The sequence below is a fragment of the Mastigoproctus giganteus genome, chromosome 1 (assembly GCF_048544385.1).
Source record: "Mastigoproctus giganteus isolate SK-2022 chromosome 1, ASM4854438v1, whole genome shotgun sequence".
In the NCBI taxonomy this organism is placed as follows: Eukaryota; Metazoa; Arthropoda; class Arachnida; order Uropygi; family Thelyphonidae; genus Mastigoproctus; species Mastigoproctus giganteus.
Genome location: NC_143575.1, coordinates 38966440 through 39110618, shown reverse-complemented (window position 1 = coordinate 39110618; position 144179 = coordinate 38966440). Strand labels below are relative to the sequence as shown.

General features: G+C 35.8%; 1 protein-coding gene across 1 annotated transcript; it reads right to left on the bottom strand.

The window, feature by feature from the left end:
• Nucleotides 1–26889: 26889 nt before the first annotated feature.
• Nucleotides 26890–120023, bottom strand: LOC150090719 (scavenger receptor class B member 1-like). Its single transcript, XM_090379646.1, has 13 exons — nt 119590–120023; nt 111166–111326; nt 90879–91020; nt 80790–80990; nt 67907–67998; nt 63264–63313; nt 61870–61942; nt 57006–57178; nt 49563–49681; nt 43461–43534; nt 43171–43225; nt 35444–35599; nt 26890–26989 (listed from the first exon to the last, which is right to left on the bottom strand). Exons 1-13 carry the CDS (start codon nt 119707–119709, stop codon nt 26915–26917), a joined length of 1491 nt encoding a protein of 496 aa, XP_090235772.1. The 5' UTR covers nt 119710–120023; the 3' UTR covers nt 26890–26914.
• Nucleotides 120024–144179: the final 24156 nt, after the last annotated feature.

Below are 144179 nucleotides of genomic sequence, written 5' to 3'. Positions count from 1 at the left end.
TTCTGAGGGAGCAGAAGCAGTGTTGAATCCAGAGGGGAGTGAATCCAGGGGTGAGTTTCACTCCCGGTGGAATAAAATTCCTCCCCGGAAAAAATAGTAATTTTTATTTTGATATTCGTTCAAAGACCTCGGACGCTGAAATTTTTGCCAAATTTTTTGTTTAATTTTAATTGAAAATTTCTTCTTATTGCGTCCTTTAGGGGCCATATTATCAGTTTACTCAATGTTGTAATTATAAAACACGAATTCAATAAATTTATTTCAAATAAACACAACACAAAAATTCGCATCAACTAAGTGTGGTACTCTTTAAGTGGTACACAGCGAAAATTAATCACTAAAATTCAAAAGACACGTAATTTTGAAAATACGCATCAACTAAGTGTGGCACTCGTTAGGTGGTACATAGCAAAAAGACAATTCAAAAGACATTTCCAGCTATACAAATTGTAACTAAAAGCCACTTTCAAGTTTCGGCATTTTCGTTTTATGGTTTTCAGGTTCCCTAGAGATGGTCACACAGACCATCTCTAGATAGAAGGCCCGAATGAGTTATTAGAAAAATTAATAAATTAAATGATTGATACGTATGAAAAAGCAAAAGTAAAGAAGAATAAGATTAGTATAATACTTGCATGTTTGATTATAATTTTTACGATTTTTTTGCGGATTTTAATCGGTGATTTTCATATTATTAAACTGTGATTATTGTCAGCAATGTGGTTTTTGTGAACTGACTATTAGTACATGTATTTAGACGGTAAATATTTCCTTTTGTTTCCTATTTTGTTTTCTCTTATTATAACATTCATAAATATACAGATTTGTTTGCAATATATACATGTTGTAAATATTAAATAGTAATAAAAAATATGCACATACAGTTTATGTGTACAGTACTACAGTATACTACATGTACCCACTCCCCGACATACGTAACAGTTGCGTTCCGCGGAACTGTACGTAAGTCGAATTTTACGTAGGTCAGAATTTCCCTAAATGCTTATACAGCACTCGCAACTATGAGTGCTGTATTTGATTGAAACAAAAAAGAAATGCTGACCAATTGACATGGACATGTTATGAACATGTAAATAGAATTATTTATTCAATTTTTTTTTATCTCATGCGCAGGAAAAATTACAAAAATTATAAAATTACAAAAAGAGAGAGGAGACAGGCATAACATCAGCAAGTTTTACCTTTCGAGCATCGTTGCTAGAATTAGCTCTCCGGCTGATAAGCACACCGCTGTGGTAGTTAAGGGCTGTGGAGATTTAGAAGGGGTTTTTTCCAACACCACAAAATTTCTCTGCAGCTGCATAATTGGCACTGGCACTTCACCGCATACTTTAATGTTTTGGAATGCAGCGCAATGCTTGAACCTATTAAACCACCCGTTGCTTGCTACGAACTTGGTTTTAGATTCGCCGTACTTATCCTTAATATCTTCATAAATACTCCTTGCTTTTGCTTGAATGGCCATTGGACTCAGGGGTCCTTGCTTCTGAATTTGATTTTTCATTCACATTATTAATAGCTTTTCCAAGTTTATATAGCACCTGAACGCTGTTTTGTGATCACTGTTGATCTGAAATGTGAAGAAGAACTCTTTATTATATACATGAAGACATGTTAAAGGTGTTGATCCTTTAACATGTTCTTTTATACATGCACTATCCTTTAAAATAGTATTTTGTCTTGAAGCAGCTACACTTAATTCCCCGTGCAGTGGATGACAAGCTTTGTCCTGCTTCTTACTTCTTAATCATTTTCATCTTTATTTTTAAATCAATTTTGTTCCGTTTCCTAGCACTGCAACCACTTGCACTTTCCGTGCAAGTGGTGGCAGTGCCTGTATACAGGGTGTCTCAAAAAATTGGTACAAACGTTTAGGGGAGGTAGGTAACATCTAAAGGAATGTGAATTGCATAGGAACCCATAACCGGAAACGTCAACGTAAGTCGGTAGACGGCACTGTTCATCAGTTCGCGAGAGGGAAAATTTCTGGTTTACTCATTCAAGCAGTAGTTGCCGCACGAAGAGCATGCATCGATATACGAACTGTGAGCTGGCAGACATGCACCTAGTGTATGGATTAGCAGAGGGCAATGGATGAGCCGCTCAACGAATTTATGGGGAACACTTCCTAGACAGACATGTATCGGACCACCATTTGTTTGCGTGTGTGCATCAAAATTTGTGCGATTATGGGTTATTTAGAGGTAACAGGAGTAGTTCAGGCAGACCATGTTCGACGCGAACTCCCGCTATGAAAGAAAGTGTGTCGAATGCCATCCAGAATAATCCTACTACCAGCACACGTGCCGTTGCCTCTGCCTTAGGAGTGTCTCGTCGCAGTATACAGCGTGTCTGGCACGATTCCTTACACCCCTTTCATCTCCAAAGGGTTCAGTTACTGCCCCCCAAGATCATCCTGCACGTGGGGCTTTTGCACAATGGTTTCTCTGAGAAAGTGTTCAAGACTTTAATTTTCCAGCCGATGTTTTGGTCACGGATGAGGCTTATTTCATTCAGGAAGGCATTATTCAATCAGCACAATACTCGTGTGGGCTCACGACAATCCACACGGTTTGCGCCCCCATGCGGCACATCGCTTTGCAATAATTGTGTGGGCAGGTATGGTCGGTGACTGCTTAGTTGGCCCATACCTGTTACCATCCTGCATGAACTCCGCTAAATATCGGATCTTTCTTGAACAAGTTCTACCAGGGTTACTTTACGATATTCCAGCAAATGTGAGACGCAACATTTGGTTTCAACATGACGGGGTGCCTGCCCATTATGGAAGGTGTGTTCGTGACCATTTGAACAGGTGTTTTGGGCGTCGATGGATTGGCCGTGGTGGACCCGTTGCCTGGACCCCATGCTCACCTGATTTATCAAGCCTTGATTTCATTTTTTGGGGGTCCCTCAAATCTATCGTGTATGAATCGCCTGTGGAGACGGAAATGGATCTCTTGGCGAGACTCATCTGCACTGTTGCTACTGTCAAAAAAACTCCAGGTGTGTTTGACCATGTCTGAAAATCCATGCTGCGTCGGTGTCACACATGCATCGCGTCTCATGGTGGAATCTTCAAGCATCTGTTGTAACATCATGAAATGCATCCATCTCATACTCCATTGTTAATATTATGTCAAATAAATGTTTGCCACTAATTACTGTCTTGTGTCATTTCTGCTGCCGATGCGCCATTAAAAACCAAACCAAACCAAAGTTATTTCTGCTTCTTGTGCCTCTGCTACTACTTTCCCTTGACGTTTCCGGTTATGGGTTCCTATGTGATTCACATTACTTTAGATGTTACCTACCTCGCCTAAACGTTTGTACCAATATTTTTGAGACACCCTGTATAAGTTTTTATCATTATCGTTTCTAAAGTCAAGCTTGTGTTTCTTCTAACCTTACATTGAGGAGTAAGTGGCACTGGCTACCACAAGAGAAGGGCAAGACCATCCAGCCCCACAAACTGCAAGTGTTTCCTGTGCAACTGCACTAGTGACCATCCAGGAAGAAAATGCAAACGCATGAAGTAGAGCATTGAAATGAATAAGTACCTAATGCAAGCATACTACGAAATAAACAAGCTAAATACTGATATGACAATGTACAGGTTGAGACTACATACCAAGTGGTTGGAATGATTCCTGGATATTCAGGTCAGTGAATAGCAGACCATCATCACGAAGAACCTCATAGCTCCTGCAATCTTGAAAGAAATCAAGCAAGATGTGAGCAATCAACCGCAAAGAACATGGACATGGAACCAGAGGAGGAAGAGCAAGAAGGAACAACTCAGAGCAGCTGAAGTGGAAAGAGATGAGGTCATGATATTCAGAATAGAAGGCCCTAACAGTATTCAAAGGATCCCACCAAGACCCACGTGATACTGAAGCAGAGACAGAATAGAATCCTGTGGAGTCACAGACCACCTCAATCGGCAAATAATACATTACCTCGACAATGATGGCGCAACGCTGGAGGCTATCCAAAAAGCCGTATACTGTGTTGCCATAGCAGCCACTAGGATTAATGGAAAAAAACAAGAGACTAGCAGCAGAACCAAAAAAAGAAGGAACCACCAGCATGGGAAAGAAGACTTCAGCAGAAGACAGAAGAATTATGAGTCAAGATAGGCCAATTGACCCAGTACCAACGGGGTAATAAGAGTAAGAAATTGATTGGAAAAGTGAAGAGCATCCTCAAGAGAGTGTCCGCAGCAAACACGAGACCAAAAATCAGAGAATAAGTGGACACACTGAAGCAGAACCTCCTTGCACTTAGCAATTTCGATGAGGACCAAAGAGCCTTCAACAGGATTCTCAGAGGAGACAGGAAAGATGGAAACTGACCCTCTGAGCCTGAGCAGAAGACGATTGAGAAAATAAATAAATTTTCTGTTTATACTATGGGACGACCAAATGGTCAGAGGAGTTCACAAGATAGACAGAATACAAGAAACAGCACCATATTCAGCAATCACGGGCTTGAACCCCAGTCACTCACGGCAAGTGTACTTATGCACCCGCACGCCTGACCACTAGGCTATGGCGGCCACTTATCTAAAGCCTAAAGATCAAGATACAAGAAACTTGGCAAAATACAGGCCAATCACCTGTCTCGCAATGATATACAGCAGGGGCAGCCAAAAAGTCGATCACAACGAATTTTAAACATATATAAAAAATAGATTAGTCAAAATCTAAATGTTATTATTATTATGTGCCCCACTGCATATGCTTATTACAGATCCTTTGAACCACGTGACTACTCTTGTCGCCATGCAGCAGCTAGGCTTGTCTAGCGAAAAGTCTAGCGAAAATTCACGGTTACATTGTGGAGAGCAGTGTATGTGTTGAATTCTTATTTAGCTTACTTAATATTAATAACCGGACATTACTTATACGTTAATTTAATATTCCTTGATTTAAAAGGAATACTACGAAAAAGAGTAAAACATATCATTTTCATCAAGAGTGGGAACTAGAATACTTTTTTGTAATGATAAAAGAAAAATGTCGTTGTTTGATTTGCAATGCTTCCTGTGGCTAGACCCAAAAAAGGAAATTTAGAAAGCCACTTCAATGCACTCCATAGTAAATACCAATCGGATTTTCTGCCTAATAGTGACTTTAGAAAAAATAAATTAAAAGAACTTAAATCCAGATTATTCACGCAACAAAATTTCTTCGTGACACCTAATTTACAATCTAAAGCAGTAACTGTAGCATCATTTAAAGTCAGTCATCTTCTTGCAAAAAAATGCAAACCATTTTCTGATGATCAATTCATCAAAGACACACTTTTAGAAATAACAGATTCTCTTTTTTACGAACAAAATGAAATTTTGTTCGTAAAAAAGAGAATTTTAAGAACAAAAATGAAATCAAAAGTGCTCTTCGAGATCTGCAATTATCTTGAAATACTGTGATACAAAGCATCGAAAAAATTAGTAAATATGTGAGCGAACAATTGCGTGCTCATATTGCTAGTGGTGTGTCCTTTTCTTTGCAAATGGATGAATCTACACACATCAGTGATACAGCTCGATTGCTTGTTTTTATTCATATGGTTTTCGATGTTCTGCCACTAGAGAAGAACTGCTGGGTATGGTTTCGTTAAAAGAAAGAACTAGAGGTCTTGATATATTTAATGCATTAAAAAATTTTATTGAAAAAATTAAATTACCACTTTTTAAGCTCGTATAAATAACAACAAATGGAGCCAAAGCAATGACAGGATGTTTTAACAGATTCATTGCATTGTGCCAAAGGGATGGTGAATTCCCAGATTTTTTGTGTTACCACTGTATCAACCACCAACAAGTGTTAGCCAGCAAAAGATTAAATACTAAGTGTTATGGACATAGCGTTCAAAATTGTGAATTCTATCAGAGGATAATCTCTTCAAAGGAGACTTTTCAAAATACAACTCGATTAAAATGAACCAGATCTGACATTGCACACAGATGTGAGTTGGCTGAGTCGGAGTAAGTTTCTACAGAGATTTAGAAATTTGCTGAATGAAATTTAAAAAATTTGTTGATCAAAGGGGGAGATGATTATCAGCAGCTACAAGATACAGAGTGGTTGTGTGGTCTGGCTTTTATGGCAAATTTTACCAGTAAATTAAGTGATCTGAATTTGGAATTACAAGGAAAAAATAAAAATGTGGGTGGCATGATTAGTAATATTTCTGCATATAAATATCAATTTTTGGCAATAGCTAAGGATCTTAAAGAAAAAAAATTTATCATTTTGCAAATATGCAAGTTTATTTGCAAAAATATCCTGTTTTTGAATTTAATAGTGAGAAATATGTTTCTGAAATTGAGGAAGTTGTGGATGGCTTTGAAATAATTGAGGACATTGTTCAATATATTTCTTATCCATTTAATGTTGACTTAGATATGAAACAAATATGGGAAGCAGTAATTCCAGAGTAACGTATCAACTGTATGGTACTACATGACAGTGGTAGAGAAAGCTTAGCAGATGACATGAAGACACAAACTTTGCATAAATTAAAAATTTAAATATGTATAAATTTAAAATTAAGAATTCAGAATTGTATTTAAATTTAAAGACAACATTTTTCAATATGTGTTGATTAACTTTTTTAACCATGTGCAATGAAATTCTTGAGATGGTAGATCGCAGCACATTTTGAAGAAAAAAAGTAGATTGCATCACAAAATAAGTTGGCCCCCCATGATATAATAATATAATGATATAATAATAATATAATACAGTATTCTGACTAGCTGTATAACCAAGAAAATATCAGACCACTTTGAGAGCCAGAACATAATGGCCGAACAGCAGAAAGGGTACAAGCAGATGAGCAAAGGGTACAAGGAACAATTAACCATAGATGCCACTGTTATAGAGCAAGCCTACAAGAAGCACCATAACTTGTACATGTCCTACTTTGATCACCGCAAGGCCTTCGACTCCATGACTCATAGCTGACTAATAGAGATGCTGAAGATCTACAAAGTCAATCCGACAGTGACAAACTTCCTAGAAGCAATCTTCTAGGAAGTTTGTAAGGCTAGAGGAATCTTTCAGGGAGATGCCCTGGGCCCACTATGATTCTGTCTAGCACTCAACCTGCTATCTGCAATGCTCAACAGCAGTATGTATGGATATAACCTAAAAGAAGGAAGGAAAAACCTGTACATTCTCACCACCTGATATACATGGATGACATCAAGCTCTACACATTAACCAAGAAGCAACTCCAGCAGCTACTCCGGATCACTGAACAATTCAGCAATGATATCAGGATGGAATTTGGTCTTGACAAATGGAAGACCCACAGATTGCATCAGGGGAAATTAGCCAGCTAAAACTACCAGCTGCAGACTGGTAAAGAGATCGGAACCATGATAGAGGGAGAGATCTACAAATACCCGAGGATGATGCAAGCTCAGGAGCTAGAGTACAAGGAAATCAAGGCCTGCCTGATCAAAAAATACCATCAGAGACTCAGAAGTCTGCTGAAGGGAGGGAACACAGTTATAAAGCCATATGGAGGAGGAGTATGTTAGCCAAGTGCTAACATACTCCTTCAGGATCAGAGACTGGACTAACACCGTGCTCGAGGATATCATGAGAAAGATAGTGATGACCAAGAGCCACCAATACCACCTGAAGTCAACCGTGGAGAGATTGACAATAGCTCGGAAGGAGCCTGATAGACCTCATCGAGCAACAGAAAATAGCAATAGCTAACCAGAAGCATTACTTCCAGAAAAACACAGCAGCACTCTTCCAGGCCATAAGAAGATAGGCAAGTGAGATACAGTTCTATGACAAGATATGCATTATCGTTTGTACAAAGTAAAACTAAAGTTATCAAAAAAAAAAAAACCCTCAATTTTGGATTTAACATTTTTGACACTAAACCCTCAATATACGAGGATAACTTTTGTCCCCTGTTTATCATTGTTTGAGGTTTCCCTAGTACCAAGGGTCTCCATCTTTCTTAAAACTCTCAGCCTCCAGAGGAGGGGGGGGCATATACGGCATCTAAATCGTCGGGATCTGGATTTAGGATAATGCCAGCAATTTTTTCATTCTCAGTTGGGTCAGCCTTGGGGTTACCTATATTTTTATTCACAGAAAGGGCAGGATCAGAGTTAGTATTGCAGGACTTTAAACTGTGTGATGCACAAGTTCCAAAAGAAGAGGGAGACACAACTGAGGTGTACTTAAGTGATCACGAGTTTCCCATCTTGGTGTTTGGCTCTGGATCTAACTTGCCAGTTCTGACAAGATGCCCGTTGCTATCCTGGAATTAGTTGTGATTTTTTGTGTTGGTGTCTTGCTGATGAGCTGAGCTGTTCGTTTTGATTTTCTTATATATTTTTTTAACTTTCCTTAGCTTTTTGTCAGTTCTAGAATGAGTACCCAACTGCCTATTTTTCTCTTCTTCGAGTGGATGCCTTGTTTCTATTTTTACTACCAGATTTTACTACCAGGTTTTACTACCAGATGTAATAAGGAGCAGTGGGATTTCTTTTTTTTTATAATTCCAATAGTTGAATAAGCCAAATGGCTCACTTTGTCCATCACTATTCTCGATTGCCCTGCTTATGGTGGTGTAACTGCCCACTGTACTCTGGGCAGTTACACCACCATGACCATCTTATTGGTTCACAAAGGCTACTACACTTATCTCTCATTCAATTCAACAAGCATTGATTTTGCATCACAGCTTTAGTGCAAGCTGGTTTCCCCTCCCCACTTTGTCTGCCACTCCCACTGCACTCGCACAACTACGCATCAGAACAACCTACTAGATGAACTGTCTTGGAACTGGACATACTTCCTCACCATGCACCAACAATCATGCCTCGTTGATGAAAGTCTGTCATATCGCAGCCTCTTCCACTGATCGCCGTATAAAACACTGTGTACTAGATGTACACACGCCCAGGCTGTTGACTGCATTCACTCAGGTGAATATTTAGGCCATTGTTGCAGTCCACTTGCTTCAACAAGGGTAGGTAGCTTTATTTCAATGGCTTTTCAGTGTATAATGTTGCTGAAAACAATGGAAATTATATTTTGTATGGGCTATCATGTATATCATGATTTCCATAATAACAGAAGAAAGTGGAAGAGAAATTGTTAAAGTTAAAAGTTAATGATATATAGCATTGGATACCTCTGCTGATAAACAACATTAGACACTCTTCCTGTATATCATTAACAGAACCCCATAATCAGTTTTCCAGCAGCCTGTCTACAGTTCCTTGAGAACTTCATGTCAGTCTGTATAATTACCCCTAGGTCTCTAGGTATCTGCTGATAAATATTACAAAAATAACTATATCCACACAAAATAGTTTTAAAAAATTATTACTCTATTTCAGCAACTTATTGTTTGTTTGTTGTTTAGGAGCATTAGCAACTAAGGCCATATTGCTCTGGGATATGCGGTGGTCATTCCCTGACCTTCCCACATCCTCCGTATTTGGTGGTGACGGGCTCGAACCCCGGTCTAATCAAGAAGCACGTGCTACGCACTGCTGCTCCTTCCACCTGGCTACGGAGGCGCCTCAGCAACTTATGTTTTAAAAAATATTCACAGGTATACTAATTTTACTCTGCCAGCATAGTTACAGAAAATTTGAAATAATTACAGTATCATTTTAATAATATCACATTAAGATAAAAATACTTAAAAGTATTGAGCAAAATAGCTGGAATGGTATACAGTACATAAGATATAAATGGATGAATTCTTACACATTAATTTTCGTATATGCATTACCTGACTATTGTATTTATGAACAGCTGAATGATGTTGTCAACATATCCTGCTGAGTCTTACAATATATTCACTGAACACATTTTTACAATAATGTTGTACAACTACACAGAAACTGTTTTAACGTCTGAGAGAGTCAAAGTCAAAAATTCAGTCAACATATGATAATTTTCTTACATAAAAACAAGCAGATAATATTGCACCTACAATTAAAATTGTTAAATGAGTCAGCAGTTTCAGTGAATGGGATGATTAGCTCATTCAACTTACACTGCAATGTCAGGCACTGTTATACACAATAATCATATGCTGTAACTACAAATATAGCATATGAATTTCTAAAAAAAGTTTAGAAATTCATATGCAACCAGTTTTCCCCAAGGTGCCAAAGTAAAATCATTTTTAATAATTAATGTAAACAAAACATTAGTATTTTGAATAAGTGAATTCTGCATTAAAATAAGAGCAGTAGTATAAAAAAAAACTTTAATTAATTTGATAGAAGTTTTTTTAATAATTCAGGCTTTTGTTAAAGGCATTTTTAAAATTTTTTTTCCCCTAGAAGCATGGAGCAAGAAATGTTTAGTACAAGAAAAGGAAAAAAATGTTGAGTTTTATGAAATATGAAACTACCATATTTGACGCAATTTTCTAATTATATTTTTCCACTGTTTAAATAAATATTTCACTGTTTAAATAAACTAAGATAATAATATCTCCTTAAGTAAATTGTCACGATAGTCCATGAACAACATGGTAACTTAAGTCTGTGGATAGGATTCACCTAAGTTCTTAATTCTTGTTTCATTATTTCTATATCTGTTTTTTTTTATATATAATAATAGATATGCTAAAAAATTATTTTAAAAAATCAAAAATACACTTTCAGAATGGTACTAAAAATTTATTCATTACTTAAAAAAATTTATACAATGGTTTTTTCTTTGATTACAAATGATTAAATTATACTATTAAAAATTTTCAGTTTAAAATTCTATTAAAATGAGCATCAAGCATTTTCTGAATTTCTTTTATTACTTCTATCCCAGTTTGCATTAATCTCAAAACCTTATGAAGTAGTTTATGCATAAATTGCTTTTCTCACTCATTTAATTTACATAAAACTAAACATATTGATAGGTTATTTAAAGCTTTAAAAGTCTATTTGTAACCAATTTCTTGAAATCATTATTAGAAATCATGAAAGTATTTAAAGACCACTACCATTTAAGCAATGACAGATTAGGATAATCATAAATAAATAAAAACAGTTCAACTTTTATTAAACATGCTAAGATTTAAGATTTTTCATTTGAGGAGCAGTTAAAGTAATTTATTGAAAGGGCTTAAAATTCCTAAGAAAATATTCAAAAACTCTTCTGGTGCTACACACTGCCTAATTATAGTTTTAAAAAAAAATTGAATTAGAGCAGATTTCACATTCCATAAAACTGACACCAGATTTTAATGCTCTAAATATATCAGGCTTAGCACAAGTCTAAATGAAAACTCTTTCTTAACAGTTGACTGTTTAGGTTCAATCTGAATTATTCATGCACAAGGTGGATAAGCTGCATTGTACACAAATAATTAAGTACCTGGGGTAGGAAGGATTGACAGTGCTGTGAAAATTGCTGAAGCTAAAAGTAAATAAGGCACCTGTGGCTTATGGAGTCTATCCAATACAAATGAGGTAAGCAAGCCAAACCTTTTGGCCATCATTATGAGAAAATCCTTGGATTCAGGAGAGGCCAGTACAGATTGGAGATATGCAAACATCTCTCCTATTCACAAAGGGGATCAAAAGAAAAAGTAAGTAATTACAGACCTGTAAGCTTCACTTCTGTTCCAGGAAAAATAATGGAGGCACTAGTTAAATAAGTAAATCAGAGAGTCTTATAATGGGGGATTTTAATTTCCCAGATATTGACTGGAATTTGTGGGTTGGTCACTCACGCACTAGCAAGGCTTTTGTGGATTTATTGGATGATTGTTTTCTACACCAGCATGTTCGGGAGGCAACTAGAGGAAGTAATACTCTTGATCTGATTATCAGTAGTGATTCTTCATGCATTAAGAATCTGCAGATAAAGGAACCACTAGGTGGCAGTGATCACAGTGTGCTGAAGTGGGATTTACTCAAGGAGGTAACTACCATCAGAGGTAAAGGGAAGGGTTTTTGCTTTCGTAAAGGCAACTATGATGGGCTGAGACAGTATTTAAATTGTATACAGTGGGACCAACTGATGATGTTACCAACAGCAAATTCAAAATGGGAAGCATTCAAGGAACTAATCTTGGAAGCTACCAGGCTTTACATACCAACCAAGAAATATTGTTCAAGGTTCAGGCCTAAATGGTTGTCAGATGAACTAATGAGACATATGGTAGAGAAGAAAAATGCATGGGATACATACAAATTAATGGGTGACATGGAAGCCTATGATAGATATAAGTTGGTCTGTAACCAAGTCACAAAGGAGATTAGGCAGGCAAAGGCAGATTATGAGAAATCCTTGGCAAAGGATGCAAAGAAAAACAGAAAAGAGTTCTTTACCTATTTAAACTCAAGAAGGAAAGGGATGAATCAGATTGGTCCACTGGATGTTGATGGTTCAACAGTTGAGGATCCTGCTCAGGTGGCTAACAATCTAAACAAGTATTTTGCATCCACATTCACACATGAGGAGTTATTCAGGAAGGGGAATGTCGTAGGTGAAGTAAATATTGGCAGTGAGCTAGATGATTTTTTAATAACTGAGAGGAAAGTTGAGGATAAACATAAAAAAGGCACCCGGAGTGGATGGGATCTATCCAGTTATATTAAAGGAGGCAGCAAAGGAAGTAAGCAAACCCCTGGCCATAATTATGAGAGCTTCTTTGGACTCAGGGGAGGTACCCATAGACTGGAGATGTGCAAATGTAACCCCAATTCACAAAGGAGGATCAAAGGCTGACACAAGTAATATAGACCTGTTAGTTTAACTTCGGTTCCAGGAAAATTAATGGAGGCACTGGTTAAAGAAGCACTGCAGGATCATCTGGATCTGGACAAGAATTCAGTTATAGCTCAGACACAGCATGGTTTTGTTAAGGGCAGGTCTTGTCTGACCAATTTGATTGGATACTATGATGTAGTCACAAAAGAACTGGATGCAGGGAATAACTTTGATATTATATATTTGGATCTTAGAAAGGCTTTTGATACTGTTGCGCATGGAAGACTGCTGTACAAATTGGAGCAGTGTGGCATTGGAGGCAAATTGCTGCTATGGATAAAGGGGTAGTTGAGTGGCAGAAGACAGAGAGTTGTAATCAATGGACACTGCTCAACGTGGACTAATGTTATTAATGGAGTTCCTCAGGGTTCAGTGTTGGGTCCATTGTTGTTTTCTGTATTTATAAATGATATAGATGATGGTATATCAAGCGTAATGTCCAAGTTTGCAGACGATACAAAGGTTGGCAGGGTTGTTAAGGACACTACTGATGCTATGCTGCTGCAACAGGATCTGGAAAGGTTGAGCAGATGGGCTGAGAGGTGGCAAATGAAGTTTAACATTGACAAATGTAAAGTACTACATATGGGAAACAGTAACCCCAGATCAACGTATCAACTCTGTGGTACTACACTGACAGTGGTAGAGAATGAAAAGGACCTGGGGATAATTGTGCAGGCAGATATGAAGTTCTCTGAGCAGTGCAGATGAGCTGCAAGAGTAGCTCATGGTGTCTTGTCAATGATATACAGGAATGTTTCTAGCAGGGATAGGGGTGATTATTCCCTTGTATAAGGCATTGGTCAGGCCACACCTTGAGTACTGTATACAGGTCTGGAGGCCTCATTTCAAGAAGGATGTAGAGCTGCTGGAACGAGTACAGAGAAGGGCAACAAGATTAGTGAATGGAACAAAGGGTTGCTCTTACGAAGAAAGGCTTAAGTTTTGCAAATTACAGAGCCTGGAGACTAGGCATCGGCGAGGTGATCTGATAGAGGTGTATAAGGCTTTGAATGGCTTGAGCATGCTCAATGCCGATGGGATTCTTCCTCTTGCTCAGAATAATCACCTGAGAGGGCATAAATTCAAATTGAGGAAGGACGGATGTCGTATAGATGTGCAGAAATTTGCCTTTAGCCAGTGGGCAGTTGGTTTGTGGAATAGACTTCCATCACTTGTTGTTGAAGTTGATAGCCTAAACAAATTTAAGGCTCAGCTGGACAGGTATTTCGAACAAATGGAGGGGTGAAATGGGAGTAGTGGTTGTGCTTTTTTTTTTTTTTTTTTTTTTTTGGCTGATGCTGAATAAGCTTGCTTTCTTGCATCATATGCTTCTACTAATGCTAATGCTAAGTAATACAGGATTATCTTAAAATAAATGCAGTTATACGTCAAGCACAGCATGGATTTGTTAATGGAAGATATTCTATGACCAATTTGATAAGTTACTATGATCAGTGATAAAGGAACTGGGTGCAAAAAAGTAATTTTGACATACTTAGATTTCCATAAAGCTTTTGACAGTGTTCCATGTGAAAGCAATCGATTTCCCAGCCAATTGTCACGAGACAACTGGAAGAATTTGTGCTGAATCGAAAAAAAAAAAAAAAAAAAACCTATAGAAATACAAATGAGAAGCATACAAAAAAACTGAAGACAGGACTATTTAAAGGTACCAAAATTATTCAATGGCATCATTATGTTATTTGGTGATTTTCATTTTTCTCCTGAAATGTAAGCAGTAATTCAATTGGTAAAGTTAATAGCTGTGAGAACCAATTCAATACAGAATCCTCAAAATCTTAAAAAAAAAAAAAAAAAAATTCAAACCAGTTAACAGTAACACAAATGCATTACCTCATGATAAAGTAATGTAATATTATCACTATTATTAAAACGTGCACTAGTGAATACTCAGGGTGGGGGGAATGTTTTTCATGAGAATGTTGACCAGTGGCAAAATGAGAAACATTTATTGTGGTATCTCATGTTTATATCTATTTCTCATTTTATAAAGTTTATACACTGGTGTTCAAAGAAAGTGTATCAACCCTTAAAATTGTAATTGTTGTCTGAATAATGTAAGTATATGGCAATATTTCTTACAGAGCATCAGATAATATTGACATAATATTGCATCAGCTGTTACTTTCAGCTATATAAGCACGCTCTGCAAGAGTTGCAGTCATTCCTTGCTTGTGTCAGGATGGCAAGTTACGTGCAGTTGACTCCACAAAGAAAAAGTCCTATTGTTGCTTTATGTGAGGAAGGATGTTCTTCCCATCATATTGCTTATAGAGTGTCTTGTAATCAGTCAACAGTGAGTAGATTTCTTTCCAAACTCAAGAATACTGGTTCTGCTGATAAGAAAAAATTAACCAGATGCAACCGAGTCTCTACACCAAAACAGGACTGTGTTTTGAAGTGCTTATGCCTTAAAAACCATCAAGCTTCTTTATCTGAGCTGAAAAGAGAATGGGAAGAACATACAAGAGTGGTAGCAAGTACAGTAACAGTCAGAAGATGTCTCTTCAAAAATGGACTTGTAGCTCATCATCCTAAGAAGAAGCCCCTCCTCATACAAAAAATGAAAAAGGTCCGATTAATTTAGTGTAAGGAGCATGTCAAATGGACTGTGAAAGTCTGTTATTTTCTCGGAGGAGAAGAAACTCAACCTGCATGGCTCTGGTGGGAGACAAACAATTCTCTGTCGACGTGGTGAAGAATACCATCCAGACTGTATGGTGTCTACAGTGAAATTCCCTACCAGCCAGATGATATGGGGGTGCATTTCGTATCGCAGAGTAGGTCACCTGCAGTTTATAAAAGGTTCCGTAAATGCCAATGGATACCTCTATATTGGAAGGCAAATTGCTGCCAACCATTAGAGACCATTGAAACCTGCCAAGTAACTACATCTTTTAGAACAACTCTGCTCCTTGTCGTCGGGTAAAAAGTGTAAGTAGACACTTCTGTAGTTACTTTAGCTTCATTTCTGCATTAGAGGTTCGACAGTAATGGGTTTACATTTGTTACAGCTGAAGGTTTGAAAAACGGTCCATTACAACTCTTAGCTGGCCAGGAAACAGTCCGGACATGAATCCTGTAGAGTAGCGTTATTCAACAGGGATATGCGGGAGCTTCCTAGGGGGTGCACGAGAGATTAACAAGAAACAAAAATATTTTGGAATAATCAAAGCATATTTTTTACTTAACCATGTTCCGTAGTAATTACACTATTGCCATTATTAAGCTAAGTGATGATTCATCAGAATTGATGATTTATCCAATTTTTTTCCTTAAGCATGTTTTGTATTGTTGTATATACACTATTGCAATTTAAGTGATGATTCATCTGAAGTGCTGCATTGAAGTGTCAAGTACAGTAAAATCTGATTATACGCACATTCCGTTTTTGGATTACTCATTGAAATTTTTGAATGCCTGACAATGTGATTTTTGGTCCAAAACTCAAAAACAGTTCAAAGAAATTAGTGATGAAGCTCTTTCAAAGCTTCTCGTATTTCTGTCAACTTATTTGTGTGAACAAGACTTCTCTGCCTTAACGTCGATAAAAGTTAAGGACAGAAACCATTTGAATCAGAAACCTGCTGTCATCGGGGCCAGAGTCAGCTATCATTCTTGCCCTAACTTCTACTTGGCCACGAATTGAACTGCTGGCTTCAACAAAACAAGCTCAACATGGCTGAGTTTTTAATATTTGTTATTTATAATGAGAATAAATGTTTATTTTCTTTTAAACACTGTTTTTGTAGAAGCAATATTATAATGAGAATAAATGTCTGTATTTCGACAATTTGTCGTGCAACACAAAACACGTGCATAAAAGGGGTCTTATTATCTGTTTTATTATATAAGTACAAAAAAAAAGTTAACTCACTGTAAGCTGTTGTTGTTTTAGTTAGTTGTTGGCGCATCGGCTTCTGTGGCCATAATGCACCTCCCAAGGTTTTTGAAATACTCTGATCCAAGCCTGAGGCAGGATTCAAACCCGCAACCTTTGGTTTGCCAGGCAGGCACTTTACTCACCCAGCTAGCCCAGTTGGCCACTGTAAGCACTTAGAATTCAAGAGTAGATTTACTTGTAGTAAAGTATAGTAAACATACATATATGGGGGTACAAAAATAAGAACTTGGTTCTTTGGGGGATACACAAACAAAAAAGGTTGAGAAACACTGCTATAGAGAACTGTTGGCATCGTGTGGAATCTGCAGTTGCCAGAAAGAAACAAAAGACTCTTTTTGAACTTCAGGAAGCCATAATTCTTGTTTGGAACCACGAACTATCAGTTGATTATCTTCAGAAATTGATCTTGTCAATGCCTCGATGGTGTGCTGCTGTCATCAGAGCCAGAGGCGGTTCAACTAAATATTATTTTGCACCTGGTGAACTTTTCATTTTGTTTTCCATTTAAAATGATAAACTGAAGCGAATTGAGGGCTTCTGATAACATTTCAGCAATAACTGTTGTGTTTATCAAAACTGTTGTAAATGCTAATTTTGGAATATTTTCAGAGCACCTGTCAAATATTACTTAGCTTTGCCTTAACTTAATAAATATCTTTTGTTTATATTTCTATTTGTGATGTTAGTCATTAATGTAACATACCATTGTGAAAAAGGTTAGAAATTTGAAATTCCTAGGTGATGCACTTTCTTTGAACACCAGTGTATGTAAAAATATTTATGTAAAAGTTACAATTCTCTGTCACCTTTTCAGTTGCTATGATTTTCTCACCATCAGTAAATGGTGCCATTCTTGAAAAAAAAAAAACTCTCCTCACTTCCTTTTAGTGAGTTTTTTTTTTTTTTTTAAGATTAGTGCTAAAATTCTGTTCAAGAAATGAAATAATTTTTTAAAAAATTATTTAGCAGTGAATTTATTGGAAAAAGAATGCAAAGAAAATTTAAGCAATTGTTATTTGTTTTTAAAGTATGATCAGCAAAACATAGGACATGTCTGCAGGGGCAAAAGTTAATGGTATAGAACAATTCTTTCCTGAACATGAAAAGATGGTACTGCTACATATGGTATTAAGAATAGGTGATCTGAGGATTTACTGAAAAGATATTGGACAATGTTAAGAAAAGCCATAAATTAGAATTTCAAAATTTCTGAAATTTGCCTGCATGATGAAGAGTACTGTCAATCAATTCAGAACTGGAGAGAATGTGCACAGCTGATGGAATAGAAATTTTCTCAGCATGGCCAGTGCTTGTTAACAAAGATGGGATACACTTGAATAGAGAGGATGCAAGAATTTTTGTTAATGCTATCAAGACAGTGTTAGGTGGGTCAGAATACTTTTTAGTTTGGAGGGATATAAACTAACAGTTTAACTACCAACTGTAAGCAGAGGTTCCTATTAGGATATGAGGAAGCCTGAAAAACAAGGAATGGGCTAGCTAGGGAGTCCTCATGGGAAATACACATATATAGGCTGTATTAGGGTTACTAATAGCAAAAATGGGTTCATATATACATGTTGTATGCTAATGCTAGGAATATAGTAAATAAATTTTTGAAGTTGTGGTTATTGTCGGGACCTCAGAAACATGGTGCTACTCAGACATAGGGAACATGGAATTTGAATATGGTGAGAATATGTGGATAATGCTCTTGGTTAAGAGCACATAAAATCTGAGGTAGTGCATCAAGGTGACATAGATGGCCAGTGCAATGTCAAGTCAGTTTGGTGTGACAGAATGCTGGAAAAATCAGAGTAGGATTGTGTTATAGGCCTAATGAAACTGTGATCAGTATAATAAACAACTGTACAGACAAACAGAGTGGCCCAGTAAATCTAAAGTCTTGTTATGGGATTTTCATTTTCCACATAATGACGAACTTGTGGCTTGGTTGCTTACCCAGGAGCAAAGTGTTTTTGGATGTAGTGCATAATTGTTTTCTGCCCCAGCACAAGGGAAAGCAATACTCTTGATCTGATTATCAGCAGTGACTCTTCATGCATTTGGAATCTCCAGATAAAGGAAAGACAAGGTGGCAGTAATCATGATCTATTGATGTGAAATCACTTATAACTACACTCAAGGATAAAGGAAAGATTTTGCTTTTGTAAATCTTTATCAGTAAGTAAATCTGATGCTTTATCAGTAAAGTTAATACCATCATTACTAAAAGGGTCTTAGTTTTTAAATTCTTTTTAGAGGGAGAAACTGATCATAATTAAGTTACAGTTTCTAAATGGGAAGTATTTGGGAAAATAATCATATAAGCTACTTTTTTATAGGAATTAAGGAATATTGTTTATGTTTAGATATAAATCGATGTTAAATGATGTCAGATGAACTGATGAGACTAGTGGCACAGAATAAAAATTTGATGTACATTAATCTTCCTGAGGAATCCTAATGAGCTGGATTCAAACCATCACACATTAAGCAGCGATGGCCTGTCATTATCACTCCTCAATCAAGAGGTTGGTGGACAACAGCTTTCAAGAAAAACAAATACTGAGGATACAAAAACCCATAATGAGTATAAATAGTCTATAATGAAGTCACTAAAAAGGGATTAAAGTAGCTAAAGCAGATTATGAGAAGTCCTTGACTAAAATGCAAAGAAGGGTAGCAAAGAATTTGTTATTCATGTTAATACTAGAAAGAAAGGAAGGAATGAACCACATTGGTCCACTAGATACGAATGGCATAACTATTGACGATTCTCTTCGGGATGACTGACAAACTGAATAAATATTTTGCATCTGCATTCGTGTGAAAAGCTTTTACGAATAGGAATACCAGAAGTATGCCAAGTAATAAACTGGGAGCTAAATGATTTTGTGATGACTAAGGAGAAAGTGAAGGGAAATTATTGAAGCTAAAAGTAAATAAGGCACCTGCAGCTGATTGGGTCAATCCAATACAAATGAGGCAGGCAAGCCAAAGCTTCGGCCATCATTATGAGAACATCCTTAGATTCAGGAGATGTCAGTACAGATTGTAAATCTCTCCTATTCACAAAGGGGAATCAAAGGAAAAAGTAAGTAATGACAGACCTGTAAGATTTACTCCTGTTCCCAGGAAAATAATGGAGTCGCTAGTTAAATAAGTAACAAGATTATCTTGAAAGAAATTTAGTTATATGTTAAGCACAGCATGGATTTGTTAATGAAAGATATTCTATGACCAATTTGATAAGTTACTACGATCAGTGATAAAGGAACTGGGTACAAAAAAGTAATTTTGACATACTTAGATTTCCATAAAGCTTTTGACAGTGTTCCATGTGAAAGACGGCTGTACAAATTGGAGAAGTGTGGCATTATGGGCAGATTACTGTTATAAATAAAGGGATGGTTGTGTGTGTCAGATGACAGAGTGGTTATTAATGGGCACTGCTCTTCTTGGACTAATGTTATTAGTGGAGTTGCTCAGTGTTCTGTGCTAGGTTCCCTTACTGTTTTCAATGTTTATTAATGATACTGATAAAGACATCAAGCTTAATGTCTATGTTTACAGTTGATATAAAATTTGGCATAGTAGTGAACGACAGGAATCAATTCATATTACTGAAAAAAAAAAAAGACAGAAAAAGTAGGCATATGGGTGAGAAGTGGCAATTGAGGTGTAATGTTGATAAAGTACTACATATAGGTAACAGTAAACCCAGAATAACATACAATTATGTGGTACCAAACAAAGTGAGATAATTATCCTACTGTATAAGGCTTTTAACAAGAAAGATTTCACATCTGTAAATTGCAGCACTTGTAAAGTAGGCATCTGTGTGAAGACCTGATTGATGTGTTTAAGACTTTATATAGATTGAGTAAACTAAATGCTGATGGAATCCTTACTCTTTTTAGGACAGCACACATAAAAATTAAAAAATAAATTAAAAATTGATTGTTGCAGGATTGATGTGCAAAAATTTGCTTTCATCCAGTGAGCAACTGATTGTTGGAACAAACTTCCATCTGGGATTGTGGAAGTGGGTAGTTTGAATAAATTAAAGGAAGGATTAGACAAATTGTTAGAGGGGGATGGACAGATGTGGTGTGTGTGTGTTTTGGCTGATGCTTTATCAGCTTGCTTCCAAGCATCATTTGTCACTACAGAATGAAAACAGAAAAGAAGTTGAGGTCAGTTGTACAATTTAAGCTTTGGTTAACAGAGTACTTGGGTTGCTGGAACCAAAAAAAAAAAAAAAAAAAAACTGAACATTTTTCAAAAGAACTAGTAGGATGAATACACCTAAAACTGTAAATATGAAAAACAGCCATAAAAATAAAATTGTTCTTGGTAAGGAGTGTGGGATGGAGAATTTTAAAATCAAAAACTGGAGAACTGGCAGCACAAACTGGACAAGCCACATTTGTTAATAACTCTTAATGTCCTATTTTTTATGAAATGATATTTTTGCCCAAAGCCAAACAGAGTCCTAATAACACAAGTCTTACTAACTTGTCACTTGAGATTAAATCCCAGTAATGAAAAGTTCTCACCACAGATTCAAAACTTGTTTACTCAATTTAATGGTGTAGAGCAGTGGATGACTACTGCCTCTCCAAATGCCATAACAATAGCAAAAAGTAGTAATATGTGGCCTGGTAGTAAAACTGAAATGCAGATTTTGTAGAAAGAGTAGGGGGGGGGGAGCCCAAGGAATTTAATGTAAAAAGAAAGTTGTCTTTGGTTGGCAGCACTGCTTATGTGAACGTTGTAATTTCTGTATATTTTATGTGATAAAATCTAACTGTGGACCTTATTGAGCCAATCATGACCCAACAATTAGCATGTGAAGCCACACATATGTTTTCGGTTCAAGCCATGAAAAATGTATGCTTCATCGTTAACTGTGGTGCCAAAAAAATAATTCTGGCTGCTTAATATGTATACAGCCACAGCAAATAAAAATTCTGTTTGCTGCTCTCTCATGAATAAACAGAAATTTATTTAATAATCTTAAGAGAAAAGTACTTTATTACTGAGAAATTCTCTGGACTTAACTAATATTCAAGTTAACAAAAGCACAGTGTGCCCAGGCAAAGTCACACTGCATTAACTTTGAAAATTCCTTTTCTACAGTAATTTTAAAGTTCAGTTCAAAACATTTCCCTCTTTCTTTTACATAAAGCATTTACATAAAGCTCTGCACAATTTGTTGCAAGAATGACTTTTTGTTAAAAATCATTCTTGAAAAGTAAATATTTTGTACTCTTTAAAAAGCATATTTTTAATATCTATAGAAAATTATTTATTTGTCCTTTTATTGCTGTTTCATTATACTCAATATATACATGTGTATATATATATTTGTCTGACTAAACAGTTTTGGATATCAAAGTACTTATCTAGTGTTATTAAATGACTCAAAACATACTTTATTACTGAGGCATTAAAATTTTAATTATATATTTTTTAATTTAAAAAAGTACACTAAAAATATATCAAGGAATGTAATAAGACCATGCATCATTTCTTAGTGCTTCTCTTTCAGTACTGAGAAAGGGGTTCCTATCCTCTGTATAAACCACAATTTATAACTTATTTCTGTTTTGTACAAACTTTGACTAACTTCCATTCTTTGTACATATTAGATCATATTTATCTTTTATCTAATATATATCCCATTCAACAAATGTAAAATTTATTAAATGCATAACCATAGCACAAAAAAATTCATATGAACAAAGTCAGTTGGCAAACATCTGCAAGATCACAATTCTTCCTTGAGAAGATCATTTGTAAATTCCTTGAGACATTAGTGATTTAAGTGTTTTTAGGCACTAAATTTGCTTCGCAAATTTTTATTTTAAAAAAGTTTAAAAAATTTAAATATTAAGGAATTACTCTAGATATCATTGGTAGAAATTAGCTTACCTTATTAGCACTCACTTCTTTGAACTAACAGTATTTTGGTTAATTAATGCCATTACAATTTCATTTTAATGGATAATGCAATTAATTACTAAGGATGGATGATTTTGTTATATTATTTTCCTGGCAGGTCCAAAGTATTTTTTTTTTTAAGCAATGAGTATTAATATGCAAATAAATTAATCCTTACCAGTGTAGTGCAGAGTTCAGTTGCTTTATATACAAGGCATTTCAAAAATGGTTAATAATTTAAAGGTGAAAAGTACAAACTAAAATAAGCAAAAAAGTCCGTGAACATCTGGCTGCATATGAACCGTTTTCAAGAGAATGCACATTTTCTGTTAAGATCCACCACTGTCTATGGGAGCACTCTGGGAGGGTAGTCTGTATTGCTAAGGCCATGTACATGCTGGATATGGTAGGGGGGTGGAGTAATTGACGATGTAAAATTCGCCACACACTGCTAATGACTCAGTACATGCTCTTGCAGCGCAACCTTCCTCATTGAAATTCCTGCATATTGTTCTGTTCTTTCTAACACCCTTTCCTCAACATCAGGTGTTATGCTTCTGGGCCTACCTGCTCTTACTCCATGTGTGAAGCACTGATGTTCTCTAAGGCATTGATGTACCTTGATGAATGTGCACCCATTGGGTTGCCTTCAGTGGGGAAATGCTTCTTGGTACAAATGTGCAGCCTCGAGTGCACTGCCGTTGGCTTTACCATACATGAAGTGCATGTCTGCATACTCTTCGTTGCTGGAACCTCTTTCCATGTTGACTATCCTTTGACAAGTACTAGTATGCCTACTACGTCTCAGAGCATTGAAAGGGGAAAGGGAGAGAATGAACATAACCTAAACAAAACAAAACAAAACAAGTCAGTGGTGGAACCCAACTAGAAAGGTGCAATATCTCAAACGATTTGCTTAAGGACCCATGTTTACTAGGCTTTTTTTGCATATTGTAGTCTGTACAGTTCACCTTTTTTAAATTGTTGACCATCACTTTTGAAACACCCTGTATATTTTTTCCTCCTTCATAAAAAAGAATGATGTTTAAAGCATGTATGTGGTATTTCCCTACAGAAGCATTTTATTTAGTTAAGTATAAAACTTTTTATAAAATTTTATAGAACTTTTTATACTTAACTTAAAATTTTTAAATGTCAAATGGAATTTTTTTTGTTAAAAACAGTATTTTTGAACATTTTATTATTAAATTAAATTTTATTAGATTAACACTTTTTAATAAACTCAAATATCTAAGAATAATTTTTCTTACTTATACAAGGAAGATACAGGGGATAAATTGGCATCAATAAAGCATATTAACAGTATTAAATACCAGTATTCAGACATGACTTAAGTAAAGCAAGCATTCAAGAGTTCAATTAATATGAAAACTTTTTATGCGCGCTCTCTCTCTCTCTCTCTCTCTCTCTCTCTCTCTCTCTCTCTCTCTCTCTGGTCACAAATGGAGTTTGTGAACAAATGATAAAAAGTTCTTTCCATGTAGGGATCCATTTTGAGGTGACTGCCTGTTAATGGTTCAGAAGTATCTTTTTTGTTGATTCTATATGAAAACATTGGTATGAAAAACCTCATTTCATCAAAAAATCAATTTTTTCATGAAATCAAAAAAAAAAAACAGGGAAAAAATGCTGGCTCCCTATTCTTTATAATCCATGAGACAACAATAATAAAAGTGCTTATTTCTGTTAACAGTTATTGATGAAAGGTGTCTATATATTTTAAAAGTAGTTTAAAATGGCTCATCACTTGGAAAAGAGATGGAAACATGAAAGCATCAGTTCAGTCCATATCAAGGATTAGAATTTTGCATCTTCCTCCAGATTGTCATAAAGAAAAATATTGCTGCTAAAGCTCGCTTACTTAGGTTTAAATTCATAGTTTACTTATATATCAAATTTGTTAATGTATCTCACTGGTGCTACTGGAGTAAATTTATCATATCTCCAATTTATTTATATATATATATATATATATATATATATATATATATAGTAACGAATAATGGTACTAAGAAGCTAATTAATATAGGGGGAAGTGCCTGTACGAAAAAGATAATAATAATAATAGTAATATAGAAATATAGCTTATGGATCAGGGACACTGCATTAGCAAAACATACCCTACAGTCATAATGTGTATATATATATATATATATATATATATATATATATATATATATATATAATATTGTATGTAGAATGCATAAGTTAGATTTAATTGGTTTAAGTCTAATGAAGAAACTACCAAAATGAAATAACATTGCGGTGTCTTTCACAGTTTCAGTGTCATCATCAGAGGTCATCCACCGAAATTATGAAAAAGACAGCAATGTTCTTGCTTCTGTTTCTGACATGATCTGTATGCTGTAGTGCACGTGTAGTTACCACGTGCTGCGAAGGCAAATTTAGATATGAATTTTCCATTAACAAGTTTATAAAGGATGTGCCAATAAAAGTGGTTATAATACATAGTGCATACAGATCATGGACTGATAAACTACGTATTATAACCACTTTTATTGGCACATCCTTTATAAACTTATTAATGCAAAATTCATATCTAAATTTGCCTTCGCAGCATGTGGCAACTACACGTGCACTACAGCATACAGATCATGTCGGAAACAGAAGCAAGGTCTTTTTCATAATTTCGGTGGATGACCTCTGGTGATGACACCGCAATGTTATTTCATTGTGGTAGTTTCTTCATTAGACTTAAACCAATTAAATCTAACTTATGCATTCTACATACAATATTATATATATATATATATATATATATAATGCAAACCTTTTGAGGTTTGATCCTTTGGCACTTATGTAAAAACTGAGGAGGGTATGGAGATCATTGACTATTCAACACAGATTTCTTAAATTTTTAACAGAGAGACCCGGAAACAAGTTTTTCCTGAAGGGTATTGTGAGTTACAACCTGGTGAACCAAGTGGTTCTAGAGTGAAAAAGAGCTATAAAAAATGTGGGGATCAAAATGATCCCAATGAATCTGAATAACTTCTGTTTGGTAACAGGCTATTTTAATGTAAAAAAAACTTTATATAAATATTGTAGCAGTTCTTAAGCTATTAAAATGTCATTTTTATTAACCTAAATTTTTTTCTGCAGTGAAGATCAATTTCAAGAAAATATTGTCCAATGTGCATTTCACTTTCATTGAAAGTTTGGTATTTTTGGTGGGAGAACAATAAATAGAATGCTAATTAAAATACAATATAAAAAGATCCATGTGAAAAATGTTATTGGCCAATAAATGAAGAACAAAGATAATATCACACAAATATTTCAAATAAGATGAAAAAAATGTTTTATGACAATTAACTTGGAGTAAATCTAGATAAAAACTTAATTCCATACTATATAAGAATATATGGCAACCATATCTGGAGTTCATTTCCCAAAATAAAACTGCACTAAATGATTTTATATATCATACATGTCAACTGTGTAGTCATCACCCTTTTAAAACAAGAACATTTATAAACTGTCTTTTTTGTCATTTAATAATTTTAACAAGGGTTTCTAGTTCATACAATTAAAAGAGGATAACATCCTTATGAGAAATATATAAAAATATACATATATATACACAGTATATAAAAATAAATGAATACCCTATATGGGTTTCCCTTAGAAGATATCATTAACCTGTTTTTGATTTAAAGCTTTTTATACATAAACATTATTCTGACTATAATCATGAGAAAACAGAAACAATGTAAACAACAATTACAACTGCATAAATCTTAGCAGTCAAATTTCACAATGTAATGTCTCAGTTATCTGAAATGTAACAAAACTGCAAAATTTTTTATACTTCAAATTGCATTTCTAAAAAAAATGTATAAAACTTTTCTCAGAAACTAGGTTCATTTATATACATACTGTACATCTTTAAAAAAAAAGATGGAATTAAACCTAGAACATCAACTGATTTAAAATATCTCATACATTTTTACACACTACTGTTACACACTATTATTTTTACAACTGCTGATTTATGGGCTTCCTGACTGATTAATTTGGCTTCTTGGATTCTGATATCCTTTTTATGCATTCATCTTCCTAACATCAATATTTTCAGTAAGTATATGGACTTCAGCTCTGTATAAAAATCTACACAATATTTTGTATTTAACAATAAGTAAAATATCTTTATTTACAACTTAAGAGGGCAATTTTTGGAATTTATGAGAAATTATTTGGATGGCACTTCTAAACAAATGTCTTCTGCAGGTGTCTTCTGTTTAACAGCACTATATTTTGGACGTTTCTGCAACCAATCATAAAAATTAATTATTTTCCCCTAATTTTAAGTGGAGAAGAATGAAAATTGCCAATAAAACTATGCTTAATTTAAGGAGTTTTATCCATTTGCAAATAACATGGTCACCTATCGATAAAGGGCACAATTGTAACAGTACTGACCTCTTCAGTTCTAATGCTATGACTAGTTTGCTGCACTGCACTACAAATAAATATTACCATTCATTTGTAAAGTAGTGCCATTGCTGACCACTATTCTGATGGTTATTGCTATTGCATTGTAGATAGCCAGGCCTCTGATCAAGGTGTATATGTTCTTTCTTATAAGCAATCCACTATTTGCTAGCAAATGGGCAAACACTGCTGCAGTTAAGTAAATTGATTATTCAGCCTTTAAATGGGAAGTTAAATATAACAACTTTTTCTTTTTTACCTTTTTTTGCCAAAGTATAAATAATAATAAAATTCTTTTTAAATTTAAACTTTATAGATTTATGTTATGTGAGTATTCATTAGGTGGCTACTACATTTTCCAAAGTAACACAAAAGAAAAGAAATTTTTGGGATTCCACATGTCATATCTTGACTACTGCTGCGATTGTGCCAAAATTCTGTAATTAAATTCCTCATGATATGTACTTTACGAGCTGAATGGCCAATGTGAAAAATGTTGTAGATTATCCATAGTACAGTCAGTCCTCGTATAGCACGATAGTTGTGTTCCTAGAAACCCTCGTGCAATGCAAAATTGTGCAATATGAACAACAGGCCCTATGGGAAAAATAGGGTTAGGTGCAGACTACCCAAGACTGAACACACATTTGTAACCAAAACATTACCAAACACAATAAATAATCATAATAAAATACTTTTGTATTTTATTACGACTATTACGTAATAAAATATTGCTAATGCTTTTGCTTCTATTGTCAGCAAACTTGTTTTTTGTTTGATTTTCTATCCAAACAGATGACAGCCGTTCCATCTCTTCCAATTCTTTGTGTCTTAATCTAATGGATTTTAATTACACTTTGAGTTGTTCCTGCTATGAAAGTTGTTTTTATTTTCTCTGCATTCTTTGTAATTCTCGGCGTTGCCTCATTTAGGTCTGTAGCACGTGCAATATCACATGGTCTTTCATTTCGCTCAAAGCGTTTCACAATTTCATATTTTTTCTCTATCGACAGAAGCGGACTGGCCATAAGCCTTACCGGGGAAACCCTGGGTGGCCGGAGGCTTGTGTAATTTTGGCCATAAACCATAGTATGAGGCCACTATAAATTTTCCCGGGTAACAATTTTTGATCCAGTCCGCCTCTGTTTATAGATATTACTTTTCTTTTTCTCTCTGAATCTGCAGTGTCTTCACCAGGATGCTTCCTTTTCACACCTTTTATGTATTTTACTCATTTTTTGGGAATAAAGCAAAATTACAAAACGAGGCACACTTGACACACATAAAACAAAGCTGCGCGCATGTAGCAACTGAATAAACAACACCGTAAAGGCAGAGATACACTATTAACACCCCACATAAAGCACATTTCTAGGGGTTACTACCATAAAACAATAAAAACAATTTCCAGTTGCGTTTCTGCTAGTGGAATCTGTTATAAACTGGTAGTAAACTCAATCTAATTGCATTTGCGATAATACCGATAGCTGGAATTGTGTGGGGTTTTACGTTATTATGGTGAAATGTGTTTCCCCTTCACTGATATAAGAAACATAAATACATTTTCAGAATCTTCTCTTCATTCCTATCGTGTTGCATTCAGTTGGGGTGATTCTGCGTTCGACTGCCATTTCTTGTAAACACAAAGGCGAATCGTGCATAAGCGAATTCGGTTCGTGTTATATAAGATATCATTCCCCTATTTATAAATCGTGTATGATCGAATTCGTGTAATATAAACACATGTTATACGAGGACTGACTGTACTTTACATGTAAATGCATTAGACACATTAAGCAACTTTGGCCATACCGGACTGTGCAAATGCACTTGTGTACGTAAATCTCTATTTGGAACAGGGTTGAACAAAATATAGCCTCGTATGCCAAGGAACGCCCAAAGTAACATGAACCAAGCAGTACTTTGTTATGTCTGGCATCCATCAATTTCTAAGTTGGTAATTGTTGGAAAAAAAAAAAAAAAAAAAAACAGATCTGCTGTTTTTTTTGTATAAGTAAATTAGGTGAGACCACATTTGAAATATTATGTTCAGGTCTGAACACAACATTCCAAATGGAAAAAAAAAAAAGACAGTTTCTCAAGAGTTCAAAGATTGGGGCTCTTGTTTGGTGAGAATAACAAGTGGATGTTTGTATGAGCAAAGACTATGGGGTCACACAGTTTGGGAACTAGACATCTTGAGGGAGGGGATCTGACTGAGTTTTATGAAGCACTGGGGGCAGGGGGTAAATGTAAATAACTGTAGAATTTTCTAATTGAAATGGTGCAAGAGGGGGCATAAATACTAACTCTGGGGGGACTAATAGACTACACTTAAGAAAATTTGCATATCTGTCAACCACTAGAATGAGCTACTTGAGTTCCTGGGCACTTAAGGATGATATATAGTTGAGTCTGGCAAAATTTAAGGGAAAACCAGATTAGTAGCTTCTGGCAGTAGAAAGAGTATATGAGAGAAGATAATACACATAATAGGTTTTTCCCTATATTTGGCTAATGTAGCAAAAGCCTCATTTCCTTGCATCCTTTTGCCTATACTCAATAGGTAGCTAACAGGTAGCTAACAAACTAAATCAATATTTTGCATCTACATTCACACATGAGGAGTTATTCAGGAAGGGGAATGCCATAGATGGAGTAAACACTGGAAGTGAGCTAGATGATCTTGTAATAATTGAGAGTAAAGAGGAGGAGAAATTGTTGAAGATAAATTCAAGAAAGGCACCTGGGGTGGATGGGATCTATCCAGTTGTATTAAAGGAGGCAGCAAAGGAAGTAAGCAATCCTGTAGCCATAATTATGAGAGCTTCCTTGGACTCAGGGGAGGTACCCACAGACTGTAGATGTGCAAATGTAACCCCAATTCAGAAAGGAGGATCAAAGGCTGACACAAGTAATTATAGACCTGTGAGTTTAACTTCTGTTCCAGGAAAATTAATGGAAGCACTGGTTAAAGAAGCACTGCAGGATCATCTTGACAAGAATTCAGTTATAGCTCAGACACAGCATGGTTTTGTTAAGGGAAGGTCTTGCCTGACCAATTTGATTGGATACTATGATGTAATCACAAAAGAATTGGATGCAGGGAATAACTTTGATATTATATACTTGGATCTTAGAAAGGCTTTTGATACTGTTGCACAAGGAATACTGCTGCACAAATTGGAGCAGTGTGGCATTGGTGAAAATTGTTGCTATGGATAAAGGGATAGTTGAGTGGCAGAAGACAGAGAGTGGTAATTAATGGACGCTGCTCATTGTGGACTAATGTTATTAGTGGAGTCCCTCAGGGTTCAGTGTTGGGTCCATTGTTGTTTTCTGTATTTATAAATAATATTGATGATGGTATATCAAGCTTAATGTCCAAGTTTGCAGATGATACAAAGGTTGGCAGGGTTGTTAAGGACACTACTGACGCTATGCTGCTGCAACAGGATCTGGAAAGGTTGAGCAGATGGGCTGAGAGGTGGCAAATGAAGTTTAACGTCGACAAATGTAAAGTACTACATATGGGAAACAGCAACCCCAGAGCAACGTATCAACTCTGTGGTACTACACTGACAGTGGTAGAGAATGAAAAGGACCTGGGGGTAATTGTGCAGGCAGATATGAAGTTCTCTGAGTAGTGCAGACAGGCTGCAAGAGTAGCCCATGGTGTCTTATCAATGATATACAGGAATTTTTCTAGCAGGGATAAGGAGGTGATTATTCCCTTGTATAAGGCAATGGTCAGGCCGCACCTTGAGTACTGTATACAGGTTTGGAGGCCTCATTTCAAGAAGGATGTAGAGCTGCTGGAACGAGTACAGAGAAGGGCAACAAGGTTAGTGAACGGAATGAAAAGGTTGCTCTTACGAAGAAAGGCTTAAGTTTTGCAAATTACAGTGTCTGGAGACTAGGCACCGGCGAGGTGATCTGATAGAGGTGTACAAAGCCTTGAATGGTTTGAGCATGCTCAATGCTGATGGGATACTGCCTCTTGTTCAGAATAATCACCTGAGAGGGCATAAATTCAAATTGAGGAAAGACAGATGTAGGATAGATGTGCAGAAATTTGCCTTTAGCCAGCGGGTAGTTTGTTGGTGGAACAGACTTCCATCCCTTGTTGTGGAAGTTGATAGCCTAAATAAATTTAAGGCTCAGCTGGACAGGTATTTCGAACGAACGGAGGGGTGAAGTGAAAGGGGTTTTTTTTTTTTAGGCTGATGCTGCATAAGCTTGCTCTCTTGCATTATATGCCTCTACTAATGCTAATGATGTCTTAACTGGTTTATTGAGGATATTTCCTTGTCATGCCTCTTTTGAAATGAACTTTATTTTCATTTAATAAAAAAATAAATAGCTGGTAGTTTATAAAAAGCATACTAATTCAGTGAAAGCTTGCAACTGCACATTGTGTTATTTAATAAGTGAAATTATAAAAGTTCATTGTTTTTTTAATAAGTCAATTATTTCAAAACTTTGCCAGACATTGTAAATTCCCATTATGTTTCTTCAGAAAAAAAATGTCCTTAGAAATTTATTTAAGGATAGAAGCCTGTATTCTTAAAAAAAATTAATTAAAAATTAGCCAAAGAACAATTAACTTTGCAGCTTCACTCTTCATTTCAGATTGTTAAAAACAATCTGAAATGAAGAGTTGACAATCTTTCAAGGTTGACTTGGTGCTAGTGGTAACTTTTGAAATCAGGACATCTATATGTAAGGAGGAAAATATTGAGGAAGAAGGGGAGGAAATACTGGTTCCATACAAAATGCACTAGGAATTGTGAAATTAACTGGAAACTTCCCTCGACATCAGTATGGTTTTTACTATGATATAAACAGAAGGGCAATTTGTATGCTAAAGTTATTATCAGAATGAAGAGAAAATATATTTATCAAAATATGAATTAATTTATGCATAAATTTTTTTTTACTCTACTAGTAAACAGCTTTCTTTACTAGGAGTTAATTTAGTTTAATTTTCTTGCTAATATTAAAGCTGCTAATGTTGTTCCTTTCAAATCAGTTAATTTCCTGATATAATTTATTTTATTTTGGTTATTTATATTTTATAGTTTACAGATAAATTATTGAATAATGTATTGTTTTTTTTTTTTTTTTTTTTGTTTTTCCCAGGGTCTTAAAGGAACAGGAATGAAGTGGATTATGGATCCCACAGTTTGAGTAATATTCTTTATTCTTTCTTTAATTTTTGCTTTCTTATTCATGTTATTTCCACTTCTCACACTGTTAGATTATAGGAGGGCTGCAAAGCATTCTTTCCCTTTTTTTTTCCATCTCAACCCCCTCCCCTCTAGAATGTATACTCCTCCCAAGCTGGCTTTGTTGTACTTTAGAACCTTTTATGAGCAAGGAGTCATTCAAAATTCAAACCTGTTCACTTTTTAACACCACCCTACTTTTCAATCTGTTATAAACACAACTGTGAACAATCCATTTTTTATACTGAAAATATATATTTTTAAATATTTTTTTAAAAATAAAAGTTTGGGCATGACAATTTGTTACTAGAGGAATTAGTATGTGTTGCTAAGGCTTGCGCTACTGAGAATAGTGGATTGCAGCACTTGGGAAAAAAAGCAACTGTGTTCTTTGTTATTAGTCTTTAAATATTTATTTAAAGCTGGCACACTGTCAGAACCGGACAGAAAGACCATACTAATTTTAAATTCATAGTTTTAATGACTGCATTAGATTTAATGAAATAGTGCTATTTTATTTCTTTATGGCCAGACTTCTTTAACAAAACAATTAATGATGCAGATTGAAAGGAATTGCAGATTAATGGTCACTACTACACTAGGGGAATAGACACATTCATTGGAGGTTAATATAAATTTAAACTTAAGTTAGTATGTTTTATTTGAAATTGGAAATTCAACACTGAGTTTAGAAATGGTTTTGCTTACTACAACATAAATGCAAGTGCTGTCAGATAGTTGGTCATTAGGATTCTTTCATTCAAATGCCAGACTTTCCACAACAGCTTTTGGAAAGTGGCGTAAATTTCCATAATTTATTTATTCTCAGTGGATACTACCACCCAGATGGCACCATTTCGAAGCTGTTGGCCTATCATCAGTGGATGGGCAGGTACCCTGGTAATGCAACATGGCATCACAGTTGCGAAGTGTGATGGCATGTTGCATTACCGCAGAACACTTTGCAACTGTGGTGGCATGTTGCATTATCAGGGTACCTGCCCACCCACCGATGATAGGCCAACAGCTTTGAAATGGTGCCATCTGGGTGGTGGTATCCACCAAGAATAAATAACAGTAGCCTTCTCTACTAGAGCAGCATTACTTTTTCAAAGTAGTGCAATACCTGGTATCATGTTGTGAAGGCAGCCACAATATAAGATACAATTAAAATGATGCCTTTTACACTACATATGTAGTTTAAATTTATGGGTAAACTATGGTGTATCTACACCGATATTATATAAATAATTTAGTTAATAATCACCTGAATAATTATTTGGTGTTCCTTATGTATATTAATGGGGTTCAGACAGAGGATTTTAGTTAATCATGCCACATATGCAACATATGACTAGGATTATCCGCAGCAGAATTGAGCTTATTTAACATCTCCAACCCCTCTCCCAAATTGCTTCCCTCAAGTGATACCATAGCACCTATGAAAGTAATAATCACCAATCACTGTTTGGATACAGGATGTCTGTCTATTGTTACAGAATGATGCCTTTAATTTGAGAAAAGGAGCAGCATACCATCAGAAATCATAACATACCCACATAGCTCATGATCACCCATGTTCAGTTCAACAGAAACAAATATAGTATTCTCTGTCTAAAAACACATTCAGATTCTCAGGCAGTTCACACAATGTGAACCTTCTGTATTCCTTCGAAAACTATTCCACTTGGTCAGCTACACCTTAAAATGTTTCCATCACCTTAATATTAAGGTTATGTCTCCATAACCTTAATGCCTCCAGTCCATAAACTCTGTACAAGCAAGCTTATAGACTTCTGAAAAATTGCTTCTGGCAACTTTTCCTAACTTCAAATGAAATTCACTTTTAAATCTTTGCCTTAAGTTTAGCATAAAAAGAATTGTTTACAGCTGCCTTATTGAAATGTACTTTACTTTCTACACAACTGCAAACACACACTAGGTTTAAAAGCAGCCTCTTTGATATTAAGTGCCCCTACTGCTGGACACTGTATGCTTGCTGCTCCACTGTGGCCTCTTATAAGAACTAATGTATGTAATGAAGTTTTGGTGTAAGAAGGCTCCACACCGGCTAATATTCACCAAAATGATATGCTGTCAAAAACAAAGGTGTACAAGAGGAGTACTGCATTCACAGACATGAAACAACAAAGTGTCCCACATGTGGTGTGACCACAAACAGCAGTCATGACCATAAGCAGGGATAAGGAGGTGATTAACCCCTTGTATAAAGCCATGGTTAGGCCCCATCATGAGCACTTTTTACAGATATGGAGGCCTCATTTTAGGAGGGATGTATATCTGCTGGAACAGGTGCAGAGAAGGGAACAAAAGAGCGCTCTTACCTAGAAAGGCTTCAGTTCTTAAAACTACAGCATCTGGAGACTAGGCACTTGCAGGAGCTCTAAATGAGGTGTTTAAGGCCTTGAATGGATTGAGTAAGCTAAATGTTAATGGCATTCTTCTTCTTGCTGAGACTGCGCACATGATGAGGGAGCATAAATTCAAGTTAAGGAAGGATGGTTGTAGAATAGATGTGTGCCTTCAGCCAGCGAGTGGTTGGTTGTTGGAACAGGGCTTCTGTCTGTTGTTGTGGAAGTGAATGATTTGAAAAAAATTCATGAAAGAACTAGACAAATTCTTGGAGGGTATGGATAGGTGAAGGTTTTTTTTTTTGGCTGATGCTATATAAGCTTGCTTTCTTGCATCATTTGCCACTACTATACTACTATTATTAACAAAAGTTGAAAAGCTTGCACTGCACAGCCCACACATTTCTGTGTGCAAAATTTCACAGGTGAACATCAGTAGTGTAGAGACAGTCATTCTTAATCACCTTTAATTTTGAGGCAATTCCAGCAGCAAAGTATTCTTCAGACCACTGAAAAATGCTTTGCTGCAAGAATACTAGCACACCACTTTAATGGGTTTGCAAAATTCTTGTGGGTTTACACATTATCATTGAATGTTTAAACAAAAGTGGACATTTTTATCAACTGAACTTTAACAAAACTGAGTTAGTAAATAAAAAATTTTTGTAGTGTGAAGGTAATACTTACGTGTGTTTTGAAAAAACGGATGGCATACACAATACCAGAGGTGACAGTAGCACCTCCAATAATAAGTAATATGGCTGCTCCTATCATGGCATACTGAGACAGTTCTTTTGTCACAAATATCAGTTTCTTTTCTGTATCCACATTAATTGATGCTGACTGTAAATACATTTATTCAAAAATAAATTATACATCACAGTTCAATGCAAACAAAAAATACAGTGAAGTCTCAATTAAATGTACATACATTTATTGAATATTTCTTTCTGATCTTAACCAAAACCCAATATAAACAATAGTATTATTTTCCCATATTTAGTGAACCTTCCAGAACTGTCATCTCAATTTATTCTGACTTTTGTTGAAAAACCACTGATGCTCATGTTCTATTTCTTCTGTAAATCATTACAAACAACCATAACCTTCAGAGTTTTGTCACATTCTAAACTTGCACCAAAACAGCACCACCTGTAGCAAAACAGTTATTTATTTTTATGTAAACTCCAAACACGAGAGGTATTAGAACCTATAGTACTTAGTACCGTGCTTGGGTTGGAGGTTGAGAAAACGAAAGAAGATATTTGTCGACATTGGACTTGAACTTCTGTAGACTGTAATTTTCAATCTCTTGTTAATTATGGCTATAAAAAGCAGGAAAGTGGCAATCACAGAGAAAGTTAAAATTTTCCATGAAGTGAAAAAAATCCAAACATCCCTGCATACAGATGGTGCAAAAATTTGACTTTTTGCTATCTGTATGTTGTATAATGAAAAACAATCAAAGCAGAGGCAAATAGAATGAACAAAAAAAAAAGTTTCTCCGCGTGAACTGGAGAATGTATTAGAGTAGTTTGAAGGAATGAATTTTACAAACTTGCCAATCACTTAAACAGTAAACTGAGAGAAGGCTACTGGAATTGCCTGAAATTAGGGATCTATGAATTTAAAACTTCCAATTAATAGTTGGACAGATTTAAGATCATAGGCTTTCATAAAATCATTATTTTTTTTGTAGAGGAAACAACTTCTTTAACTACTTGTGTAGTTAAAGAAGTTAAAGCATCGACTGAATGAACTTTAGAAATTTCTCCCGGTCATCAACAAAATTGAATTCTGAATTCTTCAAACAAGAGGCAGATGGTGAGGTATCAATGCTAGGCTGCCATTGAAAATTACCGTTATATAAAAACGTGGTATTTATATAACACTGTTTTGCAGTTCTCTAACACGATTAGAAAATTGCGGCAAACCTCACATAACCTGATATTTTTGAGCTTTTGTGCAGGGAAATCCTACTATTATGCTGGATGTAATTTTTCATTATTTCAGTTCATTTTTGTGAATCCTCGCTGTTGATTTGCTAATTGTTATGCAAAAAAAAAAATATTCGGAAAACCATGTGCTAGATTCTATGCTGTTGAACTTGTGGAAAAATCTAGATTTCAAAGTTTTATTACTATTGGATAATGCACCAGGCCATCCAAAAAAATTTACGTCATCCAAACATTGAAGTAATGTTCCTACCACCTAATACATATTCTTTAATTGAGCCATTAGATCAAGGCACTATATCTACCTTTAAAACTCATTACATCAGAAAATCACCACAATGGATTTCGGAAAAAATTAATTCCAAATCTATTGAAGTGATGGAAACATTTTTCAATTATGGATTGTATCGGCTTTATCATAGCTTTATTGCTCAAAGAAGTAAAACCATCAACATTTTTCCAACACTCATTTAATGTGAGGAGTGCTGGAAAAAAAGTATGGCCAGAGTTGGTTCATTCAGAAAATGTGGTAGAACCGGCAGAAAACAGAATCTGTGCACTGGTAGAACTTGCTAAGTCGGTAGGAGGGAAAGGCTTTGATGATATGACTACCGAAGCCTTCCTGCGTAGCACAGTTGGTAGAAAGCCCCCCCCCCCCCCCCACACACACACTAGGTGGAAATGACCTGTTTGAATCCCATCGATGATGGGAGGAATTTATGGGTCTTTTTCATAACATGGCTGATAGTCTCTCTGGAGAGGGTAGCATGGTTTTTTTCTCCCGGAAACTGGATGAAAAATTTTATTTTTCGTCCAGCTAAACAGAAAATCGACCTCAGAACACACGTAATTTATAGACAATATACACAGAGAAACATGGCCTTAGTCACCAATGCTCCTAAAATAAAAAAGATACAATTACTGAAGATGTTCCAGAATTACTGGCAGAAAAAAAAAAAAAAAAAAAATGCTGGCAATGCAGATTTGGTGGAAATGGCATTGGAGGTAAACCAAATCAATTCAGAGGATGATAGCGCAGATGAAAATTCCGAACTTCCAAATTTTACACTAAAAAGCATACGGGAAGGCATAAAGTTAGACAAACAATTTGAATCTGATTTTATTTTAATGCAGATTCTTCGACTGAAAGGAGCCCAAAGTTCAAAAGGGAGCTTCAAAACTGCTTAGTTCCATACAATGGAGTTTACAAAGATCAATCAAGCAAAAGCAGACAAACCCAGATTACTGATTTTTTAAAGAGAGAGCAGAAGATACACGAAATCTAGAATGGTGTATTTTTGTTATCTTTTGGAACGTAACCCCCTTTTTGTACTGGTTCTTAGGCCCATATAACACTGTTTCGCACTTCACAAGATTTTATAGGAGCCTAATTACCGTGTTATATGAATGTTACTTGTAGTTGAGAAAATTATTCAGAACATGACACAGGAACTACTAGCAGTTCTAAATGCCTACCAGGAATACTTTCAGAAGTTTCAGAATCTGTGTATACGGTGCCAAAGAAGCTACTTCAAAGGAGGTCTATCTGAATTCCTCTTAAACATAATTTCCAAAATATTAGTTCAGTTCCTGAGCTTTTTATCACACCTCTTATACAATAAGCTGTAAAAGAAGATGATCTCTTGTAATTTTGCACAGCTCCCATTTAGTGAAAACTCGGTTTAACGTAAAAAAAAAAAAAAAAAAAAAATTTCCCCAGAGATTAATTAGATTTTACTGTACAGGTAGTTACTGCTTTACGAGTTCCCGGATTTATTTTTTTTCCAAGTATCAATTATCAACAAAATCAAAAATATGAACATTAATTGCAAAAAATAGATGTTAAACATTCATAATTACCACATTTCAAACCACGCACTTAGCTAAACAATACAGCGCACCCTGCTTTACAATATTAATCTGTTCCAGAGACACCATCATGTCATGAAAATATCGTAATGTGAACCCAATAACACATTGTTTTTTGGTAATTCATTCCAAGACTTCAGAAGTTGAAATTTTCACAATATAACTAAGCTATTTATCTCTCTAAAAGGTCATTTTAGAATGTAAATCATATTAGTTACCAATTCAAATCATTAAAATGTACTGCACTTTATCGTTATCATATGTTCTGTTATAAGAATCAATTTTGAACGCCTTTGTGATATTTTTCTAAAGCACATTTCTGGAGGTCATGACTATAATAAACACAATTTGCACTTTCCAGTTTATTGGGCTTTTCTGTTAGTGCAAGCAATTATAAACAGGTAGCAAACTCGATGTTATTGCATTTGCGAAATACCAATAGCTGGAATTCTGTGGTTTTTTAAATTATGGTGAAATGCGTTTCCCCTTTACTGAAATCTTCAATCATATAAAAAACAAAAATTTTCAGAATCTTCTCTTTATTCCTTTTTTTTTTTCTTTTTTTCTCTTTTAGTTTTGTAAACTTGTTATTCCATGCAAATCATGTTAGTTTCAATTTGTGCGTACTGTTAAAAAAATGCTAATGCATGCTATCGTGAAATTTATAAAAAAAAAAGAGAAAATTATCTTGGAAACAAACACCTCTATAAGCATTTCTGAAGAAGACTACTCCTTGTTCAACAAACCAACGAGTGCCGAGCCAATAATGAGTGAATGCCGAGTGTGCATTTAGTTGATGATGAAGAATAAACATTCTTCATAAATAATTTCTTTATTATTATAAATTGCTTGATTTTACAGGCTACATTTTCAATTCTTTGGATAAATCAATCATTGTTTAAACAAACTAATTTCATTGTTGAGAACTTAACTCCTGTTTTTAACATTATGTCTATGAGAAATAAAAATCCACTTTATGAGCACGTGCTAGGAATGAATTAACTCGGAAAGTAGGGAACTACCTGTATTTATAAAGCATAAATAATATTTGAAAAATTTTCAAACTATTTAAGGAGAGTGGGACATGCAAATATTCTTTTTGTTTCTCTATTAATATCCCCAAAATTAGCAAGCCACAAAAACAAATAAATAATAAAGAAATAGCACATTTAATTTTATAGTTTAAAAATAACAGAAATCAGAGGAAAGAACTATAGAGATAAGTGGCTTTGCACATAATTTGCTATGTGATATGACACATCAACACACGGGTGTTTGCAATGCTGCAATTAAAGTCCCATTGTAATTTTGTTTTTTTTTTTTTACTAATAGTCAGCTGAGTTTTGAGAATATTTCATGCAGAGAGTTGGTTTACAAGTTGTACAGTAAACTGTATAATTTGTAATTCAGAAAAACTTACAAGTTCAAGGGATTAGTTTATGTAATATACTTTTCTCAAAGTAATTAGGCTCTCAGTGATTTCCATTAAAGGTTACATAAGCATCTATAGTTAAACTATTCTCAGCATTTTGTGACAGGTTATTAGCATTTTCACAAAGAGTAAATTTGAATTTTTTTTTTTTTTTTTTTTTTAAATAAAGAAGCAGTATATACTGAATATAAACTGGAAAATCTATTCTCCTCTTAGGTTTTATGCAATATAATTATTTACAATCATCCTAATCATATGTTTGGTTTATACACTAATTTTCCCCATCACTTCATGACTGGCTGACACTACTATTTTTACTACATATACATTCTGTAAAAGGCATTACATGGAAATTAATAAATTTAAAAAGATATTTGAAATATCTTTTTGAAATAGATTGATTACTACCCAGTAGTGGGAAAAGAGGATTACTTACATGAAGACACATTCAATTAACAAAATAAAATTACGCTTGATGTCAAATTATCAGATCCCCTGTGGAATTCTGTTCTTAAGACAAGTTGCTATATTATAGATGTGACTGCAATCTTCTTAGATAGGTTGCAAACTGAAACAGAGACAGCCTCAGTATACAACCTAAGAAGAGTAAATTTTTCATGGCAGTACACAGGCTTGAGTCCCCAACCTCTTTATTTGCGGCTATGCATGCTAATCATTGGACTGTGGCAGCCCAATTAAATACAGTCTGAAAATAGCAGAAATCACAGGTAAAAACTGCGAGAGCAGGAGCATATACTAATAACTCGGGAAAGGGTATTTAATACAGTTTACAAATGAAACGAGATTTATTAATATTTAAGAAAATTTATATAAAGTTGAATATAAGTTAAAGTATAATTAAAAACAATTTAAGAATTGGTCAAACCTGTTTTTCAACCTTCTGCAACAGTTCTATGATCCCCCCCCCACCAAATGATCATAGAAAACTTGTTACTTCTGCATTGTGATTATTTCTGTGTTTTATGATCCTTCAGGTATCATTTGAAATATCATCTCTTCTGGGAAGCATAACTCACTGTTTTAAAATTACTAAATTAAACTAATAAACAAAATAACACTATCAAGGGAATAAGTGCCATGATTATAATGCACAGTCAATTAAAACAATATAAAAAAAATGACACTGCACAACCTGTCCTAAGTGGTAAGAATTTTATGGCACATTCATGGTAATGAATTCTTAATCACCGTTTTAAATAAATGCAGCTATCTAATCATGAAACAGAAATTTAGAGTTGCATTATCTTTTTATACGAGACATGGAAGCAAGGCCTAGTAGGTCACCCATTCTTAATGCTAAACCCTGTTAACACCCTTTATAATAAGTAATAACTTGAGAACTCTTTGGACTTTCAAGGTTGTCATTATTTAGAGTAAGATGTATTTTACCAAGATTATCCTACTTTATTTTGAAATACAAAGTTAACTGTTTTTAATTTTACAACATGCCACTATATTGCAAGACTTTAAAATTTCATCATGTGGGCTCTGGTTCACTGATCATGGTGGCATTCATACCAATACTTTACCATCTGTGTGTTCATACCAATAGACTTCATAACTCTAGTTCTTTGCTTAAAAAATTATCAAATTGCCTCCTTGTCTGGTGTCCTGCACTTGCACAGTTTAGTAACATACTTTGAATTGCTAAAATTTAAATCCAAATTATCTTTCAGCAAGTCAGAGTGTTAAAAAAAAAAAAAAAAAAAAAAAAAAGTTTTAATATAGCCAAGTGATCTGAAGTTATTTTGGTTTTTAGGAGCATTAGCAACTAAGGCCATATTGCTCCGGGGATATGCAGTGGTCATTCCCTGACCTTTCCGCATCCTCCGTATCTGGTGGTCACGGGCTCGAACCCCAGTCTAATCAAGAAGTGTGTGCTACGCACTGCTGCTCCTATCCACCTGGCTACGGAGGCACCTGATCTGAAGTAAATGAAATTTGAGGCACTGATGTCACAGAATATACAATTTTTTTGTATTTCCTGGATTCTCAGAAAATTTTCTTTCCTAACTTTTTACTTCCTTTTTTTGTGCATAATTTCTATTCACTTTGCACAATCTGCATAAAACATGACACTTGAGCGTTATTGGATATTTTATGAATCAATCCATGGCCTTTGCAACCACCAGACCTAAATCTATATGATCTTTATACCATGGACAATTCAATCTGCAAAGTAATCTTTAACATGAAATGGCTGAAGGAAAATCTGTCAATATTGAGACTGATATGTAACGTTCTATAAGTAAGTTCAGAACTTTTAGTATAATTTTATCTTTAAACTTAGGTTAGTGAATTTAAAGAGTACAGGTGACTCACTTGCAAAATAAAGGATTCTGAGAGTTGACAACCACATGTAATCATATACAAAATACTACCAACTCTGAGGGCCATTTTCGCCCCTTTTTACAGTAGACCTCTTGAATTTTAATAGAGATATTGGCAAAAAATTACCTTGGAAAGCACTGAAAGTTACTATTGAGTGAACAAAATGATTTGAGTGGAAGCCAGAATGGAACAGCAAAAAGATCCCATGCTACCAAAATTAATGCAGTGTATTGTCAAGAAGGTACACATACCTGCTGCAGCTGACTATTTAATATAGGGCTTCAGTCAGCACCCACAGTAAAATTAACATCTAGTGTTAGAGCTAGAATTGCCAAACTGAATGACATGCCAGGCAGCCTTAAAAGGCACTATAGCCAAAGGAAATCATGCCTTGAGATGTTGGCATTCCAGGCCTAGGTTATCCATTCTTAATGCTGATCCTGTTAACACCCTTTATTACCTATTATAACACAAGAACTCTTTGGATTTAAGGTTGTCACTATTTAGAATAAAATGTATTTTGCCAAGATTATCCTACTTTGTTTTGAAATACATTAACTATTTTTAATTCTACAATGTGCTATCATATTGCAAGACTAAAATTTTGTTGTCTTCTATTTGTGATTTAATTTGTACCTCATTACATGGTAGTACAGGTAAAGAAATTCACCCGCAACTATTCTTTAACCAGTATACAAATTATGGCATAAAATAAATTACTTTAAGAATATTTTAAATACACTAATATTACCAAGTTTTTTTTTTTTTAAATCAGTAATACTGTTTTTTAAAAGAATGACATTTACCTCACTGACCCAAAATATTGGATAATAAGTGACTGTAGGCAGGTCCTTTAGCTCACTATAAGAAATGAAAGCAACACAAAAATAAAGTGATTTTAAAAATTTAGAAAAAAATAAATATGAACAAAATAAAATTTTTAAAAAAGAAAAATATCAAAACTAATTTTTTTAAAAAGTGAAAAAGCAAGCTTATGTGTGAATCAAAGAGAAAATATAAAAATAAAAGGAAAACTTATTGACGGATGCATTTTTCTTTTAATCTTATACGTGCATTCATTGAATAGATGACTTACTCAAACTCTTTCATTCCTCGAACAATAATATTCATCTGCAACCTTGCATTTACATTTATAGGAATTCCCAATTCCTGTGGGAAAGAGAAAAATCTTTAACTTTTCTTGTATAAAGAAATCATTTGATATTATGAATGCTACATCTAAATCTTAGATAGTTTAGACAAAGCAAGTAACAGAGAAATTAGAAATAGTTTAGAATTAAAATTTCATAAATTCACAATAGCCTGTGTTTTATTTTGCACCTTTATTTTTTAAAAATAATGTTTTTAATAATGAATCATACTTGTTTGATTCATTAACTGTTTTTCTGTACTCCTAAATTACAGAACTGCAAAACATTTCGAACCAATTACAGTAGCCCTTCTTCAATGCAACAGCAACAAGATAGAAACTAAAGTGCTGCAGTGAGGTCTCATGTAGCTAACTGGGCAGTGTAGAATGCAGTAGCATCTTTCAGCTGACCATGGTCGAGCCCACGTGATTACCGAATATGATATAGTCATAGCCACGTTGATTAATTGTAAACTTCTTTGACCTATATTGTTATGCTGTTACACTGCAAAAGGAAGTTAAGAATAAACTGAACTTCCTTTTGCAGCGAGGCCAAGGCCATTCGAACAAATGGGCATTGCATGATCAACATGCAGGTGGAAAAATTTACTTTCATAATTATCTGTAATAAAAAGGCACATTTTTAAATTTACAAACAGATGTATATAACTCTAGGAACAATTCTGAATGAGGCTGAAGAAGTTTTCTAACTCACAGCAAGGTAGCTTCTTGTCTAGTGTTAACCAATATTTATTCCTATTTTCTTGAAGTGATTTTGTCTTCTGATCAATTAGGAGGTTTACACTGAAAGGATAGAATTCATGGGATACCTGGTTCCTGGGCAATGTGACGCTGTCACCCCCCTCTTGCTAGTGGATAAACCCACTGCTTGGCAGGTATATAGGTACACTGCATTCACGTAGACAGTAATTTGATGTTAGTATGGATAAATGTCATGAGTTAATCAACTTTGAAAGAGGGATGATAGTGGGTGCCCGTTGCATGGGTCACTATCGCAGAGGTGGTACAGAAATTGCACTAACCCCATTCAACAGTATTAAGAATGCACCATTTCCGGAATAACATCTCATCGTGGACAGCACTGCGGGCAGAGAAAAGTGGTGGATGAACGTGGCCGTTGAAGTCTGTCTTACATTGTTTCAGCCAACCAGAAAGCAACAGTGGCACAAATCACAGACTTCAACGAGGGAGGTGCCAGAAACGTCTCCACCAAGACCATCATGCAATCATTAGCCGTAACAGGTTATGGGAGCTGTTGACCCACCAGAGTCCCATTACTAACTCCCCAACACAGGACTCTAAGCTTACTCTAAATGCTTAAGAGAGTATTTTTAGCCAAGAAATATCTTTTAGATTAAACCATGCACACCATCAGGCATCTCTCATATTGTGGAGTTATACTTAACTGGATTGTCACTATTGCAACAACAGGGTACCTGCCCACCGCCGAAGAGAAGCCAATAAGCTTCGAACGGTGTCATTTGGGTGGTGGTATCCACCGAGAATAAGTAACATTAGTCTTCTCCATAGGTGAAACGTTACTTATTTGACGTAGTGCAATACCATGGCAACTCATTGTGAAGGTATTCACAATATGAGATATAATTGAAACGATGCATTAAAACTACCTTAGTAGTAGAAATGATGTATGTGCATTACCTATGCATAAGTAAACTCCTTTATATATAATGTGTTTTTTAATAATATTTATAAACATAATAAGCAGAAATGTATATACATGTGCATGTTTGAAATTTCACATACTTTTTTTTTTTTTTTTTTTTTTTAAGTCTTTTAAACTGGAAAATGGAAGAGAATAAGAGTCTGATGTTTATAACTTATGTCTAAAATGTTTTTTGAATTTGAAAAGTGTAAAACACATAGCATGTTTTAAAATTTTTATTAAAACTTAAAAAGCACCATACAATAAGTACTGCAATCCATTAAGAAAATACGAAATATTGGCATTGTTTAGGCAGGATTCAAAAAACCAAAAACATTTTTCAGAAATTAAAAATAAAGTTCAGCACCCTCTCGGCCACCATTTTTTCTACATTTTAGGCGCCATTTCTGCCAGGTTAAATGTACTATTATTATATGCTTGTATGAGTAGGCTTCTGGTTCTTTTCATCTCTTGTCAAAATTCAGGTGTTCTGAAAGTTGTTCTGCTTTGCAAACCATGCCATGCCACATGACTCAACAAACCCTGGCACTAAGTGACAGACTGCCTAGTGTTTTTAATAATATATTGTCTATAGTTGATCTTTTAGCAAATTCAAGCATGAGAGGGGGGAAAAAAAATACCAGCATGATACCAACCTCACACTGCATTCACGTTACAGATACAGGCAAATAACAGTTTGTGTAAACCCTAGGTTACTTGAAACTGTTTACATTTGCACAAATTCCTCATTAAAATCTTCAGAGCAACAGCATGCAAACTGCAAGATCAAACTTATATGCTTCAACAAAAAAGTACATAACTTGCTGTTAACTGTTTGTGCTGGCTTATCTACTGAAATAGAACAGTTAAAATGAAAACTGAACTCCTCTGGCTGCAGTCTGTGAAGAGCATAAACAGAAATTTATTATTTATTTACATTCAGTACCATTTTCTGTTATATTGTTGCAGTTTTTGTCATCTGTTTATTCCTGTGATAGAAATTTGAAAATGATGTAAACAAGCACACACCTCCCTCCATATTAAGGAAAGCTATCTGATGAGGATATTAGAGCTGGACAAGGAATTAGAAAATGTGAATTGGAATATCATCGGTTTGGCTGAAAGAAGAAATGAATCACTTATAAGTTTATCAAGTGGAAATCTGCTGTACACCAATGGAAACAGTGAAAGGAGTGAAGGTGACGTTGGGTTTCTGGTCCATAAAGATTTTAAAAACAACATTTTGGAATTCAAAAGTACCTCACCAAGGGTTTCAAGACTAATACTCAAGATTTCTAAGCGGTACAAGCTAAAGATTATAATGATTTATGCACCACCATCGAGCCGTGATGATGAAGAGGTTGAAGAAATGTACACCGAAACTGAGTCTTCTAGATGAGCAGAAAACCCACTAAACTGTTATTATGGGGGACTTCAATGCTAATGTTGGAAAAAGACAAAACAGTGCAGAAAGGGGAACTATAGGAAATTTTGGAATTGGTGAAAGAAATGAAAGAGGTGAAAGACTTGTGGAATTTGCAGAATCTCAAGGACTGTCAGTAATGAACACTTTTTTCAAGAAAAGGGTGAACAGAAAGTGGACATGGAAGAGTCCAAATGGATTAACAACTAATGAAATCGACTTCATCCTCACTAACAGAAGATATATTGTGAATGATGTTACCGTCCTGAATAAGGTAAATGTTGGAAGTGATCACAGAATGGTAAGATGTACACTTGATATAAATGTAGGAAAGGAAAGGAAAAAACTGACTCGAGTAAATAATACAAAGGTCTTTGAGATAACAGAAGAGGAGAAAAAGCACTATGTACTGGAACTGAAGAACAAGTTTGAGCTTCAGCAGACTGATCAGGACCAAGATATCGATAAGGAATATTACAACTTTCTGAAAGTGATAAAGCCCAAGAAATCTATAGGGAAAAAGAAATCCAAAGAAGAAAAAATTAGTCAAGAAACACTTGTCATGATGAACCGAAGACGACAAATGAAAAGCAAGAAAAACACTGACAGGGAAAAAATTGAGTATACTGAGTTATGCAAAGCCATTAGAAAGAGACTCAGAGAGGACATAAGAAGATTTAACACAAGAAAAGTAGAACAGGCATTAAGGGAAAAACAAATGATTTAAATCAGCAGCCATGAGCAGTAATACAGAAAGACAAATGATACTGAAACTGAAGAATAGCGATGGTTTACTTATAAACAGCAGAGAAGGCATAATTCAAATAGCAGAAGACTACTATAGAGAATTATACAAGGAGTAGGGGAATGATGCCAGCAGTGCGGAAGATGGATTGCAAAGTAGCAACACATACGACATATCCGATATTCTTCCTGATGAGGTAGAACATGCATTGAAGAAAATGAAGAATCAGAAAGCCCCGGGAGAAGATGAAGTTACTGTAGAGTTGTTAAAATTGGGAGGAAGAGACATAACACAAAAACTGGCAAGGCGCTTCACAAAGTGCATTCGAAAAGGTGTGACGCCTAAGCAGTGGAATAATGCAATCATAGTTTTGCTGCATAAGAAAGGAGATAAATCAGAAATTGGAAATTCTAGACCAATTAGCTTGTCCTCCCACATCTACAAGTTGTTCACAAGGGTCATTACTAACAGATTAGAAAGAATACTTGATGAGAATCAACCGAAAGAGCAAGCTGGCTTTAGGACAGGATTCTCAACTATGGATCACCTTCACGTAATATCACAGCTAATGGAGAAAGCAAATGAATATAAAACACCATTATGCCTGGCATTTGTGGATTATGAAAAGGCATTTGACTCCATACAGCATAAGGCAATGTTTAGGGCACTGGAAAGACAAGGCATAGATACCCCATATATTATGATTTTGAAGAAAATATATGAGAGTGCTACCTCCTTTATTAGACTAGACAAAGACAGTAGCAAATTTAAAATCGAGAAAGGAGTTCGACAATATCTCCGAAGCTGTTTACTGCTGCCCTTGAGGAAGCTTTCAGAAGATTAGATTGGTCGCAGAAAGGAGTCAATGTGAACAGAGAGTACCTAAACCATTTATGATTTGCAGATGACATTGTGGTCATAAGCCACGATCCCAAAGAATTAGAGGAAAATCTTAATCAGTTACGCACAGTTAGTAAGGATTTTGGACTAAAGATGAATATGGCTAAAACAAAAGTAATGATGAACAAGTATGCCACAGAAAGGGAAATAATGATTGAAGGAGCAGTAATTGAAAGGTGGAGTCATATACTTATCTGGGACAAGTTATTAGCTGTAATAATGATAAATGGCTAGAAGTCAAGAGAAGAATAAATTTTGGATGGATAGCATTCAGGAAATATAGACACATACTGAAGAGCAATATCCCAGTTTGTCTGAAACGTAAAATAATGAACCAATGTATACTCCCCACTATGACTTATGGAAGTGAAACTTTGGCACTCACCAAAAGAATGGAAGAGAAGCTGAGAACTACACAGCGAAGAATGGAACGAATTATATTGGGAATCAGACCGTTAGATAAGAAGAGAAACACATGGATTAGGCAGCAAACTCAAGTAAAGGACATTCTTATCAAAACTAAAGAACTAAAATGGTCTTGGGCAGGACACATAGCTCGAAGACATGATGACAGATGGACTAAGAAAATAACAGAATGGTATCCAAGAAGAGCTAGAAGAAAACCTGGAAGACAAAGGCGGAGATGGACAGATGAAATTCATGAGTTTGTGGGTAGTAAATGGATGGCCAGTGCTCAAAACAGAAGGAACTGGAAACTTGCTGGAGAGGCCTTCATCCTGCAGTGGATTGAAAATGGCTGATGATGATCTGATGAGGGATCAGTGAGTCCTGAGAAAGACTGTCATAACAGTGTTTCATATTCTTAAATAAACAACTGACTAGTCTTTCAATAATGCTACTTGTTTAAAAAGTAGTGCTGTATCAAGGAAATGTGTGGCAACAAGTTTGCTCCTCTGCCAGCATTAAAACCATTGAATTTATCACACAGTTTAAAACTCTGCCAGCCAGAAAATGTAAAATACAGAAGCCCCAACTTTTCATAATTTAAAACCCAAAATAGCATTAAATAATCACCATTTTGGCTTTTAAAAAAATTTTTATGAAAAGTTGATTGTGGAGGAGACTATCCACCCACCCACACAAAATCTCCCACTGTTCAGTTGGATATGGAAATGTCTACTGTAGCTGAAGGTGTTAGTCAAGTCAGAGCCCAATATTATGGGCATTTGAAGTATCAGATCAACCACTATCAGGACCAAAGTCCATACATGGCTTATTCTTAACATCTGGTAAACCAAAGATGCTGTTTTAAAACATTAAAACAAGTATACATACTGGTTCTATATCCATAAAGAAAATATGTCTCTGAGGATCAGGTTGCATTCCTTTAATCTTCTGCTCATAAAGAGAATCTGCATAGAGGAAATGTGGAAAAGACATCATAACTGGAGAATCTGGGGGGAAGAAAAAATAATAATAAAAAGTTAAAATCACACACACACACACCTACCATTGTTTGACACATAATAGCCTTTAGCTGCCATTGCGCCGTAAAACTTCCAACAACAACACAGTTTATTCCGGTTATTTGGGACATATCGGGATTAGTGCATTTTTGTCCGATTAAATGGCTGCCCCAATTATGTGAAGTTTCACATAAGTAGTTAAAAATAGAGCTTTACAACTGATTTTCTGTATGATCAAATCACGTTACAATGGATTCACCATAGTAAAATACTGTTCACTATACGACATGTAGTAAGCACCGGTCATTGTGATCACATTTATGAATTGAATTTTAATTCTATTAAACAGCGATTCCAATTAGCAAAAATAGGAGGAATATTATTCACAGGCTATAAAAGTAAAGATATATTAAGTACAAATTTACACTTTATTACCTTACCAGTTAAAAAAATTAAATGATACGTGAAAATCGGAAGAATATTTTCCACAGGGTTAGCAAAATAAAAATAAATTTACAATTACATGCATAGCTTAATTAATACATACTGTAATATGTACATACTAAATAGTTGATATTTCTGTTCACTAACATTTGTGGGTGGGGGTTAAAATTTAAAACAGTAAAAAAGATAAGCAATCAATAAAAAAGAACACGGCACACACAAATCGCAAGTAACACGATACACACAAGTGAGAAGGGAGTAACAAGTTGCGAAGCTTAAAAAATAGGAATGAAAAGAAGATTCTGAAAATTTATATATTTTTTTATATGATTGAAGATTTTGTGGAAGTGTAAACACATTTCACCATAATAACGTAAACACCCACAGAGTTCCAGGTATCTGTATTATCAAAAATTCCATAAGATTGAGTTTACTATCCGTTTATAGTAGATTGCACTAACAGATAGCCCAATAAATCAGAAATTGCTAATTGTTTAATGGTTGTGATCTCCAGAAATATGACAGGATAATGTGGTATGGTCGGAGACCATCATATGGTAATGTCGAGTGCTGCAGTCTCCTGCCCCAATTAAACGGCATGTTGTCCCAATTAAGCGAAGTAAACCCTGGCTATTTTCTCGATTGGGTTCTGTTCTTTAAGATTTGCCCCAAATAAAGGGCTGCCCCAATAACTGGAATCCACCATATATATATATATATATAAAAGAGTTAAATATAATCAAATTTCTGGAAGCAATCTGGAAAGCAACTAAAATAATTAAAAAAACAATCCTTTTCTTTCTGCAAATATAAAACAAGTATTTCACTGACTGTCAAGATCATATTATATGAGGCATCCAGAGAGTGGCACGTTACACCTTCATGGGGACCTAAGACAAAATGGAATTTGGGGGCCCCCATCTACAGAAAAAACTAAGAAAGAATATTTTAAATTTCATTTTATTGTGACAACAAAGAAAACAAATTATGACAAAGAACTAAACAAAATGTCATCAAATTTGGTAAAACCATTTTTGAAAATAACAATTTTCAAATTAATCTTCAAGTGAAGTTCATTGACTTTGGCAGGTAGAAAGTTCAGTTTCCAATAAAAATCACTTAAAAATATTAGTAAAAAACAGCAATGAGTTTTTGAAACAGTGATTTTGTAGCTCCCCTCTGATCGGGGCCCCAGGCAGATGTCTTTTTCGCCTATAGGATAATGCACTACTGGCACTAGAAAGAAATGAAACAGCAAACATGTTTCCACACATTATTCTACAAATGCCTTTCCTTGATTTAAATTCATGCTCCCTCAAGTGTGTAATCTGAGCAAGAGGAAGAATCCCATCAGCATTGAGCTTGCTCAAACCATTCAAGGCCTTATGTACCTCAATCAGATCACCTCACAGGTGCCAAGTCTCCAGATGCTGCAATTTGCAGAACTTAAGCCTTTCTTGGTAAGTGCAACCCTTTGTTCCCCTCACCAATCTCAATTGCCCTTCTCTACTCGTTCCAGCAGCTCTACATCTTTCTTAAAATAAGGCCTCCAGATCTGTATGCAATACTCAAGTTGTGTCCTGACCATTGCCTTATAGAAAAAGATAATCACCTCCTTATCCCTGCTAGCAGAATTCCTGTACATCATTGACAAGACGCCATGAGCTTCTCTAGTAGCATGTCTGCACTGCCCAGAAAACTTCATATCTGACTGCACAATTACCCCCAGTCTTTTTCATTCTCCACTACCTGAGTATAGTACCGCACAGTTGGCATGTTACTCTGGGGGTTACTATTGCCCATATGCAGTACTTTGCATTTGTCATTATTTAACTTCAATTGCCCCCTCTCAGCCCATTTCCAACTTTTCTAGATCCCGTTGCAGTTGCGTACTGTTATCACTGTCATAGTCAGTATTTTTTTTTTTTTTTTATATTATTATTAATGACTTACTGTCATTTAAAAAAATGAAAAACAAAAAAAATTCTGCCACCTTCATATTATCTGCAAACCAACATTAAGCCTGATATACCTTTATCAATATCATTGATGAATATACAAAACAACAGTCGGCCCAACACCGAACCCTGGTGGACACCACTAATAACATTAGTCCACAAAAAGCAGTTTCCATGGATTACCACTCTGTCTTCTCACACTCAATCATCCCTTTATCCGTAACAGCAACTTGTCCTTAATATCATATGGCTCCAATTTGTACACCAAACTTCCATGTTCAACAGTATCAAAAGCTTTCCTGAAATCCAAATATATGATATCAGAATTATTTTTTGCATCCAGTTCCTTTGTGACCACAACATAGTGTAATAGAGGTAGCTATGCCACAACATAGTATCCAGTCAAGTTGGTCAGACATGGCCAACTTGATTGGATACTATGTTGTGGTCACAAAGGAACTGGATGCAAAAAATTTAACAAACCCCTGCTGTATCTGAACTATAACTGCATCTTTTCTAGATAATCCTGCAGTGCTTCTTTAACCAGTGACTCCATTATTTTCCCCAGAACAGAAGTTAAATTAGCAGGTCTCTAATTATTCGTGTTGCCTTTCAATCCCTCTTTGTGAGTTGGAGATATATTTTCACATCTCCAGCCTGTGGGGGAGTCCAAGGATGGCTCATAATCATGGCCGAGGGCCTGCTTACTTCCTTTGCTGCCTCCTTTAATATAACTGGATAGATCCCATCCACCATAAGTGCCCCTCTTATGTTTAGCATCAACAATTTCTCCTCCACTTCACTTTCAGTTATTACAAAATCATTTAGCTCCCCATTACGGTTTGATAAATTTGTTTACTTTTCAATCCATCCTCATAATTAAGGAATATCTTGTATATTTAATGTCACACATATAATCCAAAGTAAAGTACTGTGGAAGAGTGAAACAGAAGAACAGAACAGAGAAGATGTGGGTGTGAAAGTCGTCCTGCCTTCCTCAGTGTAATAGAATAGCTTCTTCAGTGCACAGGTAGCTATGCCTGAATGATATGTTACATTTATTCTCACCAAAGTTTGCTATTATTCATAATTTTTAAACTTTATGCAATTAAGTAATATACAACATAATAATTTGCTTAGAATATAATTTTAAAATCATCAAAGCATTACTTTTTTGTATATTATATAAAGCTAATTTATTTGCTTTGCAAAGAGGAGAGTGTAGTAGCTGAAAAGCAATTTTTTTTTTTTTTGCCCAGTTTTACCTAACCTTATATTGATAAATTCCAAACATTTAAAATTGTGTTTTTTAATTTAAAGAAAAAATGAACAGGTTACGTGTAACCTGTAAATTTTTCATTAGCACCAAATCTATTCAAACATTTGCATAGGCACATGATGCAAGAAGGCAAGCTTATACAGCATCAGCCAAAAAAAAAAAAAAACGCCCTTCTCATTTCACCCATCCATTCGCTCCAAATGTTTTTCTAGTTCTGCCTTGAATTTATTTAAGCTATCAACTTCTACAACAACAGATAGAAGTTTGTTCTGGCAATCAACCACCTGCTGGCTAAAGGCAAACTTCCACACTTCCATCCTACAACTGTCTTTCCTCAATTTAACTTTATGCCGGCTCAGGTGATTATTCTGAGCAAGAGGAAGAATCCCATCAGCATTGAGCATGCTCAAACCATTCAAGGCTTTATACACCTCAATCAGATCACCTCGCAGCGGCCTAGTCTCCAGACACTGCAATTTGCAAAACCTAAGCCTTTCTTTGTGAGAGCAACCCTTTGTTCCATTCACTAATCTTGTTGCCCTTCTCTGTACTCATTCCAACAGCTCTACATCCTTCTTAAAATGATGCCTCCAGACCTGTATACAGTACTCAAAGTATGGCCTGACCATTGCCTTATATAAGAGGATAATCACCTCCTTATCCCTGCTAGAAAAATTCCTATATATCATTGACAAGACACTATGAGCTACTCTTGCAGACCATCTGCACTGCTCAGAAAACTTCATATCTGCCTGCACAATTACCCCCAGGTCCTTTTCATTTTCTACCACTGTCAGTTTAGCACCACACAGTTGATACATTACTCTGTGGTTACTCCTTCCCATATACAGTACTTTACATTTGTCAATGTTAAACTTCAGTTTCCACCTCTCAGCCCATCTGCTCAACTTTTCTAGATGCTGTTGCAGTAGTGTACTGTCATTAGTTTCATTAAAAACCCTGGCAACCGTTGTATCATCTGTAAACTTGGACATTAAGCCTGATATACCATTATTAATATCATTAATAAATACAGAAAACAACAATGGACCCAACACTGAACCCTGGGGAATTCCACTAATAACATTAGTCCACCAAGAGCAGTATCCATTGATTACCACTGTCTTGTACCACTCAACCATCCCTTTATACATAGCAGCAATTTGCCTCCAATGCCTCACTGCTCTAATTTGTGCAGCAGTCTTCCCTGTGCAACAGTATTAAAAGCTTTTCTAAGATCCAAATATATGATATCAAAATTATTCTTTGCATCCAGTTTGTGACCACATCACAGTATTCAATCAAGTTGGTCAAACAAGACCTCCCCTTAAAAAAAAAAAAAAAAAACCCACGCTGTGTCTGAGCTATAATTGAAGTCTTGTCTCAATGATCCTGCAGTGCTTCTTTAATCAGTGCCTCCATTAATTTCCCTGGAACAGAAGTTATACTAACAGGTATATAATTACTTGTGTTGCCTTTAAGTACTGCTTTGTGATTTGGGGTCACATTTCCACATCTCCAGTCCATGGGTACCTCCCCTGGGTCCAAGCAAGCTCTCATAAATATGGCTTAGGGTTTGATTACTTCTTTTGCTGCCTCCTTTAATAACTGCATAGATCCCATCCACCTCTGGAGCCTTTCTTATGTTTATCTTCAACAATTTCTCACCCACTTTGCTCTCAGTTATTACAAAATTATCATCTAGCTCAGTGCCAGAGTTTAATTCACCTCTGGCATTCCCCTTCCCAAATAACTCCTCATGTGTGAATGTAGATGCTAAATACTCATTTATTTTGTTAGCTACCTCAGCAGAATCATCAACAGTTGAACCATCAATATTAAGTGGACCAATCTGATTCATCCCCTTCCTTCTAGAGTTTACATAAGTAAAGAACTCTGCTGTTTTTCCTTTGCATCTGTTGCCAAAGATTTCGTGTAATCTGCTTTGCCTGCCCAACCTCCTTTGCAACTTTTTTTTACAGACCAGCTTATATCTATCATAGGCTTCCGTGTTGCCTGTTAATTTATATGTATCCCATGCATTTTTCGTCTCTGCCACATGTCTGAATAGTTTATCTGACATCCATTTAGTCCTAAATCTTAAACAATATTTCTTAGTTGGTACGTAAAGCCTAGTAGCTTCCAAGATTAATTCTTTAAATGCTTCCCATTTTGAATTTGCTGTTGGTAACATCATCAGTTGGTCCCACTGTAGAGAATTTAAATACAGTCTCAGACCACCATAGTCACCTTTACCAAAGCAAAAACCCTTCCCTTAACTCCTGATGGTAGTTACCTCTTTGAGTAAATCCTACTTCAGCACACTGTGATCACTGCCACCTAGTGGTTCCTTTTTTCTGCAGATTCGTAATGCATGAAGAATCACTACTGATAATCAAATCAAGAGTATTACTCCCTCTAGTTGCCTCCCAAACATGCTGCTGTAGAAAACAATCATCCAGTAAATCCACAAATGCCTTTCTAGTGTGTGAGTGACCAATCCACAAATTCCAGGCAATATCTGGGAAATTAAAATCTCCCCATTATAAGACACTGATTTACTGGCCCACTCTACTTCTCTGTATAGTTGTTTATTATACTCTGAGTCCTTAGGCCTATAACACACTCCTACTTTCAATTTTGCTTTCCCAGTGCTTATGTCACACAAACTGACTCTACACTGCACTGTCCAGCCATGTCAACTGGCTGTACTTTCTTGGATTTTGTTTCTTAACTAATAGCATAACCCATCCTCCCTTCCTATACACATTGTACTCCCCAAATTGCAGTTCTGCATTCCTTATATCTGTGTGATGACCCCACATCTCTGATATTCCAAAAATATCTGTCTTTGATGTTTTGACCAACACCTCAAATTCATCAAATTTATTTACCAAACTCCTAGCATTGGTACATGCTTGTTTCTATTCTTAGCTACCCTAACACAGCCCATGTATTTACTTGTTCTGCAATGACTCCTGGCAGTCTCTGAAATGCCTTGCACCTTGTTTTCCAGGCTGCTGCTCATTCCAATACAAGCAGTGCAAGAATCACTTTCACCTCTGCCAGCAGCTACTATTAATCTATTACTCCATGTATCTCCCCCCCAAACTATCAGTTTTCCGACCCACCTAACACTGCCTCAATAGCATCAGCAAACATTCTTGCACCCTTTCTATTTAAGTGTATCCCATCCCTGTAGAAGCAGTCTCTCCTGTTAACAAGCACAGACCAGGCTGAAAAAAATTCTACCCATTGAGCCTTGCACAATCTCTCCAGGGCCAAATTGATCAACAAGGCTCTCATCATATACTCCCCCTATCGTGCCTGGGCAGAATTGCAGACACTTTCAAATTCAACCCTAACTCACGGCTTTTTTCCAACATTGACCTGTACTTGTTAAGTAATTCTGCTGGTCTCCTACTCTTAATATTATTAGTGCCAACATGTGGCAACAATATCACCTTTGGTGTCCTTAAAAGATGATATCTGCTCTACGACATCATCTACTGACATCTAGATGATGTCGTAGAGATGGTTTTAATTGCTCTCTACGGCTCTACAAAAATCATTAACCATAACTTCATGTGGTTTTAATTGCTTTCAAATGACTGCTATGGTGCATACTCACTATACTGACAAGCTGAAATATCAAGACCACCAGAAGGTAGACACTCATCTAGACAATAACAATGATTAGCTTCATCATATTTTCCATTATCAAATGCTGTATTTTTTAACCAGTATCTGTATGCTGCTATTCCATTCCTGTCCACATCTTCTAAATAACTGAGAGAAAGAGTTCTAAAAAAAGAAATTATTGAAATAAATTCCAATTAAATTAATAAAATTTGCATAGTCAAAGATAAAATGGAACACATTAGTTTTAGTTTTTTTTGTTTGTTTGTTTGTGTTTTTTTTATGTTAAAGCATTATATACACTAGCGGACAAAAAAAAAAAAAAAAAAAAAAAACTATCACTTGTGAATTTTGCAAATAATGTGTTTTGCACTGCATTGTGGGTTGCAGAAATGTTCAAAATGCATTTTCTAGATGGGATATATATCACTGTGAATGAAATCCAATAAAAAGACTATGTGATACCTAATTACCATAAATGTCTTCTTAAAGAGTAAAATGCTTAATTAATGGAAATACAGTTGATTCCAGTTATTTGGAACACATTGGGGCTAGTGCATTTTGGCCCGATTAAACGGCTGCCCCAATTATCTGAAGTTTCACATAAATAGTTAAAAATACAATGGACCCTGCTTTACAATTGGTTCACTGTACAATTAGATCACATAACGATGGACTCACCATAGTAAAGTACTGTTCACTATACAATGTGTAGTAAGCCCTGGTCATTGTGATCACATTTGTGAATTGAATTTTATCCACAGGCTATAAAAGTAAAGATATATTAAGCACAAATTTACCCTTTATTACCTTACCAATTAAAAAATTAAATGATACGTGAAAATCGGAAGAATATACGTGATAATTGGAATAATTAATATGTACTGTAATATGTACATACTAACTAGTTGACATTTCTGTTCACTGACATTTGTGGGGTGGGGATTAAAATTTAAAACAGTAAAAAGATAAGCAATCAATAACAAAGAACACGGCACACACAAATTGCAAGTAACACAATACGCACAAGTGAGAATGGAATTACAAGTTACGAAGTTTTAAAAATAGGAATGAAGAGAAAATTCTGAAAATTAATTTTTTTATATGATTGAAGATTCCATGGAAGTGTAAACACATTTCACCATAATAACCCACAGAATTCCAGCTGTCGGTATTATCGCAAATTCAATAAGATCGAGTTTACCACCTGTTTATGCTAGATTGCACTAACAGAAAAGGCCAATAAACAGGTGACTGCTAATTGTTTTATGGTTGTGACCCCCAGAATTTCGACTGAACTACGTGGTACGGTCACAGACAATCGTAAGGTAATCTCCAGTGCTGTGGTCTCTTGTCCCGATTAAGTGGCATGTTGTCCCAATTAAGCAAAGTAAAACCTGGCTATTTTCTTGATTGGGTTCTGTTTTTTTAAGATTTGCCCCAAATGAACGGCTGCCCCAATTAACCAGTGGACCAAATAACCAGAATCCACTGTATGAGAAATCATGACAACCAAACACACATTTTATTGTTTTATTGCATTTACGTGTACAAACTGAAATGATAAGTTAATGTAATAGTATTATATACAGTAAATCAGCAAAATAAGTCCTCAATATTTTAAATTGTAGATTGTAGCATAGAGTTGATTAACTCTATGCTATGATCTAGCATAGAGTTAATCAACTTCTGGATATATGGTTGCCCAATTTTCGTGGTACCACACCCTTACAATGCTCTCCCGCAGCCGAATCTTACTTGTTGGCTTCTTCTGAGCAATTTTAGATGACATTATATACCAGCAATTTTCAATAGGGTTCAAAATCTGGACTGTTGTCAAGACAGTCCAACACTGTAATGCCAGCATTTCTGAGGTATGACTGCACCTTAAGGGAGAAAAAAAAAGATGTTAGTTAGTTATTTTGGTTTTTAGAAGCATTAGCAACTAAGGCCATATTGCTCCGGGATATGCGGTAGTCATTCCCTGACCTTTCCGCATCCTCCGTATTTGGTGGTGACGGGCTCGAACCCCAGTCTAATCAAGAAGCATATGCTACGCACTGCTGCTCCTTCCCACCTGGCTACGGAGGCGCCGGAGAAAAAAAAAAAAAGAGGGAAAAACATTGGTGTAAGTATGTTTTAAGCTTTTTTTTTTTCTTGGTGCCAACTGAACATATGGAGCCATGCTTACACCTCCACAAAACAGTATACTAATGAGCATGTATACCCTTCCAATGCCGTATTTACAGATACGGCTGATGCAATAACTTTGCAACAAACCAAATGACTTGAAATCAAACAATATCTTATGTGTGGCATTGCTACAAATGTTACTTTTGTTTTAAGGTGATGCAGTTTTTTTGTCCACCGCTGTATACTACAGTAAACTTTTTCTTAACAAGAAATTTTGTTACTGGGATTTGCTTAAGAGTTCAAGGAATTCTCAACCAACCATCTCTGGCATGTGGCATTGCTACTCACCATACAGCAATGTCCCTACACTCAAGGGTGATCTCCGAAGTATTATAAGCAACTGATACATAAGTTTACCCAAGTCTCAGGTGAAAAGAAGGTATGACTTCCTATAAGCTAATATTGTGTTTAATAGTATGTTTTATCTATATTTTATTGTAATAATCAGTTTTACTAGCTCATTTCTTTTATATTTGGAATTAAGTAGCATATTTAAGATTGTGATACACAACCAGGTTTTAGATGGAGAATTTTGGGTAAAAATATTTTGTTGTTTATATTTCAAACTCAGATTCATAAGTAAATAAAAAGTAATATTTATTGCATTTTGTACATGGGATGTGCAATATATGTATAATCCATATACAAGTATTTACTAAACAAAATTTCAGTGCAGAACAGTGAACATATTGTGAGTTTTTATGGGTTTCACATTGTGAAACCCATAAAAACTCACAATACTGTCACAATCATCTTTATCAATATTATAGTTAGAACCTTTGCTTTCTTCATCAAAGCACTGCTGATTTCACATTTCTTTGAGAGACTTGATGACTATCTTGTATTTCACAAACTCCTACAAATTTTTCACCCATTCACACACTTGTGAAATGGTTGGTCAATTCATCCATGCTGTTGGTGTCAGATTATGATTTGGTGTCTTCATCCATTTGGTCCACTCCACTTGCATAAATGCTTTAAAGGGTTTGTTAATTGAGAAGTCTACATAAGTTGGCTAGTAAGGCCTCCTGGAATTATACCTAATTATGTGTGTAATTTTACAGCTATCCTTATTGTTGTCTCTGTTACGTGTGGTCTGAATTGGTCACACACTAAAAGAACTGGCTTTTTTTTCTGAAGCCCACCTGGACATTGACCATACTTTCTCCAGCCACAGCTTCATTCTTTTTCGTCCTTCCATCCTTTATTGTGAACATGGATGAAAATTTCTTTCAGAATTTCATCTTAGGGTATTACTTTCCCTTTGAATATTAACAGGGGAGACAGAGCTTTGTGCCATCGGCACAACATGCTGAAACAACAGTGTAGAAGGTTTTCTCATAGTCAAAAGCATTAATCATTATTGTTTTAGCACCTTTAATGTCTACAGTTTTTTTGTGATAGAACATTGAAAGTTAGGGAGGGGAACTTCATATTACCTGTACAAGAAATAGTGTTCAAGTTTTAAACACTATTTCTTCCTTGCATTAATCACAAATTTCCAAAATAGTAAAATCTTGGTTTTGTACTCAGTCAGCATCGTTTGTGCTATTCTGGTTCAAGTACACGTGGTTATGCCATAAATCTTCGTAAATCCACAGCATCAGGAAGTTATCTCAGAAAATCTGTGATATTGTTATTTACTGTAATAGACTAATATTGTTATTTACTGTAACCTTGTTCCAAATATGTGATAGTTTTTGTAGGTGCAGAAATCCTACTTTTATCCGTGATCCACTTTTTCCATTTGTGGCCATTTTTAAAAATGGCATATGAAAAGAGCATTTTCTCACCTCTAAATTTTTTTAATCTTTTGTTTTGCTGACTATCTTAGTAAAATTGAATCACTGTTAATATTTTGATCTAGTCTAACTGTAAATAGCTAAATTCTCTCAAGTCCTTGCTTCTTAATGCATGAGAAATTTAATAAGGTGCTATTTAATGAAAACCTTAGTTAAATATATACTGAAAAAACAAAGGTCAGGAAGCTTTATCTAAACTTTAAACTTAATTGCAAACAGGAACGTTTTTATTTCATTAAAATATGAAATATAATTTCATGTTATGTAGAATACTATAGGTTCCAATGGCAAGTTAAATCACTTGTCTACAACTTCCAGATTAAGAAGAATCTTTGAAAGAAGAGGCAAAGGTAAAGAAAGCCAACATGAGAACCACGGGAAAACTTACCAGGCAAAATAGTTTCCCACTACCAGTTTCTTCCTGCATTCTCAGTAAATAGATAGTGCGTGTTATCGTTAGTGGCAGTAGAAATTAGTTTCCTATCAGGAATAAACATCCTAAGACTGAGGCAGTCTGGAAGGTGTACCTGTAAATAAATTTCAGCCCACTCATGAACTCCAATAATCTGCTTTTAATAATGAGAAGAAACTAATCAATACATTGTTAGACTTCTACTGCCACTACTGATAACATGCACCATCTGTTTACTGAGAATGCAAGTAGAAGCTGCGGTAGCAGGAAAAGAGTTTGCTGGTATGTTAAGTGAAGTTTCCCATGGTTCTCGTGTTGGCTTTCTTTATCTTAGCCAAAGAAGAATCTGTGAAATATGATGGAAAGATAACTAAAATCACTGATAATGGCATTTTAAAATTTAATGCTGACTAGACAGTGGTATGCAGATTAGCATTTCAGCACCTTACCTGCACATGTCTGGAGCAAAAAAAGTAATATCAGTATTGCGTGACAAAGTAAATGGTGGCCACATCTCTCCAGCTGAAATTAAGAGAAAAGAATAAGCTTAACCATATATATATATATATATATAATTAACAAAAATTAAAGAAGCATATTAAAAATTACATTTAAAATTTTGAGGTTCAAACATATGGGATTGGGTCATTCAGGGCATCTGAGTCTGTAAGGCATCAACATAACATCTGTATATTATACCATTCCAAGACTTGTTTGTGTAAGATGAAAAATCCAAGAGAGAAAAAATATATAAATACATAGGGGGAAAAAACTGTCCACCTCCACCTGACTAAGCCATACACTAAGACATTACAAAAGTTCCTCATCTCTTTATGAAGTTGAGCATTGTGTTTTAAATAAAATTTTGAATTTAAATGGAAAATTAAATACTATATGCTTTAACCTCATTTTACAGCCTTCCTCACTAATGCAGTTAGTTTAATTTCCTAAATAATTCCACATAAATGATAGTAATAGCTTAGGGACAAAGACAGCCACATGGCATAAAATCAGTAAGGAAGCATTTTAGGAATGCAACTTGTCACTTTCCTTCCATGTTGATTAATACACTAGAAGCTCAAATTCAGCAATACTGAGGCTTAGCTCTTGCCCGATTTTTTTGCAACTTAAATACTATACAGCTCTGCTGGTAGTAAAGAGCACAGATATTCTGAAAGAACTTAAGCAATGTTTTCACTACTTCATGGAACTCTGTCGAGTAGCATATTGTAAGGCTTAAAAAAAAATTTAAGTAATAATAAAAATACTGCCATAGTCATAGTTTGTAAAATTAAATGTGACCATGGGAAACTTAGCAACAGCATATTTTGTGGCCAGACTCCATGATGAATCTCTCATCAGTTGCTTTTAATCACAAGAACTATTATTCACACTTTCCTTTTCTTTATTTTATTTTTTTCTAACCTAAGACTTAGAATGTGATGCTCAAGAAACCTTCCAGATGTGAGAAATACACTATAATTACCAAGTTTTCAATGGAGAATTAACATGCATAATGAAAACAACAAAGTGATTTCCAGTATTTTAAGCTTTAAGTTTATTTAAAGCAGGTGGGCATGTGACTTACCATTTGAAATGACAGAAGCAGCACATACATCATGGAATTATGTTAACTGGACTGACATTGGGAAACATTGCTTTGAGAAGCAACAGCCAAGTTTCTCAAGGTCATAATTTAACACTTCATGAAGCTCGGGACTTAAATATTACAAAGCGACAGATTTAATGGGTTTTATTTTATTTAGAAGGAAATTAATTATACAGGTACAAAGAATTCAGATTATAGTAAAAAAATATAAATTATGCATACTAACAAACTTACTTGTTCCTTTGATTTTATCACAGTTTGAAGAATTCCATATAGAAAGTTCACTGGAAATTAAGAGCAAGTAAATGTTAAATAAAAATTATAAAATTATGACATGCTAGTCAAACAAGGCACACATGCACTAAACATGATCAATAATAAATATACCTATAGATTCAACATACATACATAGCAACTGTTTCTCACACAAAAGTTTTATTAAATAAAAGTTAATTTCATAAAATTAGATGTTAATTTATTTATTAATAAATAAATGTTAATTAAATTATTTCATTTGATTAAAATTAATGATAAAATTATTTACTAAATGAATGACAGTTAAAAAGTATGACAATGGCTAATTTTTACCTTCAGTTAAATAAAAATTTTATATTTATTTAATGTATTGCACAAAATATTTCTTCTTTGTTATCTACACAGTGATGCATCTTTCTAGTAATTAAAAAGTGTGTTGCTTGTATATTATCATGCTCTCAAGCACATATTGAGCAAGCTCAGTGTTGATGGCATTCTTGCTCACACTGCACACACAAATTCAAATTAAGGAAGAATGGTTGCAGGATAGATGTGAAGCAGAGGGCTGAGTTATTGTTGGAACAAACTTCCAACTAGTGTTGTGGAAGTGAGCAGTTTGAATAAATTCAAAGAAGACCAGACAAATTATTGAAGGGGATGGACAGGTGATGTGAGAGACTTTTCTTTTTTCTGGCTGATGCTTTATAAGCTTGCTTTCTTACATCATATGACACTACTACTAAATAATAACAGATGCTAACATACTATTCCTGTTTTACCTTTTAATTGTTCTTTGTAAGCATGACTATTTACTGCCACGTACTCTGTAAATCTTTGTTTTTTTTTTTTTTGTTTACTTTCATCTCAGAACACAACAGAAAGATGTGCCAAAACTAAGATGCTTTTTAGTAATTTAATTTTTTATAAAGTATATATCAAATAAAATAAATTTTGATATAAACCAGGTTTTATCATTTATAATAATAGTTCAGCCTGCATTGTGTGTGTGTTCCTGTTTATTGTATTTTCATTGAAATAGTGTTGTTGAGAAGCCCTGCAGACCATATACTGCAGGAATTCTACAAATAATTTCATATTACAAAAAAGAAGTCATCTTAAAAGTGCATTGTAATTGTACTGAAATGTAAAATATGATAATTCTGTGCAAGGGTAAGAATAGACATTTTTTTCCAGGGGAGAGGGAAAGTCTCATTCCTATGACCAGTTTTTCAAGGAGACGCTATTTTCTAGTATAGTACTGGCTCAATGTTCCATCGTATGTGTAGCAATGCTCTACATTTCTTTAAGCTACTGTTAGCTTACTCTGTATATGAAGTGACACTGGTAGTTCTTTCATGGATAGGACAGTTGAGACTTCCAAAAATTAAACTACAGGTCAATCATCACTAATCTGGCCACCGGTAATCCGGTTCTACCACTAATTCGGACATAATTTCCGCGAACGTAATTTCAAATTCCCTGGGTCGGCACACTGACCTACCGCTACTGTTTTGGTGGCATTGGTTGCAGCATCAGCTGTTGGCACGAACTCGTAAACACTGGAAAGCCATTCCCACTTGTTTTTCTGCATTTATTATTATTATAACCTACTCACATCTGGCCCCAGCCACTGTTCCAATGCATAAAGGAAGTGCCTCTCGTGGTGTAAAGTGCAAACACCGTACATTGTTCATAACAGATAAAGTTAAACTTCTGAAAAAAAAATTGACAGTGGTGCGTCCTGTGAGAAGTTTAACTCTGCTTAATTGTAAATTCCAGAAATTTCTCTCAGTTCCTCTTATTTTACTAATTTTCTTTTAGCCATTCCTTTTTAGATTTTTTTTTTTTTACAACACACTAGTACAAACTTGTGGAAAAACAACATAATATGATGTATAATACAGCATGCTAACGAACTTGTTTTCACAAAATCTCTAACAATACTGACAAACTTATTGCGAAGTTTGAGAGTTTTTTTTTTATTGCAATTAGTTTTATTGCAGTGCTCGCTGCGTGTGCAATAAACTAATCACAACCGACCTTCATATATATGCCGTAATAGCGTCACACATATGTGGCTGATGTGGCTTCTCAAGAAATAAAGTAACCTACTGGGCCACGTATAAAAAAATATATATATATATATATGCTACGTAAAGTCTTTTTTTATATATATATTTTAAGCAAAAAAACGACAACACTGACATTACAATATTTATTTTAGAATTACTAATCAAATTATTTGGTAAATATTTTTTGGCCCCTGGAGAATTTTTTCTTAAACTGGCTTGGCAGTCAACGTTTTAATTAAAGGCAGGAGGAGGTGGTTAGCTGTTTAAACTGTATGTGGATTAAACTGTATGGAGGTGGGTAAACTGTATGTGCTAAAATAACCGCCAGCGATCCGGCAAAATTACTAATCCGGCACCCCACAGGTCCCAACGCTGCCGGATTAGTGATGGTCGACCTGTACTAGAAAACTGATGTTTTCAACCAAACACTTCTTATAGGAGATAGGCTACAGTAGGGTTTCCATTTTTCATTTGATGCCTTAACTTTTTATGTTTCAAAAGAAGGAATATTATGCTGAGAGGAAATTAATACAAACCCAAAGTTGCAGTCGAAATAAGAATTACAACATTTCAATATGACTTCTATGTAATGCAGAACATATCTCAACAATAATGAGTCTCTTTCCAGATGCACAGTAATATTGCTAGAGAGTGTGTTGATTGCTGTTTGTGATTCATCTCTTCAAGTTGTTCACATCAGTTGGCAAGAAGGGTTGGGAGGGGGGGATTTTCTCACTACAATTTTTACACAGGGTGAACTCAATATGTAAGGTTATGAGATTGGTGCATATGCAGCCAGTCTTTGCTTAACTTGTTATAATATTGCTAGCCAATTAGGCACCATATACTATATGTCGTCTTAACATTACAAGATCTTTTAACACTAGAATTAGGCTAGTGGGCCTCACAGAATAGCTTCTAGACTGTGCATTAAATCATGAGCAAAAGGCCCTTATCTAAATGAAAATTTAAAATGTTTATTTGCCATAAGTCGCACTGGTATCCAATCATCATCGTCATCATAAAAGAGTGTTGTGACTAGTAAAATTGTACTTTACTGTTTTGAAAAGATTTTTAGATGTTTCAAAATAGAGAAATTATTCAAGTTATGGAAGTACAGTAGCGCATCAGTTATCCGGAATAATTGATGTCAGACCTCTTCTGGATAGCCAAATTTTCCAGATAATCGAACCAGAAAATTTTCCGGTAAGATTTAATCAGTTTAATTAATTTATTTAATCAGTTTAATTAATTTATTTAATCAGTTTAATTAATTTATTTAATAAAGATTAAATAAATTTAATCTTATCTTATGATTAAATTAAATAAAAAAATTATAAACCAATCTCTGAAAACAGAAACATCCATCCAGGCATTTTTATACAAAACAGGAAAATCAGAAATATTTTTAAATGCTCTCGGTTTTTCGACTTGCCGACAAAGAGCATGATATTTGCACACATAGCAATTGTAACTCGCTAGTTTCTTGTCTTAAAACTTGGTACAACATCTCTTTCAGTGGCTAGGGTTTTTCTTGGCAGTGATTTCCATAATAACCCATCTCATCAACATTATAAATGTTTTCTTTCTCGTAATTTGCTTAACCCAAGTGAACTTACTTTTAAAGGACACAGCTGCCGATTCGTCTGCAGAACGTTTCTCACCTTGAATGTTTATTTCATATATACAGTGTCTCAGTTTAAAATTTTTCAGCTAACCTGTGCTTGCCTTAAAATCTTCATTACCTCTTAATTTTTGATTAAGATCCAATGCTTTTTCACACAACATTGGGTCAGACACTGGTTCAACTAAACTTTGCTTCTGAAGAAAAAAATAAATAAAAAATAAAGTGCACACTCTCTAAAGCGGCATTTGCAGGTTTCGAGAGTCTTTTTCCTGCTAGATCCTCCTTCACTATCCATAATTGACAAATTCTGTTATAGCATTGGAATTTTTCTTAATGTCAAATGGTTGAAGTCCCCATATCAAACTCTTTGGAGAGATTTCCTAAATTTTCACCTTTTCTAATTCTATTAATAATTTCCGTTTTTTGTTGCAATATTAAAACTACGCATTTCTTTTTCATTCACATTTTTCCGTAAAACATTGAGAAAAATAATAAATCGCACAGTTTTGGGCCGATATTATTCTTACCGAATCTGGAGCTAAAATTAATATGAAATTCACTCATGGTTTTCGAGAAAACACAGAAGTCTGTGATATTTTTCTAAAGCACACTTCTGAAGGTCCTATAGAATTCTAGAGGTCACAACCATAAAACAATAAAAATAATTTGCAGTTTTCGGTTTATTGGGCTTTTTGTTTGTACAATCTGTTACAAATGGGTAGTAAACTTGATCTTTTGCTTATTATAATCAAAATTCAATTTGCAAACATGATCACTATAACCGGCGCTTACTGAACTATTGTGACGTTCCGGATAACTGACTTCCAGATAACCGACGTTCTGCGGTAGTTAAAAGAGCTGTTTTAAATACTAATAGGAATACAAAATATTCTATAACTTATCTGAATATAAAACCTACTTACTCTAATCCATTCCACTTCTCAATAAATCCATAATCATGCATACCTCTCTTACCCGTATAAATAGTATAGATTCCATCATCAGAATTATTTTTCTAAAAAAAAAATAAATAAATGAATAAAAATCTTCACATTAATGTAATTTTTCTTAGTTAACCCTCCATCACATTATCCACCACTTGTCTGTTTTGTTGAACATATTGACTCACATATTTATGTATATAAAGTTACACTGTGAAATTATATACAGAAAACCAAATTCTTTTTTCAGAGATGTTAATGAGTGAATTATAATGAAATTACATATAGTAAGTGTAAAGTCACAAGATCGAAAGCACACAAACTTTATTTAGCTATTTGAATTTCAAAAACATTAAAATATTTTTTCTGTCGTATTACATCTACTCATAATGTTTATAAGTGTATGAATGTAACAATCAAAAAATGCTCAAATTAACCACCAACCTATTGGTAGCATAAATTTGCCCAATTTTACCATGCTTAAAAAAACATGAAGACTTAATTAACTAACCATTAATTAATCAAGACTTAATTAACCATTTTACATGTCAATGTTGAAAAAAAAGTTGCAAGTTAGGGTTAAATTTGAAAGTGTCAGCATTTCTGTCCAGACACAATAGGGAGTGTATCATGAGAGCCTTGTCAATCGATTCAGCCCTGGAGAGATTGTGCAAGGCTCAGGGATAGAATTTTTCTCAGATTATATATTATTGAAATAACTATTTCACTATGATTTATGATATTTTTTCCGAAGTTAAATGAGGTTTAGAGAACATATATATTTTTTTACACTTCTATTACAAACTTGAATTATAAGTATGTATCCCTTTATTTCAACATTAAAATGTTAGTACATCTTTTGATGTAGACTTGATAGAATTTTTCTGGTGATTTTTGGAATCATCACATTTATTTCCTCCAGAATCACATATTTTCATTGTGGAGGTATGAAAAAATTTTTTTTGGTGGCTACTGTTATCAGGAGACAGATGATTATGATAGATATAAAATAGACTGTAAGCAAGCAAAGGCAGATTACGAGAAATCTTTGGCAAAAGGATGCAAAGAAAAACAGTAAAGACTTCTTTACTTATGTAAACTCTAGAAGGAGGGTGATGAATCAGATTGGTCTACTGGATATCGATGGTGTGATTGTTGATGATTCAGTATTTTGTCAGCTACCTGAGCTGACAAAATACTTATTCAGTTTGTTAGCTCAGGTAGCTGACAAACTGAATAAGTATTTTGTATCTACATTCACACATGAGGAATTCTGTAGGGAAGTGAATGCTAGAAGCTTATCACAGGGAGTTAAATGATTTTATAATAACAGAACAAAGTGGAGGAGAAACTGCTGAAATTAAACATAAGGTACCTGGGATGGATGGGATCTATCCAGTTGAATTAAAGGAGGCAGCAATGGAAGTAAGCAGGCACTTAACCATGATTATAGGGCATTCACGGACTCAGGGAAGGCACCCATGGACTGGAGATGTGCAAATGTGACCCCAATTCACAAAGGAGGATCAAAGGGCGACACAAGTAATTACAGACCTGTTAGTTTAACTTCTGTTCCAGGGAAATTAATGGAGTCGCTGGTTAAAGTGGCGATACAGGATCACCTAGACAAGACTGCAGTAATAGTTCAGACACAGCATGGGGAAGTCTTGTCTGACCAATTTGATTGGATACTATGATGTGGTCACAAAGGAACTGGATTTAAAAACAATTTTGATATCATATATTTGGATTTTAGGAAAGCTTTTGATACTGTTGCACTTGGAAGACTACTGCACAAGTTGGAGTAGTATGGTATTAAGGGCAAAGATGCTACAATGGATAAAAGAATGGTTGAGTAGGAGAAAGAGTGATAATCAATGGACACTGCTAATGGACATGGACTAATGTTATTAGTAATGTCCCCCATGGGTCAGTGTTGGGCCCCATTGTTGTTTTCTGTACTTATCAATGATATTGATGAAGGAATATCAGTCTTAATGTCCAAGTTTGCAGATGATACAAAGTTGGCAGAGTTGTTAATGACAGTAAGGATGGTACGCTACTGCAACAGGATCTGGAAAAGTTGGGCAGATGGGCTGAGAGGTGGCAACTGAAGTTTAACATTAACACATGCAAGTGCTGCATATGGGTAGCAGTAACATATGGGTAACTGAGTAGCATACCAGATGTGCAGTACTACACTCAGGGTAATGGACAGTGAAAAAGACCTCGGGGTAATTGTGCAGTCTGATATGAAGTTTTCTGAGCAGTGCAAACAGGTTGCAAGACTAGCTCATGGGATCTTGTCAATGGTATATAGGAATTTTGCTAGCAGGGATAAGGAGGTGATATTGCCTTATACAAGGTGCCCCTTGTATAAGGCAATGGTCAGGCCACACCTTGGGTATTGCATACAGGTCTGGAGGTCTTATTTTAGGAAGAACTTTAGAGCTGCTTGAATGAGTAGAGAAGGGCAATGAGATTAGTGAGCAGAACAGAGTGTTGCTGTTACCAAAGTAAGCTTAAGTTCTGCAAATTGCAGTGTCTGGAGACTAGGCACCTGTGAGGTGATCTGATTAAGGCATATAAGTCCTTAACGATTTGAACAAGCTTAATGCTGATGGGATTCTTACTCTTGCTCAGATTCCGCACCTGAGGGGGCATAAATTCAAAATGAAGAAAGACAGTTTTAGAACTAATGTGCGGAAATTTGCCTTTAGCCAGAGGAGGGTTGATTGCTGGAACAAACTTCCATCTGTCATGAAAGTTGACAGCCTAAATAAATTCAAAGCTGAACTAGACAATCTTTTGAAGTGAAGTCAGGTAAGGATAAATTCAAGCATTAAGGTAGCCACAAATCTGTTGAAATTATATGATCCCAAAGGGGTCAGGTAATTTCAATAACAATAGGATTCTAAAAGGCTATTCAAAATGGATTCCTTCCAATCATGTGGAAATTAATCCTGAGGCTTTAATAACTGGTATCTTCTGAAACCATTTTAGCCTCTGCTTTTTTTTGGATGAGAATGATTGCCACAGTATACCTTGCATTCAAAACAATATTTCTGAAACATATTTCTTAACATGTAGTTTATCTTTATGATTTTTACCCAAACAATAAAGCAGTCTGCCTTTTCTCCACAACTGTGATACATAGATGAGAGGCAACTGTTTTATATTTGCCCAAGTCATTAGGATAACAGATATTGTGAGCCAACTTAACTGTGTAGTGCTTCACAGGTATCATGCAGTGAAAACACTAGCAACTCCTAGAATGGGGGGGGGGGGGGAATTTAAGTAATGTGTGGAGAAAACAATGATTTTGTCTGACTTCTGAGGCTTTAGAGAAGTTATTACAGAGATGATTCAAAGTATAGTACAAATGAGAAAAGAACTTGACTTGAAGGTAGTAACAGAGGTCAAAGAGGTACCGGCATCATATTTTGAGTTGTTCACTGAAGACCTTCAACTGAAACAGCCAAAAAGTTTGTAGCCTTGGAGCAAAAAGACCCCCTGTATGAAAGTCTTGGCAGGGTTCTGTGCAAATTAAAATACAATTTTTTTTTTTTTTTTTTCATTTTCCACCCTATTCTCAAATAGTCATACTATCATCTTATTTTTGTTTGTTTTATATGTAACCTTCATATTCTATATATTATTTTGGGTTTGTCTCATTTATATCAATAATATGTTATTTTGGGTAAATATGCAAATCATTATTTGTTCTTCATATTGTAATAATTCTAACTCAAAGAATTTATATCACAGTTTTTCTTTTTAGTTGATTAATACCATGTTTTTTTTTTGTTTGTTTTTGAACCTAAAATATGCACAGTATTGCATCATGTTAAGTCATGGTAGTTGGCGCCTCCGTAGCCAGGTGGGAAGGAGCAGCAGTGCGTAGCACACGCTTCTTGATTAGACCAGGGTTCGAGCCCGTCACCACCAAATACGGTGGATGCGGAAAGGTCAGGGAATGACCACTGCATATCCTGGAGCAATATGGCCTTAGTTGCTAATGCTCCTAAAAACCAAATAACAAACAAACAACAAACAAGTCATGGTGAACCAATAGAATGATCTGTTTGTTTCCTAATAAGCAGTCTGCTCATAGTGATATAATGCAGTTTTTAAATTGATACTTAATTTTATTGCTATAAACAATTAAAAAAAACATTTCACTTGATTAAACAGGATGCCATTATTTTCTATTTATACTCCAGGCAACTAGATGAGGGCAGAGGAGTTTAACAAAATAAAGACAAGAATATTACCATATTTTGTGGTATCACATAGATTTGAACACATGGTGTGAGCAACTCTGTGCAATGATCACTCACCTACATGTCATACTTTAAGGTTTCTAGATATTTCACTATTGGAATTGCCAGATGCCCTAGTATCCAATTAAAATATCAGTTTTTTTCCTTGCATAGATTGGTTTGTCCTATTAAGTTTTTTTTTTTTTTTTTTTTTTTTTTGATGTTCTACTTAACAGATATTGAGGAGTTTTCTCATTACCAAAGTGAAATCTTCTTAGACTGGTTTCATTTGCCCCTTCCTTCAATTGATATTTCTTGTTTTTGGAAATTTTTTGGTGCATTGACTACTCAGACTATCGTATGCCAGTTCTTATGGTATTTTTAGTTTATTATATCTGAACAAACATGTGTTCACAAGCCACTTTGAAGTTGTGCAATCTGAATAAACACTACTTCAAATAACTCACAGGAAAATTCTAGAATAAACACTACACCCTGGCCCTTTTGAGTTGCAAAAGTCCAGGAAATTGTGACAAGAGTGTGGCAAATGTGTCCCCAATTCACAAAGGGAGTTCAAAAGGTGACGAGTAACTATAGACCTGTTAGTTTAACTTATGTTCCTGGGAAAATAATGGAATCACTGGTTAAAGAAGCATTGCAGGATCATCTAGACAAGACTGCAGTAACAGTTAAGACACATCATGGGTTTGTTAAAGGGAAGTCTTGTCTGACCAATTTGATTGGATACTATGTGGTCACGAAGGAGTTGGGGTGCCTCTGTAGCCAGGTGGGAAGAAGCAGCAGTGCGTAGCACACGCTTCTTGATTAGACTGGGGTTCGAGCCCATGACCACCAAATACAGAGGATGCGGAAAGGTCAAGGGAATGACCACCGCATATTCCCAGAGCAATATGGCCTTAGTTGCTAATGCTCCTAAAAACCAAAATAACAATAACAACAAAGGAATTGGATGCAAAAGATAATTTTGATATCATATACTTGGATTTTAGTAAAGCTTTTGATAACAGTCTAGTTGATTTTTAAACCGACTATATGACTTATTTCTATCAACATGTCAGGGAAAGTACTAGAGAAAAGAATATCCTAGACCTCATCATCACCCATGAATCAAATGACATAACAAGGCTGACAGTAGAGGAACCAGTAGCAGGAAGTGATCATGGAGTTCTACGGTGGATGATGAAGAGAGAGGTAGCAGTAATAAAAGGCAAAGGAATGGGTTATAATTTCAGAAAAGGAAATTACGATGCCTTAAGGTGCTACATGGCCTCTATTAACTGGGTAGATATCGTACAGAGAACGAATACAATTGAACTGTGGTATGCTTTTAAAACATTAATCACAGATGCCTTGAATGCGTATTTACCATTAAAAAATACTCCACGAGGAGGGTTCCAAGTGGGATGAATACTGAAGTTGCCACATTACTTGAGCAGAAAAAGGTGGCATGGAAAAGTTAGAGCAATAAAAAGTACTGAAGCCTATAACAGCTACAAGATGATCTGTAATAGATCCACAGAAAAGGTTCAACAGGCAAAGGCAGTTTATGAGAAATCGCTAGCAAACAGAGCAAAGAGGGGAGGGGGATAAGGAATTCTTTACATATATAAATGCTAAGAAGAGCAGGACAAACCAGATTGGACCTTTAAATAAGGGAAAGGGGATAGTATAAATACACCAGCTGTCGTTGCAGATGAACTCAACAGTTATTTTGCGTAGATATTTACAGAAGAAAAACCTTTTGTGGCAATGGGAAATTGTGGGAGTGAAGTTTAAAAATATGTGATTAATGATATTGAAATTTCGCAAGATTATTTAATGGAAAAACTTTCAAGCCTACAGGCCAGTAAGGCTCCTGGAGTTGATGGAATATACCCGATAATCTTAAGGGAGGTGGCAAGTGAGTGCATTGAACCATTGAGGCTAATTATGCGAGCATCACTAGACTCTGGGGAGATTCTGTTGGATTGGAAAAGTGCCAATGTATCTCCCATACACAAGGGTGGTTCTAAGAGTTAAGTTGTTGTTATTTGTTTTTTAGGAGCATTAGTAACTACGGCCATATTACTCCGGGATATGCGGTGGTCATTCCCTGACCTTTCCGCATTCTCAGTATTTGGTGGTGACGGGCTCGAACCTCGGTCTAATCAAGAAGCGTGTGCTACGCACTGCTGCTCCTTCCCACCTGGCTATGGAGGCGCCCTACTAGACTCTGGGGAGATTCTGTTGGATTGGAAAAGTGCCAATGTATCTCCCATACACAAGGGTGGTTCTAAGAGTTAAGTGGGAAATTATCGACCTGTCAGTCTGACTTCGGTGGTAGGGAAAATCATGGAGGCAATGGTTAAGGGTGGAATTCAGGATCCTTTGGATAGAATTGAAATTCTCAAGGATACTCAGCATGGTTTTGTAAAGGGAAAATCATGTTTAACAAATCTGGTTCCCTATTTTGAAAGGGTCACTCATGAGCTGGATTTAGGGAATAATTTCGACATTGTTTATTTAGATTTCAGTAAAGCTTTTGACTCAGTCCCATATGAGCGGTTGCTTTATAAGCTGGAACAGGTTCGAATCACTGGGAAAATCCTTAGATGGATATCAAAGATGGCTTCAGGGCAGGAGGCAGAAGGTTGTGATAAATGGCTATTCCTCAGATTGGGTTGATGTAAGAAGTGGGGTTCCCCAAGGATCGGTATTAGGACCACTGTTGTTTTTAATTTTCATAAACGACATTGATGAAGGGATAGAGGGCGTGATGTCTAAATTTGCAGATGATGTTAAAATTGGTATAGTAGTTAATGATCACTGTCAAGCTCAGCTTGACAGTGATCATTCAGTGACAGTGATTCTTCAGAGAGACCTAGATAGACTTCAGAAATGATCAGAAAAATGGTAGCTATGCTTTAATCTAACAAAGTGTAAGGTATTAACAACCGGAAAACAGTAATCCCAAAATAACTTATTCACTTGGTGGAGTTCAACTAAACCCAGTACTGGAGGAAAGGGACTTGGGTGTTACAATACGGTCAGACATGAAATTCTCTGAGCATTGTAAACAGTGCTGTGAAGTCTAATTGCTCAGCATTGTAAACAGGTTGCAAGGAAGGCCCATGGTGTCCTATCGATGATCTATCGAACTGTTGCAAGTAGAGATAGGGACGTAATAATCCCATTATATAAGGCTTTTGTTAGACCACACTTGGAATGCTGTGTTCAAGTATGGAGACCGCACCTAAAGAAAGACATTGAGCTTCTTGAAAGGGTGCAAAGACAGGTAACTCGTCTGGTGAGATCGGCAAAAAGGCATCTTTATGAAGAAAGACTTCGAATATGTGGGTTGCAGAGTTTGAAAACTAGACACCTTAGAGGAGATTTGATTTAATGTGTTTAAGGCTCTGAGAGGCATCAGTAAAATGAATGAGGACAAAATTTAAGATTATAAATGAGGCTGGAACTAGGGAACATAAATTCAAGTTACGGGGGGGGGGGGGGAGATGTTTAGATTGGACCGCAGGAAGTTTTATTTTAGCCAGTGAGTTATAAATTACTGGAATAAGTTAGCATTAGCATTAGCAGAGGCATTTGATGCAAGAAAGCAAGCTTATGCAGCATCAGCCAAAAAAAAAAAAAAAAAAAAAACCCCACTTCCACTTCACCCCTCTCTTCGTTCAAAATACCTGTCCAGCTGAGCCTTAAACTTATTTAGGATATCAACCTCCACCACAAGGGATGGGAGTCTGTTCCACCAACCAACCAACCACCCGCTGGCTAAAGGCAAATTTCCGCACGTCTATCCTACATCTGTCTTTCCTCAATTTGAATTTATGCCCTCTCAGGTGATTTTTCTGAGCTAGAGGAAGAATCCCATCAGCATTGAGCATGCTTAAACCATTCAAGGCTTTATACACCTCTATCAGATCACCTCGCTGGTGCCTAGTCTCCAGACACTGTAATTTGCAAAACTTAAGCCTTTCTTCGTAAGAGCACCCCTTTGTTCCATTCACTAATCTTGTTGCCCTTCTCTGTACTCGTTCCAGCAGCTCTACATCCTTCTTGAAATGAGGCCTCCAGACCTGTATACAGTACTCTAGGTGTGGCCTGACCATTGCCTTATACAATGGAATAATCACCTCCTTATCCCTGCTGGAAAAATTCCTGTATATCATTGACAATACTCCATGAGCTACTCTTGCAGCCCGTCTGCACTGCTCAGAGAACTTCATATCTGCCTGCACAACCACCCCCAAGTCCCTTTCATTCTCTACCACTGTCAGTGTAGTACCACAGAGTTGATACATTGCTCTGGGGTTGCTGTTTCCCATGTGTAGTACTTTACATTTGTCAATGTTAAACTTCATTTGCCACCTCTCAGCCCATCTGCTCAACCTTTCCAGATCCTGTTGCAGCAGCATAGTGTCAGTAGTGTCCTTGACAACCCTGCCAACCTTTGTATCATCTGCAAACTTGGACATTAAGCTTGATATACCATCATCAATATCATTTATAAATACAGAAAACAATAATGGACCCAACACTGAGCCCTGAGGGACTCCACTAATAACATTAGTCCACGATGAGCAGTGTCCATTGATTAGTTGTTGCCTACATGGGTGGTAGAGGCTGACAGTTTGGGGAAATTCAAAGGTCATCTGGATAGTACCTTCGGGTAAGGGAAATGCATAGGATGATAGGTTTAATTTCCTTTTCATGTATTAATTATTAATTTTTTTTTGGCTGGTGCAGCATAAGTCATGGGCTTTTTTGCACCATGCAGCCATTACTAATACTGTTGCGCATGGAGGACTACTATACAAATTGGCACAGTATGGCATTAAGGGGAAATTGCTGCTATGAATAAAGGGATGGTTGAGCGGGAGAAGACAGAGTGGTAAGCAATGGATACTGCTCTGTTTGGACTAATTTTATTAGTGGAGTCCCCAAGGTTCAGTGTTGGGCCCATTGTAATTTTCTTTATTTATTAATGAATGTGGAGCAGGCTTAATGTACAAGTTTGCAGACAACACAAAGGTTGGCAGGGTTGTTAATGACAGTACTCTACTGCAACAGGATCTTTAAAAGTTGAGTAGATGGGCTGAGAGGTGGCAACTGTAGTTTAACATTGACACATGTAAAGTACTTCATATGGGTAGCAGCAACCCCAGGGTAACGTAACAACTGTGTGGTACTACACCTAGGGTAATGGAAAATTAAAAAGACCTGGGGATAACTGTGCAGTCATTTTCTGAGCAGTGTAGGCAGGCTGCAAGAGTAGCTCGTGGTGTCCTGTCAATGATATACAGGAATTTTTCTAGCAGGGATAAGGAAGTGATTATCCCCTTGTATAAGGCAATGGTCAGGCCACACCTTGAATATATGTCTGAAGGCCTTATTTTAGAATGGATGTAGAGCTGCTGGAACCATACAGAGAAGGGCAACACGACTAGCAAGTGGAACAAGGGGTTGCTCCTATGAAGAAAGGCTTAAGTTCTGCAAATTGCAGTGTCTGGAGATCAGGCACCTGTGAGGTGAGGTGATCTGATAGAGGTGTATGATGCCTTGAATGGTTTGAGCAAGCTCAGTGCTGATGGGATTCTTCCTCTTGCCCAAATTATTCACCTGAGAGAACATAAATTCAAATCGAGAAAAGACAGTTCTAGAATAGACGTGTGGAAATTTGCCTTTAGCCAGTGGGTGGTTGACTGCCAGAACAGGCTTTCATCTGTCATGGAAGTTTATGGTTTAAATAAATTTAAGGCAGAGCTAGACAAACATTTGGGGTGAATGGACAGGTGAAATGGTTTTTTTTTTTTTTTTTGCTGATGCTGTATAAGCTTGCTTTCTTGCATCGTATGCCTCTACTAATGCTAGTGCTAAAGAGCTCATCATTTGATCTTAAGAATGGTGGCTAATGAGTTGGATATGAATAAGGAGACACTTCATCAAATTCTGCATGAAGATTTAGGGAAAAGGAAGGTCTGTGCAAAATTTGTTCTGCACAGCCCACAGATGAGCAGAAGCATTGAAAAGTGTCATTATGCAGAGGCTTCATCCAGACATTAAGACAATCCTAATTTTGTTGACTGGAGATGTGTTGGAGCTTTCAGTATGACTCAGAGACAAAGCAAAACTGAAAAAGTTTCATTTACAGAAGTCCAGGATTAAGATGATGCTGACCATGTTTTTTTGACAAACTGTGCGATTCACAAGGAATTTGTACCTGAACGGGAGAGAGTCAATGCTTTGTTCTATGTACAGGTGCCTCGAAGACTGTTAAAGTTCATTTCCTGGGTGAGGGACAATGCCCCACCCATTCTGCACTTAAGACATTTCTGACAAAACATGGCATTGTGTTGATCAGCTATCTAGTCTAGCACCAGCAAACTTCTTCCTCTTTCTCAATGTGAAAACTACCCTCAAAGGAAAGAGATCAGAACATTGAGGACAAAGAAAAACATAACTGCTGAACTGAACATCATCTCTTGGGGGTGCCTTCACTTAATTCTTTTCAGAAACTTTTAGAATGGTGATAAGCATAACCAATCAAGTGATGATTAATTTGAATAAAAATAAAAACATTTTTGAGCTGCTTCACTTTGTTCTTTTTATTGCACCAGTCTGGGAACTTTATTGCCACACCTCTTATATATGTACATACTCATTAGAGGATTAAGGTCTGTACTCCCTTAAAATAAATTCTACCTAAAAAAAAAATTTGCAATTTTATTACAAATTGTCAATTTATCTTTGAATAATCCAAGGCAGATTATTTTTTTTGCAGTTTGGCTGTTTCTTCTTATTTTCCTCCTTTTTTTTTTAATGAAAGTGCAGTCAACCTTTATTGTTGTTTTCCAAATTTGTACAAGTTTCAGGGAATTTTATATAAGCCTTTGCTTATCTTCTTTAATCTCAAAATTTCATTCATATCTTAATTTTTTGATCTCTGCCTCATTTCTAATAAAATTGTTACACCTTTCTTTATTTGGTTTACATCTTCAAATAATATTATATATCTCTCCTATCCCAGGCATTAATTTTTTTTTTTTTAAGATAAGGAACTTTCTTCTCAATATCATATTACCAAACTGTATAGAAAGCTGCAAAAAATTTTTTTTCCAGTTAACTTAAGTTGGATCTCATTAAAATTAAAGGTAATATTAAAACATATTTAGGGCTATCTTTTCTTTAGCATCTTGCAGGCATTTTACATTTTGTCTACTTTGGTCAGATCAAACCTTAGTTAACTTGCTCAGGGTAGTGAATTACATACTGAAATGGGTTTGCTTTCATTCTTGGCATCCAGGAAGTTCTTTTAAGATATACCTTTTTGAAGGATTTGTTTATTTATTCTCTTACTCGTGTTAGGTTAAAATTTTTGTTCAGCAGTTGTGCCTTCCTAGATTATGCAAATGTGAAATACACAAGTCATGAAAAGTGTATTTAAAAGCATACATTCATTAAGCTTACCTAATTTTGTATCATGTTCCTGTGGGATTTAATAACAGGCTCAAGAGATTTTGTCATCAATATAAGTTTGATTATCTCCCCCCCCCCATAATACTTTCCAGTATCTCCTCCAGTTTTATCTTTATCACCTGTGATGACCTTTGTCATCACAGGTGATAAAGATAATCTGGATCACTTGAACTAGAAGATCACAACACACACGAGTATTTTCCTCTTGTTCATCTATTAACAGACAAGGAATGGGTTTGTTGAATTTGTGCAATGTTCAGCCCTTACAACAAAATGCATAGTCACTTCTAAAAGAAAGAACAGTTTTTCACACAAATAATGAGTAGTGAGGCGACTGCTTTACTGAATTAACTCTCAAACTCTCAATATTTTTATATTTTCTACTTTTCAATTCCATCCAGAATGCTCATCTTACTGGTGCTTTTGATGAAGAATCTTCTCCAAAGGCTCTCCATAATGCCATGTCATTCTGACACTCTTTACTAAACTAGAAACAAAACAATGCAAACTCTACCACAACATATAATGGCATACAACAAAGAAAACTACTGCAAAAGTGTACTTTCTCACCGCCTAGCTGGAAAAATTCTTACCATTATTGATAGCACTGCTGCATGACTAGTTTCATAACTTTTGGGTAGTACCTCATATTTGGACTAAATTGGAGAGATTTCCGACTCCTGCCTCCATAGCCTTACCAAACTCATTTGTTGTCGTGACAGATTTACTTAAATTAGAGAGGTTTTCTCCTTATTCTATTGCGAGTATTAATTATAAGTATTTTAATGCTATCAATTTGTGGTTGATCACTGTAGAATCAAATGTAAAAATACAAATATAAAAAACATGAAAAAAAAAAAAAAAAAACAAATAAAATGCAAATACAAATATAAAAATAACAATCACTGTTCTGTTGCCAAAGACAGAACAGTGATTGTAAAAATGCATAATATAGAATTTCTGAATGAACTTTAGATAGGTTTTACTTGCATTATTATTATTATGGATTACAATTAATGCAAGCAATCTGGCTTATGACAATGACTTTTTTTTTTTTTTAAATCAGCGTGGTACTAACTTTACAATCTGAGATTTTTAACTATATTTACATTATAAAACCATCCAAATGTTGTAGTTGGAATCTCTATACCCATTTCTTTAATCTTAAAAAGAAGTGGATCGGCATAACCCTCAAATAGAAGCTGTCGAATTGGCTTCTTGATAAATAATCTACTTCGAGTTTCATTGAATAATGTGGTATATAATTCAACAAACATGTCACCAAAGTTCTTTGAAGATGCTGCTGCTGCCTGAAAAATAAATAAAAATTAATATCAGATATAAAAGTTACCTCCAATAAAGCATATTATGGAATTGAAGCTCTGTAACAAATAAACAAAGCTTATTTTGCTGTTATTATGACAGTTTAATGACTCAAACTGTCAGAATCTTTTAGCTTTCATTAAAATTATAGGCAGGAGCTAAATGATAAAATTTCTTCAAATGTATTATATTAGGATTAAGTAAACCAAAAACTGGGAAAGGGATATCTTCATTCAAAACTTCATTCACACCATTTTTAGTGCCAGTTAACGTGCATTTGTATTTGGACAGATATGCTATCAAAATTTTATTACGTTATCTTTTCATAAAATTTGATAATTGTATTGCAGACAAATTAGTCACCTGTGTAATTTTTCAATTAATAATGTTCAACTCCTGTAGCACAATTCATTATATGAATTCTCTTTGATAGGGATTCAATTCTTTAAACAGTTTATATCAACGTTAGGTCATTCTGAAAACATTTGAACCCATAATTCGTTCAAGTTTCGTGGATGTTGTGATTTTACTCTTTGTTCAAGATATTCTCATACACTCTCTATGGAATTTAAATCTGGTGATTTGGTTGGCCAATTTAAATGCCCTACAATTCCCTCATGTTTGTTGTGTCACTTTTAAACATTACAGGTCCTGTGTACCTGACAGTTTTCATAAAAGAAAATGAAAATCACGAGTGTCCTTCAAATGTTCAGCAGAAGGCACAACTTGATCATTCAGAATATTGTATAGCCAGCCTGATTCATCCTGTTTGGCAATTCAAGCAGGAGACCTATTTAATAATTAAAGTGTTCCCAAAGCATCATGGACCCACTATCAGCTTATGCAACACCTTGCACACAGTCTGGATGAAATGCCTCACTCACTGCTTCTGTGATCTCTGTGCCTGGCATCATTAGATACAGGAAAATTTGGATTCATCAGACCACGTCACAGCTTTTCAATCATCAAAAGTCCACTTTTATTCCTTTTAGCACCATATTAGCCATAATTTTTTTGTATGTGCAACTATTAACATTGGTCATTTTTGGGCACCCTATTCCAGATATCTATGTTGTTGTTGTTATTTGGTTTTTAGGAGCATTAGCAACTAAGGCCATATTGCTCCGGGTATATGTGGTGGTCATTACATGACCTTTCCGCATCCTCCATATTTGGTGGTCATGGGCTCGAACCCCAGTCTAATCAAGAGGCGTGTGCTATGCACTGCTGCTCCTGCTCACCTGGCTACGGAGGCACCTATATCTATGTTATGCAACTCTTTATAATCATTCACTTCTCACAGAAATTGGCTGGCAAGGTCCATGGTTAACCCTATGCAGCTGTTATATCTTGGTAGAAACATGTTTTACATTTACTAGATGTGATATTTGTTGCCAATTACAATCCTTCAGCACAGACTTTTGATCACAGTTGACCTCTGGTTGATTTTGATTCATATCATTCCTTAAAAAATTATTAGTTTTCTTTCTGAAACACCAGCTAATTCAGCTACTTCTTTAACAAGATATCCTTTAGATCTGCGAAATGTTATCACTCCTTTCTGCCACACTAATATCTTTTTTGTGCCCCACCTTTCATGGTGGAAACCCTTGTTTCTTCAGTCATGGCTGGTATTCCTATAAATATAGAATACCAGTTAACCTTATACTCTAATTTTAGAGTACAAGGTTAATTGGTGAGAATACAAGGTTAACTATAAACAAACAACAGTAGAAGAAAAGTGTTCAATCTGTTATAAACCCTAAATATCACATGTGACTAAATTTTTGTCCAGTGTATTGTGAGTACATATATCATTTCAATCTTGAATTATATCAGTAGTTCCTAACTTTCTGAACCCAGCAACACATCTTTCTCCGCCGCCTCCTTTCACCAGATTATCTCTCATCACAGAAATTAAAATAATTTTTCTTGTATAATGATAGTTCAAAAAAATATTTACTATGTATTCAAGTTTAAAAGTACTTTGATAGTATGTGCACTAATTCAAGTTTTTCTCTTGAAAGTTGTGCCTCTGCCTATACAAAAAGGCAATATTCTGAAAAAGTTAGTTTTCCAATATTTTAGAATTTCAGCAGTAATTTTTACCCCCACTATTATTTGCAGGCATTCCTTAGGAAATAAAACATGTTAATTAAGAACTGTTTGATATTCTATTTAACTTATTTCCTCCAAAATACTCAAGAAATTTATGGATATACATTTGTAAAAAGAAAAGAAAAAAATATATATATAAATAGCAATAGTATTTGCCATATAGTACAAGGAGACCACAAGCTTTTGCAGCACTGGCACAAAAAAAAAAAAAAAAAAAAAAAAGTAGATAAGGAAATACAAATTATATGCTACCCTCCTTACACAGGTAACTATCCAGTTGACCTTTGAATTTATTCAAACTGTCAGCCTTGACTACCTGTGAGGGCAACTTGTTCCAGCAATCAATGACTCGCTGGCTAAAAGAAAACTTCCTACAATCTAGTCTAAACCTCAACCCCTGTAACTTGAATTTATGACCCCTAGCTCTGGAATTCTTTCCAACAGTGAGAATTCCACCTTCATTCCACAATTTTACTCAGAGTCTTATAAAACTCAATCAGGTCACCTCTGAGGTGTCTGGTTGCCAAACTCTGTGACCCACATAATTGGATTCTTTCCTCATATGGTTGTCCTTCTACCGATCTCACCATTCAAGTTGTCTGTCTTTGGACTCTTTCAAGAAGCTCAATGTCATTTTTCAGATGAGGCCTCCATGCTTGAACACAGTACAGCAGGCCCTCATTATGATGCAGTTCTCTCTACGCTGATTCGCTATAACGCTGTTCTTATATTATAATCCATATCTCACTCTAACACCTCACTATAATGCTGTTTTACCAGCGTACAGATAAATTTTTGGCATGTTTAACGAAAACGTTTCATCTGATGTAGTCAATAGCTTGAAAATGAATAGCAAAATAGCATTAAAAAAAAAAAAAAAAAAAAAGTTTCACATGCAGACTTGCAAATCTCTCTCTCTCATTCAAAAAAAGTGGCTAATAATAATGCAATTACATTTTTGAAGATTAATAATGGCAAATAAGAATTAAAAAGCAACAACATCTAGACATGGTACGAAGCCTACTAAGGTAAGAAAAAGACCGAATTTTAAAATTAAATTATACGTTTTGAAGTGAATCGATTCTGTTCAACGACAAGTGGATGTGTGCAATCACTTAGGACTGGCAGATTCAACTGCAGGAACAATTATAAAAAATAAAGAATTAATTTTAGCACCAGGAAAGACAGCTGTTCCACTGCAAGCAATTAAATTAGTTATGGCTAGGCTGGCTATTATAATTGAAATGGAGAGAGACTTCTAAATAATTTTATTGAAGATAATATCCAGCGCACAATTCCATTAAGTTAAATATTATTAAATAAAAAGCGATTAGCCTATATGATGGATGATCTGAAGAAAGTTCACCTTAAAAAAAAAAAAAAAAAAAAAAAAATGTGGAACCATTTAAAGTTAGTAAGGGCTGGTTTGATAGATTTAAAAAATTCAGGGAGAAGCCGTAAGTGCAGATCAAGAAGGAGCCGAAACTTTCAAAAAAGAATTTCTTAAAATTATTGAAGAGAGGTGTTATACTTCAAGTTTTTAACGTAGATGAAACAGGACATTTTTGGAAACAAATGCCTAAAAGAAGTTTCATATCGAAAGAAGAAAAAAAACATGCCAGACTTCAAAGTGACAAAGGATCAGTTGACTTAATTGTTGAGTGGTAATGCTGCGGGAGATTTTAAAGTAAAATCCCTTTTAGTTTACTAGGAAGGGGTCAAAGTACAACCCAAAATCGACCAAAGATACGAAAACTCAACAGCCCAGGGACATCGGATTAATAAATTCGTGATTTTAATTGGCATTTTAAGTTTAATTTTGATACGTAATGTAGTTACTTAACACATAATATGATGTAATGGAGAATATTTTATATGTACAGATTTTTTAATATTAAATATTTTGACCGACGTTTGACATCTTTTCACTACCATTTATTATTTGTGAGTTGCAGTGATATAGACTATGACTCACAAATACATATGTTACATTATGGGAATACGGTGCTCACTTAGCGCTCTGTTTTTCCGGAACAAATTATTAGCATTAAGCAAGGGTCACCTGTATTCTAAATTTATGGATATACATTTCTACATTTGTAAAAAAAAAAAAAAAAATGCTGACAGCATATATTTTTACAAATGTAGATGGTGTCAGGCCCTCCAGTTATCATATGACAAATCAGATTCCCAAGCAAATTTCTAAATTTCTCCTAGGAGGCATTTTTTGAAATTTATATTATTTTTATTCTCAGCATCTAGCTATTTTTGCCCATACTGAAATACCAGCTAAAACAATTTGAGTGGGTTGGGAGCCATGTGCTGAATGTATTTGTGAATTCTGTTTGAAAAGATCCATCACTGGGTTCAAATTTACTGCCAAAATTGCATGTTTTTTTTTTTTTTTTTTTGGCAAGTTATAACATTTATTTTTCTTATATTTTAATATATTATATGGATTTCAGCATTGACTCTGCAAAAACTCATATAACATTTAAAAAAAAAAAAAAAAAAAAAAAAAAACAACCTTGCTATAATTTAAAAGGAGATGCTTTAAAGCCCACCTGCTCAAAAGTGTCCCAAAAATGGTGCATATGGTTCCACCCTTTAAAATTAAAAGATTGTTTTAAATCACTATATTGAATTGATAAATTTTGGGGGCACTCAGACCTGTAAGGAGTGTAGGATTGGTGTTCAAACTAGTCTTTGCACACTGAAGCAGAACAGAAAACAAAACATCTGTTCCTGTATGCTCACTTTTTTTTCCTTTTTCTGTAACTAATAGAAGTAATAAGTACTGATTACTACACCTTACACAGGTATGACAGTTCTTTCTTTTCAAGTTTAAGCTTTTACTTGTGTATCATAACATTTAAACAATATACAAGGTTCTGGAATTGAATTAAGCATATCTATCTATACATTAAAAAAGGTTGTCCTCCTAGTGATATTTATTCGAGCAACTGGGAGAAGAAGTCAAGGCAATTACGTCACTACAGATGCAATTAATTATTGACAACTGCCTCCATAACATTCACCAACTTCGTGCACGTGATTCTCTGTCTAACATTTGATGTTCCATTGTAACGTTTTTTTTTTTATATTATATTAATGAAAATTGTATATTTTTAAATACTGTGGTTTAGTATTTTGTAAATATTTGTATAGTTTGCAAATATTTCAGTTAAATATTTTAGTCCTGCTCTTAGTCAGGATGCAACAGTATTCCTCATGTATTATGGAACCTGAAGCAAAAGGCCTTTTCCTAAGTGACCTATGTAAATGCAGGTAAATAATTACATGGTGGTGATGATATTGGCTGAAGTCCAGGATAGTATACACTGGCAGGTACTTCGATGAAAGCAAGGAAAACTACAATAATTGACAGGTGAAGGCACCTGTCAATTATTGTAGTTTTTCTGATTGCTTTGTGTCGTCGAGGGGGGGGGTCTTAGCTGAGGTAGGGTGTTTATCCCTCCATCCTGCTGTTTTAAAATGGGAAAACAAGTTCCTGATTTAAAAACAGTGGCAAATGTGGGGAAAAACACCCTAAGCATATCAACCTAGGATGGGCGGGGAAAGCAATGGCATCTGCCAATCACTGCTTTGTTCTTGTCTGTTTGTCGAAATATGGGAGTCAACTTATCAATTACTGCTTTCCCACTGTTTTGCTTGCTGCCACCATGTTGGAGGGTGCACACTGTTCTGGAGTTTTACTATGATATTTATTCGACTTTGAGAATACTGCACACTACAAATGCACAGGTAAATAATTACATAGGTCATTTCCTGATTAGATATCAACCAGCACGTTCTGAGGTGTGTCTTTTACATAGAAAAGATTTGTCTTACTCCGATACTTCTACATTTTATGTAGAAAAGCGTGCGATGGGGTGGGCGAGCAAAGTGAGCAGGGGGAAAAGCCCCCTAGTTAGATATTAAATAAAATATATATTATCATATAAAATACCAGAAGGTAGACAAATACAGAATTTCCAACAACTTTTATTTCTTTTGCATTTTCTTTCCAGTCCTAAGCAGCCTACACTATCATACTGAAAAATGTTCACAATTCCTTATGTGGGTGTTTTGCAGTATTCAGGTTACAGAAAGGTGTATTCCTTTCTGCTACATGAAAGTATGGCTTCCCTTCCCATAAATGAAGTCCAAAAATATATAATTTAAACCTATTATGGGAGGCCCCTTTTAAATTTTTGCATGGATGCCAAAAATCAGAGTTGTGCCTCTGTCTACACAGAAAGGTAGTATTCTGAACAGTTCACTTTCCAATATTTTAGAATTTTCAACAATGGTAATCCCCCCCCATTGTTTGGAGAGATTCCCTATGTTCGGAGCCCGAACACATCAGGCTCCCAATGGTAATTTCCCCCACCCCCTTCTGAACTGAATTTAGATAATTTTCAAAAAAAAAAAAAGGAAGAGGGGCTTGTCACAAAAGGCAGGGTAGACTGAAAACCACAATACCTCTCCAATCAACTAATTTCCAGAAAATGATAAAATCACTTTCAAATACATAATGGACAAGTAATTAAAGTAATCCCTTAACTACACAGAAAAGAACAACTTAGATAAAGTTAAAAATCACTACCAAATCAAAGACTAAAATGAGCAGATTTTTCTTCTTTCCACTGTTTTTACTTAAACAGGTTAGTATTACAAATTCCTGTTTCCACCTGTAGTTGTAATTTTACCCACTAAAAGATATTTTTAGTACAATATGGTAAAAACCTCAAGCTGGAATGCATAAGAACTGTTACCACAAATGGTGTGCTGCTTCACTTACTGTAACATTCAAAATCCTGTTGTAGGTGGAGGAATTGCAGAGAAATCAGATAGCCACACTGTACAAAAAGAAAACAGGTCATTCTTCTTTGGTTAAATAAAGCAAGCAAACACTTCAGAATACAATTTATTGAAAACTAGATGTTATTTCTATGCCACCTTCCTGAATCATATACTACAACTATGTGGTGAATAGTGATACAATTATGACTACATATGAATAATAGCAATTATTCTTCAATGAATCCTGTTTACTAAGCCAAGTAATGGAATGGAAAACATGTAATGGTAGGGTAATACTTCTGGAATAGGAAAGAAAAAAATTTCATAACAAAATATCATATTGTAACATATTTTTTTTTTTTTTTTTTAATTTTTGAAAATTTCTGTTTAAAAAAATTTTTTTTTTTTTTAATTAGTTGCATTAACAACTATATGCATAGTTTATTCAACAAAATCAAAATGAATTACACTAAAGTGTCTACACAGATGTAGACACTTTAGTGTAATTTGTTTCTTTTGTTATGTCATGAGATTTTTTACTCAGAATGTTAGGAATGTATACAACCTGTGATTAAACAGAATGCTATACAGCTACTAGAAACAAATCCACAGAAGTTCATGTTACTTTGTATACCTATTCCCATGAACTTTGTTTATGTAGGATTTAGTGACACACAACCACCATTTGTTATTCATGAAACAAAAATCTGAAGGTGGGAACCTTTTTGGAACATTGGAAGGTTAGGGAGTTTGTAGGTCTGAATGTGGTATTTAATTACCTATAAAAGTGAGCAAAAATAATTTATCTATAATAATTCATTCTTTCCTACAAATAACTGAAATGTTCAGCTCAAATCTGAAACTACAGCATTTTTCAAGCACATTCATAAATGTGTAAAGCACCTATTATCTTCACTATATCCATCCATCTGCATGCAACAGCTTTACTACTACTGGACAGATTTTCTTGAAATTTTATATTTGTGTATTTTAAAAAAATGTGAGGCCATCCTAAATTTCATTAAAATTAGATGAACAGAAATTTGACTCCCTTTAAAATTTAGAGTTTTCTATGTACCGGGTGGTTATAAAATAAGTTTCCCTATTCAAGAGACCTTTGTGTAAAAACAGAGTAGCACTGTGAAAATCTGTGGGTATGTCATTTAGGGTATGGGAAGCGATTTCTAGATAAAAGTCAGATAAAAGCAGAAAGGCCATTAAACAGCATCCCCAATGAGATGCTACATGAAACTATGTTGCATTTTCCATTTTCAGAACGTCATCAAGTGAAGGAAAGCACATAGAACAATATCTGTAGATTTCTAAGTTCTGAATATCTGTAGATTTCTAAGTTCTGATATTAAATCTTTTATCTGCTTTTATCTAACATCCTATTAGATAAAAGCAGAAATCTTCACTATGTCCATCCATCTGCAGATGGATGAACATAGTGAAGATAATAGAATAATAGTAATGCTAATGCAGCACTATGTGAATATCAGAAACTTAAGGGTTTGTGTAAAGGACCTTTGACGTCAGTGGGGCTTTGAAAACTAATAAATTTGAAGTGACCGGGGAGTTGGGTGTAATTCCAGGCCGGGGACAACCACATATTGGAACAAATGTAGGGGATGAAGTGGCAGTTGCAATGGCCTCCAGGTCAGAATGCAAAATACTACCAGTCAGTAGTGCCAGAGGTGTGTCAAGAGACTTGAACCTTCCATGGTCTACTGTATGTGAAGTGTTTCAAATAATTTTACGCTGGTTCCTGTACAAGCTTCACTTAGCATAAGAACTAAGGTCTTGTGATCAGCAACAACGAATAGACTTTGCTCTACGATTTCTGGTTCACATAGAACTTGACGATACATGGACTCAAATGATCTTGTGGTCTGATGAGGCACATTTCACTCTTCATGGGGCTGTAAACACACAAAACTGCCAAATATGGGGAACTTCTCGTCCATCTGCTGTGCATGAAAGACCACTACAAAGGCCATACATTACAGTATGGTGTGGATTCACAGCAGAGTTTATAATCAGACCATTTTTAAAAGAGTTTACACATTATGCTACCCCCCCCCCGTAAGGTGTATGGTAACTAGTGCACGGTATTGCGCTCTTCTAAGAGATCACATTATTCCTGCTCTGCAAGAAAGGCAATACTTGGAGACCGTAGTGTTTATGCAAGATGGTGCCCCTCCCCACATTGGTTGACAAGTGAAGGAACTGCTCGCATCGTTTCTAGAGACTTTCCACAGTTCTGGCCAGCCCGATCAGCAGATCCCTGTGATTACTGGCTATGGGGATACTTAAAAGCCAGTTTACTGTGGCAGCATACAGATGCTTGTCGATTTGAAAGCATGCATTAAACATCATCCCCAATGAGAGCTACACGAAATTGTGTTGCACATAGTCCTCCATTTTCAGAATGTCATCTCAAGTCAAGCACATAGAACAGTATCTGTAGATTTAAGTTCTGATATTAAAATCTAATTCTAAGTTAAGTATTGATCTCATGTTTACAGTGCTAATTTCTCCCCTGGTGGCAGAAATTTGAACAAATTTTTTTTCTTCTACAAATCACTTCACCATACCCTAAATGACATACCCGCCAATTTTCACAGTGCTATCTCTAACCATTTTGACACTAAGGTCTCTTGAATAGGGAAACCTATTTTATAACCACCTGGTATAAATAAAAATGTTTGTGATGTTTAAGCATTACTTGCTAAGGAACAGCATAGCATAGAATTTTTAATGCTTGAGGTATGTTATATGATAACTGAATAGGCTCAAAATGTGTACATTACATAATTTGGTATTTTTAACTCATTCGTTGTAAAATTGTTGCAGTGCTCTAAAATAAAATAAAGTATAAAAATTGAATTATTATGGGGGGGAAAGAGTTTAAAACATTCATCTTATGAAAATAAATTTGCAATACTTACTACAAACGGAACATTTATGGTAGTGATTATATCATCCAAAGAACCCACAGTCATATTAGGTTCAAAATACCATCTTTTTACTTGCATATATGAAACTGTTCCATTGTCATTCCAAGTAATATTTATTTTGTTGCGTGTTTGCCTGCAGAGAAAACCCTTTGTATTACTGTTTAAACAAATAGTTAAAATCATCATTAATATAATTAATTTTTTTTTAAACAAATAGCTTTTCTTCATTACAGTATTATTAAATGAAATGGTTGCTGACATTATAGTAGTCTGCGCAATGAATATGCAGACTGTGTTCATAACAATTATAATTTAAAACTTTTATATGAGAAATAAAATCCTCAAATTGAGAATTATTTATTTTAACACCAAATAGTGAAAATATATATCTCAATGCAAATAAAAATGATATATAAATTCATTTTTATATATAAATAAAATGATATAAAAGAATTTATAATAAGATAATAAAATAATCTTATAAAATAAAAATAATAATAAATATATATATATCAAAACTGGTTGTCGCTCTGATTGGAGTAAAGTGCAACACTATGAGAGGGGACAGTAAAATGAATGAAGGTGAAATTAAGGGAAAAGAGGTATAAAGTATATTTTAAGTCTAATCTGATTGGAGTAAAGTGCAACACTATGAGAGGGGACAGTAAAATGAATGAAGGTGAAATTAAGGGAAAAGAGGTATAAAGTATATTTTAAGTTTTCTTTTAGCCAGAGAGTTGTTACTTAGCAGAATTAGAATCTGAGGATAGTTGAGGTTGATAGCTTGAGTAAATTCAAAGGTCAGCTGGATTAGTAACTATGTTGGAAATGATTTTTTTTTTTTTTTTTATGCAGCGCAGCAAAAGCCACAGACTTCCTTGCACTGTATGGCTGCAACTAGTATTAAAACTGCTCTGTGGCACAATGGAAAGCAGTATTATGGAATGGTGAATAATGATTCACACTCTTACCATTTTATTACAGCCTGAGACCATGTTCTGATCTGTAGAATGCCTGACAAGTGCTTCTGACCAAATTGTGTCTGAACTGTGAATTTTTCAACTGGCAGTGTTATTGGCCAGGATGTTTCATAGTACAGTCTCTGTTCACTAGCCATTGTGCATGATGTCCCACTGAAAATTATGGAAACAGTCCCTACACCTTCCAACAGGATAATGCCTCCTATCACAAAGCATAACTTGTGTACTAGTGATTTGCAGACAGAATTATCTCAATGCCATTGAGATAATGGTGTGACTATCACAGAACCCTGATCTTAACCCAACAGATTACATGTGTCCCATTACTTTTGATAAGGTAGAGTAAATCCATTATTTATAGAGCATTTATTCTTGGTCTGCATTTATAGAGCATTTTTGGTCTGCCTGTCTATAAAGTAAAATCCAATGGGGGGGGGGGGGTATCCTCTGTCTAAGACCATCTAATTGCAGTTTTTCCCCCACCAGCTGAAATGCCTTTAAGAAATTCCCATGGTGGTCAATGAAAATTAAACCTAGACTATTCCAAATGAATAATACAGTGAAGTTATTAAATTATCAAGGAAGATATTATCTATCCCCATACTTGAAACAGGCAATGATTTGGTTAGCAAATATCATATCTAGTGGTCATCCATCATATTTTGTAGAACTGCAAGAAGGATATGAGAGATAGCAAAAAGTAAATTATTTAGAGGATGTTTGGGTTCTAAATTATTTAGAGCTAATCAACTATAGCTATGCCAAGTCATACAGGTGCTTCACTTATGGTTGCCTAGTTTCCAACTGATTTAGGAACAGCTTCATCGGTGGGGAACTAGAAACAGAATCAGCAGAACACCTTAATGATGGCATGCATTACAAATAAATAGCATCATATGAGTGGCATTTCAAAAATATGAAGGGTTTATTTGAGAAGTCTGGTAACATGTTACTGTTACTTTTCAACATAGCCCCTTTGGAGTCGATACACTTTTGCTGCAAATGGTGCAATGCATTGAATACATCTGCCCACTGCAGCAACAATGTCACTGTCAGTGGGAAAAACGGATGCAAGATAGGTACTTTTTTTCAAATTAGGAAACAGATAAGTCTGATGGTGCTAGATCTGGTGAATATGAGGGATGGACCAGGACTTCAAAGCTGCACTCATGCAGTTTTCTTTTAGTTTTCTTTTAAGTTTTCTTTTAGCCAGAGAGTTGTTACTTAGCAGAATTAGAATCTGAGGATAGTTGAGGTTGATAGCTTGAGTAAATTCAAAGGTCAGCTGGATTAGTAACTATGTTGGAAATGATTTTTTTTTTTTTTTTATGCAGCGCAGCAAAAGCCACAGACTTCCTTGCACTGTATGGCTGCAACTAGTATTAAAACTGCTCTGTGGCACAATGGAAAGCAGTATTATGGAATGGTGAATAATGATTCACACTCTTACCATTTTATTACAGCCTGAGACCATGTTCTGATCTGTAGAATGCCTGACAAGTGCTTCTGACCAAATTGTGTCTGAACTGTGAATTTTTCAACTGGCAGTGTTATTGGCCAGGATGTTTCATAGTACAGTCTCTGTTCACTAGCCATTGTGCATGATGTCCCACTGAAAATTATGGAAACAGTCCCTACACCTTCCAACAGGATAATGCCTCCTATCACAAAGCATAACTTGTGTACTAGTGATTTGCAGACAGAATTATCTCAATGCCATTGAGATAATGGTGTGACTATCACAGAACCCTGATCTTAACCCAACAGATTACATGTGTCCCATTACTTTTGATAAGGTAGAGTAAATCCATTATTTATAGAGCATTTATTCTTGGTCTGCATTTATAGAGCATTTTTGGTCTGCCTGTCTATAAAGTAAAATCCAATGGGGGGGGGGGGGTATCCTCTGTCTAAGACCATCTAATTGCAGTTTTTCCCCCACCAGCTGAAATGCCTTTAAGAAATTCCCATGGTGGTCAATGAAAATTAAACCTAGACTATTCCAAATGAATAATACAGTGAAGTTATTAAATTATCAAGGAAGATATTATCTATCCCCATACTTGAAACAGGCAATGATTTGGTTAGCAAATATCATATCTAGTGGTCATCCATCATATTTTGTAGAACTGCAAGAAGGATATGAGAGATAGCAAAAAGTAAATTATTTAGAGGATGTTTGGGTTCTAAATTATTTAGAGCTAATCAACTATAGCTATGCCAAGTCATACAGGTGCTTCACTTATGGTTGCCTAGTTTCCAACTGATTTAGGAACAGCTTCATCGGTGGGGAACTAGAAACAGAATCAGCAGAACACCTTAATGATGGCATGCATTACAAATAAATAGCATCATATGAGTGGCATTTCAAAAATATGAAGGGTTTATTTGAGAAGTCTGGTAACATGTTACTGTTACTTTTCAACATAGCCCCTTTGGAGTCGATACACTTTTGCTGCAAATGGTGCAATGCATTGAATACATCTGCCCACTGCAGCAACAATGTCACTGTCAGTGGGAAAAACGGATGCAAGATGGGTACTTTTTTTCAAATTAGGAAACAGATAAGTCTGATGGTGCTAGATCTGGTGAATATGAGGGATGGACCAGGACTTCAAAGCTGCACTCATGCAGTGCAGCAATGGCAATGATAGATTTGTAAGCAGGTGTGTTTTCCTGGGGGAACAAGACTCCTTTGCTGAGTTTTCTTTGGTATTTTCATGCAAATGCCTTATAAGAGTTTCTTTGGAGAGAACTGTGTTCCCACCATTTGGACTGCTCCTTTGTCTCTGACTGAAAGTGATGGAATCACATCTCATCCATAGTCACAAACCTTGCAAGGAAATTTGCTGACTCTTCTTGAAAATGATGAAAATGTTTACCTGACAACTCTTGCATTTTTGATCTGCTGTCAACAACTTTGAGACCCATTGTGCTGACACTTTTTTCATAGTGAGTACCTCTGTTATTATGTGGTATGTATGTTCGGATGAGATACCTAAGGTGCTGGCAATATATCGAACTGTCACTCGCCAAGTCATGCACACTGTAAATAACTTCTAGATTGATAGATATTGCAAGTCTTCAATAGTGTGGATCATCTTCCAGGCTTTCCCTCCTCATTTAAATTCTGCTGTCCACTTCATAACCATGGAATATGAAGGGACAACCTCCCCAATGTTGTAGCCACATCCTCATGAATTGCCTTTGGCGTTAGTCTGTTGAATTGCCTTTGGTGGTAATTTTTGCAATGGAAGTTTAACAGTACAAGGATTCCTGTGACTTCAATAATGATAATCTTGGTACAGAAAAAATAAATAAAATACTACATTGATTGCTTTTTAGATATGTGAAAAGCTTGATGAAATTGGCAATGTCTCCAATAATGTAGCTTAGTTTCAGCAGTTCTTAAGTTTAAGGGACTGAAGGAAGAAATTCTAGTATGATAGTACATTCCATTAAGGTCTTCAACCTCCTCTGCTAGAGGCTGTAGGTACATTTTCAGGAACAAAAGCTAATTTACATATTTCCAAAATGCCTTCCTGTGAGTTTACACATGCATGATGTTCATAACATATCAAATTTCATTTGTATCAATTACATTTGCCAACTATAGACCTTTTGTACTTACACCTTACCTTTTTGTCCTCCAGTATATATAAAGTGATGTTTACATCAGCATACCAATATCAGAACTTGCATGGCACGTGTCTAATTGACAAACCACAATACATCACAGTTCAAGTTGTACAAGATACATCTCACACTGCTATTGGTATATAATGATTTTTACCACATACTTAAGTTTCACAACTGACACATGCAGTTTCTATATTTAATCGGCTTTTTCAGAACAAAGTTTTTGGAAAAAGTTGATTAAATTTAAAAACTACACGTGTGCCAATTTTAAAACTGAATTAGTTCATGTTTCATTTATGTGTTTATAATAATGGTAGTTCAAAAGTGGATATATACTATATTTTCCAGATCATGAGACACTTTTTTCATGAAAATGTTGCCTAAAGTTTCTGTGCATCTTACAGCCTAGAGGTATACTAGGAGTATGCAGTGAATATTTTTTTAAAATTAGACTGTTGCTCAGCATATCTGAGATAGATGGTGGGAGGAGGGTGAGATCTCATACATGTATCACTAGAGCTGATCATTTATTCCCAAGAGCAATGATTAATAAATCCTACTTTCCTTTAGAATCCTTCAAAAAAAAAAAAAAGAAAAAAGAAAAAAAAAAAAGGAAAAAAAAAAGTGGAATCAGCAATATCTTTGATGGCACCAAAGATGATGCAGTCTTTAAAAAAAAAGTGAAAGTTCAGATCAGAACATTGGTAAGGACAAGAGATGATTAACAGGTTTTTGAGATTCTGTGGTGAGTAAATTCATTCTATACTGACATTTTGTTTACTAATAACCTGTGAATTTGTGTTTCTGATATATTAAAATAGTAACACAGACAAAAGAAAACACTATTATTAATAGAGCTAATTAAAGAATGCAATGTTTGGAATATTAAAAGCATTACTGCTACCATCTACATTTTCTTTTATGTGATTTCACTTAAGTAATAATGTGCATGCATTTAAAAACATGAAGCTTTACTTGTCCAGTGACATTTTAGTATTAAAATGTCATAACGATGCAAGGAAGCAAACTTATTATGCATTTGCATAAAAAACTCATTTTCTTTTTCAAAAATTGCCTATCCCGTTCCTCCTTGAATTTTGCCAAAATATTGGCTACCCTTATAGACAACTTATTCCAACAGTACACAACAACTACTTGAAGGTAAATTTCAGTCAGTTTGTTGTGGGCTTGTGATATTAAGATTTTATAGTTGTGCTTCTCTGCTTCTTGCCTCACTCACCAATGAGAATAATCCTTCCTCATTCATTTTACCAATCCACTGCAGGGCCTTAAACTTCAAATCAATTCTTCCTTAAGTTGCCAAAATCTGTGGATCACATCTTCTGAGGTGTTCCTCATATGGTTAATGCTTACTGCTATTCACAAATCTAGTCACTTTTTTGCATTTGCTAAAAGTGTGTGTGTGTGTGTGTGTGTGTGTGTGTGTGTGTGTGTGTGTGTGTGTGTGTGTGTGTGTGTGTGTGTGTGTGTGTGTGTGTGTGTGTAATTCTAATAAATTATAGATAGAACACCTTGTGCCCTTCTTGCCACCTGTTTACACTGTATATTAAATTTCCTACTCAGCTTCTACAAGTCTTAACCTTGTCAGTGGTTTTATTATATATTTGCCTCTAATTATCATATTAAGTAAAAGGTAAAGTGCAGCCATTATCAAACCACTGCAGGATGGAAGCCTCCTTAACAATTCATGCTGAGGGAAATGGACCATAATCTGCCACGCTGGTCCAGTGCGGGTTGGCAGATCGACTGTATTCAGCAGTCAGGGGCTTGAACCCCGGTCTACTCAAAGAGCATGTGTTATTGCACTCCTGCTCCTGACCACTCGGCTATGGGAGGCCATATTAAGTAGTGTCACATAATAGCTTGTGACTATCCCACGATTTTTTTCTTTTATTCATTTGAGCCTGTCAACTCTTTTTACTCATTTTGGCATCTTTCAACTTATAATTAAAAGGATTATATGTGAGTGTATTGAACCATTAGAAATTTTAATGAGAGTATCATTAGACTTGCCCTTGAACCAGAAAATTACTAATCTCTCTCCAATCCACAAAGGTGGTGTTAAAAAGAGGAGTTCAGCAACTATAGACCAATGAGTTTGATTTCTTTGGTAGGGAAGATCATGAATTCTGTGATTAAGAATGCGATCTCAGTATCCTCAAAAAGATCCCAGTGAAGGTCATGCTTGATAAATCTGGTAAATTACCATTATGAACTCATTAAACAGTTGCATGCAAGAAACAATTTTAATATTATGTACCTACACTTGGGTAAAGCTTTCGATACTGTCCAATCATGAAAGGTTACTATGTAAAATGGAACAAATTCAGATTACAGAGCAAGGTCGTACACAGGATCATGAGGTGACTAAAAGATAGGAGACAAAGGGTTCTCATAAATGACAAGTCATCAAGATGGACCAGTATAACAAGTTAATCTTTCAAGGATCAATGTTGGGTTCCCCTCTAATTTTCATAATGATATATAGACAAAGGTATCCAAGGGAAGCTCTCAAAGTTTGCTCATGATTTGAAGATGGGAAGGATGTAACAATTTAGCCATGCCATGTTACTTCAAAAAGAATTGGATCAGCTGTAGATATGGTCCAAACCATAGCAACTAGTTATACAGGGTATCTCAAAAATATTGGTACAAATGTTTAGGGGAGGTAGGTAACATCTAAAGGAATGTGAATCTCATAGGAACCCATAACCGGAAACGTCACGGGAAAGTGGTAGCAGAGGCACAAGAAGCAGAAATGACACAAGACAATAATTAGTGGCAAACATTTATTTGACATAATATTAACAATGGAGTACGAGATGGATGCATTTCATGATGTTACAACAGATGCTCGAAGGTTCCACCATGAGACACAATGCATGCGTGACACCGACGCAGCATGATTTGGCGGACACGGTTGAACACACCTGGAGTTTCTTTGACAGTAGCAGCAGTGCAGACGAGTCTCGCCACGAGATCCATTTCCGTCTCCACAGGCGATTCATACACGATAGATTTGAGGGCCCCCCACAGAAATAAATCAAGGCTCGATAAATCAGGTAAGCGTGAGGGCCAGGCAACGGGTCCATCATGGCCAATCCATCGACACCTTTTCAAATGGTCATGAACACACCTTCCATAATGGAAGGTGTGTTCATAACTTAGCATAACTTTTACATCTCACTGCTTTTCATGGCTGAGCCATAATGAACTTGGCACATTGTTTCATATCAATGCTTTTCGTGGTCGAGGTTATAATGAACTTGGCATCGCCATTTGATCTCAAACCTTTTCATAGTGGAAATTTTTGCAAAGCTTGGAAAAAAAAAAAAAAACTTTGCTCACTTTTTTTTTTTTTTTACAAGTTTTTAATTTTATTTTTTGAGATATCAAATCTTTTTTGCTGAGTTATTAAATTTTCAACACTATGTTATATTGACAAATAACAATAATAATTAGCTAGATACCATTTCTTCTCTAGGCTATGCAAACAAATGATCTACGTTTAAACAATGGCAAGTACCATAGTAATGCAAAGTCACGTACAGCAAATAATGGTCTGCAGTGCATCAAGGCGTGCAGAAACAAATGCACACGTAGTTTTTAATTAATTAACTAAAGTGGATAGTTTTTATTAATTAAAAACTATCACTCATGCTGTTATTTTAATGAATGCATCCTCTAGATAACTTGTCTTAGTTTTATTAATTTTTCCATTACCAGGAAAGACTATCATCATCATCATCATCATGAACTTGGTCCGGCTTAGGTCTTTTAAGAGCTGTTCCGTTTAAGGTAGCTCTTGGAGGTGGTCTTGATCTCGCCATCATTGTCTTGGTCGACCAACATCTATGTTGCCTGCAGGTTTGTAGTTAAAGGCTAATTTTGGGATCCGGTCTGGGTTCATTCTATATGTGGCTGATCCATTTTTCCTGATACCGTTTTATGTCATTTACTATGTTATCTACTTTTAATTTCTCACGGATATCTAAATTTCTTTGGTGGTCTAGTCTTGTAAAGCCTAATAATGGTCTTAAAAATCTCGTTTGTGTGCATTTTTCTTATTTATGACCCAAGTCTCACAGCTGTAGAAGAGGGCTGGTTTTGAAGTGATGTTATGCAGTCGTAATCTTGTTTCAGTTGCCATTTGTTTTACGAAGTGGCGTTTAATCGTTCCATTCATTTTATTATATTTTTGTAGTTTAGTGTGGATGTCTTTCCCTTCATTTGATATTAAATTTCCCAAATAGGTGAAGTCAGATATTTGTTCTTTTATTTTATCATCAATAACAATTTTGACTTTGTTTTTTTCCACATAATCCCATTGATTTTGTTTTTGAGGTGGAGATTTTCATCTCGTACTTTTTACCTATTTTATTAAGTTCATTTGCTGGGTTGAGTATGCTGAATTCTGATGGGATCCTTCCACTTGTTCAGATTAGGAACCTAAGGGGGCATAAATTCAAATTAAGAAAAGACAGGTGTAGAATAGATGTGTGGAAATTTGCCTTTAGCCAGCAAGTGGTTAATTGCTGGAACAAATTTACATCTGTCATTGTGGAAGTTGATAGGTTAAATAAATTTATGGAGGAACTAGACAGGCATTTGGAGGGAATGGTGTGATTTTTTTTTTTTTTGGCTGATGCTGCATAAGCTCATACACTTGCTTTCTTGCATCACATGCCACTACTACTATTACTGTCTGTAGTTCATCTTCGTATTTTGCAATTATAACTTGATCATCAGCATATAATATAGTTTGGATTTTATTCCTGTTATTCAACTGTATTCCGTTGTTAATTGTTTCTTTCCATTCTTTAAGAATTTTATTGATGTAGATATTGAATAAATTTGGTGATAGTCCACATTCTTGTTTGACTCCTTTATTGGTGTTAATTGTGTCTGATAGTTGGCTGTTAGAATATTTTATACAGACTTTTGAGTTTTTATATAGGCTTTAGATCACTTTCCGGAGTTGAGTTGGGATATTTTCTTCAAGTAGAATCTGCCAAAGTTTTTTCCGGTTTATATTGTCATATGCTTTTTCGTAATCAATAAACAGCAGAAATGTTGGTAGATTGAATTCTCTTCTTTTCTCCAAAATTTGTTGTAGTGAGAAAATGGCATCTATTGTGCTTCTCCCTTTTCTGAACCCACAATGTTCTTCTTCTAAGAATTATTCACTGTATTTATTAAGTTTATTCTTTAGTATATTAGAGTATAGCTTTGCAGCAGTTGACAGCAGTGTTATCCCTCTGTCGTTGTTAAGGTTATTTCTGGAGCCTTTTTTGTGTAAATTGATTACTATTCCTGTTTCCCAATCTTTGGGTATCTGTTGCTTATGCCATATGATATTAAATAATTTTAGTAGTGCGTTTTTTTTTTAGTAAGGTGCCCCCATATTTAAATAGTTCTACATTCAAATTGTCTATGCCTGGGCTTTTTCAGTTTTTGTAATATTAACTCTAGTTCTTCCATTGTTATATTTTCTTCATATTTGGTTACCACAGATTCATCTTCCAATTCCCTAGTGCCTGGGTTATACCATAGTTTGGAATAGTGTTGCTTCCATTCTGCTTCGGAGATGGAGTTGGTTTTTATTTGATCATTTGTGTCTAGTTGTAATTTCTTAAAAATTTTAAAACCTCTTCTCTGTGGGCCCGTAATATCATGTTCTAAAGATTTAACAAATTTATCCCAGTCATCTCGTTGGATTCTTCTGGTTAGTTTTCTGACTTCTGCTCTAAGCTTTTTATATTTTATGTGTAGATGTAGATCTTTTTTTTTCTCATTGATTGTTTGTTTCAATTCTTCATTCCAAATTCTTAGCCAGTTTTTATTTTTTATAGGTTATCCTATAACCAAATTTAACGTCTCTCTCTAACTTAATCAGAAATGTGTTAGAATATTGATGAGTCAGTCAGTCAGTCAATCAGACAGCAAAAACTGCATCTTTGAGATTCTATGGAAGGAAAGTGGTTCATCCATAAGAAATAATTTGGTATATTTTGTCTCAAGAGTAAATTCTTTCAGAAATCCAAGATTTTAAATCTGGCTTTTTCATGTTCAGAGATACAGAGGCATGAAAACAGGTATTTGTTGGTTCAAGTAAAAAGGTATAGGCAGCTTGTTAAGACTAGGCTAAGTGTACTATTGCACACCTTGATTCACAATTGCTTAACTACTGAGTGAATAGATAGATGCATTACATTACTTTTTTTGAAAAGTAATGTAATGCAACCATCGCACATTTGAGTGATGGTTGCATGAGCTTTTTCCAGATGGGTGATTACTAACTATCCTTGCTTTTGCTGTACATGGAATTATGAGGTATCACAAAAAAGTACTCTCAAGAAGACTCAAGTATAACCTTGATCAATATCCTTAATCTGAATCTTACCAAAGACCTGTATCCCCCTCCCCATTAACAGTTTCCCTTAGCCTTTAAAGTCTCTTCTTTGGCATCACCGAATACACAACATACCTCACACATTTGTAGAAGTTGCATAATTTATGCAAATACAAGTTCTGATTCGTATATCTAGATGTAACCATAGCTTAAGAGCTATTACCTGACAACAAATACTGAAATGCATAAACAGCATGTAATTTTTGATAAACTCAATGTGCTGCTAATGATTTTTGATTAAAGTGTGATTACTTCCATAATATGAATTCTTGTTTGTTACCACAACAAGCGATGACAAGACGTTCTGATTGTAGCCTGTTTCAAATGAGCGGACGTGATGAATTTGAAGTGCTGGTCAAGACATCAAAGGCAGATATTGTTGGGATATCAGAGACATGGTGTCACACAGATATAAGCAGTGCAGAATTGGAATTTGTGAAGTAGTGTACAGAAAGGATAGACAGGGTAGGAAAGGGGGAGGGGTTATGCTGTTGGTTAAGAAACATAAAATCTAAGGAGTGCATCCAGTTGACGTGGATGGACAGTGCAATGTTGAGTCAGTTTGGTGTGACACAAGCACTGGGAAAGGGAAAATGAGAGTAAGAGTATGTTATAGACCTAATGACTCTGATGAGTACAATAAACAGTTGTGCAGAGAAATCAAATGGGCCAGTAAATCACAATGTCCTGTAATGGGGAATTTTAACTTTCCAGATGTTGACTGGAACTTGTGGGTTCGTCACTCACATGCCAGCAAGAGACTTTTGTGAATTTATTGGAGGATTGTTTTCTACAGCAACATGTTTGAGGGGCAACCAGAGGGAGTAATACACTTGATCTGATTATCAGCAGTGATTATTCATGCATTAAGAATTTGCAGATAAAGGAACCACTAGGTGACAGTGATCACAGTGTACTGATGTGGGATTTACTTAAAGATGTAACTACCATTAAGGGCAAAGGGAAGGGTTTTTGCTTTTGTAAATATGACTGCAGTGGTCTCAGACAGTTTTTAAATTATATACAGTGGGATCAATTGATGATGTTAAAAACAGAAAGGGGATTAATCTGATTGGTCCACTCGATATTGAGACTGTTGATGATCCTGCTCAAATAGCTGACAAACTGAATGAGTATTTTGCATCTACTCACACATGAGGAATTCTGTAAGGAAACGGGAGGACAGAAGTATACTAAACTCTAACAGGGAGCTAAATGATTTTGTAATAACTAAGAGCAAAGTGAAGGAGAAATTGTTGAAGTTAAATGTAAAAAAGGCACCTGGGGTGGATAGAATCTATCTAGTTATATTGAAGGAGGCATCGAGGGAAGTAAGCAAACACTTAGTCATAATTATGAGAGCATCCTTAGATTCAGTGGAGGTCCCCATGGACTGGAGATGTGCAAATGTATCCTCAATTCACAAAGGGAGTTCAAAGGGTGACACAAATAATTATAAACCTATTAGTTAAGCTTCTGTTCCAGGAAAATAATGGAGTCACCCCAGAGTAACTTAAAGAAGCATTGCAGGATCACCTAGACAAGAATGCAGTAATAGTTCAGACACAGCATAGGTTTGTTAAGGGGTGGTCTTGTCTGACCAATTTGATTGAATACTACGATGTGGTCACAAAGGAACTGGATGCAAGAAATAAATTTTGATATCATATACTTTGATTTCAGGAAAGCTTTCGATCCACTTGATATTGAGACTGTTGATGATCCTGCTCAGATAGCTGACAAACTGAATGAGTAAAATTTTGATACTGTTGCGCCCTCAAGACTGCTGAACAAACTGGAGTGGTGTGGCATTAAGGGCAATTTGCTACAATGGATAAAGGGATGGTTGAATGGGAGATGACAGAGGGTGGCAATAAATGGACACTGCTCTACGTGGACTAATGTTATTAGTGGAGTCCCACAGGGTTCAGTGCTGGGCCCATTGTTGTTTTGTGTATTTATCAATGATATCGATGAAGGTTTATCAGGCTTAGTGTCCAAGTTTGCAGGGTTGTTAATGATAGTAAAGACAGTATGCTACTGCAAAAGGATCTAGAAAAGTTAGGCACATGGGCTGAGAGGTGCAACTGAAATTTAACATTGAAAAATTCAGAGTACTGCATATGAGTAGCAGTAATCCAAGAGAAATGTACCAATTGTGTGGTACTGCACTCAGGGAAGTGAAGAATGAAAAACACACCTGGGGGTAATTGTACAGTCAAATATGAAGTTCTCTGAGCAGAGTAGATTGGCTGCTAGAGAAGGTCATGGTGTCTTGTCAATAATATATAGGAATTATGCTAGCAGGGATAAGCAGGTGGTTATCCCCTGTATAAGGCAATGGTCAGGCCACACCTTGAGTACTGTTTACATACAGGTCTGGAGGTGGCAAAGAAAGTAAGCAAACCCTTAGCCATAATTATGAGAGCTTCCCTGGACTGGAGATGTGCAAATGTGACCCCAATCCACAAAGTACAATCAAAGAGAGACAGGTAATTGCAGACCTGTTAGTTTAATTTCTGTTCCAGGAAAATTAATCGAGGCACTGGTTAAAGAAGCATTGCAGGATCATCTAGATAAGACTTCAGTTATAGCTCGGACACAGCATGGGTTTATTAAGGGGAAGTCTTGTCTGACCAATTAGATTGGATACTATGATGTAGCCACAAAGGAACTGGATGCAAAGAATAACTATGATATCATATATTTGGATCTTAGAAAGCCCTTTAAATACTGTTGCACATGGAAGACTGCTGCACAAATTGGAGCAGTGTAGCATTGGAGACAAATTACTGCTATGAGTGGGAGAAGACAGAGTGGTAATCAATGGACACTGCTCTTCGTGGACTAATGTTATTAATGGAGTCTCTCAGGGTTCAGTGTTGGGTCCATTATTTTCTGTATTTATAAATGATACTGATGGTATATCAGGCTTAATGTCCAAGTTTGCAGACGATACGAAGGTTGGCAGGGTTGTTAATGACACAAATGACAGTACGCTGCTGTAACAGGATCTAGAAAAGTTGAGCAGATGGGCTGAGAGGTGGCAAATGAAATTTAACATTGACAAATGTAAAGTACTACATATGGTAAGCAGTAACCCCAGAGTAACATATCAACTCTGTAGTACTACACTGACAGTGGTAGAGAACGAAAAGGACCTGGGGGTAATTGTGCAGGCAGATATGAAGTATTCTGAGCAGTGTAAAAGGCCTACAAGAGTAGCTCATAGTGTCTTGTCAATGATATACAGGAAGTTTTCTAGCAGGGATAAGGAGGTGATTATCCCCTTGTATAAGGCAATGGTCAGGCCACACCTTGAGTACTGTATACAGGTCTGGAGGCCTCATTTTAAGAATGATGTAGAGCTGTTGGAATGAGTATGGAGAGTAAACAAGATTAGTGAATGGAACAAAGGGTTGCTCTTATGAAGAAAGGCTTAAATTTTGCAAATTACATTGTCTGGAGACTAGGTCTGCAAGGTGATCTGATTGAGGTGTATAAAGCCTTGAATGGTTTGAGCATGCTCAGTGCTGATGGGATTCTTCCTCTTGCTCAGAATAATCGCCTCAGAGGGCATAAATTCAAGTTGAAGAAAGATGGTTGTAGGACAGATGTGTGGAAGTTTGCCTTTAGCCAGTGGGTGGTTGATTGCTGGAACAAACTTCCATCTGTCATTGTAGAAGTTTATAGCTTAAACAGATTCAAGGCAGAACTTGACAAACATTTGGAGTGAGTGGATGGGCAAAATAAGGGGTTTTTTTTTTTGGCTGATGCTATATAAGCCTGCTTTCTTGAATCATGTGCCTTTGCTAATGCATGTAAAGTTGCTAGAATAAATACAGAGAAGGGCAACAAGATTGGTGAGAGGCTTAAGTTCTGCAAGCAAGCAAGCTGCAGCATCTGGAGACTAGGCACCTGCAAGGTGATCTGATCGAGATGTATAAGGCTTTGAATGGTTTAAGCAGGCTCAATGCTGATGGGATACTTACACTTGCTCAGATTAAGAACCTGAGGGGGTATAGATTCAAATTGAGGAAAGACAGTTGTAGAATAGATGTGCAGAAGTTTGCCTTTAGCTAGCAGCTAGTTGAAACAGACTTCCATCTGTTGTTGTGGAAGTTAATAGCACTCAAGTTCGAATAGCAAAGCTCAATAGCTTAAATAAATTTAAGGCTGAACTAACAAACATTTGGAGTGACCAGATTTGTGAAATGGGAAGGTTTTTTTTTTTTTTTTTTTTTGACTGATGCTTACTTTCTTGCATCAGAAGAAAGGGATAAGCTTGCTTTCTTGTATCATATGCCTCAACTAAAGCTAATAGGGTAACAAGCTTAAATAAGTTCATGGGGTGCATTCGGGTAGTAAACTATAGAAGAATACTTAGTTTTAACATTACTGTGTTTATGTTACTGTAGCCACAGTAATGTCAGGAGTATCATCAATAAAATGACCGAATCTGAACTCCTGGTTAGGACAATTAATGCTGATATAACAGGGTTAACGGAAACGTGGTGCCACCTGGAAATTGGAGATCACGAGCTCTGCTATAGCATGTGTAAATGATAGACGGGGGGGGGGGTCATGCTTCTTTTCAAAAGGAGCCCGAGTGTGTAAAGAGCATTTGCTGAGTCTGACGTTATGTCTGCCAGCACAGAATCTGCATGGTGTGTTAGTTGGAAGCAAAAGTATAATGAGAGCTGGAGTAATCTACAGACAAGAAGATTGTGAAGAGTATGACGAGAGTCTTTACATGCAAATGGAATGGGAAGGCAAGCGTGATTGTCTTATTGTGGGAAACTTCAATCTGCTCCAGATTGAGTGAAATAAGTAGTAGGGGAAACTCACCTTGGGGACAAATTTTTCTAAATAAACTAGATGGTTATTATTTGTACCAGCATGTCAGAGATAATACTCGGGTGAGAATATTCTTGACCTCATCATTACTCGTGCATTAGATGACATCACAGGGCTTAAAATACAAGAGCCATTGGCAGGTAGAGATCACACAGTTGTCAGTTGGGAGATGAAGAAAAATGTTGAAGTACTTAAAGTTAAAAGCATAGGTTTTAATTTCAGAAGAGGAGACTGTCAGTTTAAGGTGCTATATGGCATATATTAATTGGACAGATTGCAGAGTGATGGCAAATACATGAATTATAGAATACCATTAAAACAAAAATCATAGAAGCCACGAATTCATACGTGCCATTAAGAAAATACTGCTGGGGGAGAAGGAGAATGTTGAAATGAATGAATGCAGAACTGGCCAGTCAAATAGAGCAGAAAAAAAAAAAAAAAATAGCATGGAAAAGTTACAGAGCGATGAAAAGTACTGAAGCCTACAACAGCTACAAGTTGATTTAATAGTACTACAGATAAGGTTAGAGAGGCCAGGGTTGCATAAGAGAAAGCACTGGCTAAGAGAGCAAATAATGGGGACAAGGAATGTTTTATGAATACAAAGAATAAAAAAGCATATCAGATTGCACCCTTGTACACTGGGTGTGGGAAAGTCTTAGACAACCCAATTGATGTTGCAGATGAACTGAACAGGTACTTTGCATCTATCCTTACTGAAGAAAGACCCTTCATGCAGAGAAGAAGCTGTGCAAGTGAGGCAGAGTCAAAATTAGTGATTTTGAAATTGCAGATGGCTGTTTATTAGAAAAATTTTAGAGCATAAAGGCAAGTGTGAGACTGAGAAATTCTCAGCCCACGACGATCGAGCAAATCTAATCATCTATTCTATCAATAAAACTGATATTTAGGATATTTAGGCTAAATTGTCAAAACCATATTCGATTGGAATGCATGATAATTAAGCAAGAGAAAAGACAAACCCATGAGTGTAGGGAACGAGTACAAATGCTTCAGCATTCAGCAGAAATTTCTCCTGTCCCTCAATTGCGGACACGGGCTGCCGTGCATCCGACCGGGGAGAAGGCGAAATCAGAATTATTTGGGAGAAAATGTGAAAGAGCCAATGAGAAGGCAAGAATTGCCATAACCACCAGAATCTTGCATTCGCTTTTAATAGGGATTAATGACGTGGGTGGAAGGGACAGCAAGATCTTTGGTTCCCATGTCAACAACAGCAAATAAAAAGATGTTTATGGTCATAGCGAAGCCCACATAGAACTGTGGGACCGTTACCAAAAATGGTCACATCGGAGGAAGATGCCCTCTTTGGGTCGCCTCGTGGCTATGACATAAGCTCAAATAACCGAAAGAACAGTTTTCTTCCATTTTTACGACTTCCTTTATTACCATCTGCGGGAAGCGAACAATCCTTTTATTTTAACATAGCCAATGATAGGAGAATCTGGTGGGGGAAAGTAGAGCAAAGGTGCGGGGTATATAAGAGTAGTGGGGGCCCAAAAAGGGGCAGATGGGAGTTAGCTTTTGGCAGATGAACAGCTAGTCCACAAGCGAACGGAGCAGGGAGAAACAAAGACAAGATCAAGTAAGAACGAAGGGAGAGAAGAAGAAGCATGACCATCATACAAAAAAGGATTCAGATGGCAGAGAACCCCGCCAAGATCCTGTTTGAACAAAGGAGGCTGTTTAACTGAACATCAGGAGCAAGAAACATAACTGGTAAGACATTATTTTATTCGTGTGAATGTAAAGCTTGAAAACTAAAACCAACCGTTAACATTTTCAATGCTTCTTTCCTGATCCTCATGAACTACGTGTTAACACAATATAGGTTAAACGACTATAACGCTTTCATAAGTACCTGAACTTACCTCCCTCAAGAAAGTCAAATGCCCACAGAGTACAGGATGATCAAGCGCTGGTTTTCAAACGATGATGAAGAAAGGATCAAGCGACAACAACAGGGCACAAAATTCATCTACCCTAACATTCCTTTTGACCTTAAAATATGTCAAATATTAAAGGCAGTTATGAGCATTCTAGTCATTCGGCTCAAAACAATATAGTGTATGACAAAAAGGTAAGAATTGAAGAGTTTATTTTGCAGGATGAAATACAGGATTTCCATGAAGGGTTAAATGTACTGCTTTACCACTCTACTCACACCTTTGATATTATTGTATAGAATTAACACCTGTATGTCACAACTTATACAAATTACCCACACAGAATGTAAGTGTTATGTACCCCTGTTTTCTTTGTTATAATAAATGTTGTTATGTGTTACATTAAGTCTCATGCTCGCTGCCCGTATTCTGATACACCAGCATAAACAAGTACAAACCAGGAGGAGTTATTGCGGGAGATCGAGTTAACACCCTGTGATCATTCGATCTTTAATCACAACACAAATCCAATTGCTGCAGTCCCAGAGGTTATACAGCCCCTGAGGACTGAGGGCAAGGATTTTGTCCTAAGAGATTGTAAGTTAGAGCGATTAGACGAAAAAAGGGCGTCGCCCTGAAAGAATGAGGGGAAACAAGATGGCACTTTGAAGCAAGCAAGCCCAAACAAGAAGGTGCCACCCGAAGCAGGGCTGCCCACACAAGTGAGGTGCCTGCAGTTCATGGCATATACCCAATAATTTTGAGGGGGGTCACCAGGGCCTGTATTGAACCACTGAAGTTAATTATGAGGGCATCTTTGGACCTGGGAGAGATTCCTTTGGATTGGAGAAGTGCCAACGTGTCACCCATACATAAAGGTTCTAAGAGCAAAGTTGGCAACTACAGACCAGTTGGTCTGACTCCAGTGGTATAGAAAATCTTAGAAACAATGATTAAGAGTGCAGTCCATGGATATTTAGATAGACATGGCATCTTGAATAATACACAACATGGTTTTGTCGAGAGAAAATCATGTTTAATTAACTTAGTAAGCTATTTTGACATTTTTAGTTACGAGCTAGATATAGGGAGTTTCAACACAGTTTATTTGGATTTTAGCAAAGCATTTGACTCAGTTCCTCATGAGAGGTTATTATATAAGCTGGAACATGTTGGGATTACCGTAAAAATTCTAAGACAGATTGCTGGGTGGCTGCAGGGCAGTAGGCAGTGATTAATGGATATTTTTCAATTGGTGTAAAGTCAGAAGTGGGGTCTCCAAGGATCGGTTTGTAGACCACTGTTGTTTCTGATTTTCATAAACTACACAGACGATGGGATAGAAGGCTTGATGTCAAAATTTACAAAAGATGTAAAGATTGGTAAAATAGAAGGCATTTTACAAGTAGGTAATGATCAGTACCAAGCAGTGCTTCTTTATGATGACTTGAACAGGCTGCAAAAACGGTCAGAAAATTGGAAGCTTTGTTTTAATGCAGCAAAATGAATGGTCTTACACTTGGGGGAAAGCAACCTCAAAATAAATTATACACTTGGTGGAACTGAATTAAAAACAGTGGCGGAAGAAAGGGATACAGGGGTTATAATACAGGCAGATATAAGTTTTCTAAGCAGTGTAAACAGACAGCCAGAAAAGCCCATGGTGTCCTATTGATGATTTATCAAACATTGTCCTGTAAATATATGAAAGTCATAGTCCAACTGTATAAGGCAATTGTAAGACCACATTTAGAATACTGTGTTCAAGTATGGAGACTTGAACTGAAAAGAAACATTGAGCTACCTGAAAGGGTCCAAAAATGCCCAACTCACATGGTGGGATCAACAACAGAGGAAAGACTGTATATGTGTTGTGGAGCCTAGCAACCAGACACCTCACAGGTGAACCGATTGAGGTTTATAAAGGCTTTGAGAAGGGTTAATAAAATGAACAAAAGTGGAATTTTCACTGTTATAGAGAATTCCAGAACTCTGGGGCATAAATTCAAATTTCAGGGAAAGAGGTTTAGACAGGATTGTAGGAAGTTTTCTTTTAACCAGCAAGTTGTTGATTGCTGGAACAGGTTGCCTTCACAGATAATTGAAGCTGACAGTTTGAATAAATTCAAAGATGTGAACTGGATAGTTACCTATGTGAGGAGGGAAGCAAATAATTTGTATTTTCTTATCTACTTTTTTTTTCCCTTATTTTTTTTATTTATTTTTTTTAACCAGCTAGTGCAGCAAAAGCCTGTGACTTCCTTGCACTATATGGCTGCTACTATTACTACAAAGTCAGAATATCTACTTGTAACTTATTTTTTGTAAACTGCTCTTCTCATTTAGCTGTGACAAATTTTTACTAGCAGCTTAGTAAAAATTAGTCATAGGACTAACTACAAGACCTTGTTGACTGTTACCAAGTAATTTTACACATACAAAAAAAAATTAGGATTTACCTGAATGTATATGGTCCAACTTCTTTCAAAAGAGGCTTCTGATGATAAGTTTGTACTTCTTCTGGATTAGTAACATTGAAAAAGTAGATTCTGGTATAAATTGGTATAGGAACTTCCTTCCAATGTTCATAAAGCTCAGCTACTGGTGACAAAATTACACTCTACAGAAAAGTAGTATTGTAAAAATTACTTAAATCTAGAGATTCAGATAATTTTCTTTATTCATATTATTTATGATGAGCCATAAAAAGAATGTACTGTATATCTTTCTGATCACACATAAAAAGAGAAACATAAAATTCAAAACCCAAATTTACATCTACATAAATTTAAAAAAAAATAAAATGAATCCCATACATTCAAGTTTACATAAAATCAGTATATACTTAAATAAAATTATTTGAGAAAAGAAAAGAACAGTAAAAATTTATATTTTTCACTCAAAAGATTCTGACTTTCCTATTTCTTTGAAATGAATTCCAATTAAAAAAAAAAAAAAAAAAAGCAGCCAAATTACATACAACAATAAATAAAAAAGCAGCGACTCTTTTCTCACTATTAATTTATATGCATTGAGACTACATCAGTTTAGCTTGTAATTCCTCGTAGTACAATAAAAGATATGAGGTCATAAACTATCTGTAATATCTTTATTAGTGGTTGTGAAAAACAATTATAAATTAATTATTTAATTTATAATTGCAACAATTATAAATTAAACCTGTACTCCTAAAATAGACAGCCACCTAGATTTGGGCATTCAGTACTAGACCTGATGTAGCCGAGTAGTTAGTGGGGGTGCAGTAGTACATGCATTTGAATTGACCATGGTTCAAACTAGTGACTGCTAAATATGGTTAATGATAGTATTTCTGTAAGAAAATTAGTAGTTGCAAACTCCTCTGATTTTACACGGTCATACTGGAGTATAAACAGAACTAAATTACATTTTGTAATTTAGTTCTGTGTTATCTTTCATTTACATAATTTACAAAAGCAATTTAGATTTTAAAGTAACATCTACAAAAAGTTTCAAAACTTGATGTTGCTGTTGAATTGAAGAAGTGCTTTGATTGGGCTTTACAGATAAAAGACCTTTCACAGCATGGAAAAACTGCAGTTGGAGCTGAGAAGTATGAACTTAGTAATACTGAATTTAAAAGTAATTTTGAGAGTGGAATCTACCAAAATAATTATGAGTGTGCCAGTAATTTTCAGATAAGCAGTGAGAAAGTGCATTTAACCATTAAAAATGATTATGGTGGCATTATTGCACTTGGAGTAAACTCTTTTGGTCTATAGAAGTGCTAATATACAAAGTGTATCAAAAGGTTTGGGGACTGATTATAATTATCTTAAAACTGTGGCATTGTACTATGTTCTAGAGTCATCTAGACATAGTACACATTTTATCAGTTTATCTGCAATTACTCTGAATTAGCAAGCCCTAAATAGAAGGCATTTTACGTGGTTCATTGCATTTTAAAATGAACAGTTTTACTAAATAGCGTATTTGTATCAAATTTTGTTTCAAATTAGGAAACGGTATAACTCATGAAATGTTAAAAACAGCTTTCAGAGAAGATGCTATGTGCTGTTTGAAAAACTTTTGCTCAGTAAAGTTTAAAGACTGGCTGCTTGAGTGTCAAAAGATAATCCTTGCTCTGGCTACCCTTAAATTTTGAAAACCAATAATTCAATGGCCTGTGATCTGAACAGAAGTGATTGACATTTAACTGTCTGCAAAGTTGCTAGTGGAACTGGTATTTTTTATGGAACATGTTAATTAATTTTAACACAAGATTTGGGAATGCAATACTTTTCAGCCAAGTTTGTGCCTTGCATCCTAATTGATGATCATATGGAACAGCAAATTCTTGCATGGTAGGATCTCCCTCAATATGCTGCTGCTGAACCACACTGTTTTTTCCATTATCACTGGTGATGAATCGTAAGTGTATGGCTATAACATGGAAACAAAGGCCAAAAAAAAAAAAAAAAAACCACATTACAAGAATGATAGTCTTGATCAAACGTGAAAATCGTGCTTATATTTTTTGATTACAGGGCATTGTTCAATATGAATTTATCTTGTGTGGTCAAACAAAGAACACTAAAAACCAGGAATTCTACAAAACAGTTGTATGGAAACTGTGTGATGCTGTTTGGAGAAAATGGCTGAAAAGTGCTGTCTACATCATGACAATGTCCCTGCAAACTCAGTGATTTCCATTCAAGAACTTCTTGAGAAGCATTCTATCACTGTGATCCCATCATCCATACTCACTGGATTTAGCATCTGATTTTTTTTTTTGTTTCCCCTAACTTAAAGTTCCCTTAAAATGTCAGATTTGCAACAACTGAGGAATTATTCAGAATGCTGCACAGGAGCTACTCATATTAGCAATTCCAAGGAAGGCTTATCAGGAATGCTTCCAGAAGTTGTAGAATTGATGAAATCAGTGTATACAGTATCAAGGAGACCCACTTCAGAGGCGATCCATCTGAGTAGCCAGTAAGCTTTATCATTTACCAAATATTATTTCAGTCCCCAAACTTTTTGATCAAACTTCATCAATTCATAGAGGGTTCTAAGAATAAATTGAGTAACTACAGACCAATCAGTTAATCTTCAGTGATAGGAAAAACAAAGGAGGCAATGATTTAAGAATGCAGTACTAGGACATATAAATAGAAATGGTACTCTGAAGGGAAACATGGCAATTTTGTAAGGGGGGGGGGGGGGTAATCTTGTTTAACTAATTTGGTCAGCCATTTTTGGCAGTCAGATTTCAGGCAGTTTGTTGTGGGCTTGTGATATTACTCCTTAAGGTTTTATAGATGTGCCCTTTGCTTCACTCACCAATGAGAATATTCCTTCCTCATTCATTTTACTAATCCATTGCAGGGCCTTATAAATTTCAATAAAAATCTTACCTAAAGCGTTTAGTTTCCAAAGCTCTGCAGACATCACCTTCTAATCATTTCCTCATGTGGTTAATGCTTACTTCCCAAATTTCTGTACGAGTTGCATATAGAAATTAATTCTCATAGTTTATGTGCACTTTAGCAGCACAGTTGATTCCTCTCCCACACAAGAGGTTACTATACAAGCTAGAACACATCAGTATCACAAGCAAGATCCTTAGATGGATTGCAGGATGGCTTTAATCGATCAATCCATCTGCAGTAGTTGACAGCAGGTTGTGATTAATGGTTACTCTTCAGATTAGGCTAATGTTAGAAGTGGTGTCCCTTAAGGATCATTGATTAGATTCCAATTGCTTCTGATTTTCTTAAAGGACATTGACAAAGAGTACAAGGCATGATGGAAAAATTTACAGATAAGTTCAAGAGAGTGGTTATTACCAGTGTCAAGCACACTCCTGAATGACTTGGATAGGCAGCTATGTTTTAATACTGAAAAATGCAAGGTTTTAACACTTTGGGAAAATAACACAAAACATATACACTCAGAGTAGTTGAATTAAAGTCAGTAGAGGAGAGAGATTTGGGGGATTACGATCCAGGCAGTTGTTGTTGTTTGGTTTTTAGGAGCATTAGCAACTAAGGCCATATTGCTCCGGTGCGGTGGTCATTCCCTGACCTTTCCGCATCCTCCGTATTTGGTGGTGACGGGCTCGAACCCCGGTCTAATCAAGAAGCGTGTGCTACGCACTGCTGCTCCTTCCCACCTGGCTACGGAGGCGCCGATCCAGGCAGATGTGAAGTTCTACATGCAGTTCAGACAGACAGACATAAGGAGAGCCCATAGCGTCCCATTAATGATTTATCAAACTTTTGCTTCTAACGATAGGCAAATCATAATCCCATTGTATAAGAATGCCAACACCGCACTTAAAGTAAAATAAATGTCTGTTTATACTCTGGTACAACCACTATGTCAGAAGAATTTACAATTGATCACTTTGACAGTGAATACAATCATTAACTGTATGTGACAGTCACTCAGGCTTGAACCATGATGCATCAAATGCACCCTCATACTTGACTATGATACTGCATTCTAATATGGAGATCACATCTAAAAAAAAAAGATAGAGCTGTTTGAAAACATCCAAAGACAGGCAATACATTTGGTGAAATCAGCAAAAGGGCATGTGTACAAGGAAAGACTAATATGGCAGGCTATATCCTAATGTGACAGGCTACAGAGTTTGGTAACTAGAGCTCTTAGAGGGATCTTATTGAAATCTATAATGCTCTAAGGAGGAAGAGTAAAATGAACAAAGGTAAAATATTCATAGTTAAAATTATACTAACACTATGGGCCAATAAATTCAACTTACAAGGGAAGAGATATGGGATGTGATTGTGGAAAGTTTTCTCCTAGTGAGAAAGTTGAAAATTACTGGAATAAGTTACCTTCACTGAAAGCTGAGGCTCATAGCTTGGAGAAATTTAAAGGTCAGCTGGACGTGTACCTACACAAAGAGTGAAACACATAAGGTGGTTTTCTTTTCTTTTTTGTGGCCTGCTGCAGCAAAAGAATAGGATTTGCTTACACTATATGGGAATAATACTAAGTCTGTTCAAAGACTGGTTAAAATGGGGTAATTGTGCAGGCAGATATGAAGTTCTCTGAGCAGTGCAGACGGGCTGCAAGAGTAGCTCATGGTGTCTTATCAATGATATACAGGAATTTTTCTAGCAGGGATAGGGAGGTGATTATTCCCTTGTATAAGGCAATGGTCAGGCCGCACCTTGAGTACTGTATACAGGTCTAGAGGCCTCATTTCAAGAAGGATGTAGAGCTGCTGGAACGAGTACAGAGAAGGGCAACAAGGTTAGTGAACGGAACGAAGGGTTGCTCTTACGAAGAAAGGCTTAAGTTTTGCAAATTACAGTGTCTGGAGACTAGGCACCGGCAAGGTGATCTGATAGAGGTGTACAAAGCCTTGAATGGGTTGAGCATGCTCAATGCTGATGGGATACTGCCTCTTGCTCAGAATAATCACCTGAGAGGGCATAAATTCAAATTGAGGAAAGACAGATGTAGGATAGATGTGTGGAAATTTGCCTTTAGCCAGCGGGTAGTTGTTTGGTGGAACAGACTTCCATCCCTTCTTGCGGAAGTTGATAGTCTAAATAAATTTAAGGCTCAGAACGGAGGGGCGAAGTGGAAGGGGTTTTTTTTTTTTTTTTTTTGGCTGATGCTGCATAAGCTTGCTTTCTTGCATCATATGCCTCTACTAATGCTAATTGGTCAGCAGTGGAAAATAATCTGAGAATTATTACCCTGCATTTACAAACTGTAGTACCGGAGATGTATTAACTAACTTATTCCAATAGTGGTAAAATGCAGGTTAAATGGTTACTTTTCATATCATCCCACAAGTATAGGCTGTGTGTTTATAGCACGATTGTAGTCTTAAGTTTGCAGAACTTTTTGCCCAAATGCTATCTTGTGATACCATAGCCAGCTCTCCAATAAACTGGTAAAAGCTTATGAATAAATATTTGATTACTTATCACGGTGGTCAAATGAAAAACAATTTTTATGAGCACCAATTTATCTACAAAATGAATGTTATTCATTATGATACAGAAGCAAGCACTATCGTTTTACTATGAGTAAAAGTTATACTCCAATTACTTATCCAACAAGAATTTAAATAAAAAATTGAATAGTTATAAATAATGTGGAAATATTAATAAGTTTATTATTAATATATCCACTTATTATTGATAATACACATTATTGGAAAATCAGTGATGTTTAGAAGCTTACACTATATGGGAATAATACCAGGTCTGTTCAAAGACTGGTTAAAATGGTCAGCAGTGGAAAATAACCTGAGAATTATTACTCTGCATTTACAAACTGTAGATGTATTAACAGTAATAAAAAAAAAAAAAAAAAAAAAAAAATTCTGCGTGGTCATTTTTTTTTTTTTTTTGCAGAATTTTTCTCAGTGATAAAGTGTATAGTACCCTCACAAATATGAGAAGTGAGTGAACATACATCAAAATATCCACAGAAGTAAAAGAATTGGTCACCCAACATTAAACTGATCACCCAGCTGTTTGTTTGTTATTTGGTTTTTAGGAGCATTAGCAACTAAAGCCATATTGCTCTGAGAATATGCGGTGGCCATTCCCTGACCTTTCCGCATCCTCCGTATTTGGTGGTGATGGGCTCTAACCCCAGTCTAATCAAGAAGCGTGTGTTATGCACTGCTGCTCCTTCCCACCTGCCTATGGAGGTGCCGATCACCCAGCATATATATTTTAAAGGCAAGAAAAATTGAGATAAGCTTATATATATGAATGACTCTTCAGCATACAGTAACAATTTATTATTGCATTTATTTAAACATATACCTTAGATAAAGAGTGAATTTTGTTTGATCTCCCTTGTCCTTTCAGTTTGTAATTTTGGTTGCTATACAACTTATATTTATAAGTTGTATAACATTCCCACTATATTTTCCAAAGCACATACACTGAATTAGACATGCAGAGAGGGTGGCCACATGCTGTGAACATAGTTCCAGAGCACTGATCCAAATCTGTTAAGTGTTCTATTTTTAAAAGTTGTCAAATGAAAGTGGTGATTTGAGTATTATGTCTACCACACACTGAGTTGGTTCTTCTATCTTTGGCAAATAAACATGAACTCCTCCTCATGATGAATGTGAAAACTTGAGAACCATAGTTTTGTACTCCTTTTATACACCATTTCTTTTTGATATGCCAGTTCTGCTGTCAGTGCATTGTGCACTCTCCTCATATGATCGAAACAGATTTTTGTACTGGTATTTCCTCATTACTTATATAGTGATGTGACCAATGTATCTGCACTATCAGCTAATTCATTTCCTAAGAGTCCTGTGCATCTATAAACCTAACACAGATGCTTTTTTCTCCCTGTACTTATTGAGGAACATTAACATATGTAATACTTAAAAAAGTATCAGGATAATATATCTAGGACAGTTCCTCAACCTTATTTATAACACAACTCACCTAAACTATATAATAAAAAAAAAAGAAGAAAACAAAAGACTATCCATTAAATCATATACTTTATTCATTCACCCAAATGTTCATATCCAAGTTACATTACAGTATATAATTTACAAAATAAGAGATACCAATTCCCTTTATATATGTTTTATTTTAATTCTTGAATATTGGTAGTTTTTACATGATTTAATACCACTTTTATTAAAGTTATTTAATAAAATTCTGCATTTGCTCAGCAGGTTCGTATTTATTTTGTCATCAAGACTGAGTAGTAAATATGTTCTAATTAAATTTGGAGTAGCTCAGCGTCAATGCTAAGGTTTCCACTTCATGGGTAGCTAAGATATATATATAAAATTAATGTGTGTAAACAGTGAAACTAGTGTTATTTATTGCTACAATATTGTAAAAGTAATTACAATGACTTTTATTACTAAAAGTTGCTATCGGGAAGAACTATCAAGAGTGTATTAATTTTGGGAGAGGTAAAATTAGCCAATAAATGATAAAGTTTGGAAGTGTTTTTTATTATAGATTTGTCATTGTCGAGCTAGCTAAATTAATTGCGACTCTAAATAAAACGCGTATGTGTTGATAGAGATCGATCTGAACAAAGGGGTATTGCCCTCGGTACACGAATTGTTTTTATTTCAAAAGAGAAGCATGAATAAGGTTTGGTTGTCCTTATTCAAAAGCCGTTTAAAGTGTTTCAATCTATGCATCAGAGGAAGTGCAAAAGAAAAAAATAAATAAATCTTTAGTGTGCGCACGAAATGAAAACAGATTTCTTTCTAGGAATACGGAATAGTCATTTCATGGTCTGAAACCTAGACTGATTGACTAAACGAGCCGAAAGATATGAGCCAAAATTAGTCGTTATTACTACAGGAAATGGAGAGAGGAAAGAAGTTAATTGTAAATAAGTTCAAGATAAGAAAAGCATTAAGTTGGATAACAAGTTTCTGTTCGTGATTATTAGGCATGCATATCATATAAGGCATACGCTGTAGTACTTTATACTTTTTGTACAATATTGCGTTCTGAGTTTTGCTATTTTTTCCCCCCACTCCATATTAGTTTATATTATGAAGCACGAATATGTACTCTCTTATTGATGTCACAGTCAAAGTAACGATACGAACCACGGCTCTAGTTCACAATAAATAAAAAAAAAAAAAAAAAAAACACTTTATGCACATTTGCAAAATGTTACTTTCAATTAACGTACGTTATGATTACTCGATACCCCCGCAAAAAAAAAAAAAAAAAAAAAATATCAATAACAAAAAATTAAGACTTCAAATAGTTTATCTAATCATAGTATGGCGAAAATTAACGTCTCATGTACTACTGACAGCTCTGTTTAAAAAAATAAATAAAAGCATCATTGGAGATGCAAGTACTGCATAGCATTTTAAAAATATATACAGTTACCTCTTGAATACGCCACCTCAGAATGCGAGGGAAAAGGAGAGAGAACAACAACCCGACAAGGGAAAGAAGAAGTCCAACTAATATTATTATTCCTGTTTTAGCTACTGGAGACAAGGCCATACCCGTAACGAACTAAGGTCCAGTCAGTGGACATACACACACACAAAAAATAATACAATAAACTACTTTGCGCGTCGTCTGTGCTGAACGCTAATCAGCTGGAATGAGCGATTCCAACTCCAAATTCCTCTACACTGGTTTTACATTTGCGGTATTCGATCCCGTTGCAACGTCCACATCCCCTCGTTCTTTCTTTCGCAGTGGAACAATGCTTTGACAATTGACCCCGACCTGACAGTTCAATAAGATTAAAGATAGGAGCTATTTACACAAGTAACTAATCTCAAACGAAAGATAACGAACATAATAGATACTATTAGCATCTAAATGTCAGATGCATCTTTGAATTTCACTCATAAGAAGTTTCAATTCTCCAACAGCTGATAACAAGAGCATTGTGTGCGTTCAGCAACTTTTAAACAAAACCCACCACGTGACAGTAGAAACGCCTCAATCACGTGAAAGCAACTCTCTCTCTTCCGAGTTCATAAAGAAATAAACGTGGAAGAGGTTTATAATAATAGAAAACAAGTTTATGCGTCTTCCTAAAGAGAATTTTGCTGTCAGTAAAAAAGTATAACTCAAGCTATTTCATATATTATAGTTAATTCACGATTTTTTTAACCTGTTGTTGTTTGGATTTCATTGACCAGTGGGAGTTACTTATCGTTGTCAGCAGTTTGTGATAGGCTATCTTCCAGTGCCAATTAATTATTCTCCTTTCTCCGTTCTTTCTTTTTCATGGCTTGTTCTGCGAAAATGGTATGCTATATCATCTTTTTAAGAGTAGCCGGATCTGTATTTTCTGGGTTTATTTATTGCTTATGTTCACTCTAACAATGTTTCGGAATTTTTCAATGTAAACTAGCTTTCGTGTGACCCTATTCTTCTGTAGTTAATTGACTCCTCCAGTGAGTAGTAGATAACAAATAACCTTTGCTCGAGCTTCTGTGGAAGGAGTTCGGCATATAATGACAGATGCTGCACTGAACTGAACTTCGCTTTCAACAAAATATGAAAAATCTGAATCACCGACCTTTTGTACTTTAATATATCTTGTTTTAATCCTAATATGCGTGGTTAGGGTGTGCGTGAATTTTTTTTCTTATATATGAAATAACAAATGTTTAAAAATAATATTTTTATACCCGATGCAGACATTCTCTGCTAGAAAATGTTACCGATTCAATGTAACTGCTTAAGGCAGTTGCATTGTATTGTTTCGTAAAATTTTCTGATTCCAGCATTACCCAGGATCAGTGGTAGAGGAAAATCATGGAGACAGACAGTATAACTGATCGAAACACCCTTGAAAAAAGAATGTGTAGTCTTACTTCTAAGCCGAACTTAGTATATTTTATATTGCGATACAATTACATATTTTTAAGATGCTAGTGAAGCTATGCGGGCACACCCGAACGCGGTTGTGTTTACCACACAATTGTGGAGGGGGGGCGGGGAGCGGCATCCGGAGTGTTTACAAATTTTAAAAATTAAAACCAAGAATGATTATGAGCTTTTATTTGTACTTTACTATAAACATTACTACGGTATAAAGTTACCAGCTCATTACATTATCATAAGAAACAGAATGATAAACATTTTGATAAAAGACCTTTTGTTGTTGTAAAATGTTACAAAATATATTTTATGTGTTTATTGATCGGTAAGAAATATTATTAAAATAGCTTATTTATTTATTTTGGAGGCAGGGGGCGCAGTACGACTTTGCACAAAAGAACCTCAAGAACCTCATGTATTCGGGATACCCCATTATACGGTTCCCTGCGATGTGAATCTGCTACGTCACCACCGACTCCTAATTACTAAACAACTGCCAGCTCTTACTACTTTTAATTATACTACAGTAGTTGGTCGTCTGCCAAAAAAAAAGTTCTCGCGAAATACGCTCGTCAGTCCACTCACAAAGAAAATTACCTTTAATCTGACAAACATTAATAGCCTGGTTAACAGTCTGATTGTTAACAATGGGAGCTTTGCAGTGCGAAAATGATTTCGCAACGATTTCAACAGTACACCGATAAAATAATCTTATTCTTTCCTGTTTATCCTCTAGATGGCCGTGTAAGGCCAGAGGCGTTTGCAACTCCAGCAATTAATAAATAAATAAAATTTCTGTTTATACTCCGGGATGACCACACGGTCAGAGGGGTTAATAATAATGGACGTGTATAGTGACGTCATATGACATTAGCATGTAGAGCCGAACACGCGACAAGCTGTCTAACTCCTCCGAAGCAGCTTTGTCAGTACGACAGTACGATACATCGCTGTCTGTCACTCGTGTGTGCCGAGGTATAGTCTCAGTTCCCATTGACGATCGAATAAATTTCTAAAAGTCCTGTAGTTAGCCATCTTGGGGTGAGAGATTTGCCAGTGAATTATTCCGGGTTTTTCAGCCCGCACAACACGCAAATCGGCACCTGGCTTGGGTATTGTGGGTGTATTACACCCGCTGATGTCGTATGTTGAAAATAAGTTAGATTAAGATTAAATGAGGGATAATTAGAGTAAAAGAAATAACTGAAACGCATGATAAATGTGTTCCCTAAGTGTTTGTTTGTAGGTAGTGTGTAACAGAAGTGTCGGAAGTGCCTAAGAGATGAATATTAATGTATAAGTTTTGACTATAGTGAACAACATTGCAGGTATTTGAATAGAATAATATTGATAGGGAAGCAAATTGTATATCGAATTGTAATACAAAGCAAGGGCAATTTTGAGAATATCAATGGTAGTTGTAATGTACAATTGATCTAAGTAGTATTGGAGTCCAAGACAACTAACTAATCCAGTTTTACATCGTTGTATTTATTTTAGAGAATTTAAGTACGTAAATGAAAGTAAGTAATAATAATATAAACAAGATTTGAAAATAAAGCGGGTATAAATGAAGTGGTCTGCTGTAATGTTAATGCTTGTCCTTATTATGTGAATAAGGGCAAGCAAGTATTTAGCACGAATCACTTCACCAATTCTTTTTTTGGTGGGAATTCTGCTAGGCCTTTTAAATGGTTTACTATAATATTCAGCCATTCTGAAAACAATTGATTGAGATTTTGTGGCTGCTGTTGTTGTGTTTTCACTTTTCGTTCACTGTGCAGAAGCACCGTAGGTTCTCTAAGGATTTACATCTGTTGACTTGGCTGGCTAACTTGGAAAATTTTTTGCAAAAACCAACAGACCAGAGTTAAACAAACTTTATTATAATAAATACTAAAATGTAATAAATAAGTAAAGTACAAATTTAGTAAAATAAAACTGATAAAATCAATATCGGTGACTAAATAGCGTGTATGAGGCGCACACCAGCATTCATCGCATTACAAGATCTTGGACTCCATAATAGGGTGGATGCGGGTTCTCCTGCCGAGATTCACAGTAAGGTCCGCAATAAAAATATAGAGTGCTTCGAATCATGAACGCTAGTGGTACTCACGCGATACTCGTATATGTGTGTCCGTGTGTTAAAGCAGCTAAGTCTGTGAGGCATCAATACAGTATCTGTAATGGGAAGTGGTAGTCCGTACAATTATATTTATATCTAGTTCGGTGACATTCTCAGAAGACAGAATAAGACTATGCTTCTTTAAGAAAGATCACCGCCAAAATTCGTAGACATTATTCAAGATTTGAAATCTACGAGACCATCCACCAGCTGGTGAGAAGCCAGTAAGCTTTGAAACAACTGTCCAGGCAGACTGTACATTTAAAAATCTCAGATTTTTAAATGTACAGTCAGGGTCGATCCGAGGTATATTGGTGCCCCGGGCTGGGAGGTATTCCTGCGCCTCCTTCCAGATAGAAAAAAATTTAAGGTGTTTTTATTGAGTTAATATTTTTATTTTTGCTAGAAAAAAGTTAAAAAGGCAAATGTAAACGCAAAAAAAGACAACTAGAATATTTATGTTTTAATTGTCATATTAAATCGTTTTCCCCCTTTCACTTAGTATATGCGCCCTCTCAAATGTTCGATACCCCAATGCCATGCACCCTCGGGGGTGGTCGCCCGAAGCTGTGGCCGGCCCTGTGTACAGCACTGTATAGCGAATTTGCCTGTTCAGGTTGTGTCATACAATTTAAACAGATGTTATCAATTTAGACAGAACCATGGATAACGTTATTTGCCTCTAAGTTGGTATTAAATGTTAAAGATAAGAGAAATTTAAAAGAAATGTCGAAGGTAAGTTGAAAATGAGCATTGAAGTTAGATTAAGATTGAATGAGGAAGAAGAAGAACTCTTTATTGCATACAAAACGCACACGCCGTACACAATACCCTTCACGACTACAAGCCAGAGTTGTAGGTAATTAGAGTAAAAGAAATAACTGATATGAATGATAAATGTGTTCCCTAAGTATTGTAGTGTAATGTTGAATACGGAAGTGTCATGAAGGCGTCAATGAGAGATTGAAAGTAATGTGTAAGTTAAATTAGATTCTAGCAAGCCATAGCTCTGAATACTTTGACGTCGATCTTTCGAGGGAGCAGAATGTCCTTCCTGATCGAATACCTAACGCAGTATTGATTTATCCCTTTGCAGTCCTAGTGACGTAATTGGTGTTTATTATTTCAACATTTGGAATAGATACTCTTTGTTCTCTCCGGCATATTATGTAGAGCATAAGTAGCCATGAAAATGTTCGCCGTCTAAATAATTTTCGATGGAAAACTCGACTAAAAAATATATAGGGAGGAGGGAAAGTTGACTCCAAAAAAAATAAAATAAATAATAATAAATAAATAAATAATAAGCCGGTGTGCCTGAAATGCAAAGTTGACAACACTGTTTGGATCACATTGAGAGTTATAACAAGCAGTCAAGACTGCATTGTTAGCCCTAGGAGCTTTGGTTATCAAGATTGACAATTGTTTTAGAACAGTACTAGCCCACAATATCAGAAAAATGAAGTCAGTATAGAACATTGTGGTCATAAGCCACGATCCCAAAGAATTAGAGGAAAATCTTAATCAGTTATGCACAGTTAGTAAGGATTTTGGACTAAAGATGAATATGGCTAAAACAAAAGTAATGATGAACAAGTATGCCACGGAAAGGGAAATAATGATTGAAGGAGCAGTAATTGAAAAGGTGGAGTCATATACTTATCTGGGACAAGTTATTAGCTGTAATAATGATAAATGGCTGGAAGTCAAGAGAAGAATAAATTTTGGATGGATAGCATTCAGGAAATATAGCCACATACTGAAGAGCAATATCCCAGTTTGTCTGAAACGTAAAATAATGAATCAATGTATACTCCCCACCATGACTTATGGAAGTGAAACTTGGGCACTCACCAAAAGAATGGAAGAGAAGCTAAGAACTACACAGCGAAGAATGGAACGAATTATATTGGGAATCAGACTGTTAGATAAGAAGAGAAACACATGGATTAAGCAGCAAACTCAAGTAAAGGACATTCTTATCAAAACTAAAGAACTAAAATGGTCTTGGGCAGGACACATAGCTCGAAGACATGATGACAGATGGACTAAGAAAATAACAGAATGGTACCCAAGAGGGGCTAGAAGAAAACCTGGAAGACAAAGGCGGAGATGGATAGATGAAATTCATGAGTTTTTGAGTAGTAAATGGATGGCCAGTGCTCAAAACAGAAAGAACTGGAAAGTTGCTGGAGAGGCCTTCATCCTGCAGTGGATTGAAAATGGCTGATGATGATGATGATGATGATAGAACAGGAATGCTAGCCGGGTGGGTAAAGTGCCTGCCTGGTAACCCAAAGGCCGCGGTTCGAATCCCGCCTCGGGTTTGGATCAGAGTAGAAAAATGCAAAAACTTCTGGATGCATTATGGCCCCAGAAGCCGATGCGCTAAGAAAAAAAAAAAAAAAGAACAGGAATAATTGCACTCGCCTCTACGTGTTTATTCAGTGTTATCTGTTACTACCAGTGGTGTCGATCTTTCTTAAATTAGCGCCAGCTAATTTAGGCCATGAAGTGTCAGTAGATTATGTCTATACTTTCTAAAGTGTTGTGTTCTAAGGTCAGTTTGTTCGCACGATAAAAAAAAGAATGGAATGAGGGGACTAAGAGTCCCTCCCTCTCTCTCTCTTCCCGAGACTGGCTAACTTATCCCAACTAAAAATATCTCGACAACTTTTATCATAGATAGTATTCAAAATCAGAACTTTCCAAATAGGTGCCAAGTGATACAGTCAGTATCCTTCCATAGATAGGAGTGCTCGAAAGGAAACCACATATTAGGATTCTGCCACACCTAGTGGCGGAACCCTAAAATCATTACACTTCATAGCCACTCTTGGTCTTAACACTTTCAAGTCACTCTTTTATAAAGGCACCACCTGATTGCATTTCCATTAAAGATGAAATACATAGCCTCTGTAATCTATTTGGACTTCAGAAACTTCAAGCACTGAAGAGTGTTAAGTTTGAATTTCTACTCTAATTATCTCTGATTTGTAGAGATGCTGCTCTGTAATTCAGTAAAGAGCAATTGGAGGACAGATTCCCTTTATTTCAGAACAGATTAGATAAACCATCCCAGATATCTTTATTCGTGGAGATAATGCATTTATATGTTATGCCTCGTCTGTAGAAACTGTACTGTGTACCTCATTCTTTCTTCCTTTTAACCGACTTCCGCACAAGGGTATTTCTCAGTTTGGGGCGGTGTTGAGCCGCTTTCCATTCCTATAGCTTTTTTCCTTTATACAGATGAGCTGCATTTACATGCGCTTTTCACAAAGTTTGATAGAACGAACAAGGTATTTTCTGCTAGCATAATGACAATGATTATAATTTCCGTTAAAAGGTTTGAATTCTATTTCAATGGGCGAAACCTTTATACGTTTTTTCATACCGTGGCCTAGTCAGTCGATTCAGTTGTACCGAAGTGTAATATAGTAATTTGCTAAAATATTAGAAACCTTTATTCGATATCTAGTAGCCACCTGTTGTCCTAACGGTATGAACGGACTCAGTTCGTACCAACAGAACGTACCGGCAGAGCCGGCCCGCGACGATGTTGAATCCGGCCCCCTCGGTAAATGCATAAATATAGAAAATCCATACCTGACTACACTCGCCGTAAACGTTCGGCTTAATTCGGTTCAATCGGGAATCGCGGCCAGTACAACAGTAACCAAGTGATTCTACGCAGCGTCAAAGAGTTATTTCCTAATTATTATTCTAGCATCGATCGAACGAAGTTCCTTTGGGTTTGACTTCTTATTGAAAAAAAAAATATTGGTGCGAGATATTTTATGTTTTATGCCTTTTCTAATTATTACAATTTTTAATTTAATATAATTTATAGCCCATAAAATGAGCCAATTAAAAAAAAAAGAAAAATTGATGCCGAATGCCGCATTTTCAATGATAATTGGACATTCAGATATTTTTTTTAAAAAATACATTAATAATTTGGTAATTCAAGTAATATAGCATTTTTTAGGTTCTGATTTTTTTTATTAAATCGTTCAATCTATTCCGGCCCGCATCATGATGTGAAAATTTCATTCGGCCCGCATCATGATGCGAAAATTTCATTCGGCCCGCATCATGATGCGAAAATTTCATTCGGCCCGCTGACGAAAAAAGTTGCCCACCCCTGGTCTAGATGCACGGCTTCATGAGATTCACACCACAGTTAAACTCTACCACTCGTACAAAAAAGTGTAAATGGAGACTCGTCAGACTGCGCGATCTTTTTCCACTGTTTCGCAGTCCAATCTTGGTGTTAGTGGCACCACCCTATTCGAAGAATCTTTCGATTTTTTTACAGAAAGAAGTGGTTTTCTTAAAGGCATACAACTACCAAATCGGAGATCTTCAATTTCCACCGCATAATTCGGTTGGAAATTAGTTTTTCTTGGCCTGAATTGAAATTTTCAGTAATTTGCTGCACACTGGACCTTATATTCTGACGCAAAGTTCGCTTTATATTTCTGCAGTCTGGTTCTTGAAGAACCGACTTTCTGTGGCATGTCTTCCTTTTAGAGTATTTCTCTTTCGTTTTCCATTCATTGTATACTACTTTTGAGATGGTTTCTTTCGACACACTAGTGATTGAGGGTCGCTATAAAGAGCTCGACTGTATTTTTAGTTTTAAAGCATATTCTACATTTAAGAAAAATTTATGTTTGGGCTTACTGTAATAAATTTAATAAAAATATAAAATAATTAACTTTTGAACCTTAGTTCTAAATAAATTTCGGTAATACGATGCCTTGAACTGTAAGAAAAGTAAAGTTGCTCTTAATTATGGGAGAGACTAACTCACTGCTTTGGTAAAACCTACACTGAGGCGTGGGAAACTATCGTCAAAGGAAGAACGAACCCCCCACAGATTTCACGAGGAGTGGTGAGAAGTGTTGCGTTACACAAAACAGACTGCAATGTCAAAAATTTTTCCTGAAATGTACAGTACTGTACATTCAACCAGGAGAGGGAACTTTACTCCAATTTCTTCAGTTGATGAAGCCTCTTAGGGGAGAACTGGATAGTCCCAGACACTTAAGCAAATAATATTATTTTTCTTTAAAAATATTTATTAAAAAAGTACGTAGAAGCCACAGCACTACAGTATGATAAACCTAAAGAGATATCTTAAACAAAAATAGAACATAATAAATTGATATTGAATGATAAAATACTAACAGTAACAATTTTGTTCATTAGCAAAACATAGAGGGTAGCCCGGTCACTAAAATTTGTTATTTTTAAATGTTTCTTTTCGGTAGTACAATAATCGCAATGGTAATAGTAATCATCTGGTTAAGCATCAGCTCTTTCTTTATGAGCCCAGAAATTGTAAAAGTAGCATCGGATTTATATTTCTGAAAATGTTTCTCCATAAATGGTGCACTTGGTCTCATTTGCTGTGGATTCAAAGCAGAGGATTGGACCTACTTTTGCGCCTTTAAAATCTAATGAAGCAGATTTAACCTACTTCATTAGGTGTAAAGTGGTAAAATCATGAAACGTGAAAACATTTCGATGAATATGCACTCTATAAGACGAGACCATCAGTTTATTTAGTGATTGAGGAATTTTGTTTCCTGCTTGATTTTCGTTTGAAATATTGATGAGTTTAACAAGAACAGTTTTTTTTTCCATCATAAAGGGGTTTGTGATGAATGTTTTTGGGTTGCAATTCTAGTTCAAAGAAACCAGGCTGTGTAAACAAAATTGTTCAGTTTGCATCTATATTTTAATATTTTGTTTTTATATTAATATTAATATTTAATATTAATATTATAATATTTTGTCTGCAGGGAGAGTTAATTTTAAAAAAGGCTGTGAAAAGAAATTAATTTCTTATTTTTGTAAAGAGATGGAGAATACATTTTATAATTAGTTAAAAATTTTTTTTATTTCATTTTTATTAACTGAAAGTTAAATTATAGTATTTATTTACAGTAGATTTGCAGTATTTAATTACAGTTAAATTAATTTTTTTTACAGTAGATTTGCAGAATTTAATTACAGTTAAATTAAATTTATTTACAGTTAAATTACAGTAGTTGTTGTAGCGTCTTACCCTTTACCTTAAAAATCTTATTTTTGCCTGATTTTTTCCAAGTGTGTATGTTAAGCGCCAAAGAAACTAAGGCTATTCTGTTTGCCAGCTGGATGAAAAACCAAATTTCGGGGAAAGGGGGCCATACAACTCTCGCGTGAGATCGACTAATTCTGCCACATTTAGTAAAAATCACATAGTGATTTTTCACGCCATTCAAGGGATTCGAACCCGGCCATTTTCCACCCGGTGTGGGGAGGACCGTGATTATATACACTGTACTACCAACGAGGGCCGTTTTTCAATTTAAATTTAAAATTAATATATGATATGAGGTCTAAAATTTGTTTGATTATATGTTCATTAGGTCCTGTTGCTTGGGGTCCAGAAGCGGGGGTCCTACCGGAAAATTTCTCAGTGTCTCGACAGCTCAAACAGTCTTTGTTTTACTGTATAATGCTTCTGATTCGCTGAAAGCTGTTATAATCGCCCTTGTTAGGAGGATGAGCTATGACACGCTAGGTTTTACCTGGAAACAGAACGACCTTTTTTTTTTTTTTTTCTCTCCCTAAAATAGACGCCTCCGTGGACAGGAGCGGCAGTGCGTAGCACACGCTTCTTGATTAGACCGGGGTTCGAGCCCGTGACCACCAAATACGGAGGATGCGGAAAGGTCAGGGAATGACCACCGCATATCCCCGGAGCAATATGGCCTTAGTTGCTAATGCTCCTAAAAGTCAAATAACAACATTAACAACAACTTCTAAAATATTACAAACGAATATCATTGCCATTTCTATTCACGACTCATTCTTACTCTTTGTCAGCTTATAAAAGTTTCCGACATTCAACAGCACAGTTGCTTGCTACCAATAACTACAGTGGGAAAAAATAACAGGCGGCTCAAGGTCACTCGCTTAACTCTCTATTGCGTGCTAACGCTACGGAAGAGAAGGCCAGTGAATGGTCTGTTGTTGTTTTGCATAATTTTGGAATATTCTTCAGGGAGGGAGGCGGATTACTCCATTCCCCCCTCCCTCGGAGAACTATGCTTGCATTAGGAATAAAAATATATCGTTGTCACTTTGCATAGGCCGAGTGGTCAGGGACGAGAATGCAGTTGCATGCGCTCCTTGAGTGTACTGTGGTTTAATCTGTCACTGCTAAACTCGATTAATGATGGATCGTATTCATGATTTATTGTAAACTCCTCCGATCTGGTGGTCGTGCCAGAGTATAACAAGGTATTTTTCATCATAAAGGGGTTTGTGATGAATGTTTTTGTGTTGCAAAAGATTTATTTTCTGCACATTCACTTGCAACAACTTTGAAATTTCATTTGGTTTGCATAACATTACGATTACATCAAGATTTCACGAAAGAAATCGTCATGACCAGTCGTGACAACTCCAGGAAAAATTGTTATTGGATCTAATCAGAGGTAATGAGATAAACAATTTTCATTATTTTACAAATTTTAACCCATACATCACGAGGAAAAAAATAAATTTACTATTTTTTCTCATAGTTCTCTTAAGACAAACATGCTGTTCAAGGCCGTTCGATTTCACTCATAAACGACCCTGCGCAGCGTTAAAATATCAAGTAAAATGAAATAAAATCTGCTTTTTAAAGCACATATTAAATTCCTTATTAATTTGTATAAGCTTTTGTTACAGTTTGTTTATTCCGGAAATGAGCATCCTTGTTAGTCTTGCTCCTAGAAGAGAAAAGATATCCTCAGTGTTTAGTTTACTTATTCCTTTTTGAAACATCAAATGCGTCAATCAAATTATTATGCACGCGCCAGCTTTTCGGACATTGAAGTAGCCTGAACATATATAGTTGCTGGAACACATTCTCTCTCTCTCTCTCTCTGTCTCTCTCTCTCTCCTCGTGAGTAACTCAATATCCTTTCTTGAGGCATCTAAAACAATTGTGAAAATAAAGACGCGCTGAATGAAAAATGTAATAAACATACTCGAGTTTCTAGAAACATAGCTACTCAATCATAATGTGAAGTACAGTATTCATGCGGTCTTTAGAGATCTACACGCAACCATTTTATGTATTATTTTTATACAGTTACGCGTATTTATGGGATAGCTGCAACTAGATATTCCAGCGACTGACCAAAAATAAAAGTTTGCGCCTTCTAATAAGTAAACATAATAAAATAAAAATGAATAAATAATAACACTACAAAATAATGTTGCGCACACTATTTTTGATATTTTAAAGTTAAAAAAATAATGATGAAATAAATAATACTGTATATATATATATATATATATATATATATATATATATATATATATATATATATATATATATATATATATATATATATATACACACACACACACACACACACACACACTGGTAAAGCAAGCTTATGCAGCATCAGTCAAAAAAAAAAAAAAACCACCACTCCCATTTCACCCCTCCGTTCGTTCCAAATACCTGTCCAGCTCAGCCTTAAATTTATTTAGGCTATCAACTTCCACAACAAAGGATGGAAGTCTGTTCCACCACCCAACTACCCGCTGCTTAAAGGCAAACTTCCGTACATCTATCCTACATCCGTCTTTCCTCAATTTGAATCTATGCCCTCTCAGATGATTATTCTGAGCAAGAGGAAGAATCCTATCAGCACTGAGCATGCTCAAACCATTCAAGGCCTTATACACCTCAGTCAGGTTACCTCGCAGGTGCCTAGTCTCCAGACACTGCCATTTGCAAAACTTAAGCCTTTCTTCGTAAGAGCAACCCTTTGTTCCATTCACTAATCTTGTTGCCCTTCGCTGTACTCGTTCCAACAGCTCTACATCCTTCTTAAAATGAGGCCTCCAGACCTGTATACAGTACTCAAGGTGTGGCCTGACCATTGCCTTGTACAAGGGGATAATCATCTCTTTATCCCTGCTAGAAAAATTCCTATGACAAGATACTATGAGCTACTCTTGCAGACCGTCTGCCCTATAGCGCCTCCGTAGCCAGGTGGGCAGGAGCGGCAGTGCGTAGCACACGCTTCTTGATTAGACCGGGGTTCGAGCCCGTGACCACCAAATACGGAGGATGTGGAAAGGTCAGGGAATGACCACCGCATATCCCCGGAGCAATATGACCTTATTTGCTAATGCTCCTAAAAACCAAATAACAACAACAAAACCGTGTGCACTGCTCAGAAAACTTCATGTCTGCCTACCCAATTACCCCCATGTCTTTTTCGTTCTCTACCACTGTCAGTGTAGTACCACAGAGTTGATACGTCACTCTGGGGTTACTGCAATATATGGCATAACGTAACGTACTAACTCAAGTATATGGCAATATTTCTTACAGATTGCATCATATAACATTGACACACGTAGGTGATGACGTAATATTGCATTAGCTGTTAATTTCAGCTATATAAGCACGCTCTGCAAAACTTGCAGTGATTCCTTGCTTGTCTCGGGATGGCGAGTTTACGTGCAGTTGACGCCACAAAGAAAGAGTCCTATTACTTGAGGAAGGATGTTCTTCCCGTCATATTGCTTATAGAGTGTCTTGTAATCAGTCAACAGCGAGTAGAAGGAAATTCGCCAGAAGGAAATCATGACTTCCAAACAATGAAACCTTGATGTATTCAAATAGTTTCACACAATACCTTGAAGATGGCATTGAACTGACGCCGAAAGGTAAACCAGTTTAAATATTAGCCATACTTATAACCGGTTATTTCTCTATTTAGAATGGCTTTGGTTTAATACTTGTGTATCCCTGTGACTATAAATAGCAATGAAAAATGGTTGACTGTTTTTTAGAGGTAGTTCGTTGTTTTCTAGCAAAATTCCTTAGCACTCGACTACTTTAATTAGAGTGCTTTGATTCTTATGATATTAGCTGTGATTTTTTTATTCTGCAACTCGGAATGAATTTTTCAGTCCTCGCAATCAGCTGGTTAAAAAGTCAGGAGCGATTTTTTTTTTTTTTTTTTTTTATCAGAAAATAAGGGAGTAGACGAGATTTAGTTTCCTGTCACCGGAGAAAGGGATCACAGTCACCATTTCATCCCCCCTCCCTGACTTCCCGAAAATAAAAAATAATAATAATAAAAAAAGCAATGAAGGGACATTACTATGAGCTATTTATTATTCCAGTAAATTCTTTCCATGGTCTGTTCCTCTTTTGTTGCTTTGACAACCTTCACCACAAACCATCAACTTTTGAAATACACTGCTTGGTCACTTTATTAGAAGCATCGAGATTTCGATGCTTCTAATAAATCTATGTAAATCGTAGAGGTCACATGGTGATGCATGCAGGAAAGCTTAAAGACTTGTGACCCGACTAGTGCCTAAATCAGTTCGCGGGAGGGGTCCTTGTGAACTTCTAAAGAGATATGATTATTGGTGCGCGTTTAGCAGGCGCTACTACGGAGAGGAAGGCTGAACTTGTAAAGTCGGAGGCTGTTCAAGTGAGAGGGGGATTGCTTGATCAACACCTAGGTGGAAAGCCAAAAGGGTGCAACTTATTTCGTAATAATAACATTTCGACAACAAAAGGGCACATTTTAAAATTTACGTAACCGTATAACCTAGGGGGGTTCTATCTCAAGTATACAAAGACTAATGCCTTTTGAGTCTTAAGCACAGTCTGAGGGCGGTGGAGATATCGTCTGGTGTTAGTTTGGTTCTGCTGCCAAGGGTTCGATCGTTATCTAAGAGTTGCTTTGCACTTGTGATGGCAAGTTCTACTGGGATGGAAAGTGAAAAGTGAAACTACATCAAATGATGCCATGATTTGATCTTGTGAGATGGATATGGTTCTGATCCATTCTATGAATTCACTACTGTTAGAGACGGTGTTGGTGGTCTTGCCTACTAGGGGAGAAAGGAGCCCCGAGACAAACTTAGCTAATTCATAGCTCGGTGAGCCACAACAGGAGACAATGGGTCTTAACAGTGTACCTTCTTTGCGAACTTTCGGTAGTCTGTAGAACTGTGGAATCTGGCAGCCGGAGGCACGGAGGTGATTACGTTATCTAAGAGTTGCTTTCCTTGTATGTATCTAATCTAATACAGTATATGTATATTTCCCATTATTAAACTTGTCAAAATCTATTTTTGTATCCGTTGTTGGAGGGGTAATGGTGTGGGGCATGTTTTCGTAGCACACACTTGGTCTTACTGGTGGCCATCATGAAAGTCAGTATACTGAACAACCTAACGAATCAGGTACACCCGGAATGCATGGTTACTTTCAAGATGATAATGCAACCATCCACCATCTCATTGGTAAAGCTACTATTTTTTGGTCAACGGGTTCGCTAATTTTGGAAAAAAAAAAAAAAAAAAAACGTCATACACACAAAATTTATTTGTATTTTTTATTTCATCTTCGAACGAAAATTCCAGAATACATCATTGGACTAACGGGTTTGTCAAACCCAAGATTTCTTATCAACAGGTTCTGCTGAACCCCCCTGCATCTCAGCACTGCACTACCTCAGATGCGTGAACGAGTAGTTTGAAGAACACAGGACTTCAAGCATTTTCCCAGCCAGCCCAATCCCCGAACCTCAATTCCACATATATCCGAAATTAACGGGTAAGGCATAGCAAAATCCTTTATCCACGTCGCTCCTAGAACTGAGGACAGTGTTGTTATAAGAATGAGTCAGTAATCCGCGTGTCACTTTTCTAAACCTTGATGACTCCATGCCATGTCGAATTGGAGCAGTGACCCAGGCCAACGGCAGTCCACCTTGCTGTTTGCTCGTGGTCCTAATAAAATGACTAAACAGTGTACATGTACTTTGTAACTGAATAAACAATATCTGCAAATTGTATAACTTTGGGTGTGATGATATGTTTACATGAGGCGTAAATATATAAATAAATAAATTTCCATTTATATTGTGCACTACCGAGGCGAGAACAGTTTATAACTTCATTGCAACCGACCCAGCGCAACGGCTAAAAATGGGCCTTGGACTTTTTGTTATGTCACCCAAAACTTTAATCTCTTCACTCAGGGTGAATGTACAAAATGTTTATCTACGCATGGGGCATATAATCAGCTAGCTAAGGCTAGTAAGCCGGTAAGTCTAGTAAGAAGCTTTATTTTTTAGTCGCCTTTGTCTACCAAGAACTAATGACCACGGACTGACCTCCGCAGACAACGAATCATCGACCTTCTCATCAGATCACGAACTTGGCGCCTGCATTCTTCTTTCGACATGATGAGTTATGAAAAACTCGGTCAACTAAAAGAAAACCCATTGTCGGCTTCCCACTTAGACATACAAAAATTCATATTTGCTCCATTCATTCTCCCTGGAAAATTCTCAGTGTTATACTGAAGTGACAATATGTCTATTAACCATCCGGCTAAAATTCATTGCCAGTTGTCCCCTATCTTCACGTCGGCGTAACTTTTAAACATAGATAGCAACTTTATTTCCTTGTGAAGACAAAGCAAACCTGTTCAATGTAGCAAAATTTCATATCCATTAACGTATGCCCTCATTCAACCATTAGCAGGTGTTGAGAATCCTTCAGTTCCTGCAGAACGCTGATCCAGTTACATGGTTGAGCTATATTACCAGATTCACCCGAACTTATTAAGAACTTGTTAATTACGAGTAATATAAACAAGTTAGTGTGTTACATATCAGACGCATTTTCAAAGAAGTGAAAAGTAAAATATAGTTCTCCTCAGAGGCGGATTTAGCGGCGGGCGCGCGCCCTGGGCCCCGACTTATTATTATGCTATTATTAATTATATTATACATATATTATATTCAAATTTTATTGGAAATAAAACATTAATAGTACATAATATTTTTTACTTATTTAAAAAAAATGGTTAACGTGTATTTTTATTTTCTATGTCTCTCTCTCTCGTTTTTTTTTAAGGGACCCAATATTTTCTTCTGCGCCCGGGGCCTCAACCGACCTTAATCCGCTCCTGTATCTCCTTATCATTTAATTACAACGATTATAACTTTGTAGAACACAATAAAATTCTATACTTATACTTTTTCTAAAATAAATTTTCGCTCAGTTTAATTTCATGGTATAATATTTATTAGTCTTTTCCATATACTTTTAAGTCCCTTTCCTTCCTGTATATATATATATATATATATATATATATATATATATCTGATAATTAAAATAAATATGATATTTAAAATTATTTAAGATTTTTTAATTATCAGATATAATTAGGCATCATGTGGAGGATGTGCATTTGCTGTCTCTAATGATAGCTACATAGCCATATTTATTTATTTTTATTACTTTTGCCTAACTTTTACCTTACATAATATATATATATATATATATGCGAACGTGCCTAATAATAAATAAATGGTAATAAAAAAAGCTTTGAGCAGCTTCAGAATATAGTAATCATTCAGATTACTAAGAACGAATTTATCACACCTATCAATTCTTTCTTCCTCCCTCTTGTACCACTGATAAGTGGTGCTATCAACGACTTCGTTTCACAGATAAAAAATAAAAATGCGTTTACGCATAGATCGTTGATGTATCAATAAGGGCTTACAACAAACTACTCTTGTATACAGGGTGAGTGATAAAAACAAGTAAGCACTTTTTAGTTTATGATGTTCATGAAACACTAGCCGTGCAAATGACAGTAAATTCTGAAATACTATGGGATAGACATTTCGGCCGATGATTTTTTAAAATCATCGGCGGATGTTTCGTCCAGCGTAGGTAATTTCTGTTAGTCCTCCAGAGAAAACATTCTGCTACAATGATTTTCCCCGGAAAAGCATTTTATGATCCTATTCTTTCAAAGACAAATTCAGTAATTATCAGTGCACAAATTCCGTACATTCTACAAAAAGAAGTTTGAAATTGGTGTAAATAGTTCGAAAGCAAAAGTTATCTATCTGAAAGTGGTAGAGCTTTGGTCGTTCGCCACCTCTAATAAAACAGTGTAAGGTGTAAGAGAAGCCTATAGAAATTCCCTTACAGATATGGCGGTGAGTTGAATATGCCTGTTACAACAGTATGGTGTACAGTATTTCCTGGAAGCACGATAAATGCAAGAGATACAAATATAATAAAATGATAATAATAACTAGGGAGTTCTGCCCCCCTGCTCGCTTTTCTAGGTAATATGTAGAAGTATGACGGAGTAAGTCAAATCTTTTCTATGTAAAAGACACGCCTGTCGAAATGCATTGATTGATATCTAATCTAATATATAAAAGTAAATAGAAAGTATAAGAAAAAAACTATAAAAACTGAAATTGTGTGAATGTTGAGTGAATGAAAGTTATTAATTGCATTTTCTATCTTAGCCTTTTTACTGGACAGACTGATGGCTATGCAGGCCCTCAGGGGCCTAATGATTATCCAAGCTGACACCATGCTGTAGCTTTTACTAGCTGGCATGGTGTGGGATGCTGACACTGGCCATGAGGGTAACCCCCAGGCCAGTGTGGGACAGAGCTGCAAAAAGCAGGCTCCACCATAGGAATCTCTTTCCCTATGTTCTTTTATTCCTGCCACATGGGGTTGTTGAGTCTCCTTCCCCCAATCTGCTTTCCTACCCTGTATGGTCCCTATCCCCTTTTGCCTGGTTGCTCACCCCACCACCCAATTTCAGCTCCCACCCTCTGGACCAGTATGGGTGTCCTGTACCCAGTGTTTACCCCGCTAGAGCTTTCTTCTCTCCTAATATGTCCTGACCCGCCTCCCCGTGGCGGTGATGGAAACTGGGGTTGTTAGTGGCTCTCCACAGCCCCCCCCCCAGGCTAAGTTACCAGAGGAACAACACAACCAACCCATACTAATACTTCAGAAGACACACACCCTGGCCTTCTCCAGAGTATTGTATTCTACACAGAGCAAAAACGCGGAGTTGGGGGAGACCCCGTGCCGCCAGAATAAAAACACTATGTAACTGTGATCAGTATCTAAACAGGAAATGACCTATGTAATTATTTACCTGCGTTCACATAAGTCACTTAGGAAAAGGCCTTTTGCTTCGGGTTCCCACAATGCATGAGGATATTGTTGCATCCAAAAGAGCAGGACTAAAATATTTAAAGTACACTATTTACAAACTATACAAATATCTAAATTATTTTCAAATGACTAAACTATTTACAAATATGCAATATTCATTAATATACAAAAAACATTATAATGGAACATCAAATGTTAGACAGCGAAGCACGTGTACGAGGTTGGTGAACGTTATAGAGGACATAAAAATCCGAACCCTAATCATAACCTGTGGGGCCCACTTCAGGGATTGAGTTCGGACCTAAAAACAATAAAAAAAAAAGTTCATGTAAACATAGATCTGATTTCACTTTGTGTCTGAGTTACATCCATTTTTGCGTTTCAGTAATTCTTTCCACAAACTGAGTGAGTTAGCATAACCGGGTCTATTCGACTGTTTACAATGCTCGATATTTCATAGAGAGCTTTACTGATAGTTATGTCAACAAGATCCCGTAAAGTTCTGAGATGCATGTCTGCTGATGTATGGACTTGCTAGATGCAATGCCTCTTGTATGCAGAAAACTTTCCTAATCGTCACGTGCCGAATAAGATCTTTCGGAGAATATATGAACGCCTTGTGGAAACTGATTCATTTAGAAAATGGGTTTTAGAAAACGAGTTTCAGATGGTGGTAGACCCATCAGAATCAGAACAGCAAATCCGACAGACATCTGGTGCTTTTGAGCGCGTGAGGTCTATGATGAGGTTTTCGCAGGCTTGTATTGAGGCGCACGGTGGTCACTGAGCATTTCCTGCAAACGTAAGCAGATAGTTGCTGGAACACAAAAATGGCTGTAACTCGGAAACAAGGCAAAATCAGACCTATGTTTACATGAACTTTTTTTTTTATTGTTTTTAGGTGTTAAATCCATCCCTTAAGTGGGTTCCACACGTTATGATACACCTTATATAGTTTCGCCGAGTGATAACACTGTTTTAGGTTTAGTATTTATTATTTGATCCGATAACATCGGATCAAATCTATTCACTGTTTTTTTTCCCCTTTCTTGTGGATTTCGTAATCATCAAATTTGCATATAATCGATTACGAAAACGTCTTAAGTGATTATTTCGATTATTGGTAATAATCTATTGCTTCAATTATGATTCTCAAATATGCCCATCCATCGCTACCCTTCACATGTTCAGGATTTATTCTTGTTCTAGACACGGAGTAAACAAATGTCTTTAACCAAACGTGAATTAAAAGCGACAAAACAATCTAAGCTTTACAAAAGGGTCAAAGTTCCTAGTGAGGCCTCTAATTTCCAGGAAATTTCAAATTCTTCTGACCCGAACTCCGCTGACCGTTGTACCCCACTAACCCTGTATGATTAACGCTGGCATTAACTTGTAAGAAGTGTTACAGTATGGCGTGTACTTTATCCTGGCATTCTTTCAAGGCAATAAATGTTCGTCTTTTTCTCAGCAGACCACTCCAAGTAGTAGTGTCCAGTCGATAATTGTCTATATTTGAAGTAATTTACTCTTGAAATGAAATTTACTTATAATCAGAATGTTTCTCACTATATATTATGTATCAGTAATAATTATTTCGAGTAATGCTTGCTTTTTATTCCTTACTCTCACAGTGATCTCTGTTTCTTTTTATCATATGGGGTGTTTTTTTTTTTTTTTTTGAGGCAAGGCAGGGATGAAAGTATGACAATATATACTACAAGGGGCAAAAAGATATGCAGAAAGCAGACGTCGGTTGGAAAGTCAATCTGTTTAAAAGCAAGTTTTTTTTTTTTTTTTTAAATTAATGCATTCAGAAACGTTCTTTGGGGGAAGCGGGGGAGAACTAGTCTGGAAAAAATGCTATTGCATTTTTTTACAGACTATTTCTCCCCCGCATTCACAGCGTGTACAGCCTGTGAGTCACATAAAATAATTAAGGCTACCGCTTGTTTGAAAGCACTTCCGCATATTCCGCATGTTTATTACAGCTTACAGGGATCCTCTATACTGTAGAGGGCTACGAGCTTATTGAGAATAACGTCGGCAGTTACCATGGCAATATATAAAATGATAGGTGGTAGACGACTCTCATTAACCGGTGCAATACCACCACTTTTCTTATTGGAGGCTTGAAGTGGTGAAACCCATGTTTAGTCTCTAGAGCAAAGTTTCCGGTAACCCCCCCCCCCATACTTCTCCTTCAACCCATGCACGGTACCAAGTACTGTACTATAGGTTTTGATACCTTTCGTATTTGGGGATTTCATAAAAAAAAAAAAAAAAAAGTTTTTAAGTTCTTCATTGGTAACTTTTAACTGAAAGCTTTTGTCTGGGGTTATTGCATATTGTGTATTGATTGGGATTTTATGTTAAAAACCAAGATCTGTTTTACGAAGTTAAAAACGAAGATTAATTTTGTATTGTATTACATCAACGTTGGAAACATGTGTGGTCTGAGGAACACTGGGAATCATTGAGCTTGTATAAGAATCATGTATAGTGTAAGTGTAAGTGTGTTTAGGGTCAAGCGGCACCAGGGGTTTCCCCCATCTCCGCGTAGTTTACATTGTGGTGTGTTACAGTACGCTGTAAATGCCAGAGATTTAAAAGTGTGTGGATCTTGGATCGTTTAGTGTCATGTACCGTTGTTCTTCTGGTCGTTTAGCCGCTAAACCCCAATTGGGGCCCAACGTTTCCCCACTTATTCCCCGTGGAGGCAGACCAGGAACTCAGTAGCTTATATGCACTCTGGCAGGTCCTGCCACCTAATTTCCTGAGATTTCGGTGGCTAGGACCTTAAAAAAAAAAAAAAAACCGGGAGCACTTAAGTTTATAAAAGCCAGGAGAGGTTAATATGGTTCAGTTTTCAGTTTAGAAATCGTTAATTTTGATTAGTTATGTGGGGTTTACGCTGGCGCATTAGTCAGAGTAGGGAGAAGAGACTGAAGACTGGGGGGGGGGGGAGACAGAAGTATGAGGTCGATAGGGAAGGCAACCCCAGGTGGTCAGTAAGGCATGCCCATGCCTCACCAGGCGAAATATATGGGGTGGTAGGGAAGGGAGGAAACAGGAAGACCATCTCCTCCCCACCCCTGCCAGGATTAGGAAAAAAGGGAGCTGGTAGAGATCGCCATTTGGCTACATGGCAGTGAGGCTGCATCAGTCGTAGTGTAGTCATAAGATCATGTCCGGTAGTAGTCACTCGTGGGACAGTGTCCCGTCCAAGTTGAATGTCTGTTTTTGGATCTCTACCTTCATTCAGTATATTTGTCAGTTTCACTTAGGTCTCATATTTGTTGGTACATAGGCAGGGTTTCTTGGTAGACAGCTAGTACCTTCCACATAATTTTCATTCCGTGCTGTGTCCTAAAGGATGTTTTGATTTGTTATCTGGCTGGTCCTCTTTCACTCCTGGTGTATTGCAAATAGCGTTCTCCTTCTTGAGAAGAGTTCTTGAGCGAAGTTGGTCAGGGCTCTGTATTCCTCCTCTGAATCCAGTAGGTGAAACTCTTGCCATCTGGGGAGGTAACTTATACTCGTGATTAGAATGCACCCGAGATCCTCGTATTGCGGACAGTCATACATGAGGTGTTCCCAGGTTTCGATCTCTCCACATGTACAGCATGGGTCCTCTACAAGGGCGAAGTCCATTAACTTTGCGTTAAAGGGACCGTGTCCAGAATCATGTATAGTGGGGAAAAAAAAAAAAAAAAATCACAAAATATTTGATAGTAACGAATGGGCCTGGTGTACTGGGGTCCATGGTTGAATTAAATACACTTATAAGTTAAATCCAGTTTAATTTAAAATATTTGATCATACAGTAGCCCCTTCTCGCAAAAGTTTGGGTTAAGTTCCTGTTTGGAACTTAACCCAAACTTTTATGCGCTGTACAGGGTATTATTTTAGGTTATGCTTGACAGATCTCTTCTATACTAATTTATTTATTTATTTAATACACTGAGCTCAATATATTAAATTTGCTGGTGTTCTGACACCAGCAGAATCGTTGAGTGCTATTACCAAGCACCACTTCTAACGTCAGTCCGTTCTGAAGCATTCAGTGCAATCCTTTGCCCTGCAGCTATCTAAGAATCTTACCCGTGATCTCGTCATAATCCAGCTTACACAATAACTCCCCATGTGGGATTGGGTCAAATGCTTTTCTAATTTTTCTTCCATGATTTTTCGTACTACCGAAATCAGGTTACCTATATGTATTTATCCACTTTTCCTGAAATAATCTCTCCCAAGTCCAATGAGATATCCTAATAATTAACCTCATTGGTTCAGTTCACTCTTTCTCTACCTCTTTCAAAATTATTTATTTGCATTTCGGCTTGACTGTTTTGTAATAAACAATCGTGTGTAATTTCAATATCACTAATTTCATACTGCCCAGCTGCTTCTCTTCATACCTCAAGAAAAAAGACGAAACCCCTTCATGAAGGATATTTACGGTCTGTAAAGATCGATGCGAAGCACCTGTTCAATCCCTTAGCAACATTAGCTGGTTTATATAACACACCCAGCTAATGTTTTTCCACATCCATTGCACAAGGATTCAAGCTGATTCGCTCTTTTCTTTTTTGTATTCACATAAGAAAAATCCCTTACCTCTATTTTTTCTCTTAGCCAGCGCTTTCACATAATCAATGCTTTCATAAACGCGTGTTCAAAATATGCTTTGGATTTTATGTATTAACTTCACTGTATTAATTTAAATCTAATTTACGTCTTTAGTTAGGTAAAATAAGAAGTTTGTAACATTTATCATATTCCAAAAATGTAAACAAGCATATTTTCACTATTTGTTATAAGTTTTCAGTGATCAAACAAATGAACTTAACATTGTGCTAGAAGTAGCACAGCAAAGTTCAAGTTGATGATATACTTAATAAGTTGAGTACATATTGATTATGTAGAATGTTACCGAGTACAACTTAGTGCAGTTCACTAAACTTTATCTTTGGAGGTCATGTGAATCGACTTCGAGTACCATGCCTCACGTTTAATCGCTCTAAAAAAAAAAAAAAAACCCTATTTTTTTTAAATCAGAAAAGATTATCAGTCTTACGTGTGTATTTTTCTCTTCAACTGATATTTTTATCGGACTCTTCTAATATATCAATTTATAAACTTAATATATGAAAATACAGTTTGCTCTTTCGCTGATGTAGCCTGCGTTATATTACAAATAAAATATTCATTATACAGATTTTATGGGGGAACTTTCACACAGATGTTTGCATATTTCAGAGCCGAAAGTAAAAAAATTAGAACTCAATTATTTACAGGATTTGACATGTAACTATGACAGACAGAAATATCAGACAGAACTATAGTCGTGGTACAAAGTTCAGTAAAGAATTACGGTAAGAATTTTCTGTCACATAGATTTCCCGCAGGGAACATTTATAGGAACACAATCATGGAATAAAAACTCGCGGGGATTACAGTAGTTATGACGACAGTAGAGCCATGGGGATTCATGGGGCCAGTGAGGTACCGGCCTCGGGCAGCAAAATTTCAGGTGCCGCAAAAAAAGCATGAAAAAAATAAATATAATAAACAAATAAAAAATATATATCTATATATTATTCACACACGAAAATATTCCTCAGATCTGTTTGCAGTTTTACACTTTCTAGGTTTCTCCATATAAATTATATTAAATTCAGACATATTTTCTGGGTGACCTCCGACTTTCCTACTTGGGCTGGATTCAGTTGCCGGAAATTAAAAAAAAAAAAAAAAATAATATATATATATATACAGTATATATATATATCTATACAGATATAGATTTTAAAATTTATTTATTGTACTAGGCATTCCCACTCAGCTTTCCTGGTATCCCCGCCACTAATCACAATACTGTACAGATAATTACAGACTTACAGCACTATTGCTCCATTACAAGATATTGAAGTTCTGCCCTTCA

Bases quoted from the DNA above. Each gene is read 5' to 3' on its own strand.
- LOC150090719 (XM_090379646.1), bottom strand. From the start codon at position 119,709: ATGGCCTTGTCTCCAGTAGCTAAAACAGGAATAATAATATTAGTTGGA. The intron at 63,314-67,906 runs GTAAGTAGGTTT...CTTAATTTCCAG, and splicing joins GAGAAGTGGAATGGATTAGA to TGAACTTTCTATATGGAATT. The intron at 35,600-43,170 runs GTAAATGTCATT...ATGTATTTACAG, and splicing joins CAATATTTTGGGTCAGTGAG to TCAGCATCAATTAATGTGGA.